The following is a 120,968-nucleotide window of genomic DNA, read 5'->3' as shown; positions in this document are numbered from 1 at the left end:
ACATAAAAATTTGGCCACCTTCCCAATTGAGATGCGAACACTGAGGAAACTCCGGAGCTGGTGGTCTTCACTAGTTTGAACCAGTGAACTTAGTTTGAACTAGTCCACCCCTTAAGATAAAGGCAAAGCTTTCTCAATGTAAACTGAGTTCACCCTTTGATACCCTTTGATACCCAGTGTTTCTCAGGAGCAAAAACAATTTTTTTTTTAAAGCAAAGGTTTCTACCATTACCAGCCCAATGGTGTTCCTTCATGGTGTTCGGGACCAGAAACTCCCAATGTGGCTGAGGAGAGGGAGGGCGGTTTTCACTGCAGAGCACAGTGTAGATGGCGCGACGAATGGTTACCCAGCGTTCCCCGCGAGCAGGTGCAGGTGCGTTGGTGGGACGGCTTTGTCTTCTGCTTTAGCGACGGTTGTTTTCGGCCTGTTTTGGCGCAACTTCATGTCCATTGCACACTTCCTTCGCACAGCTTAACTTGTTCGACAGCACCTCCTGGATAACCTAGACTGGACGAAATTAAGTGGTCGTACTGCAAAGATACGTCAAGGATTGGTTTGCTGGGGGAACACAAAATGTACATACCGCATACAGACATCTGGCTGCTAGAGAAACGCTACCTTTTGCACACTGCTTGCCACGAACGGGACTGTTTTCTGAATTGGTGAATACCAATTCGGTTTGTGTTTTAAGAGGTATTACAAAAGGCAGAAGCCACTGCTTATGATAGAGATCATAGAAGTTCCCTCAGCTTTCTCGCAATTCTCAAACTTGCCAAACTATCTACAGTTAAACCTGGATGTAATGAACATCTATAACTAATTCCTGGATTTAACGAAAACTTTCAATTCCCCATTGCCAGCCCCATTAAAGCTGAAGTGTGTGCATCCTGTATGTAACGAAGGTGTTGCAGCGGTTAACCTTGATGTAACAAACTCGCTGACTGATCAGGCATTGTTCATTGCTCTTTTACTGAAAAATCGGCTGGAGAATTGTACTAATTTAGCAAATACTAGCACTACTGTAAGGAGCCAGCAGCTAAAATGTCTGGAATCGCCTACAAACGAAATTCGTAATGATGGTGGTGATGATCGGAGCGGCTAGTGCCATCCCGTGGCTAAAGTAGCAGCCACTTCACAATTTGCTTGTGTAGCATGTCACCAAGTAGCAAGATTAACTACACTTCACCGTTTTTTCTCCCGCACCGCAAACTACCGTGTGAGTGCAGTGTCAGTTCGCGATTTAAATTTTGGGGTGCTAGCCCTGCCTGTCGGCGTGTACAGTCGAACACGGATATATCGAACACGGGTATATCGAATTATTGTCTATATCGAACTCACGAATTATCCCCTTGAAAATTCTGTGTAAAAGTATAGGAATTCGTACTTCTATATCGAACCGCATTTTTCCCGACATTGGTTATATCGAACGCCGCGCGAGCTGGAAGGTGCTCTTCGGCGGTCGCTGCACCCCCGATTCAGGTTGAGGATGATATAGAGGAATGCGCGGGCATGGCGAAGGCTGGCTCGCAAAACTAATCCCCCCTACCAGAACGAATTTGCGCTTGCCCAGTCGGGCCCCGCTACCGGCCGCCGTAGCGCTAGCTGACGGAGCCCGGTATGCTAAATCTCTCTAGGCACACAAGCCTGAACGCTCGGAAAATGTGACAGTGAGAGGCAGGGATGCCCCGAATGCGCACGTCCTTTTTTTTTTTTTTTGCGGCTGCGTACGTTCCTGGGCGCCCCGAAAGAGAGTTTTGTTTCTCTCTCTCTGGGTCTGTCTTCCCCCGATGTCGTCTCGGGAAAGGGAAGAGGAAATGAAGGCGCTGGCGGCCTCCTCCTTCTTTTGCATTTTTCTGCTGTTGCTGCTGTTTGGCGAGTTGTCCCGCACCTTTCGGAGATCACTGTTTCTCTCGGAGATGACCATCGCGAGCACTTGGAATTGTTACCTTCAAAGTTCTTGTGGTACGTGCACGCTGTTCTTTTGCGTGCGTGTTGTGCGTGGTGTGCGAAGGTGCAGCGTAGTGCTGGAATTCTCTAGTTGTGCAGCCTCGAGAAGATCGACACCAGCGTCTTTAATTTCATTTCCAGGACGAAGAAGCAGGCGATCTTTTTTCACGGAAATAAAGCGTCCTGTTGCGTCCTGAGTGCGGAATTAGTTGTCATTCTTGAATGCGACGATCGGCAAGTGATCGTCCGCCATCTAGGTGAGGTCTCAGAGCCCGTATTTTTTATATCGAATTTTTCATACATCGAACTATTTCGCGATCCCCTTGGAGTTCGATATATCCGTGTTCGACTGTAGTCGCTTGTCTCCACCCCACTCTGTGGTGTCGGTTCGTCGGTGAAAAGTTCTGCTTCCAGATAACGAAAAGTTCGTCTTTTCAAGACAAGCTTGCAATTTTAAACGCCGTCTTCGTAGGTGGGAAAGCAGTGTGTCGCTGACTCGCTGCCCGGTGCAAATTCCCAGCTAGCACCCTCTCACCATTTTTGAGTGCGGAAAAGAGCCGCAAGTTTACGAAAAGGCGGCCTTTCAGCACAAGTTCTGTTGTGAAGAGCGGTAACGTGCCGAGAAGTGTCAAAAGGAAAAAGTGATACTTAAAGGAGCCATGAAGAGAAAACACAAGTTTGGTTCATTCAAAAGATTGTCTCGTTAGAATCATACTGACACCACTTTTAACGTAAACTTCGCTCAAATAAGCTACATAATTAGGAAAAACGGGAATGGTCATGCGACCCACCAGCTCATTTCCCGCAACAGAACCTGTGATGTCACATGGGCTAAGCTCTGCGATTGGCGGAGGCTGGCAGAAGCAGACGCAAATTAGGTAGAGCTTACAAACTAGACGAACGAGCCATTTGCGCTTAAATTTAGGGCGCATTCTTTACAAAGCAATAGGAATGATGGGACAAACAGTGGAAGTTACGAAAGCACATGTAAACATAGAAGTACTGATGCGTTCTGCTGTTCGTACTGCGCACAGCATGCTTTGGTTTAGCTGCACAGCACTATGGGGCTTGGGGTTGTCTCAGACGACACTGGCCGATTGACGCAAGCAACGGTGTCTTACGTGACCCCATTTGTCGAGCGAGCACTGTTTCAGGGAACGAATATTTTCTCCCAGAACAAAAACAAGCCAGGTTTAAATGCGGGCAAAAACAAACCAAACGCTTGCCACGGTATGGTGGCGCCATCTAGGTTACGGAACGTAAAGAAACGCGGGAACAAACCAACACCGCTACAGGGTGGAGACAACCTTTGAACGGTCCCGTGCCGCCGCAATTGGGCCAACGGGCTCAACGCGTTATTCTTTTCGTTTCCCACGAGACCTAGCAACGCGAAACAGACAATATGATTCAAACTTCTTCAGTAAACCGCGTTGCGGCGATAATTTTAGCGCGGTTTTGACACAATGACTTGCTTTGGCGGCGAGCGAGCAACCGAACATGGCGGCGCCAGCGTTACGTGTCTCTACCCTGTACGGCGGATGCGTGAATGAAGGTATTCTAGGCTGCAGAGCGGTCGGTTCCCGTGATGTCACTTGGGACCACGAAAACGCACGATTGAGCGGGAAAATCAAAATTTTAACCTAAATTGTTTAATTTCTCAGTGAATAAAGCATCGTTTGTATCCGGACAAGCGCTGGGGGCACTATAAAACACGAAATCTTTCGAATAAAACCAACTTGCATTTTCTCTTCATGGCTCCTTTAAGTTGCCTATGTGAATGGGGGTAGGTGAGCTCGCTTATTTGGGCCGTCGTGTGGCGCCTAAGCTCTCACAAAAGCCGCAAGAACTAGCCACGCAGCTTTTCACTGTCAAATAAATCCTTGAATGGTGAGCTCTCCTTCAAAGATGCCTGGCATATTGGTTTTATTTCTGCTTCGTTTACTCAAAACCTGCATGTAAGGAAAAATTGCGAACTTTTGTCAACTTCGTTATATCCAGGTTTAACTAGTTTAAATAGGCATAAATGGGGATCACTAAGCGCACATGTTGAATTGTTTCGGTGTCTGTGCTTGTGTCGCGCGATGGTGTAGCCCCGAGCTAGCACATCAGGATGGTTAGGTTCCGCTGTCTCCCGCTTCGAAAGACGCTCCTCTCTGTTGTTTTTCTGCCAACGCACAGCCGGGCTACAGCGGCGGCGCCCGCCACTCTAGCCCGGCCTTGGCCAACGCTGCTGCGTTCGGGTCGCCGCCCCCGCGAATTCCAGGTAACGGCTGGCAGAATCGCTGGTTTCACTCTTCGTAGAGTGACGTGTGCGAATTCAAGTGACGTCGCATGGGTAATTGTTGTGGGTGTCGTTTAAAGCTTTGCTTTCCAACCACCTTCACAGCGTGGATTGGAGCCAATTTTTTTTTCTCCTGGGCTTTGTGGGGTTTTGGACATTTAATGCCATATGAGGCGTTTTTTTTGTTTTTAAAGTGAGCCAACTCCAGAAACTGAAACTGAATCGAGTAAAACTGCAGTTACAAGAAAAATTCGGCCACTTTCCTGTAAAAAAGGAGTGAGATAACGCCGTGAAAACGTGTACGGGTATCGTAGGTCGTATTGCCGCGAACCGTGTATGGGCTTGCTTATTTATTGTTTGTTTTTACTGCCGGGCCACGCCCGGCTGTGTTATCTGCGTTCCAAGCAAAGCGCGTCTTCCATTCTTTATTTTTATACCGCACGGGCTATCACATTCAGATAGGCAAACTGTTTCGCCCTAACGTCGCTAGCCCAGAATAATCGTCTGTGATCTACAATGTTCTGGATGTGAATCGACGGTTCCAGAAACACTCGCGCCGAAAGATAAAAGCCTGCAGGGCAGACGCGTCGGCATTCGATTCTGCGACGCTCGCCAATGCAAGTCACTTTGTTGACCGCTGCTTCGCCGCCTCTGTATTCTTTTGAGTTGTTAGGGGAGCACAAGTTCGCTCCAATAAACTTGTTTCTCCTTCAAGACAACTGCGTCATCCTTGGCTTCGTGACATCTGGTGGAGGTGCTGGGTACTCGCCCTTTATGCTCTCTACACCCGCCGCGGTGGCTCAGTGGCTAAGGCGTTGCGCTGCTGAGCACGAGGTCGCGGGTTCGATTCCCGGCCGCGGCGGCCGCTTTTCTGATGGAGGCGAAAAGCAAAAACGCCCGTGTGTACGAGATTTCGGCGCACGTTAAAGATCCCCAGGTGGTCAAAATTAATCCGGAGCCCTCCACTACGGCGCGCCTCATCGCCTGCGTTGCGTCGGCGCGTTAAACCCTACAATCAATCAATTTATGCTCTCTACGACATCTGGAAGCCGCCAAGCCAGCCCAACCAGAGAAAGCCGCCGACTGCAAGGAGTGCTACCCGAGTTCGGTCTCATGCCAGAAGGGCCCAAGAGAAAGAACGCTGCAACCAACACCATGGTGCAAGAAACAACGTCGCCAATCGTCCTGCAGCAGCCCCGGGAACCGCCATCATTCCGGGGAGCCCCCGCTGAAGACCCCAGAATGGTTGGAGAAGCTGGAGCGCGTCCGCATCTTCAACAGGTGGGACGACGAAGAAACTTTCCGCCATGTCTTCTTTTACTTAGAAGATGCTGCTCGAACTTGGTTCGAGAACCATGAGAGCTCTTTGACCGACTGGACTCAATTCAAAAGGGAGTTCCTTAAGACCTTCACTACTGTGGTGAGAAAAGAGCGAGCTGCACTTTTGCTTGAAACTCGAACGCAGCACCCCAACGAAGGGGTTGTGATTTTCGTTGAGGAGATGAAGCGACTTTTTCGCCGTGCCGACCCTGAAATGACCGAAGACAAGAAGCTCAGGTTTCTAATGCGAGGAGTGAAGCAAGAGCTTTTTGCTTGTCTAGTCCGTAACCCTCCGAAGACAGTGGCGGAATTCGCGTCTGAGGCGGCCGCGATGGAGAAGACGCTAGAAATTCGAACGAGGCAGTATGGCCGCCCTGTCGATGCGCTGTTCTCGGAGACCATCGGTGCCGCAACTGGAAGCTCCGATACATTGCGCGAGACCATTCGAGCAGTGGTCAAGGAGGAGCTTCAGAAGCTTTTTCCAACAACGCCGTAACCACAAGTGGCTTCTCTGACTGACGTCATCCGTGAAGAGGTTCAACAGGCGCTGGGAACTTCTATGCCTTCAGAAGCACCCCGTCAGCCCCAAGCGATGACCTACTCCGCAGCTCTTCGTCAACCCCGCCCTGTTCCAACCCGTCGTCAAGAGGCCCAGCCATACCGCCGTCCAATGCCACTCGCCTGACGCCCTGTAGACCAATACCAGACGCCAAGGAAGACCAACGTGTGGAGAACGCCCGATAATCGCCCGCTGTGCTACCACTGCGGAGAGGCCGACCACATCTACCGTCGCTGCCCTTACAAGAGGCTCGGTCTGCGAGGATTCTCCGTTGACGCACCACGCCCCCGACCCGGCCAGCGCCCTACTGAGATCGACGAATACCTGTCCAACACGAACCGAGGACCTGCCCCCTTCAACTGTTCGCCGTCGTCCTACCGGTACCAGTCACCAAACCGCCATAACACTGCTGACTTCTCACATGGAAGGTCCCCCAGCCCACGCGGGGGAAACTAAAAGCAGCAACTTCTGGAGGTGAAGTTGCAGAATGGCGAAAAAACGAAATCCCTCCAACGACGCATGGCCGCACCGAACACCGTACCTGCAGCCCAACGACTCGATCTAACCCGGACGTGACTCCCGAACCCGACGACGCCACGACGCCACGCGTACCCGAAACGACAGAGCCTGCCGCTGAGAAGATGAGAATGACGACGCATGGTGCCCGACCATCAACACACACAAGCCGAGATACAACGCCCCGACGCACCAGAAACTCGAGGAAAGCGGCGTCCGATGTCCAGTTGTCCATCGACGGCTTTGACGTAGTCGCCCTCATCGACACGGGAGCCGACTACTCGGTAATGAGCGGCTCATTCGCGTCGAAGCTGAAGAAAGTTACGACAACATGGGACGGTCTGCATATACGCACAGCAGGAGGCCATCTCGTAACGCCAAGTGGAACGTGCACATCACGCGTCACCATAGGCGGCACCACGTACCCTGCTGAGTTCGTTATTTTGCCTAACTGCTCCCGCGACGTATTTCTAGGAATGGACTTTTTGACGGACAACGGCGCAATAATTGATCTGCAGACCAAGTCGATAACTTTTTCGTCCGATCACTCCACGACGCCGCAGTCGAACCCCGATCACCGTGCTGCTGTCAGGATCGCCGACGATCACATCACCCTGCCACCCCGCGCAAGCTTGATGATTGCCGTCTACTGTGAAGACGCTGCTTCTGACATCGACGCTATCGTAGAGAGTGATCGAAGGTTGCTTCTCGACCGCGGTGTCTCCGTCGCAAGAGGCATTGCGCACTTTAAGCAACTCCAATCTCACGTTTTGGTCACTAATTTCACCGAAGAGTACCAGCATTTAAACAAGGGAGCTGCAATTGCGTTCCTCGAAGACACGCAAGAAGCAAGTGACGTGATCGCGGTCGCCGACTTTGAACACACACCCGATGACACCTTCAAGCTTCCGCAGCCCTTCGACGTGAATCTGGCGCTACCGCAAGAACAACGGAACAAATTATTGGCTTTGCTGCGTCGCTACAGCGAGTGTTTTTCGTCGAGTTCAAAATTACGTCAGACACCCCAAGCGAAGCACCGTATTATAACTGAAGATGGAGCCCGACCTACCCGACAGTCACCATACCGCGTCTCTTCCCACGAACGGGAAGCCATCCGGACTCAAGTCGACGACATGCTCAGCGACGACATTATACAGCCATCAAAAAGCCCCTGGGCTGCGCCGGTTGTACTCGTAAAGAAAAAAGACGGCACATTAAGGTTCTGCGTTGACTACCGGCGACTAAACAAAATCACCAAAAAGGACGTGTATCCCCTGCCACGAATCGACGACGCCCTTGACCACCTCTGCCATGCCAAGTACTTCTCATCGATGGATTTGAAGACCGGCTACTGGCAAATTGAAGTGGACGAGAGAGACCGAGAGAAGACTGCGTTTATAACCCCGGACGGCCTATACGAGTTCAAGGTGATGCCTTTTGGGCTGTGCACGGCGCCAGCAACGTTTCAGAGTCATGGACACTGTGCTAGCTGGCCTGAAGTAGCACACTTGCCTCGTATACCTCGACGACGTTGTGGTATTCGCCCGGAATTTCGACGAACACCTTGCAAGGTTGGAGTCTGTACTCGAGGCCATTCGTACATCGGGGTTAACGCTGAAGCCCGAAAAGTGCCGCTTCGCTTACGAGGAACTCAAGTTTTTGGGACACGTCGTCAACGCCGCGGGAGTCCTACCTGACCCGACAAAAACTTCGGCCATTGCGAACTTCCCAAGGCTGAAAGACAAGAAGGGCGTGCGAATATTTCTCGGACTGTGCGCATACTACCGGCGCTTCGTCGCAAACTTCGCCCGCATTGCAGAGCCACTCACACGGTTGACGAAAGATAGCACGCCTTTTAGCTGGGAAAACGACCAAGAAGAGGCATTCTGCGAGCTTCAAAAACGCCTGCAAAGCCCTCCCGTGCTCGCTCATTTTGACGAAAACGCCGAAACAGAAATGCACACCGACGCCAGCGATATAGGCTTGGGTGCCGTTCTCGCCCAAAAGCAAAGCGGTAGCGAAAAAGTAATCGCCTTTGCCAGCCGTGGTCTGTCGAAGGAGGAGAAAAATTACTCAGCCTCTGAAAAAGAGTGCCTCGCAATTATATGGGCCATTTCAAAATTTCGCCCATACGTATATGGTAGACCATTCAAGGTTGTCACAGACCACCATGCACTGTGTTGGCTCGCCAATTTGAAGGACCCCTCTGGCCGTCTTGGGCGGTGGAGCTTGCGCCTGCAAGAGTTCGACGTTACAATTGTCTACAAATCCGGCAGGAAACACTCCGACGCCGACTGCCTGTCCCGCGCCCCCGTCGACCTGCCACCACTAGACTCCGATGAAGACAGCGCGTTCTTCGGAGTCGTTACGGAGAGCGACCTAGCCGCCCAGCAGCGTGCCGACCCCGACTTGCGCGTCATGATCGACTACCTCGAAGGACGAAATGTCGCCGTGCCTAGGGCGTTCAAGCGGAACTTGCCAGTATTCAGCCTCAAAAACTCCGTCCTAGTGAAGAAGAATTTCAGCCCCGGAACGAAAACGCATTACCTACTTGTCATCCCTGCAGAGCTCCGTGACGAAATTTTGGAAGCGTGCCACGACGACCCGTCTTCCGGACATCTCGGCACAGCTCGCACTATTGCAAAAATCAAGGCGAAGTACTTCTGGCCCCGCCTTACATCCGACGTCACCCACTACGTTCGGAGTTGGCGTGACTGCCAGCGACGAAAAATGCCGCCGACAAGACCCGCCGGCTTTCTGCAACCGATCGCCGTCCCGTCGAGGCCCTTTCAACAGATTGGAATGGACCTTCTAGACCCGTTCCCTACGTCACAATCACAGAACAAGTGGATTGTTGTCGCGACAGACTACATGACGCACTACGCAGAGACCGCCGCTCTTCCGAGGGGCACTGCACAGGAAGTCGCAAAGTTCTTCATAAGCCAAGTTGTGCTGCGACATGGAGCCCCGGAAGTCCTAATCACGGACCGCGGAACGGCCTTTACTGCGGAGCTGATGCAAGGAATCTTACGCTACAGCAACACGGATCACCGAAGAACGACGGCGTACCACCCCCAAACGAACAGACTAACAGAATGTCTGAACAAGACAATCGCAGATATGCTGTCAACGTACGTTGATGTTGAACATAAGACTTGGGATGAAGTTCTCCCGTATGTCACGTTTGCGTACAACACGGCTATCCAGGAGACGACGCAGCTGACGCCGTTCGAGCTTGTCTACGGAAGACGGCCAACTACGATGCTCGACGCCATGCTTCCGCACGTAGAAGACGACGACCTCAACACCGACGTCCAAGGATACCTTCAGCGTGCGGAGGAGGCCCGCCAGCTGGCTTGAGTTCGTACAACGCGCCAGCAGCTCGTGGATGCCGGGCGCTACAACCTCAAACGCCGAGACGCCGAGTACCACCCAGGGGACCGTGTTTGGGTTTGGACTTCCATCCGACGACGCGGACTCAGTGAGAAGCTTCTGCGACGATATTTCGGGCCCTACCAAATTCTACAACGTGTTGGCCAACTTGCCTACGAGGTGATCCCCGATGGTGATTCCGGAACATCACGACGACGCACGCGGCCCAAAGTCGTCCACGTGGTTCGCTTGAAACCTTACTATGCAAGATGAAGGACTTTTTTGTTGGTGTTGTTGTTTGCTCGGACTGTCTTTTATTTTAGCATCGGGTCGATGCACCCTTAGAGGGGGGGGTAATGCCGCGAACCATGTATGGGCTTGCTTATTTATTGTTTGTTTTTACTGCCGGGCCACGCCCGGCTGTGTTATCTGCGTTCCAAGCAAAGCGCGTCTTCCATTCTTTATTTTTATACCGCACGGGCTATCACATTCAGATAGGCAAACTGTTTCGCCCTAACGTCGCTAGCCCAGAATAATCGTCTGTGATCTACAATGTTCTGGATGTGAATCGATGGTTCCAGAAACACTCGCGCCGAAAGATAAAAGGCCTGCAGAGCAGACGCGTCGGCATTCGATTCTGCGACGCTCGCCGACGCAAGTCACTTTGTTGACCGCTGCTTCGCCGCCTCTGTATTCTTTTGAGTTGTTAGGGGAGCACAAGTTCGCTCCAATAAACTTGTTTCTCCTTCAAGACAACTGCATCGTCCTTGGCTTCGTGACAGTATCGAAAATGAGCCAAATCCATTTGCCCAATGGGAGTGTGCTCTTGGCTTGACTGTTTGAACTGTTTCGTGGGTGTTTTCAGAAGTTTCTTTTTGCCGCTTTTCGGAGCTGGCTTATGAATTCTGACGGCAATAGGAGATCGGCAAAAGATCTGTCCCCAGATGCCAACGAAAAGTCAACGGAAGACGGAGTGAACAAAATGAAACAGAGGCCGAAATGAAATGAAACAAGGATTTCATTTTGTCTCACCCATCCCTACGAAATAATTCTGGTTATATTTATTTTTTAAATCCCATATTTGTTATTTTGGTGCTTAACTAAATATCTGCCGCTTACAAGCCCTGGCAAATCTCCCCCCCCTCTGAGAGTACGAACCACTTCATTGAGGTGAAGAAGTTATGAGCATCCTTGTGAAGCGTTATGGAAATTCATGGCAAAGCATTGAAAAGATTGCTTACTTCGCAAGTGCCTTCAGGCATGCCCAAGAAATTATCCTAGGGAAGAATTCGGAAAGATCTGCTAATGGTGCCAAGAGGACTCACCTGCTCTCCATGCATATTTCTACTGTTCTTGAGGCCCGGTTGCATATTTTTAATGCCTTTTCCACCAAAACTCAATCGCACCATGCTTGAAAGTCAATTTAAATGAAGTTTCATAAGAATGCCGAATCAACTCGAGTGTTTCAATTCAGTATTGGCCAAATCCAAACTTATCACCCTAATATTGCTCAAATTTACGGCATAATTTTTAATTACTTGTGGCCATAAACTTCGCCTAGCTGACATATGAAATATATCATATAATAGCTTTGACAGCGTTGCATTTAGGTCCGGTAACAAACCCGCTTGTTTCTCAAATTCGCATTAGGTGGATCTGGCCCATTTCGGAAAAAAAAAAAAAAAAAAAAAAAAACGCCTCTTATGTTGACAACAGTACCCGGACATTCAAAAAGTGCAAAAGAGAGGGCAGCACGTACTTGTGCCCGCTAAAAAACCAGACTTGTTCATGTGTGTTGACTCGCATCGATCCGGCGGCTCGATGGGCTTGTGACAGGTAAGCGAAATTGTGCAATTTCGTTATTAGAAATGATAGCAATACCGACTTTATGTTTATGGTCTCCAGTTGAACCATAAATCATACTTATGAAGGTAACAGTGTTGTTCTACTGACACATGAAGTGAAGCAGCAAGGGCCGGGTGTTGCTCGGGAGTGCCACTGATTGTGTCCGTCCTGATGAACCTACTTTTTTTTAACCAGCGGAGTTGTTGGCTGTAAGTTCGGTGTTGCAGAAAACTACCAGAGAGGGACGCTGTTTCGCAGCTGTCTCAATACCTGCTAGACAACGGAAAGACACGAACGCCACGTCATAGCGTGTGTTCCTCTGTTTGTTCGTAGGAAGCCACACCGTAATCATTGCAGCACCTGCTCGAACGATAAGCCACGTCATAGTGTGCACCTCGCGGTTCATTTGTATAAACGCCAGTCATCGTGTCATCATGCGAATACGCTCAGTATCGTAGAAGAGCCCTTTGCGTGTCAACGTCTGCGCAGTGACTTTGCACCCGCCACTCGGAGACGACTACTAAGCATGCAACAACTAGCAATGTGGAATAAACGAACTTTTTGTGTGTCCGTCAATGCTCACCTACAGCTTCACCATTCAAGTCTTGCGCGCGAGTGGAAGCTTCCCCGAATTTTTTCACTTCACATTTGTGACGTCTGGAGCCTCTTTTAGATCATAAAATTGTCGCAATTTTAATAAAAAAAAATACTTTTGGGCATCAAAGGGTTAAATCGATGTCCAAAATCCACCCTCCTGAAGTGTGAAGCCAAAGTCCAAGTGTGTCCACAAGTCCAACTGTGATCCCCAAGGATATGCTGAGCGCCCCGAATGCGATGATACAATCGGATAGACGCCGGTTTTATAATGTGAAGGACCCAGGTTCAATTCTGACCACAGAAAGTGTTTTTTTTTTCTTTCTAAATGGCTGCCCATTATCGTTTCCTGCCACTGCTAATCCCATACCCCTCTGGCCTTTGGGGTGGCCTAGTGGTTAGGTTGCCTCATCGCCACTTTTCCTCACTCATCTTGGCCTAGCATTTCCACCCTCTCCCCTTAGGCGATGATGATAGTTTTCTGTTAACGACCCGCACGTACAGAGCTCAAGCCTACACAGCTCCACTGTTAAAATGCAAAACAATAGGTGGTCGTCATTCAGCTCTTCACTAGCGAAAAAAATGCACAAAGTGTGGAACTACGTGGTTTTCATCTTGCATGGCTATCTGGCTCGCATCAATTCAGCTTGATCCATTTCTAAAACGCGCTCAGCAGAGTTTTACCTGGTGCAACACTTTGGATCTTATCTTCAGCGCAACATAAAGGGAGAAGTATGTGCTACATGGTACACAAATCTTCAGGTACGCTAAAATGGGCCGATGCATATTTGTGTGACAACTGCAACGCGAGCTCTACCCCCGATTTTAACCACTGGCTAGAGGGACAGCAATTGGTTGAGGTAATTCAGGTGCAGTGGGAAGTGCACCCATGCTGTGTACAAGTTAGATATGCGATTAGGTGCTCTGTAGATTGCTGCTTTCTATGTGGGCTCCTGTAGCAATTTTGATCTGTTTGGTTGCTCAACTTGAGGCACTAGCAGAATGTACCTAGGTGCAAGGTGTAAAATAAAATTAGTGCTGCGACTTGGTTTCTCTGGCCATGATATGGCTCGCCCAACATTACCTCAACTTTCATGGAGTTTGTTTTAAAAAGGGGTGGACATGTGAATAGGTATCCGGTAAGTGCTCAACTTTCTGCAAATTCATCGCTAACATTTCACAAGTGTCGACTGAAGGGCTAGCAGTTTAGTGTGCCTCAGTGAATTTCAACATATCCTTCACAAATTTCATATAATGCTTAACCATACAACAATCGGTGCATTATTAGGCTATCACTTATCAAAATTCACATGTACTTTTCAGCTTGTTCAACACGTAGTGGCACTCTCGTCTATTCTTACCTTCTCAGCTTGGCATGGCTGTATGAGTGAGGCAGATTGGACGAATGATACGGTGGGAATGGTGCCAAAACATTTTAGTCTGCTCTTGAGACATAACGAAGACAATGCCATCCTTGCAGTGCTTGTGGAAGCCAGCGGCATTGCCAAGATGTGTTTTCTAGCCAACTCACGATGTATTATCTTGCACCGTAGCAAGAGTTTACCCAGTTGTGCTGCTGAAATTACTTACTGCATCATTAGGTGACCAAATGTGCATTTGGAGAACTCAAATTCCGCGCTAGAGTGGCATGTTATGGGCAGGAGTGACGTCATATGAGCCAGCACTAAAAACAATTTTCAGTGAGTTAGCTGCACTTTACCATTCAAGTGATGCGATAAAACAGAACTAGAGGCCCCACTACTATCGTCTAGTCGTATGCCTTAGCGAATGGTTAGTTAGGGGGCTACGAATAGCGCGAACAACATTCTGTGATGTCGTAGAAAAGTTGCCAGAAAGTGGCTAGGAAGTCTCCACTGCTTCACGTTTTCTTTAATATCTCCATTATTTGTTTGAAGTTTGGGATAAAATTGGTATCATTGTTATCAAAGCAAAGCACTCTCTTTAATGAGCCGAACTTGTATTTTGTCTTCATGGCTTCCTTAACGAGCCATTGAAAGACTGGAGTAACACAAACTCGGGTGGCAGACATGATAGTTTAAAATGAATGAATGAATGAACACACGTTTATTGGAAAAAAAAAAAGAGGGCGAGAAGTCCCCTTGACATGACCGGTGGCCTCAGTCAAGAGTCGGAAAAGGGATGGGAAGTAAGGAGTGGGGAGAACAGGGAAAGAAAGGCAGCTAGAAGCAGTCCTCAATGCCGGCTTCTCTGATGAAAATCAGCTGAGTGTCCAGCAGGTGCTTCCTGTGAGGTGGGGCTCCAAGCGGATTGACCCAAAGTTCGTAGTCTGCCGGTCGTAGCGGGCCAAGTGTCTTTAGGCAGCGTTCTCTAGGAACACTGAGTGCCGAGCACAGGAGGTGTCGCGCACTGCACAAGGCACCGTTACCACATTTGTGGCAGTTCGGAGTGCTGTACGGGTTTCCACGCCCGAAGAAATAGTGAGCCGTACTAGGCGTAAGGGCCATGCCCGTTCTTATACGCCTTAGCCGCACTGTTGCCCATCGGCTGAATCCGGGAGGGAATGGGTTGGGGTCTTCCGGAATTTCGTTTTGAAGGACGGCCTTCCGCTCGGCCTTCGCCAAAGCAGCACCGTTCTCTGTGTCGATGTCAGCCTCCGCATCTGAATCAGCGGGTTCAGAACAGTCTGGCTCGTGGTGAATACAAAGTTGCTCCCGGGCAGTTCTGTGTGCCTCTTCATTGCCTTCAATCCCTTCACGTCCAGGGACCCATCGGATTTGGTATTGCAGGCCACTCTGTTGGCATTCAGCAATGACTTTCTTTATTCTGCGGACAGTGCGGCTAGTAGTTTTGCGTGAACCAAGGGCTCGAATTGCGTCCATTGAGTGAGTGTAAATTATTATGCGTTCGGGAGGGCCGAGGGTGCTTGGATGTTTGCCTGCATGTTCAGTCAAGGCAAGCAGGATGGCCCGTAGCTAGGCTTCTCGGCCGAAAGTTTTGACAAAGCGCATGTGTGCATTTGCGCTTCGGTCTTCGAGGCTGTACCAGCAGAGTGAGACGCGGTCATGTTCAACTGCGGCGTCTGTGTAGACATGCAGGGTACGATTTGCTGGGGTATCGCTGTCTCCACTGGCTAGTTCTAGGAGGTGATCTTTAACCTTCCTTTTCCTTTGCCTTGGGTTGTCGTGACCAACATTTTTTGGCAGTGGCTTGTTCATTGTCACAATAATCTCCTCCCAAGGCGGAACCAGCAGCTCGTGCGGATGTATGCCGGGAAGCTCGAAACCAGCTCTGAGAAGTAGTCTCCTGCCTGCATTGGTGTTGTCCAGACGTTGAAATTGTCCAATCCGTCTGTCTTCGGCTATGTCGGCAAGTCTATTAGCTTGCGCTTGTGCGTACAGAACGTCCTTGGCTGTAAATTTTGGCAATCCAGTAACAATGCGCAGAGCTTCACGATGCAGGATTTCAAGCTTCTACCAGTTGTTCTTTGTGAGGTATGTATAGTTGATGCCATACATTGTTTTGGAAATCAGGAGACCGTTTACAAGTGTAATGCAGAGATTGGATGACCAGTGGACAACCTGGGTAACAGAATGGCTACGGAAAGATGGGACTAGGAGTAGGGGAAGACAATGAACTTTGTGGTGGGACGAAATATGAAAATTTGGGGGCAAAAAATGGGCTCTGGCATCACAAGACAAGAACGGCTGAAGGAGTGCGAGAGGGGTCTTCTTCGCTTCTACAGTGAACACAAATGGGACTAAAGATTGTGACTGAATACAAGGAAGTTCTTGGAGCCGAAACATTCCACTGGTCATTTGTGTTGGGCTTTCTATACTGAGTTTAACAGGTGGAAAGCCAGCGGCAGGTATTTGCAAGTGCAAAAGATTACTAAAATGCAGCACACAAAGCAATTGGTGAAGTACCTCTATAGTACCTAGCAATAGCCATAAAGGAAAAGGGCAGTAGACATTCCTTTTCAGTACCTGAAACACTACACAGTGACAGGCTAACCAGCCTACACAGTTTCGCAAGTAACAAGGAAACGTGTAAATAACGATAAACATATTCCCTTCATCCAGGTTATAACACTTCCACAGCCACTCCATCGCTCTCTTGGTGCAAACCAATAAGTGCTTCATGCCTGCAAATGGATAGTTCCCTTTTACTCCTCTGCTTTGTCCATAGTGCTCGCTATCAGCAATAGTAGTGGTTTTGACAGCGGCTAGGGACAGTGGCGACAAAGTCGGCCATCTCAGCAAGCAGTTTCATGCCGTGCGGCTGCAGTATTATGGTGGTGGTGGTGGTGGTGGTTGTGGGATCAGGCGGCGTTAGCCTGGCTGGATATGCTGCAGTATTACTCAAGTGTTTTGTCATGCTTTGCTTAAGACACCCCACTAAACAGGGTGCAGTTACTGATTTATCAGGAATAGAGACACGGTCCTTTTTACGTGCGCTTTATCTTTATAGTCAGCCAAATATCCGAGTTAATGCCTACTTATGCCGGTACTGGGTTAATTTATTTCCACGACGTGCAGGTTGGGATAATATGAATCAGACAATTAGCAGTAATAATTATTCGTAGGTAGTTCCGGGTGCGCATGATTTATAAATCAAATCTATATAGATTTCACAAGCAGAGGACTTCGTGAGAAAGGGGTTTCAGCGAAAGTCGAAGTATGTTTTTCTAGCGAGCTACTAAGGCTTCCAGCCCAGTTTGCCAACAGTGGCCTGAGCAGCTTCTTGATAAAGAGCTCACGCGACTCCACAGTGGGATGGGTCCCTGCCAGCAGAACACCACATCAGAGGGCAGTTTTTGAGGTGTTGAAGCACAGCACTTGAGAGCAGCTTGCATTTGTCCACAGCTACGGACCTCTGCTGACTGTTCGGCCTTCTCAGCAAAGGTACACACTAGCTTACACAACCGAACAACTGCAGGTCGGAAGTTACTGAGCCCACCATTGGTCAAGGCTGAACACATACTCCCTCACTTGAAGCCTTTTTTTTTTTTTTTCTTTTGCATTCCGGGCATGTCACCGCGAAATCGAAAAGCCCACGTATTCAGTTTTTATTGTGTGTGTGTTAATCGTGTAGTCAAAAAACAACTCTTGTTTTTTCTTCACAAACAAAATCCTGTTATTGACAGGTAGGCCAGTGCACTGAAGTCAAGTAGGACAGGAAATGTGCTGAATATTCCACAGCACAGCAAGAGCCTCTTCAGGAATGGCTGGACTTGCTCCATTTAGGGCGTTTGCAGTGTTCAAAGCTGTTTGGCATCTGCGAAGTCGAAAAGCCCACGTATTCAGTTTTTATTGTGTGTGTGTTAATCGTTTAGTCAAAAAACAAAACGCTTTTTTCTTCACAAACAAAATCCTGGTATTGCCAGGTAGGCCAGTGCACTGAAGTCAAGTAGGACAAAAAATGTGCTGAATTTTCCACAGCACAGCAAGAGCCTCTTCAGGAATGGCTGGACTTGCTCCATTTAGGACGTTTGCAGTGTTCAAAGCTGTTTGGCATTTGTGCTTCTGGCTGCCCCCAAAGTGCCAACCTGCACGTTGAAATTATATCAATAAACTTTTATGTTGGGCACTAGCACAAGGTGCAATGCTAAACGCACCTTTAGCAACTTTTCTGCAGTGAAGACCGATGTTCTGGTGTCAACTCTGTTGTTGCCGCCATTGAATTGGCGGAGGCAGCTAAACCGAGACTCAACAGGACCGCTGTTGAGAACCTGCACCAAGATGTAGTTGAAGTTGAAAATAGTAATGAAATATTATTTATATATATTTATTTAAATCGAGTAATTCGCTTTTCTTTAAAAAAACACTTGCCCAACTTCATTGAGCCGGTACTTCACGACAGCACCACCGACTTTGTTGTCATGATAGTTGCTTAGCAAGTCTCCTTAGTGAGGGAGGGACTTAGCTCGAACCTTTGCGCTTTCGAGCTTGATGTCCTCGAGGTAGCCAATGAAGTCGACCTGAAGCCATGTGAGTCGATCGTCTTCACTAGCGATAAACAGCCTTTGCCTGGATTTCCAGCCAGACATGTCATGAAGGTTGTACCACATCCCAGATATCTTCATGGGTGTGGTGGTCAATCTGCAATCACTTAATTCCAAAGCCAACTCATGAGCTTTGGGATACTTGTGAAGGAACTCCAAGGTTCTTATGACAACAGGCAAAAATATTAAGGTGGCATATTTTCCAGGTTGTTTAATTCGACGTGTGATCGGCTTAGCAGATGAACTGGCTTCAAATTTGGTTGGATCTCACAGAGAGCCTTAAAAAAAAAAACTGATTTTTTCTGCTCCGTCAAACATCTCTCTCTCTCTCTCTCTAGAAGATTCATTCCAAGGTTCTTGATCAGGTGTTTCTGGTCTGGTCCATTACAAAGAATAATGGGTCATTTTCCTATACGGGATTCAGCAAAGCATGCTGCAGTGTGTTATCATTAGACATGCTTTGAAACATGGCGGTGTTTGCATGGTGGTTGTCCATGGTTGTCCATAATGAAGAATCCCGCCACTTAATTCAACTGCTTTCAGCACTGAACATTGAGTGTCAGGTTACAGAGCTGGTCACGTTCCAGGTTCGTGGTAAAAAAGTACCTTACGGGGATAACATCAGCCGCATAAAGGAAACGCAGGATTTCAGTGGGACCACCGGCTTGAGGTTCACAGCCAACATCAACAAGCCCGAAAATTCTGTAATGATCACAAATTACCTTTTGCTGAATTGAAAATTCGTCAATAATAAGGCTGCAGAATGGCTTTTTCTGAACACAACATGTTCCCTCTACTTGGAGCCTTTCCTTTATTAGGCTTGATAAACCAGTCTGTCTTGTAGAAGAGCCTCTCTGAGTTTCTCTTGTAGAAGAAACGGCAGCTTCAGCAGTTCTCTTATCGTAGCCTTTACAGGATGTCAGCCTCGTAGTACTGGCCGCGCCTTATCAAAGCTGATAATTTGTTCCATGAGAAATTTAGCGTTCAGATCTCCTCCTTGCGCGGCTTTAGAAAGGTTCTTTAGAGTCTGCACATCTCGGTTGTCTTCATATCGCTGAACTTTTTCTCGGAATTCGTCGCAATGTTTCTGAAGTTTCCGCACGCGCTCGTTCACTCTCTGCACTTTGACTTCAAGGCGATGTGCGTTTCTCTTAGTCTCTGCAATATATCCAACCAGGTCGAATGTCGTCTGGCATTCTTCAGCCTTTAACCCGCTTTCCAAGTGTCCCTGGCCATACGCAGACACGCTCGCAGCTACGTTTTCTTGCGGCTTGTATCCACTGGCTGCGCGTTCGGTCCCAGGTTCTTCTCGACGATGCCGCTTTGATTTTTTTCCATCTCTCGCCAATGCCGGTTCCTCTAAAATTCTCGTTTGCATGCAGGTGTCACGTGGATCACGAAGCAGGGTTTTGCTCTCCTTAGAACCAGACGGCAACATGTCGGTTGACGGAAACTGAGTCGGCACGGCTGTTGGAAGCAGCAACTTGCGTTTCACTCCTACCTTGTAATCGTCTGCTGTGAAGTGAAGCGAACATACCACGGCCCTGGAGCTTGGCTGCCACTGGCTGTTCTTGTCGCTCCCTTGTCGGGAAATGTTCCGCAGCCAGGCCTTCCGGAGGTCTTCATTGGACGGCAGCTCATGGTAGTACAGTTCCGGGTTTCGTAAGGCATTCGATTTACAAAGCGGCATGCAACAATTTTTAGGCATCGCGTGCAGTGTAATTTGGCCACTGTCTTGTGAACCGAACAGCTGCACTCGTAGCCTCACTTATGCCCTTATGCCTGCTTAATTCGCTAGAGCCACTAAATAAGCTTTATACTAGTGGCTCTATACTTCGCCGATAAGCAGCGCCCCCACCTCCCAGCGTGGCCGGTCAGTCAACTGCTTACGCGCGCGCTTTTTTGTTTGCGAGACGAATATAGAGTGAACTAGTATTCTAGTTCACTCTAACGAATCGGCATGCCGCACCGAAAGGGGCACCGCCGTAACGCTTCGATCTGAACTGACTAGCGTGCCTTCAACTTTACCACCTTATCTGTTTTTGTGTACACCAGGTAGGCAGGGTCTCCGGAAGAGGGTGGGGGTCAGGGGGGCTCGAGCACCCCCTCCCCCTCCCGCCCTGGTGTTATCATGACTCCAAAACGAAAAAAAAAAAAATCTTGCTGGAGTGGTCCAAAGCACGAGCCTCAATACAACCGAGTCATTTTGCTAGAACACACGTCCCGTCGTCTGCCAAGGCTCATCTTAATTCCCAATTTGCATTGTTTCGTTTCTTTTTATAACTTAATTGTTACTGACACATTACTATGATTAGAGTTTTGATCGCTCTAGTAAGTAGGAGGAAATGATTTTCTTCCCATAATTTTATTCACGATGTCAATTGCTACTACTATCAGTGAAGGCGCTTGCAAGTGCATTTCGAGTGCCACAGAGGCATGGAGGAAAGAATACTATTTCTTTCCTTTTCTTTCCTCCATGCTCAGAGGGTTAAATCCATCTTCCATAACTAGACAAATAATAGCCTAAAAAAAACGAATAAAAGTAGTATTAATTATCACGTCATGTAGGATGTTTGAAATGGACAAAAAGCTGTTACTTAAACCCCCTTCCAAAGTGACAGGTGCCATCTAACCAACGATGCAAAATTCTTTTAATGGGTTTCTCTGTTTGGCTTAAACTTCTGCCTTGTGAATAAATACCTGACCATGGTGGCAACAATTCATCCATACATCAGGAGCTTGCAAGAATGAGGAGGTTCTTCGCCTCTGGCGCAGCAGAGGCGAAAGGGGGACCCGCACCTTCTTCTTTCTGCCGCCCCTCGGGGTGGCGGAGGGAAGAGAGACGGGGACCCTTCTAGTAGCCCAGGCTGTGGTCCAGGCCCCAGTGCTTCGAGGTCTGCCTAACCATATAGACAGGGGGGACGGCGAAGCCCTGCGTGGCCTGACCCGTCTCCTCCCGCCGGACAAATGTTCAATAAAGTCATTTCTCTCTCTCTTCGGCCTCATCCGACTCTAATGAGATACGAAAATATAATGATCATCATCATTGCCCTTGTCGTCGACTGTCTGAGCACCCCCACCTTCGAAACACTTCCCAAGCCTCTGTAGGTAGGTACTGTAATAGTTAATAGTAGCAATTTTTTTTGCGATTCTGACAATAGAGCGTACTTACCCATTTGTTGCAGATATCTTCTGAAAAATTTTAAGCACTTCGAAAATGGCCAGCCAGCCAAAGCTCAACACTGAAGAGCATTTCTAGGAAGGAGTGGGGTACAGCATAGAGTTTCATACTATATTAGTATGAAACTCTATGGGGTACAGGATGTAAACTGCAAAACTGCAAATCCTTCATCAGAACAGAAAAAAAGCATGCAGGCTCTCCTGTTCCCCTACATCACTTCAGTTCATCCTACATAACTTCGGTTCAAGTTCGGTTCAACAGCTCAGTAAAGAAAACAGAGTTAAAAATCCAGAGCAACACTTAAGACTGCTTACATGAGGGAATTCAAAAGCATTACATTTTATATCAAGCTATGCAGATCCTTTAGGTGTAATAAGTCTGCTGTGATCATGTCATCATCTGCTGCAACAATATCTGCAGCGGAATATATGTCTGGCGCGTGATCTTTGCGTTGTAACGGTTTTTGGTGACTGGTGGCAGTTCCCGCTGCAGTGAGTGCCCGTCTCTTTGCTTGGTGTGCAACGTTCTTCTGTTCCCTTGCATCTTTTTCTAAAGCATACTTACAAGGGCAGCCACATCTTACAGCCGCCTCTACAGTCCTTTGCAGTAGAGGCAGCGCTGATAGCAGAAACATGTAGAGTGGTGCGATTGTGCCCTCATAATTGTGTCATTTTCTTCTCCTCTCTGTTACCAATTGAGGGGCTTGGCCAATCTCCTTTGTTAGCCTTACATTTACGCCCTTAGCGTAAATGTGCCTTGATACTTTTGTAGGCCTCCAGTGGTGTGACTGTGTTCTCTCATTATCGTCATAATCCTTTTCCCTTTGCATCATTTTCTTCTCTTCACCTTTGCAAGCCCTAAATATTCGCTATTAGTGTAAGCTTGATTTGCTAAATCTCTAATTAGTGCGCTCAAATGACTCCTGTGGGCTCCACTACGTCTCTAACACACGTTTCTTAGTTGAAGGTGACAGAGTATTTACTAAGTCCACTTTTAGTTACCTAGAGCCCAGGATCGGCTGTGGTGTAGGGTATGCGTGCTCGACTCTCATTCTGTAAGCACCAGGTTGAAATGTAAAACTTAAAATCGGCAAATTTTTGGGTCTATCACATGGCCATACCGACACCCAATTTTTGCATTTTGGCGCACTTAATGCTCGCATTAAAACCCGAGTGCTCAGCTACCAGTTGTGGCTACACACAACCATGCAAGGCAAAGAGAAAGTTTTGGGCTTAAATACAGCAAAAGCTTGTTAATTCGAACTGCAGGGGGAAGTCAACTCTAACGAAAGTGAAGAACAAGAGTACACTGCGATTGGGATGCAGTAGGGCATGTCAACAATCTCGTGCATGAAAAAGTTTGTGTTAAGTCTGCCTTTTGTTCTTGAAGGCGACAGCAAGCACTTTTTGATGTAACAAGTGAATGTACAGTGTGTTGCGACGATAACTGGAACACTTTAATAAAAAATTTTCCTGAGTGATCCGCCGCTCTGTTCACGCTCAAACTTCACACAAAGGTCGCATTTTGTGGTCTATTTTGTTTGACACCGGGAACAACAACGGTAGTTACCTGTTTATTCTGAAAATAAATAAAAACGATTTTCGCCTATGGGAAAATGGCGGCGATTTGGACGTGCGAGCCCGAAAACCGGGTTTTCCGATCGTCTGTTAGCTCATTTCTAGGTGCATTTTCTGATCGTCTGCTGCACCATTTGGCTCCGTACGTGAATCCCAAACATGCGTTTCACTCTGCAGGTGGTTCCGTCGTTCCAACATCAACTTGCGCTGGCTCGCACGTCCAAATCAGCGGCCATTTTCCCATAGGCGAAAATCGTTTTTATTTATTTTCAGAATAAACAGGTAAGTACCGTTATTGTTCCCGGTGTCAAACAAAATAGACCACAAAATGCGACCTTTGTGTGAAGTTTGAGCGCGAACACAGCGGCGGATCGCTCAGGAAATTTTTTTAAAGTGTTCCAGTTATCGTCGCAACACCCTGTATAGTGGAAGGCCTCCTCTTTGCCTTCTTTAAAACCGTAGAAGAGATGGGCAGCATTCAATCCATTCATGAATTTTGCGTGGATGGCTGCACTAGTGCCTCGTTCCCCTTCCCCGTCACTCAACAAGTTTTGCGCTTCTGACCTGGGATATGACGCCCTCATCTGTCAGTGCTCCACACCAATACACTGCATGTACCCGAGCCGGCCCAAAAGCCCAAGCCTGGCCCGGCCCGCAGGCCGGGCTCAGGCTGGGTAGCACGCATTTTCTCGGGCCCATTCCGGGCTCCGGCTTGAACAAAAAATTTTTCGGGCCGGGCTCATTGATCTTTTAAGTTTAAATGAAAACAAAAACAAGAGTCCACCGCACCATTCAAAAAATAACAAAACGACGTATTGCACTTAAAAAGTCTTCAAGTCAATAAAAGAAAATGTATGGGCTCCATCAGCGTAGTGGGAGAGAGCGCGGGTCAGAAAATGAGCACTCGGGTCGTAGAGCACAATTCTTTTTCCTCTGCGTTTCAACCTAAAAAAAAAAAAAAAAAACACAACCTGGACTTTGCATTTTGTGCAGAACATGCCATCAAAGATAAGCTAACATACCCTTTGGAACGTTACACGTGCACTTTTTATACAGTTACTTTTTTGCCAATAAAAGCGACTTTTTGAGTAGACAACTTTGTAAGTATGGGAAGAACTTGGCTCTACTTGGATAAGCACCGGGGACGAACTAACCAGGAACCTTAGCGAATTAATTGAGAAAAGTAGAAGTTAAACTAGCTCTCAGCAGTGTGCAAGCGTCAAAAACAAGTAGGAAGGAGACTTCTCTGGGAAACGAATTTAATGAAACAATAAAAGGTGCAATATCTGTTGAAGAAATGCATAAACAAACAAATCATGCACTTTTTTCAGCATAATTTAAATGATCCTCAGTGTGCCTCGAGGTTGAAGCCTGTTGCAAATGAAGTGCATATTTCTCCGAGATTCTCAAAAATACATTTTCCGAGTCAGGATATGCATGTTCTACAAAGATTGATCTAAGTTTAAAACAAACTTAAATTCCATATACTCGCTGTATGCCTAATAATAGGTTAAAGGGACCAAACTTTTTCGGGATCATGTTTGGAGTCTGTCGGGCTCGGGCCGGGCTCGGGCCGGGCTCATATTTTAAGAATTTGTCGAGCTCGGGCTTTTATCTCAATGTTTTGTCGGGTTCAAGCGGGGCCCGGGCAGTGTCTCTAGCAGGCCGGGCCGGGCCTAGAAATTCCAGCCCGTGCAGTGCTCTCCTCCACACACCACTGCACTTGCGTACACGTCAATGTATTCCGCAAAGGAGACACCTTACAAAACGTTTGCCATTCAGGTTTCAGATTGATTTTACCCCATTTTAGCTCCTCTCACTGTTCTGCAGGCAATGAAGCCTCATGAGTAGGCAGTGGGTGCACTTCTCTAGCCATGCACCAGTCACCCAGCCGCTGACACGGTGGTGCGTAGTTCGGTTTATCCATAGCGGTACCTACGCACGTTCAGATTAACAGGCTTTTTTTATACACACACTTCTATGGGGCTTGGTCGGACCACGTTGTACAGTTTGAATTACCCATAAACTCAAATTATTGAAGTGCAAATTAACGAGCTTTCACTGCATAATACAATGAAGACAAGGCTGAAAAGATCAGGTTGTAATGTAGCTTTAACTAAAAATTGCGCAATGAAAAAGGTCACACAACAAAGAAAAAGTTTTGGGGGCAAATATAACACACTGAGGACAAGGCTGAAAGGATTAGGGTGAAAAACGTAGCTTTAATAAAAAATTGCACCATGGAAAAGGCCACCCACCCAACAGTGCCTTTCACTGCTGCGGAGCAGGCCACGTCTTCTTTACAAGTTCCTTCTTGTTGACCTTGCCGAGAAAATTGCGCTCCAAAGCAGGTACGCACAGCAGAATACTTGGCACGCTGTATGGCGCCATTCGTTCCTTACACCAGCTTCGCAGTTCTTCGAGTTCCAGTGTGGCTGATGGCTCGTTCAGAACTACCACAGCAGCCACCCGTTCACCCCATGTGGCGTCGGGGGCCCCCACTACTGTGCATTCCTTGATGGCTGGGTGGGCTAGCAAGTGACGCTCCACATCTAACGCGCTGACCTTGTAGCCACCAGTCTTGATGATATCTGCTGATGTTCGGCCTAAGATTTTGTAGACACCATCGGTGCAGGCAGCACTGTCCCCTGGAAATGCGTGGTAGTCAAAGGAACGTCAGCATGCACGGACCTCCGATGTCAGATACACTACCAGACTATGCACTGTGTGGAATGGCTGCATGCAACCACTCAATATAGGCCACACTTTTGTACAAAGCGAGAAACAGTAAGGAAAGTTGAACGCTGGCTGACATTTGGGGTCAAGCCGGCAGCCTTCAGTAAGCAGACTTGTATCGGCCTCCCACACACCGATGCTCAAATGTGACCACTTGCCAGTGTGCCCCTTCATTGCATTCCTCAACTTGTAGTGGCAATCAGTGGCACTGTTCTCCCGCTACCCTTGTGCTGAAGCAGCTTTCCACCACACAATGAAAAATAAAGCAGTGACCAGTTTTCTTGTTTCCCCTGCAAGTTTAACATCACTTTTTATGCTTACAAGGCTGAAATAACACCTAGGTGGTGTTCAGTAATGGGGAGCCCCAGAAAAATTCCCACCACCCAACATTTTTTACGGAGCTCCAGACCTCGACCAGAATGAGAATGTGGCTCCTGCAGCTGGGCATCAACCTGCGACCTTGTGCTCAGCAGCCTTGACCACTGTGGCAGGCACAACGGTTTGTTTTAGCTAATTACCACTGATCTTTAATATTATACAATTTTTTAAAGTGTGCATGTGTTTTCTGTAACACAGAACTAAAGCAACCTATTATGGTAATTCAAGAACAGCAACAGCAACCTATCTGTACATTCTGAATAATTTGGGGAGACCGGATGTAAGCCTAAGGAACCGTTGGTTGTCCCTAGTCCGCTGGCTGGCTGACAAGTGGGCACTGTTGAAAGCAGGCACATCATAAAAGCAGGAGGGGTGCTAAGTGGGCATACGAGTGATAGCAGTAACTCCCCTATCCACAGCTCCTGCCTTAAAAATAAGAAATGCGCACTACTTTACAGCAGGATGAAGAAGCGCCATGTTATGTCTCCTTTTTCATCCCGTTGTAAGATCAGCTTAAGTTATATAGCCATGTTCCAACCAACCCAACTCTGTCCCTTGGTTCAGTTTGCATTATTTGTGTTAGCACTGCACTAGAACACTGTGGTCAACTAAATGAGTGCGAACAACAACTAACCTGTCTTGAACCAACCATCTTTGGTGAAGGAGTCCCTTGTCACCTGGGGCCTGTTCCAGTAGTACTTGAACACATTAGGGCCCCTAATGAGCAGCTCACCACTGGCATTTTGTGCTCCTTCAAGGTATTTGCTGCCTTCTGCCGTGCCAAGGACCAAAGGCTTGTATCCTAATGCAGAGCCATCTGTTTCAGCAATGCACACCTCAACGCCTGCTGTGGGGTAGCCGACAGCGCCTGGAAAAAGGAGCAAGGCAGCAAAACTGGTACAAGGCCCAGGGAAATGGGATGCACAATGCGTACAAACAAACTTCACAATTCGGATAACAAGTAGCTTAAAGAGCCCCAGCAATGTCAAGATCTCTTGAGCACCTTGCAAATGTATGCGTGCATTCATTTTAATATCTAGAGCTTCTCACTTGCACAACAATGAAGTACGTGTGGAAGGACATACCTAGTAAGAAAAATTCATATACCTCTCATGAGCAAATACACTGCCAAAAATAAACTGAAGAGGCATACCAGCTCAATTTCCTGTTTTACGTTACGGATTGTCGGCTCATGACATACCCAGAAAAAACATTATTTATATAGATACTGCGGCATAACGGCATCTTAATGCTTTAAAGGCACCATGAAGACAACAAAATTAAAGCCAGTTCACGCTAGTGAAATCTGATGAAACAGCGGAGGTGCTGTTGGCGTTCACGGGCGAGCACGCACTGACATTCTAGCCCTTTTGCATCCGTTGTTGCTGTAGCGCCAATGGGCTGGTGTTCATGGGTGAGCGCACTGAGACCTTCCAAAAATTCGGCATCCATGGTAGGAAAGGCCATCTGATGGCCGCGCTATCTCTTACATACACCCTTTCCTCCTCCTCCTCACCCACCCCCTGGCGCACGAGCCAAGATTGTCCACTGGACGGCATTCAAGGTAGTGGCACCATCTGTCAGCCCAGCGAGGTATCTTCTTCTGCGCACACTGGACAGCCATCGAGGCGGTGGCGCCATCTGTCGGCCCAGCAGGGCACATTCGCCTGGCGTGACAGACATCACCAACGGACATTGCGAGTCCCTAAACAGCTTAGTAAAACTTGCTGTTGGGCTAGTTGGTTCATGATTCGAGGAAAGATTGAGTGCAAACAATTCGATAGAAGACGCAGAAAGATCCGACGGGACTAGCACTCATCTAGTCTTTCAGAAAGGTGAGAGCGTTAGTCCCGTCTGGTCTTTCTATGTCTTCTGCCTGCAATCACTGACTGGCGTAATCGCCTGGTTACGCAGGTCTGTTAGGGCAGGCAGTGCCTCGAGAGACTGCCATCACTGCCAGCTTATCTACATATTTCGTTATTATGTGGTTCGCATTTAACATTTCATATTTTACATTTTGCCATAGTTGTTTTTGACGGGAGAAACATTTTAATGCCCCTGTCACATGGCAGATCTAATGACATTTAGAGCAAACGTCATTCGCTCTAAATATCATTACTTCGGTGCTACACGAGAATACCGAATCACATTTGAGGCAAATGACATTTAGCAGCTAACTGAGGTCCCGAACCTCAGTCAGCGGCCAAATGAGTAGCCTCGACAGCATTGGCGCGTCACTAGACAAGAAAATTCAGTCATAAACCGAAGAATACTGTTTCTAAAAACTGTCAGTAAACTTATATTTTCCTCTTTGTGTTGTAGTTGAAACAAAGAAAGAGAAAAAAGTACTAACAAAAAAAAATCTCGTCCCCAGTGCGCGCACTACCCTAAAACGAATTTTTCACGGACTTGTCTCCGCTTGTGATGTCTATTGATGTCACCTAAACTGGTGATTTTCTTATTTTTATTAAAAAATAATCCTTTATGTTTTTAAAAAAATATTGTGCGTGAAAACATTCTAGATGCGCTTGAAATACAATTTTGTGGTTTTGCGGGCTAACCGTCACTGCTATCACAATCAGATGAGATTTGTTTCGCCATGAAGACTTGCACGGCCGAACCGAATGTCATTAACAGCTGATGTCATTCACTTTGAATGATAGATTTGCCGTGTGACAGGGGTATAATAGCGGAGCTGTTTAGGATTCGAGAAAAGATTAAGAGCAAATAGCAAACAATTCGACAGAAGACGCAGAAAGACCAGACGGGAGTAGCGCTCGTCTGGTCTTTCAGAAAGATCAGAGCACTATATTTATGGCAGTTAAATATTAATCAAAGTGAATAATGCAACAGAAAACTTTTTTTCTCAGTTAAAGTCAGCTTCAATTAAAAACGTGTTAGAGTACAGCAGCAAACAGTACAAAGCAATGGCAATAAAACAACCAGTACCGGGATGCCTTTTCCCGTGAAGAAGATTCGACAGTGGTACACCAACTTCAGTCATCCCGTACCGTTCCAATATAGTCATTCCAGTAATGTCCTGGAACTTTTCAAATATCGGTTGCGGAAGAGAGGCTGAGCCACTTATGACAAACCTGCAGCAGAGGCAAATCAAGGGTTGTCATGGGTGCTCCTTAGTGGTCTCGCATGCCCACCTGATGTTTCTCGCGAACGTATCCCTAACCACCTCTGGTGCGGTCTCTGGGCGGTGCCTCAAGTGCTGCTCGTAGTGCTCAATCAGCTTCACGTACATGGTCGGTACAGCCATGAACACCGACACTGCAGGCTTGCTTTTGTCCAGGTGCAGCAGGTGTTTCCATACCTTTGGGCCCACAAGGAGAGCCGCAAAGGGAGAAGAAAAATTGGCAGCAGCAATACAAAGACATTCGCCCGCATGGAATCAACAGTGTGCACGTGTGCTAACAAAAAAATTAGCACAGCTTCACTGATTTAACATTGCGAATGCTGATGTTAACAGCACAGCTGCCTGGCATTCCCTAATCACAAGGCTAAGCTTCAAAGAACTTCTCAAAGCCAGCTGATTGATTTCCATTTGTGCCAATTCAATTTTGCGTGCTCCACTGCTCGCGCCATCTACTGGAACATTTTGTTACTTTTGAACTTGGTACATTGCCACAAGGGGGCGCCGCGAGCACTTTTATATTTTGTGGTCGAAACATTTTTTCAAGACGTATTTTTTATTTGCTATCGTAAAAATCAAGCAGCCACGTATTTTTAATTAAATGAACAATGCAAACATCACTTGTGTGTAGGTGTCTCGCCTCAAATATGCCCAATGTGTTCTTTTTGCTTAACAACGTTGACGAGTATAACCAATGCCACCAGATTTAGCAGTCTAGAAATGTTCTGCCTGTACAACTGTTTCATTCAAGGACTCTTTTAACTTGCTGCACGTATGCGTGGTGTGTGACAAAAATCAGGTGAAGCTTATTGAAAGTCCTGGGGAAGCCCAAATGCGAGAGCAACAAATGGCACCAGCGTGCAAATGGCAACAATAAACTGACAGCTTTACAAGCACTGAGTTAAATTACCTTTGCAGACCAAAAGGATCTCTATAGTTCATCAAAGAACCATGGCTCTAATTATGTTCCTCAGCAAGAGTACAAAATTTCCAATAGAAACACATGGAACACAAAAAAATATGCACTGTGACCATTGTTACTGAAAAACGAAAGCCCGTATAGCGTTTTTTTGAGCACGAAGAGGGAGGTGGCCCACCTCGGCAGCGCTGAACTTGGGCAACATGAAGCACGCTGCTCGTGAGTAGAGTGGCGTGAGCAGGCCACTGATGATCCCGTGGGTGTGGTGCAAGGGCAGTGCGTGCAGCATCACATCCTCAGGCGTCCACTGCCAGGCCTTCCGAATTTGAGCTGCTTGGAAGTGCATGTTGTTGTACGAAAGGACCACTCCTTTGGGTGGCCCCGTTGTCCCACTGGTGTACATCATCAGGGCATCCTGCTCCTTCAAGCTTTCCTGGGATAGACAATCCCTTTGGATGAGCAGAAGAGAAAAAACACACTGGTACTCTCGCAAAGGCACCTGAGTGCACGCCCATCATCTGGTAGTTCAAAATCAAATGTCAACTTCTGCTAAATTACACGAATGCATGCAGTTCCTGCAGGCACTAGAGAAGCCCAACGGCTGCCAACACCCTTTGTTTTTGAGCACAGCTCTTTGACAAGAACAACGAAAGTGTGACAAGTGACACCTTATGAAAACATAAACAGAAGCCGTAACAAAGGACACTTCTTGCAACAGAACCATCCTTGAACTTTGAGATGACTGGCGGTATCATCACTTCTGCGAACTAAATATTCAGCTGCAGCCATGCATTTCAGATGTGTGCATCATGTGGGGCCATGGCAACGTGACATGTCGATGCAGCTTCAGAGGCCACACATCACCAGGGCCCCAAGTTCAATCAGTTCGTGCCAGAATGCCTTCTGTAACGATGAACGCAAGGTAACTGCACAACTTCTTTTGTGCTCCACTCTATTTCGCTGCTATGCTGTATATCTGATAAAACCAACATGTTTTTCTTTTTACGTATAGTTAGCTACACCTTGTTGATATCCTGAACGCACTGTTTTCGCAGCTCGGTTGAAATACCGCCAAAACGCCCTTATTCAAAGACATTGCACTTCTACTGCAACATACATTAATGCAGCAATATTCCTACACGTACGTGCAACCATTACAAATTTTCAACAAAATTTAGCATGGTGAAATAAAAATCCACCATTGCATTACTTTTTTCCACACTGCATTGCCACCTACTCACCAGAGCGGGCCAGTTTTTGGATGGTAATCATAACGCCAAGTCTAGAGAAAAGGCACATACAACAGACCTCAGTTTTTTTCAATTGCTACGTGCACCCACTTGTACAGCAATGTTTATAGCACTAGCTAAAGCAGGTCTAACAAGTGGGCGATGCACCAGGCCAAGTGAATGCATGAAAATACTAGCACTCCATGCTTGTTTATTGCCAAAATGGTCCTGAACATCGGCCAATAATAATAACAATAAAAAGGAAGCTTTCTCCCTTCCTCGGCGTTTGCAAGCCCTGTGAAAGCCACCCGTCAGCTGCAGAAAGTGACACTCGGGCGAATGGCCACAAACAGAAGGTGCGTAACTGGCTTGGTGTTTACCGTGCACTTCATTGCCACCAATGAAAGGAAAGCAGCAAGAGCAAGCAATAGGTCATCTGCAATGCAGCCAAGCAGGCAAGGGCACATTTGATTTGAGACCACCAGAAATTTCAAGGATTCAAAGTGGCGAGCATTACTGGTAAACAGGAGGACCTAGCCTTGCAAGGTGTGCGAGCAGTTGCTCCGCTTGGAAAGCTTTATCAAAACTACTTGTCGCTCATCACCAAAAGTCCCAAAGGTTTGTGTATTTCCAAATGAAGTATGGATTCCTCGGAAAGAATCTCATGTCTAGTCCTCCACTTTCTCAAGGATTGTCGCTCATCACCAAAAGTCCCAAAGGTTTGCGTATTTCTAAATGAAGTATGGATTCCTCAGAAAGAATCTCATGTCTAGTCCTCCACTTTCTCAAGGACTGAAAGTAGACAAACGTATGACAAAAAGCACAAACATGTTCAGCGCAAAGCTCACCCAATTTCCGTCTTCAATTTCTTCTGCCTTGTCAATATCTGGTTCATCAATAACTATTGCTGGTAGGGAGAGGTGCTCAGCCAGCTTCACGATGCGCTCCTTGTACTCCCGAGTTGTCAGCACAATCGACGTGTGCGAATCCTTGATGTAGTACTCCAGCATTGAGTCTGGGTGCTGGTGGTACAGGGGCACAGCCACATTACCACCCAGCCAGCAGGCCCACTGCGTGGCTACGTAGCGAATATCACTGGGGCACAGATACGAAATTCGCATCTGCTCGCGCGAGCTGGCCAGCCTCGATATCTGTTTCTGGATTTGCTGGCTAAAGCCAAGTAGCTTCCCGTAGGAGTGCGAGCCGATTGCGTCGACCACTGCCACCCTGTCCAAGTGGTCTTGGATGCCCCCAAACACCGGAGAGAAGGCAGGTGGGAAGTGATCGCTCGCCGAGGATGCCCATCTCGCGGGGGAAATTAATCGAGCTTTTAGCCTCCAAAGACTGGCACTCTTCACGTGAGTTCGTTGTAGCCTTACGAAATGTGCAAGCGTCATTCTTCTTTCAGGTCCTGCAAAAGAGAAGCCGTATCAATTCACGATAGTCAAGGAGCCCCCGAGTGCCCCGAATTGAACAAAGCGTTATTACTATAGCATTATTTATCAGCGGCATTCTGACACACTTTTGTACTTGTGATTCGTTTTTATACTTGTATTTGAGCTTACAGCCTGCGATTTACACATGTTATCGGCTTTAACGCACAACAAAATACTTCGTTACCAGGTCCTCCACCACCAAGTTACGCTTATATTTTTCGGATCTATTAAAAGAGTGACAACTATTTCTGTACAAGGTGCACGACTCACCTAAGGCGCGCACTGATTGCAAGGCATCCACTTCTGTTTTCGTTCCTTCTCACGAGTAGTACAACAGCCGCGGGTTGCGACCACCTGCTGCGGCTTATCGTGCACTGTCATGGGACACGTGACTGCAAGCTGCAGGCGCTGCAGGGCTGCAGGTAACACCGGTAACACGACCGATTCTCGCACAAATATAAAGAAGATACACGAAGCAATTACACTGGCAGCTACCGACGCACCCCTCGAACTACCCGTCGCGACACATTTTCAACTTTTGTATTGTAGCACTTACAGAAACGTACGCGTTTTGAACTTTTTTTTTCAGTTTATGAAATGCAGAGGCGCTGCCACACCAACGACCAGATAACTTTACAAAGCTACAGCTACGTGCGAACAAATCGGCGCACGATTAGGGGGAGAGCCAGGAGAGCCGCGGAAGGCCAGTCAGGCCGTCAGGCCGTCATGCTCAGCTGACAGCCGCACCGGCCGAATCACAGCCGAATCTTGTATTTGGGGATAGTGCAACTATTTTATCCGCTTCGTTTGCTAATATTTTTTTATTAAGAAAGAATTTCACTAATAATTTACATTTTATAGTGGCAGTAATGACAGCCCAAATGTCAATCTGCGATTAAACGTCGTTTGTTTTGACTGCAAAACCAGCGAAACTTCGGCGGTGGGTTCGCGCGGCTTACCAAATGCGTCCTCCTGTCCATCAGGTAAGTTTAGACCATCACACTTCGTCGAAGTACTGTTCGTCGCGTTCCAAAAAGAGGGTAACGAACACTTCCCCAGCTCTCACGCGAACCGTATTTTAGGCGGAGTCCTGTTACGTGCATGCGCAAGGGGCGCAGCCAGTGTACTACGATTGAGAACCGTCCTCGAGCACTGCGCGACTTTGCGCTTGGAAGAAAACTAGATCGGAGCGTGCAGCGTGGACGTCGCCAACTGCAAATTAGATTGCAGCTGTGGATTGTTCATCAGCAGTACCTTTCTCTAGTTCATCTTCCTTGCATTGATGGATTTTCTCACTGCATTGTGATCGATGCGTGGCGGACATTTTATTTCCTCCTTTTTCTGGCTCGACCCTGTGCTGCAAAAAACCGCGAACGGGTACCGAACGACTGCTATGTATTTGTGTCAGTGAGTTGACTCGTGGTTTTCTGCTGATGAGCAGAAAATAATATATTCTGACGCTCGGTGTGAACAGAGTGTTTGATTAGCTTCGTCTTTGATACTTACGCTGCATGCAAACCTAGTTCGAAGGTTCTGTTTTATTTTTCTTCTTCTTTCTCTTCATGCGTGTTCTCGCGCATGTCCACCGTGGTCACTTCCAGTGATCGTGAATGGCTTTCCCCCACTGATACCCAGGTGGCACGAAGCGCCGTTTCCAACATCGCAGTAATGTAGCGCAAATCTTGTTCTCGGCCTATTTATATTATTGCTTGTAGACTTCGACGATTGTTTGGGTCCTGCAGTCTGAAATGTTGACATTTCAAAGCCGAAAGTTAGCAAATAGCTTTGCCAGGTAAATTTGGTTATTGGCGTCGAAATGGAAGTGGTCCTACTCGTTCTGTGTTCTGTAGTCGGGTGGCCTTTAGCGTACACGTTGGAAAGCAAGCGAAGCACTCCTGAGTGCTTCACCTGAGTGCCCGCGGCCACCTGTTTAAATTCTAATTTAACTGTATAATGTGTCAAACGGGAAATTTTGCGGTGAGGAGTTTGAGGAGTTTGAAATTTATGCAACGCATGAAGGGCAAGTGACAACCTGTAGTACTCATAAAACTGGTCAAACGTGTACTAATGTAATCGATAAGTGTAATTTCTAATAATTTTGCATGTGTAATTACTTTTCGAAATAATTCTAATGTTATGCCAGTCACAACAGTGCGTTATCCGTAGTGTAGAGTGTTTTGGGGCGCATCTTAAGGTACTGTTCTACCCAAAGCCCCCCCCCCCCCCCCCCCCCCTACTAGGTCAAAGAATTGCTGTCACAAGTAGACATTAAATTTTGTTCCTGCCATTTCTATACTTGTCAGTGGTGTGCTGTGAAGAGTATGCTCTGAGTGGGCATGAGATCTGCCGAGCAGAAGGAGGGTGCCTCGCTCAAGAATTGGTGTGGTACCCCATGCAAGCCTGTTCTCGGGGCCTTGTAGATCTCTCTTGCAACGGTTCCGCAACTTCCCCATTCTGGTGGAAACTGTCGCACAAGCTTGCTTCTCGTGCCCACCGGCAGAGCACAGCCTCCAGTGCTAGGATGCGCCTGGCCTGTGGTGTAATCTCATTCCGTGTGCCTTCCTTACTTTGCAGCCCATAGTAGGCGAGGACACTGGAGAGTCGCGTGAACTGCTCGAATGGTGACAATGGCGCACCGCAGCGAGTGCACCACTGGTCACGAGCAGCAGTTTGACAACTCATCAACCGTCCTGGAAAAAATAGCCGGTCTTTACGCCGAACGCCTTCTCAGCGACATCACCTTGGAAGTTGGGGGAAAGCAGTACGCCGCACATCGGCTCATTCTGTGTGCTTCCAGCGATGTGTTTCAGGTAATGCATGCAGTCCCCTGTGGAGGACATTCTTGAATGGCAGCGTTATCACCATTGTTGCTGTAGTCACGGTAGCTCGAGTAAAATATTACCTACTGTTCCGTGTTTTACAGTGCATTTTACTCAAGCTGCAAGGTTGTATTTTTTACTGGTTCAAAACTGGAATGTAATTTGTGTAATTTGTATGCACTTGCATGCAAATCTTCTCTATACAAATTTATCCATCTTTTTTCTTTAAATTATACATGTTCAAACTACGAGCCTTTTAGAATTGAGGGCTTCTTGCATTTTATGTAACTAGGTAATAAAAATGAAGGCTGAGGAGGGTTCAAAATTGCGAGTGCTTGTATTGGAGTAAATGCAATAAATGGCCACAAAGCTTGTGCATATGTATTGATCAACATCTCATTTAGCCCTTGCTGCTACCAAGCATTGTTCCTGGTATAGCTATAACTTCTTGGCAATTATCTTAATATTATTTTACCTACGTTTTATGTAGCTTAAATATAATTTTGCACATTCAGTTGAGTACAGGGGGGGTGTCATGTTTTTCAGGTTCTGTAATTTCCCAAATTTTGGAGTAAGAATTGGGTGCTACTTTTGAAAATTGCGGGGAGGGAAAAACCGGGGCATCATTCCTTTTAGTTAGTAATAGTGATTGCAGAATATGTAAAATAAGTTACCAGAATAGCATATTGGCCGGACTGTGCGTCCGCTGAGCAGCGGGGTTATGCGATACTGGAAGCATTACACGGGGACAAGCGGTATTTTTTCATCCTGCAGCCTGCTGACGTGGACAGCAGAGCAGTACAGTGATCCAGTGATGACAAGTGGGGTTATGGGTATCCTGCTTCTTACTTGGGATGGAGATGCACACACAGCTGCACGATGATTACCCCACGAATGCACCCACTGTTAAAAAATAGCGTTTAGTGTAGTCTCTGAGAAATGGATCACGTGGTAGAAGACACGAACCAGAATGTTCCCCATCTGGGGAATCAGCTGGGAACTGCTCAAAAAGAAGCTGAGAATCACTCTCGTTTCAAACAAGCACGCTGCGACAATGAACCGTGGCATCAGTGAAAAATTATTGTGGCTCCACCTCCTGAAGATGGAAGGAACTGCTGGGATGTTACCAAAATATACAATTTCCCATGCTGCACATTGTGTAGTAACGCTTTAAGGAGAATTCTTTGCTTCATGGAATTTTAGAAAGTTTTGGGGGCTGCCAGGTTTTGGAGACTTGTTGGGCGGAAAGGGGGGGTGTAGATATTGGATTTTTCACTAACCCCCTCCCCCCCCCTCCCCCCTCATGTACCACTGCTTCAGTTTTTGCGATAGCGTTTGTTCTTGCATGGCCTTCATGGAGTATGCAGCTGCATGTGTTGTGGAGAGAATGTCAGTGCACGAGAGAGGCATGGTTGCTGCCTCTGGTGTGTGCTACCCCTGGCTGGGCACCCCGTGTGCAGGTGATGCTGATGGACCCCAAGTGGAGCTCGAGCAGGACCTCGCACATTGAGCTGAAGGAGGAGCCCCTGTGCGAGACGGTGTTTGGTGACTTCCTGGGCTACCTGTACACGGGACGCATGCGCGTCGACCACCTCCGCGTGCTGCCCCTGGTGGCGCTGGCTGATAAGTACAATGTCAAGGACCTCATGCGCCTCTGCATCAGCTACATGGCCCACCACATCGTCTCCGCCGCCCACCACAACCAGCTGGTGAGGTCACTATGCACAGGCTCGTGGGGATTCCGAGACAGGCTCGTTGAAAAACATTGTAGCGCAAGTCAAGAAACATAAGTGAGCTGGAATGAGTAGGGTGGACAACGGGGGGAAAAAAAAGTGGTTTTACTGATGTGAAATAAAAGGTGCAAATCACTAGCAGAGGCCTTTGGCCTGCACTGGACAGCTCACAGATGAAAAAGAGGATGGCAACTAACACATTGCCTCACTGGAGGGGAAATCGCTTTAAAACCATTGAACCCTGTGCGGTCCGAAGCTTTTACCCGCTTTCCGGTTGTCCTGGTCCAAAACTATTTTGCCAGTTCCGGCTCCGCGAAGAAAAACACTAACTGTGCAAGAAAAACTCACAGGATGTTTTTTTTTCTTGCATTCTGCTTGCAACTCCTTCACTGATATTTGAGCAGCGTGTTGAGCAGTGTTAATATTTGTTCCTAACCCTCGCATGTGTGCAAAAAAGGAAAAAAAAAAAAGCTTCTTGGATTAAAAACGACAATAAAGTAAATTGTTGCCCACAAGTTGTTGGTTTCATTTTCCCGCTTAAAAGGGCCTCTCTGCGCTTTGTAAGTTTTGAATGAATTAGTTCTTTACTTCCATGTTCCTTGCTTCAATGCTTGTTGAGCATATATGTTTATATTGTTCTAAATTTCCATATTTCTCTAAGTGCTATTTCTTCTTGCGTAGATAATACCGAAAATCGCAAGCAGTGATAGCAATCCTGCCACAATTCTTGAAACATGGCGAATTATTTTTTGGTCAAATATTTTATCTTTATTTTTCTTGACAGTCAATAGTTATAAATCTCCGTCAATATTTTCAGTTAATAGTGATTGATATTATAAGTTAGTAGGTATGTATTTATTATGCATATTTTTAATCCCTGAAAAATCATATGAGGAGGTCGAGGTGCAGTCTCAAAATTTAGAGCGCAAAGAAGGGAATGAATGTTGCCAGCCTAGTGGAAAACCCAGAATAATGGCCATCTTTTGGAGAACAAGAAATTTATCTCTTGACAAACTATTCGGCTATGAAAATCTTAAACTTGTGGGTTTATTGGGTTTTGCCTTGCTTTACATAGGATAATTTTGTACACTCCTTAAAGTGAGACATCGTGGTCAAATATTTTCTCCGAAGGCCACAAATGCGGAATGTGACAAGCAACACGGCCTGATCACAATGCATTTTCTTGCACAGCCATTTCTACTTTAGAACGTAAAGCGGAGAGGAATGTCAAGAGGCAGCTCAAGGTCAATAACAATGCTGAGGAAAACTCGACGCTTATGGAAAACCGCCGGAGCAACAACTAACTTAAACAAATTATACAAAACACACACATGCAATTTATTACCTTCATGGATGTTGCGTCTGCATTGGCAAGGCATGTATGAAAGGGGCTGGTCAACTCATGGCACACTTCTTTTTTTTTTCCCCATCAAATGGATGCTGAGTGCAACTCTTCGAGGCGTTTCCAGGCAATGGACCCCTCCTTGCAGTAAACACTGGGACGTCACAAAGCCGCGAAATGTAGCAGTGGTAGGCAAAACGCGCCTGCGCCGACGGCCCGGCCCGGCTGCGAGGCACCTGCATGGAATGATGTGTCATTGGTTCAGACCATCGCTAGGTGCCTACATTACAGGTGGGGATCTAGCTAGCCTGGCTGTGGCTGCACCTACAACCGCCGATACACAACTGTGAATCGTACGGGCAACAGACGGCAAGGGCATATAATGTTATCGGATAATCAGTGCACAAACAGAACAGCCTAAAAGGGGTCATTCTGAAGGCTGGTGCTGTTGCAGCATGTTCCAAGAATGTTTTTTAGGCGTTAGGTGATGGCAGCTACATACCAAGGGAAGCTCATTCATTTTTGTTTTCGAGGTCCGCTTACGCCAAGTGCTGCCTTAGGCAGCGTGTAGTGTACTCTGCCTGTTTTTGGTCGTCTTGCGTTGCGTGGAGACAGTGGTGTACACACGATTTCATATCAGTGGAGGAAAGGGAAAGGATAAAAGGAGGAAAAAGTAAAAAAAAAAATGCACCCCCTCCTTCTAACAGCAAGGATGGTTAAACGTGAAGCTTTCTCAGATGGATTCTTTGGTTGGCCAATCCCACACTGCGAGTATATGCTACTCTGGAAGTACGAAGCACTTTTCTAGAATACCCACAGCAACTCTCTGGGTGTGCACTGCGTAGGCCTAACGTTTGGGTTCGGGGTGTACAGCGCAAACCGGTTCCTGCTGCTTGGCATTCGCTTCGACCATGTCGAAATGGAGCAGTCGGATAGACGCCCGCTTCATAACGCAATGAAGGCAGGTTCGATTCCGGCCACAGGAAGTTTTTTTTTTCTTTTACTTCGCCCACGATCATTTGTCATCATAGTCGGAGAAAGTTGGCTTTGCTGCAGGGCGTATTGGCATACTACGGCATCAGTGAGGACACTAAAGCTTCGCTTAAAAAAAAAAAGCAACAAAAGAAAGAAACTATAAAAAGCCAAACTCAGAAATTATGCATATAAAAAATATCCGTTTGATGTCATGTACATAAGTTACCGGTTGCTTTGTTCATTTGATTAATTGATTGATTGATTTTCAGGTTTAACGCGCCGCTGCAACACAGGCGATGAGGCGTGCCGTATTGGAGGGCTCCAAATTAATTTTGACCACCTGGGGATCTTTAACGGGCGCCGAAACCTTGTATACACGGGCGTTTTTGCTTTTCTCCTCCATCAGAAAAGCGGCCACTGTGGCCGCGAGAGCTTTTCCCAAGTGAAATTTCGAAGGGTTGATTGTCATGCGGAGAGTACACGTAACAACCGCATATGGTTGGTGCATATAGGTTGCGACACAAGACGAGGTATAGGTAGTCGTCATTTCACGGTAGTCAAAGTTCTGTCCGCCTCCTCAGAGGCCCCCGCCCGCCCCCCTTTGCGTGTTCCGGTACCTAGAGGCAACAACTGGAGAATGCATTCACTTAGGAAGTCCCCTTTGTGGGAACTTTTTCTTTGTTTTTCAAGTTTAATGAGTAGCAACACCGACACGTGAGGGGCCCTCCTCGAGGCAAACTGGCACGATGCTGAGTTCAGGCACGGCGGGCATCTATTTCGCCTTTGTCCCACGACATAAGAATTGACTAGTCACAGCCAATAAATTTATTGTACTCACAAGCAAGTGTTCCTCTTGAACGAATTTCTTCTGCTCCCTATACAAAAACTAGTCGGTCAATCTGGCGGCTGGTGGGTGGCTATTGTGGATTGCTGGTTGAAACATTTATTGTGTCTTGCTTGTGCAGGTTAGACATTAGCTTCTTTATGATGCTACACTCTACTTCGTAAAAAAATTCAAATATTTTGCGGCACGAGAATCCCCCCCGCCACTGTTTTCATTGAACATTTGGTACCACTCTATTTCGGTGGGCGAAATTTCTGCTTGTGTTTGATGAATGAACAACATCATGTGATGACACCTAATCGGCATATGGCCAATGTGTGCCTGCGTTTCATGGAGCAGCAGATGTTCGAAAATGGGTAATGTTGCTATGAGCAAGAGCAGACTGTGGCTGTTGTTTGGCTGCCAGTGTTTTCGGTGAAAATACCCTCCGAATTTTACTTTTGGGGGATGCGAAAGAGTCTTATGTCGCTCCCTTCCCTCACACGATTTGCATAGCAGCCTCACTGCTTACACGCCACGCACCAGCCCGAATGTTTTGCCAACCACCCGCCCGGCCGCAGCGAGCACGTGCACTGGCCGTTGCGTCACGGCCGCCGTGTGATGTACCCTGGGGGAGGTCCATTGTTGTCGCAACCGCTGTCAGCTCCAGCAGCAGTGTTCAAAGTTTATTGTCGCCTTGAAAGTGGCACAGTGATTGCCACAGTACCAAGACGACGCACACTAGTTGTTCATAGCGGTTGAGCTCACCAATTTCTGACCCAGAGCTTTGTTCGCTGTGCACAATGAGTGTCCCATCCTATTGATAACTAAGCACACAATCAGTCTTGTGCTGACTCTGGAGGGGAAGCTGGGCTGATTGAGGATGTATTTGTCGTCTGAGCAATCCTGCATGATTGTCATTTCCCATGTTCACAGACACGATGTGGGTACTAGAGGCTGTTTACCCGACTCTTCGAGGCAACGCCGATTACTCTCTCCTAACACTTCCTTTATAATACACACCGTTTTTCCTGCTGGGTGCAAGACGTAACATGCCTCTAAAGGAACGGGCAATGATACGTGCAGGCGGTAATTTTGTTTCGTGACGACATCCTCAAGTGTGCACCACAATTCTGCTTATCTTGGAGCCATGAAAAGAATACCATTTGAATTTAATATCAAAGCTGGATTGGCATTTAAAACAGTCCCACAGAAAGCTTTTCTAAAGGAGACCTTGAATATCTGTGAGGCCCGTTTATCTCTTTATTTAAAAAAATAATAGCCAAAACATATGGATCTTATGAAGCTTTTTACTGAACTTCTCCCAGAAGCATTTAGAAAATGCCTTTGTTTTAGCAAGGAAAGTTGTATCAGGTCTCTGCAGGCGGACAGAGCAACTAGAAAAAATGCGCATTTTTACTCCACCGTTACATCTCATAGATAAGAATTCATGTAGTTTTGCATGAAGGTCAGCTTTATTAGTTTTTACACAGTAAGCATTGCAGCACTGAAGTGCTTCTTTTGTTTGTTTGCTGTCCCTAGTGAAAATATTTTGTGCAAAATTTTTCTCTGTCAGCATCAGAATGTTACTCCGAATAACGATGCATAGGTCCCAATTGTGCTATGTGATATAGTGTAAAAGCATTTGACATCCCTTGTTAACACTAGGCTGTTTCTACAGTTGTCTTACCTTCAATCTAGGTTAAAAAGAAGTTTAAAGCCATCTTCACAGCACTTGGAGTGCCCTTAGCCTCAAGCATTGAGTGCTGCAGGATCCATTAAAATTGTTTCTTCATTAAGAACTGAACTGGTAAACTCTTAGAAATAATGGTGCTTTCATAGTAAAATTACTACATTAAAATCACAATTTTCCTCACTGTTGATTGAATTCGAAAATGAAATTTCAATATGTAATATCTGCAATCAACCCAAAAGGTTTGGCAAGTTAAAAAAAGCTTCATAACAACTTAGTCCTGCAACTTAGCCACTACTTACACACTGCAGTGATTGCAAGGTTGCATTAAAAATCCTATTTTTGCCGTAGTAATAAAATCAAAACTGTTTTTGAAAGTACATTTCGTGGGCTCCATTACATGCATCTAGATGTTTATACACATTGGATGTGATGAAATTGAGGATTAAAATCGTCTTTTCTTATCCATCTGAAAAGCAGCCACTGTGACACTCTGAGACTAGTTTCAGCCAACCTTGCAGTATATCAATATGTTTTGGCTATATTTTCTTTAATTAGGAGATAAACGGGCCTCACAGATATTCAAGGTCTCCTTTAGAAAAGCTTTCTGGTGCTCCTGTTTGCAGATTTAAAAGGATGCCCGTAGTGGCACAGTATGTCACAAGTTTTCTGTGGGACTGTTTTAAATGCCGATCCAGCTTTGATATCAAATTCAAATGGTATTCTTTTCGTGGTGATAATATAACTGGGGTACTTAAATTTGCAATGGCCGTGTGCAGCCCCATCAAATGCCTAAATGCACGAGAATTACCAGTGACCGTACCATCTATTTACAATACATTGCATTGCTACCATAACATTTCTTCTTGTGAAACCTCACTTTTTTGTGCACAGAGTTTGCACGTAGATCCCAATTTTGGCTGATCCCAGGAAAAACTCATTTATTACCTGAATAGGCATTTTCGCTGGGGTATTTTACAGTCAATGGAGTACTATATTTGAGCTTGTTGATGAAGGAAGACCATAAAATTAGTTCTACAGGGAGGGAAATGGTAAGTGTGAACAAGCAAGCAGTTTAGGCTAACCAATTCCATTTAACTGGAACGATACAAAACACTGTGCAATGTCTCTATTGCCCAGTGTGCTACCCAGCTCTCTGCATAGGTGAAAGATGTCTTGAAGAAGATGGCTGTGTTGTCGTTTGTTTTCCTGTTTCATCATGCAAATTCCTCTGGATGTCTTTTCTGGTTTGATTTGTGCTTTCTTTCCCTCTCTCTTTTAAGGTTTCCTGGTACCGGTACACCCTAAATTGTGGCTCCACTGCTGTGCACAAGGCATTTAGCAACTTTATTGCCTGGAATTTTGAACTTGTGGCCAACACTGAAGATTTTGGAAACATTGAGTTGGATGTGCTGACCTCATTCCTGCGCAGATCAGACTTGGTCATTGCCAGCGAATTTCAGCTGTTCAAGTGAGTGTTGGTTTGAACACCCTTGTTGCACTGCCAGGAAGTGTGCATATGTGATAACCTCTACACGGGGCCATGGGGGTCGACAAGCCACACCAGCACTTTCTTCTTTGCTCCCTTCCTCTCCCCCACCGATGCAAGGGGTGTGCACCCCCCTCCTCTCAAGATTAGATCTTGCCGACGCCCATGCACGGGGCTAGTGTTAATGAACGTGACGTGTGTTCATGGGCAGGTTTTTGTGCAGCAATGCATAGCTGCGTTAAAAAACAGCGCATTGGTTTGCAGCTCGTGACGCACAACAAAAGCATATGACGCCAGGCTTCATTTACAGACTGCAGCACGACTTGCGGCACTCAAACCAACTCACTATCTTTTTGTCAGCATTGCAGTTTGTTGATTTTGCCATACAGTTTGGAGAATATAAAATAGCAGTCTCTTCGTGTTAGTACCGGTGTTGTAAATCATTTATTGCTGTAATTTATCTGAGGACATATTGTACAGTAGTGCTTAAAGAACAGACGACTGCAGTGAGGCCTTACACCTCAGTGGCAAAGAAACCCTATGATCAGGATGTCAAACCGAGCTTGAACTGAAAATCGGAATTGAACTGTTATTTCTGCTGGAACTGAACTTGAACCTAAACTGTTGTTATTTTTTTAGCACGCTTAACCCAAACCAGAATTGAACCAAAAAAATAAATAATGGTTACCAGTTCATGACAAAACGATTCAACCTTGTTTCATTAGCGGCCTTTCTCTTTCACGTACCATCAACCTCACAATCGCGCACACATTTTTCCTCTTCCAATGAATCACCAGAATATAAACACTCTATTCTAGTCACGAAATGGGAAAAAGCATGCATACCAGTATTGGAAGCATCTATTTACGCTAATTGCAAGCACAGTGTGCAAGGCTGTGCAAGGGAAATATCTTCACCCATTGCAGTCCACAACTTATCCCACTTTCTGGCCCTTCCGGTCCGCAACCATTTTGGCAGTTTCTGGCGCTGCAAAGAAAAACACAAACTGTGCAAGGAGAACTCGGAGGATATTTATTTTTTCTCTTGCATTCTGATTGCAACTGCTTGACCAATATTTCAGCATCGTGTGAAACCACCCGAAGCATTCTCCTGGGTGCAGTTTAGGGTTGTTACTGTAGGTTTCGCTGAAAAACACAGGTTCCCTCCGGCCTTCTTTTGTTTTTTATCGCTACAAACAGCGCAGTCCTTGCTGCTTTGGCCTGGGAGCCTGTAGATGAAATTGAATGTCTAAAATAGCCTGTCCTTGCACTCTATACATGCAGATGGGCCCCACTTTTTGGCTCGAGCCCTCAAATCGCCCACCAGCTGTTGGATGAGGTTGCAGCGGTACTGCAGGTTTCACTGCTCTTTCTCCACGTGATTCTGCAGCTGTGTGCACCACCTATTCATTGTCTTTCAACAAAATGCATAGCTCACAGAGTAATGATCCGCCCGGTGCTGTCTCCACCGCCATCGTGGTGTTCGTCACTCGCTTCTGTCGAATCACTGTCGTCACTAATTGATGGAGGCACGCAATTCTCTTCCTCACTGAAGTCATCAATGCTTTCGCTAAAGGCACCACCGTAGAACACAGTCATTGAGAAAGCGGCCATGCTTCTCAGCAAACAGTGCGCACATGAAAACACTGTAGAATCCAAAAAGCCTGTGCTGAACATTGTGCTGAACATTGTGCTGAACCCTAGTGCAAAAAGAACTTCAACAAACAAAGTTCACTTATCCCTCAAGAGATGGCGCATAAAGTAGACAAAGATGCGGGTGCATCGCAGTGACAAAAAACAGCGAAATTTAACCTTGAACACCCATGTCGGGCATAGCTTGACAGCGGAACACTACAGCCGTGTTGCGTTGTCAGGCAGAGCCCAACAACGGACCTCAAAGGGTTAATAGAATGCTTTGCTGGGTGAATTGGTTCATTGCTTAAAATAAAATAGAGTGCAGAAGGATGGGTACAAAGAAAGGCAAGTAGAAGAGATGAATGCTAACAACTAGTTTATTTAGAAAAAATGTCATGGTATGTACACCCGGCAGCAAAATAAGCTGGGGCACGCCAGCGTGTGGCAAAATGCATTGCCGCAACATCTGACGTTGTACTTCTGGTGCCGAGACATCCATGTGCGCGTGCATGTCCAACCACGCTCGCTGCCCTGTCTTTTCTTTCACTTCGAGCAGCCAAGCTGATCACATTCAGCGTTTGGCCATAGGGGTCACTTTCTCCGCCAACATGCCTCGCTCGCACACGCTTCGGCAGTGAAGTGTGCGTTGCTTGCTCTACCCCGATCCAACAGATATGTCTTGCCCATCTCAGTAACGATCTGGTTCCACATATATCCCATCGCGTCTTTGTATTGTTTGCCTGAAACATGCGCTGGTTGGTAACTAAAAATGAGCGCCCCAACCCGGAAGAACAGTGAGGCGAGAAATAGATTATTTGAATAAGGTGGGATGAGAAGTGACCTTGCATGAAGCATGTATTGACGAGAAAAAATAAAGCGAGCAGAGTTTGGCGTGGTCGTCGGTATGACAAAAGGGAACAACAATAGTAATAGGTTTCAACACGCGTTGAATTGATTGACACAGACACAGACCAAAAGTTTCTCGTTTAGACAGCGAAACAAACACTTTCACCCTTAAAACTAAGATATCAAAATCTCGTTGCAAGGCAGATAGAGCAAAGCAGGCTTCACCCTTGCTGTTCACCGCTGAAGCGTGTGCCAGCGAGAGGTGTTGAGCATAAAAAGTTACCCCTTGTGCCAAGCACTCAATGCTATCAGCTTTGCCGCTTGAAGCGAAAAAAAAAGACAGGGTTAGTATACAGGGGTTGGGCGCGCACGCGCACATCGAGGTGTCTCGACACCAGAAGTGCAACATCAGATGTTGCGGCGATGCATTCTGCCACGCGCTCGCATGCCCCGGCTTTTTTGCCACCGGGTGTACATGCCAGCATAGCAGAGGCATGCCTGCACACACATCATCCAGGCCAACAAAACCAGCCATTTGTTATGCTATATTTTATATTTACCACATCATTAAAGACTAAATTTGCTCTTTTGTAAACACACTGACATTGCACTGACAAAATCTGTGCCCCTGTTCTTAAAAAGACCAAAGGCCGCCAAAAGCTCCCATGCCACATTTTTCCTGCTACGACCCAGCACCTTCTGTCCCATATACAGGGTTCGCACAGGTCCTTGAAAACCTTGAAAACCCTTGAATTTAGAAGTGTCAATTTCAAGGCCTGGAAAGTCCTGGAATTTTTTAGCGGTCCTTGAAAACCCTTGATTTTTCCGGGGAGAATCAATGGCCCTGTCTTTTCACAAGAATTTAAAGTGTTTGTCATGGATTTTAGGTGTTTACAAATGTAAAGAAACGTAACAATCAAGTTTCAGTGTATTGCGTGAAATTACAAGTTTGGTGGATTTTCATTATTACAAGGCAACATTGGGAGCAGGCACTTGTCAATCCAATCCATATCACGATACAATCCAGTAAAAGCCAGCTTCTGTTCTCTATCTTGCATCTAGTCTGTGGACGGCCTTTCATTGCATGTTTGCTGTGCCTCATACGCTCCATCTGCGTTTGCTTTTACGTGCAAATGGTGGTTGTGTACATAGTTCATCCTGCCTTGAAGCAACACTTGCTCGATTTAATTTCAGCTGATACTCTTGCTGACAAAGCAGGAGATACAGGCAACATTAACTAAGTTTTGAAATCAAACGTCCTCAGCAAAACACCAAGAAAAAAGAAAAACCTGTAAATACCAGCCATGAAATCAGAAAAATAAAGCTGGGGGAGCATTTACGAACCCGTTAGCACCTATCTAGATGTGCACTAATGTGCTTAGGTATTGTGCAATAAAAAACTTTTGCATTGTGTTGGAAAAGTTATAAATAATCCCAGATAAAACATTAGATGGGAACCTTGAAAATGTGTTTTCTGGTCCTTGAAAGTCCTTGAAAATCCTTGAATTTTTGCTTTTGAAGCCTGTACGAACCCTGCATATAGTACTGTTGCCAGTGGCATCGGAGAGGGAGGACTGATGGGCTGTGGCGCTGCGTGCGGGCAGCTATGCGGCCCGCTGGCTGTCCCTGCAGGAGCCGTGGCCGCAGTGTGCGCGGCCGGGCAACGAGGAGGCCTTTGGGCAGCTGGTGAGCCAGGTGATGGCGCATGTGCGGTTCCCGATGCTGACGCTGTCCGAGCTGCACGGGCTGCGCTCGCACCCGCTGGTGGTGCGCTTCTGGGGCCTGTTCTTCGAGCGGCTGGTGGTGGCCCTGGACTTCCAGGCGCAGGCGCGCACCAACGGCTACTGGCGCCAGTGGCCCGAGCTGATGGTGCCCCGCATCTACACCTCGGAGACGTGGTCGGCCTCGCTGTGCATCGACAACTACCCGGGCCGGACTAGCTTTGGCGTGCACACGCTCATCTTCATGACGCCCGGCAGCCTGTCGGGGGCCCTGTCGGACAAGCTGCTCGAGTGGACGGTGGACGTGTACCCCAAGGGGGTGCTCTTCCACCGCTTCCTGCTCATCGCCCTGCGCGAGACCCTCGAGGGGCCCGAGTCCCAGACCAAGACCGTGCGCCTGTCGCTCACCTCGAGCCGCTGCAACGAGGACACCACCGTGGTGGTCAGCATCCTGGTCAGCGGCACCCAGGACGGTGTGGAGCACGTGCGCACCGTGGTGCAGCGTGAGCACACCTTCACCCAGGAGGCGCGCATGCTCAACCTCGACGACCTGGTGCCCTACGGGGAGCTCAACGACGTGCCCCGTGGCGCCTCGCCCTTCCTTGTGGGCCCCCGCTGCGACCTCTTCCGGCTGCGCATCGTCATCACGCCCCTGTGCCGCCCCAGGAGCTAGTGACGACCCCTGTGCCTTGCCTAGGCGTGCTCAAAGGCCTGTACATAAGGTGGCATGCAAAGACACCGGTGACAGCGAGTGCTTACACGTGTGTGTTGTTTTAATATCTGCACAGGGCCAGGGAAACGGGCCCAGTGTAGCTGCCATAGTCAAGTTATAATAGAAGCCTCTGTTTGGGCTGTGTTTACATTACCTGCTGTTGTGGTAGGGCTTGTTTTGCCTTCAGTGCTGCTTTTTTTTTTTTTTTTTTTTTTTTTTTCCTTTCACTTTGCTTGTGCCCTCAGGGCGGTTGTACAGAGGAGATTTTTTTTTTTTTTTTTAGCTGTGTTCACTTGTGATGCTGCATTGTTGCCATCCCTGCGTGCGCAGTTTTCTACTTGCATGTTGGGTGTGCTTTTGCTGCAACTGTTTGTCATGAAGATGTTGAACGCTAAGCCGAGGAAGTCACAAGCACTGTCAGTGTCATGAGTCTCCGTTCCACAGCTGCCGAAAACGGTGCGAGCTGGATGATCATCCAATGTGACTTTACGTCTAGCATTTGTTGATGTGTGATATTTGATTGTTCAAATATTTACCCAAAAACACACCTGATGCAACTGTCAGATGACGTCAGTATTCATTTTTGCCGCAACACTCACGGAATTGGGACTTGCAATGCTGACTGTGCGTATGGCGTGTTTCATTGGGCCGTATGAGGCATGTCTTGCCGTCTCTGATCTATAATTGGCATTTTATAAATTACAATAGGCCATCACCTTTTTTGTGCAAGTGACACCCTAAAAAGGGAGGGAAGAAATGGAGTGTTTATATTGTAGCCTGGCTGAACTTCATTTCTATGTCGCCAACTAGAACATTACTGTCCACCTTTTTGTTGTGACTGTTACTTCATTATGTGAAAATATTTGTAAGCTCTTTTTTGTTCGAGACGTTTGCTAGCAGTCAAACCCACAGCGAGAAACAATAGGGCACTACAAGACACTGGAGCAATGCTGCGCAGATCCCTCATTGTTAATAAGATTACGAGGCAAAATAGGCAGTAAAATCTAATTTCTAGCTGGAATTTCTATATAAACGGGTCAGCAAACCTGGCTAGAATGCCTCAAGAACATTGGTAATTTTTCAACGTCCATAAAATTAATGCTTTTAAGGAATTGTGCAGTGCTTATTATATTTTGCTGACGACGCTCTTTTTAATATATATATATATATATATATATATGTGTGTGTGTGTGTGTGTGTGTGTGTGTGTGTGTGTGTGTACGTAATACAATATAAAGATTTTTAAGGCAAACCAGTGCTAAAATATAATAATTGCCAAGAGAACTTTTTGTGCTTTTACAAACCATGATAAAAAAAAAAACACCAGCATTGTGAGCAGTGGATGATATCGAAAACTTGTGCGCCGTCATCTAACTAAAAAAGACCCATGGCAGGGACAGGAAACGAACCTACAGATGCACAGTGGCTGGCAAGTGACTTAACCGCTATGCTATGCCGATGCCACATGGGACACTGCATTTGAGTTACTCCAAATATGAGTGAAAGGGTGCCAAGTGGAGAAGTGAAACAATATGAGTGCATCCTGGCGCGTTTTTTTCGATGGGGTGTTAACTCTTTCGCGACCGCTGGAAAATTGACCGATTTTTAGAGCTCCAAGAAATTTTTTTTTTTCCGCTAAAAAATGGTTAGGCATTAATTACAGGAACACAAAATGCAGATTATTTAACAGCCTTTCCAATAACACCAGTTTTTTAAATGGTTTCATTTATTATAGTTGCAAAAAAAATATCGAAATCAAAATTTTTGTCAAGTTGTCAAAAAAAATGATAGAAAAGGAGTTGTGTATAACAAACCACCGGTATTAGGAAAAAATTATAATATACATTTTGTAGGGAAACATTTCAAAAACACGCCCTAGAAAAAATTCGGACTTGCGCAGAACAGTTTGTCAGATATTAAAAAAAAAATGTTAAGATGTGCAGTGCTCGTGTCATGCTGTGAAGCCCAACCTTTATTTCAAAATGTGCAATGTCGGGTAGTTCCCTGGAAGAAATGTGACGGTTTGACATTATCAGAGGCACCAATTTGCCCCCACGTAGCGTAGAAACATATTTTCAATAACTGACTTTGCAGTTATGGCCAGCGCAGTATTTGGGACAAGCACGCGATGCAGAAAAACATGCATGAAGTTGAAAACGGAACTCCGTGGTTGATGCTTGGTGACGTTCATGGTCAGTTATCTCTCAAAACATAAAGTTGAGCTTTATTATCATCTTCTGACTTGCAATTGTAGCCTCGCTTGCAGAAATTCGGTGCGATGCACTAGAATCGTGCCTGCAAACTTTGGCCGAGTAGCTGTTGCGCGATAAAAAAAAAGATCAGCATAATGAGCCTCCTCCGTTGCAGCACCACCTAAAATTTTTGAAATGAAACAGTACAAAAACTTATCGGAGACTCCGTCCGAATAGACTGTTCAACTAAGCAGCAACACTAGACCCTTGGGGATACCCTCGTATGGAGGCAGGCAAACAGCTGGCAGTGTGTTAGGCCGGTTTGAAGCACTTTCCTCGTCGGAACAGATATCTGGTGACTGGGTGTGATCTTTTGACTAGCATCTGAAGTTCTTATTGCAGAAATCGGGTTAGGGTTGGGTGAAATCAGGAGCGGCAAGCTTTGTTCGAGGATCAGTCGCGGATGCCCAAGGCACCATGGCAGGTAGCCTTGAAGTTTGGCAACTGCGTAGTAGCGCTAAATATGAATTTTGCGATGCAGAAATGAAACCGAAAGTATTGTAAGCTGTTCGCGAGTGGTCCTGGAACTGCCACACAACTTAGAACTACGTGCGCAAAGGCAATAAAACTGCTTAAAATCATGAAGTAGCTTTGCAAACGGGCACTGTTTAATATTTTCAGCCGATTTCTGAGATTATTACTGTCAGAGTGCGAACCTGACGATTGAAAATCGTTTGCTGGTTCACCTTTCATGCCCTGATAACAAAAAAAACAAACATGGATGCAGAGTAATTACGAGTGGCTCGCATTCTTCCTTGGTAGCAGTGACGCGCGATGACCACGCCCCTTTTCCAAACCCAGGTGCTTCAAACACGTGTCAATAATGGCGTTTTTGTTGCAAAAATGAAAACAAAAGTGATTTTGAAAGGCCATTTGCTGATTTAACTCCAAACAGCTTTACTTGTTCGAGCAACGCCTGGAACGCTATGAAAAGGCACTCTCAAACTATCGTTCAAATTGAACGATTTTGAATAGGCGCGGTCGTAAAAGAGTTAAGAGCAGAAAAAGTTCCTTGGGGCACTTAAGTCTACTTTCAGTGTGGAAGCATTATGGGATCTCCTGACAATACTCAGAGTTACTCGATATACAGGGTGTCCCAGCTATCATGCACCAAGATTTAAAAAAAGAGTAAAGGCGTAACTCGAAGAAAACCTAGTGCATAATGTTCGCAGTACTGTGAAGAAGCGGAGAGTAATTTTTTCGTTAACGAGACTTAATTAACTAATTGTAATTAATTATCTAACTCGAGAAATACTGTCCTAATCACTAAAGTGTCAATGAGGCACTTGTAGGTAACCACGAGGGGCATCTAACTGCGGTATTTTCAGCGATGAACTTATTGCGTACACATTTATTCTGACTGATAAAGAAAACCCGCGAAATATGAAAAATACCACGTGACGGCGCCTCCGCGCGCACCGTATAGCAACGCCCTCAAACAGGCTGCCTCTGAGTTAACCAGAATGAAATAGACAAAAGAAAGAAAGAAGAAATCGCAACCGAGTTTGTTCCTTATCTGCACACGCGTCCCGCGAATCTTGCTGCTGCTGCTCCTTCCATGCATGCTATTATCAAGGTGATGCGCTGTCTCTTCGGGCGGGTAACACGCAAAGCAGTTGCTTTCAATCAGCTTTGTTTGGGGACGCTGCTTCACAATGCGCGCGTAAGCGTCGTCACGTGGTATTTTTCATATTTCGCGGGTTTCCTTTATCAGTCAGAATAAATGAGTACGCAATTAGTTCGTCGCTGAAAATAGTGCAGTTAGATGCCCCTCATGGTTACCTACAAGTGCCTCATTGACACTTTAGTGATTAGGACAGTATTTTTCGAGTTAGATATTTAATTAAAATTAATTAAGTCTCATTAACGAAAAAATTACTCTCCGCTTCTTCACAGTACTGCAAACATTATGCACTAGGTTTTCTTCGAGTTACGCGACTTCTCTTTTTTTAAATCTTGGTGCATGATAGCTGGGACACCCTGTATACAGTTGTGATAATCCCCATAGGCTCCATGTATCAAAAGAAGGCCTTCAGTTGGCCCCCCTGCACTGGGGCAAGCACAGGGCAAGATGACTAGCCTGTTGTCTGTCGGCAGAAAGTTGAAGTAGTACTCAAATGCTTGCGGCTGCTGCTGTAAGTCATAAATAGAAAAACCGTCAAAACAAAAGTAAATTTTATCTAATTATTGCATTCTAATTTAAAAAGTAAGCTTTATTTTACAGAAATTTTGTGATTAAGTATAGTTTAGTGGAGTTCAGTTTTTGTCCGCGAGACAGTTGCCCCTCAGTATCAACGGAGCCGCCTGGATTCTGAAGCGGAGTTTCGCAACTGGTGTATATTGAAGAACTCTGATCAAAGACTTCTTTACTGCTACATGGTTTTTCATCTCTTGCTTCACTTTCTTTCCTTTGCCTTCATTGGTTATCTGACCGCAGTACGTTCAGAACTCGCTAATGGGAAGCTGTGAATCTGTATTATGGTGGCTTTGTGGAACGAGCATGAGACACGTGATGCAGTAGTAAAATATTGCCAGGGGAAGCTGTAATGCTTTCTCATTCAACGCGCGTAAGCATATTTAAGTGCCCCAAGGGATTTTTTTCCTGCACCCATGCTTGCAGCAGCTGTCCAAGAGCTAGAGCCTTGAAGATTTTGATTTTGTTTATTTTCTTCCTGCAAGAGATTTGGCTGGTTCTTGTTGAATGCTGGTTACTAGATGCCGGAAAGTGACTTATTGTGTAGTTTTCTACACACAGCAGCCTCAATTTCTTAATCTGAAGATCCACGTGGAGTAATAACTGTTGTGCATTGCATAAAGGTTAGCTGAAAGCATTAAAGAGACCCTTTTTTTAGGTTGTACTTAAATTCGTTTAGTTAACAAATGAACATGTTTGAATCAAGTATGAGCTCTGTACGTTTCAGGTGTAACTAGCAAAGAGCTTCTTATTTTTTTAAGCATTTATTTTGAAACCACATGCATTTCAAAAATAGCCTTTTCCAGTTGATGCTGCTGCTGGGTGATCCCACGAGAGAACGAACGTGCGTGTACATGCGCATCCCTTGTTTTTTCCCATGTTTTTATCAGTTATGCGCAAGCCAGAGAACAGCTTAAAACTGCAATCCGATTTCCTCTACCATGCGTACTTCGCGAGAAAAAAATTTGCAAAGGTGGCGCGGGTGACGTACAATTTACATCTGTTGCAGTTTTTTTCACCTTTGGGGCTTTGCGCACGGCAAGGTTTGATTGTTCAGACTGAAATTTGCTTTAAAACATAAACTGCACCAAAATGACAAACAGGTCAAAACAAATTTTGCGTTCTGCCGGGAGCAAAAAATAAGAAAAAAATTGTGAAATCGTGCCAGACGCCAGATTGTCCCTAACTTTGACGCCCCCTATCTCCGTATGTGTAATTGTGACCAAATTTTCAGTGACAGGTAATGCCGACCAGATATTTGCAAACGGCTCTAAAATTAACTTGTCTAGCAAAATATAAATATATGCAAAAAAAGATTGACTGTTGTGTTTTTTCTAAAAATGCGTAACTTAAAAATCAAAGTACAAGAAAAGCTGGTCTCGATTTCTTTCAAAATTGGGGAAAAGGGACTCATCATGAAGGTCAACAATACTGCTGAAAAACATGTTGCATCATTTTTTTTGTACCGAGGTTATAAGCGGTGAAATCATGCTTTCGAGATGCATCTCTGCGCCATGTGATCTGCTACTCCGCTGCTTTTCTGACTTCACGCTTTGATAAAAAAGTGTCTGTTCGCATTCTGCAGCTTCACCAGGGACGTTTCAACCTTTGAAGTCCTTCTAAAGAGAAATACACATTTTTAATCTTTTTTTATTTGTGATGTTTTACTGAATGAGCGCTAGCACAGCTACACTTGTGGTGAAGACTCGCCAAAAAGCGTGCCTTTACGTTTACGGTGACGTTTATTTTAGCAAAATCAAAAAACAGGGTAATATCCCGTAACTGACCCTGTGCCGGCCACCGGTCAAAATGGGGGCACTAATTTAAATCATGAAAGATTAAGTGCAATTGATTTCGGTGTCTGAAAAACAGCGACATTTACCAGGACGCGCCTATAGCATGCAAAATCCCGCTGTGCAATTTAGTTATAACCGGTCACGGCACGAGTAAACTGACAGAAATAGTCGTAGGCGTGAGCTCTTTGGCACGATTGAAGTGAAATAACGCGGACGCCTGATAATTTGCTGGATTACGTGGCTGAGACTTAAAAACATTTCTTTTCTATTTACGCCTCTCAGAAGACATGATCAAAAGCATCAAATTAAAGTGAAATGCTTATAACATTTTCGTTACAAGTTGGACGTTCGCACATTCAAACACAGCACACCAAATTTCTTGTAAGGGGCATATGAAAGGTACCCCTTGCTGCTGTGTTATGTAACCGAAAAATAGACAGGGCTGCATCATAAAGACTACAAAACAAATTTTAGACAGCTCAATATGTTAGGTCTGTTATTACAACTGACTTTTTACTTAGCCTCACAATAAGTTCATGCACTCGCGGCATGTCCCAGTGTCGGCGCGTCACGTGGTTGTCCGTGCGTGCAAGCTCGCTCACTGCCTTATTGGTTGTTTCAATATTCGGTTTATTTGTACCCTCGGTGAGCACAGATGTTATTGCTTTGTTGGAGCGCGCCAAACTTGCATCGCCTGCACCCGTCGAGGAGACGCAGTGAGTTGTTCACTATAGTTACCATTGGGAGATAATGCATTCCCTTTGTTGCACCCGCTTGGCACTGGGTCAGTTACAGCAGTTGTAGCACCAAAAAAACTCTTTGTTTGGTTGCCCTGCTCTTTGTTTTTTTGCTAAAAGAGAAGTTATGTCCGCAAAGGCGCGCTTTTTGGTGAGCATCGCCACCAGCGTAGCTGTGCTAGCGCCTATTCGGTGAAACATTCAAATATAAAAGATTAAAAACATAGATTTCTCTTTAGAAGGACTTCAAACGTTGAAACGTCCCTGGTGTGAATGTGAACAGACTGCGAACAGACACTTTTTTTATCAAAGCACGAAGCCAGAAAAGCAGCGGGAGTAGTGGATCACACGGCGCGGAGACTCGTCTCGAAAGCATGATTTCAGCCGCTTATAACTTCAGTATAAACAAAATGAGGCAACATTTTTTTCAGCAGTATTGTTGACTCTCTTGAGGAGTCTCTTTTCCCCAATTTTGAAAAAAATTGAGACCGGTTCTTTTCTGAATTTCGATTTTTAAAGTTACAAATTTTTAGAAAAAGCACAGTGGTCGATCTTTTTTTGTGTATATTTATATTTTTTCTAGACAAGCTATATATTTTAGAGCTGTTTGCAAATATCTGGTCGACATTACCTGTCACTGAAAAGTTGGTCACAATTACAGACACGGAGATAGGGGGCATCAAAGTTAGTGACAATCTGGTGTCTGGCACAATTTCACAATTTTTTTCTCACTTTTTTTTGTTCCCGGCAGAATGCATTTTTTTTTTACCTGTTTGTCATTTTGGTGTAGCTTATGTTTTAAAGCAAATTTTAACGATCAAACCTTGCTGTGCGTATAGCCCCAATGTTGGAAAAAAACTGCAGCCGCCGGAAATTGCGTCCCCCGCGCCACCTTATAAAATTTCTTTCTCGCGAAATACACACGCTACAGGAAAAAGGATTGCAGTTTTAAGCTTTCCTCTGGCTTGCACATAACTAATGAGAATATGGGGGGGGGGGGGGGGGGGGGGGAGCATATGTACACGCATGTTCGTTCTCTCGTGGAATCACCCTGCTGCTACTCTTCATGTTTCTGTTTGTCCCTGAAATGATATGTTGAATAGGTAACCTTTATGAGCCTTCTCATTCACTCTTTCTAGTGATGTCGCACGTGAAACCAGAGGTACACTTCTGATCATGAGATTCACAATTTTTATGGTGTATAAGGAAGACACGAGGTGGCACCACCTTCCTTCCAGTCAGACCATGGAGCATAAAAAAGCTTAGTAGAGGCCCTGACGTCACTTCTACTGAATTTGGAAAAGCCGTTTTTGGAGGTCGCCCCTTTTTGCTCGTGTTTTGCGCACACACGCTACCTTCTCTGCCATCGCTCACTCCACTGTCGTCTGCTTCGTGTCCTCCTGCCGACCTCTGGCTACTGTCTGGGCCGCGCGGTGACGTAAGGCCTCGGTGGGCCAGCCTTCAGTGTTGTATGGAGGACACCCGATTATCGTGACCCCCAATAAGTGTGAAAAAAGGAAACATGCGACTTCCTCCACACTTCTCCCAATGCGCCGGTGGCTTCAGGGGCCTCTCCTAAGCTCTCTTTCTTCCATGTGTCCGATGCTGCGACGATTCAGAAAAGCGGATCTGGGCTGTGACGTGCAGTGGACGTTAGGTTGCACTGTTTGCACAGGGAATTAATAAACCTTTCAATAAAGGGTTTGTCCTGAACAGTATTCATAGATAACACTACAGGTTTCTGCTCACCTCATAACAGCAGAAACTTTGGTATAGCAACGTGTGCTTCATGTCTCCTCAATCGGGGAAAAAAAAAAGAACGCCATTCTGCATCAGTGGTTGCAACACCCATCTCCGCATTTTTCCTGAGATGCCATTCTTTTAGGCAGGAACACAAAGTTTATGCAGGCACCACACGGCCACAACCTGAAAGTCTAGTGGTCTGTTGGAGGACCTTATTTCCACTCGTAAAAAATTTAAACTGGTGCTTTGCATGCTGAAATTACACCGGGGCAGTGAGGTGCACTCCATTGCAGATGGCTACAACTTAATTTAGACAACTGTGGGATCTTTAATGTGTACTGAAATCTTGTCATAAAGATGTTTCTGTTTTTTGATTCCATCAGAAAAACAGTGGCTGCATTTGTTTCCATTCACTGAAAAGCAAGGGCACAAGAGTCGCCCGTGACAGCATTGATACTGAACGTAGACTACAAATTCTGGCAGGAATGAATGTCCGCAGCTCTACAAGACGTGAGATACCATTTGTAATTTTTTTGAAAAAATGTTTTAGAGATCCGTTCATGTACTGTAAAATATGGGTTGATTTCAGCATAGAGAACACCTTCTGATGAGGCTAGACCAAACCCCAAATTTGTCTGCGCTTTGTGATCTTTTTTTTTTTTTCCGCCTGAACTTTTGATTACTTTGTAGCTGCATATTGCGAAAGGTGGATAATTGGATTGAATGAGAGCAGTGCCTCAACAGTTTGTCATGTGTTTTCACGTATTCAAACTTGCACCAGCAGAAAGGCTGCACATTAGCTCCACATAGAAATGGTAGAAAAAGCCGGTCCTATTGCGTCTCAATCAACGGTGTATGCTGATTCCCGCTTTTACCATGCATTTGCCCCTTGTTCTGGTTCAGCCAGTGTATAAGTTTGCATGCTAATTGTCTCCTCTTTCTTTCTTATAATTTTTGTAGTGATTCAAAGAACAAATGGGTGAGAATGAATTGTGAAAATGCCATTAGCCCCTCAATTTCTATTTAATGCTGAAAACAACTTCCCTTTAACTTAAGAGTTTCATGAATGCTGCCACACAGCTTTCCGTGGTTGATTCATTTGACTCTACTCTGCCCTAGTGTAATTTGCCTTAATACAATGTTTTTTTATGTCGCTCTATTCCCCCCTTTCCCCAAAATACTTGCTTTTTACTTTGCCTTCAATGAATCTCAATTTCACTTTAGGTGAGCATAAAATTATATGCAAACTCTGTTTTCAGCAATAGTACAGAAAATACACTTAAGTTAAATGGATAAAATAACACGTGCCTCAAAAGTGATTTTGAAACATATTACCCTTGAGCCATATTGTGATGCTGTGTGAGTGGTCCTGTCTCAATAGCAGCTGAACGGATTAGTGAGCGTAGTCAGTATGGGTCAAGTCCTGTTTACTTTCTGCAAACAATCTTCCACTTGCCAGGTTGTAGCATTGCATGCTAAAGAACTACTGTGAATTTTTCTCTGTGGTATTACGTGATGCTTGTCTGTCCACATGCAGGCCTGTGAGCAAGGTTTGTTTTCTGTAGTTGAGCCTATTAGAACTTCACTGGTGTGCTTGCCTTGTGGCCTCAAATCAAAAACTCAGGGACAGGTACTCAAGCTTTATGGTAAAATGTGTATTAAACCCTGCCCAGCAGTTGTCATCGAAGTGTCCTTGTGTGCATTTGAGTCTTTGTACAAACGATAGCTGAACGTTGATCATACGTTTGCGTGTTTTGATTAGTGTTCCTGGGGCTCTATTAGGGCTCCCCTGTCAAGACATTTAGGTGCAATGTTAGCAGTTGTTGCTTCCCACTTCCTCCTGTGGTCATTGTGATGCAGCATGCCAGTTCTGATCTGTCGCCGTTACCTGTCTGCCTGAAAAAGAAATGAGTGTTTTGTGCCTTTTTTTCTACCCCATGAAGAACTAAGAGGAAAATGAGAAGTGGAAGCACTGTGTATCACTGTAACAGATTTAATAAATTGCCAACAGGGCTGCAAATGCAGCTGAAAACATTAGAGCCAGGGGAATAAAGTGATTGCAGCTGTGAGGTGTGCATGAATACGATGCGGTAGATTAAATCTATTTGGACACACACTTCCGCTTTTATTGATTGGCGCACAGATAAGTAGGTTGCTTTATGTGTATGTGAACTTCTGCCAGCCATCGTCAGCAAAAAAGAAAGAAAAGTATCATGGAGTTTTTGTTTGCCTTTGCTACAATATAAGGAGGAGGGATGATGTGTGCCACGAGCAGCATTTAAAGCACCCAAAAGAAACTCTTTGTCTAGCTAGGTTTGCAACATTGCAGTATAATTGCTAACTCTTTTGCAGACCAGTATGCTGTTCGAGCTATGCTATACAGTACTATCTGAGAGTGAATCGCATGAACAAACAGACCTAATGCAGTGAGAGCTTTAGCGTTTTCTTTTTTTGTTCCTGTGGCTGGTTTTGTATCGGAGGACCGCCTCAAACGGCACATGTTTAGTGTACGCTGTACATTGCGGACGGACGTTAGTTTATGTTTATGTCGTCCTGGTGAAATTTGTGTGCAGACAATGATCACGAGTTAAAGTGGCGGCATTGTGCATTCGGAACTCTGAGGTTTCGGCATTGGCTAAATGAAGTTCAGTTAGCTTTACTATGATGGTAGAAAGGCAGGGAGTGGTCATGTAATGTCTTTGTTACGCTCAAGGTTAGTTTGACTAATGAACCCGTTGCTCTAAGCTAGAGTTATTCCTAGCAGTAGACGCACGACATTCAAAGTAATGCGTACTATATTCAATGTTCTTAAGGCAAATACAGTGAAGCAAGCAGCATGTGATATATTGTAGCAGTAAGAAAGATGTCTGCACTTTTAAAAGCATCAAGTTCTTTCGATTACGTTGAATTTTAGGTCGGGTAATAAACATGGTTAAAGTAGAATGTGCTGCTTTTGGTTTGCTTATGGCCTCTTGTTCACAATGCAAGATAGCGCTATTATAAAAAATGCACCCAAATGATGCTTCCAGCAAAGTTCCAGGGGGGGAACTTTCATTAAAACCTTTTTTACCTGCACAGTTCAGCATTGTTTGTATTTGGTAATTAAGCAGTGTGCAAACAGTATCCGTTCTTGTTGTTTAGAGATACCAAGTTTTGCCCCGTGTAATTGTCTTATGTTTTCCATTTGTCTGTTCACTATCAACTGCAGCTGTGTTATGGTTACAACATATTGCCTGCTCAGCTTGTGTGGTAAAGTGACAGAATTGATGCCTGGCATTTTTTTAAGTGTCCAGCTTGTACCGTGTGCATTTGCTTAGTGTAGTGAGAACTTTGCAGGCGTATCTTCTGCAGAAATGGAACACTTTGTGAAATGAAAAACTCTAGTCTATAGCTTGCCTAGTCTCAATTTGTACCCAACCAGTGACATTATGTACAAGCCATAAGGCATAAATCAGAATTGTGTGTAGCCATTTATCAGCAAGACATACCCTGTAATGTTTATACTGTGAGAACAGGGGGCAAGAGCTTGTTTATATCCAAGGGCCTGTAATATTGTGTGTGTTAACAGCAACAAGCATCTGCAATGCAGCAGTCACGATGTGCTGCATTTTTTTTAACAGGAAACTTTCCACGCTTTTTTGTACTTATGCTACAAGGGCTCCTCCAACAACAGGGTATTTATTGTCAGTGCTTGATACCTCCTTCTCGTGACCTTTCAATGGGGCGCTACAACTGTAGCACCCCTGTCACAGGGGCAGTTTCATTGCTCATTGAACGCGGCGGGGCAGATTGGGCCCTTCCACACGGCCGCTTTCAAGCACAGTTGAAGGAAGCGGGCATTCTTGTCCTCACTGCATAATATGAAGGAAAAGCAAGAACTTAAATGAGGCAGCGAATATTCTCCCTAGTTTGGATCAAATTTTCTTATACATTCTCTCATCAAGGAGGGTAAAGCAGATTTTGTTTTCCTGGAGAAATAGCATATAAGTTTCTTCTTAAAGGTTATATTTTTCTGTTAAGAAAGGGGCCCTTTACATACTGTTACATTTGACACCACTTGAGCAAAATTTTTTCTTGGGAACATTGACACGGCTAGGGTGGAATTCTGAGTTATGCCTGTTTCAAAAGTATTTGTTTTGAGTGTCGGAAGGCATCACACGGCTAGAATGGAACAAACACTGGAAGTGGCGGGGGTGAAGGGCTGCTCATGTTACAGCTCCTCAATACGGGCATGTATGAAATGGACAAAATTCAGAATTCGGCCCCTGGTGTGCTGTAGGAAGTTTTCGGTGAGCACTGGAACTGACCTGCGGCAGCGGAAACTGCCCAAGCATGCTTGAAAAGTTCAATCAGCATTGCCTCCTTCAATTAGTGTAAAAAGGGCAAGATTCAAATCCATCCTTATCTTTCAAAACTTGTTAACATGCACTAAAATCTTCATTTTTTTTTTTACCTGTGGACTTGCCAAAGCAAAAAACAGCCTGTCTGCAGTATAATCCACTACACAGTCTTCACACTTTTCATGGGACAGTGTAGCTGTGGACCTCACAAAGTGTATGAAAATGATGTAGGAGTTATAACGTCGGTAAAGTGTGGGACACAGATAGTACCAAATAATTTAACCGCAAGCCAAGATAGGCTGCTTGGCTGTCCAAAGCCATAATTAGGACATGAGGTGCACAACCTAGCAAAGAATAAAGCGCATACTTTGGAAATTTGTTCGTTGGGATATGAGCGTGGTCAGAGTGGCTGGAAGGCCACCATAGTATGTTTGAGGGCAGTCCTGTGCAATGTAGTATGTTGTTGATAACTTTCTTTGTAGGTAATAGTTTTAAATAAAATGTTGTGTTTGTTTTCACGTGAGTGTTGGTCCCTCGCCTTGACATAGAGAAAAAACATACCTGGTGTACTTGCGGAGTATCAAGGCTCTCCACTGCAGTACAGTGGGTTTAAAATTGGTTCCTCTTATCGGCGGCAAAGTTTCCGATGGTGGTTGAATGCCGTGCGGCTAGAATTTGTAGGAGCAATGAAAAACTAATAAACCAGCGAAGGAGTTTCAAAATTAATACATTTAAGGCAATGAAGAAGCTACTTACATTTTTTTGTTAAAACTGCAATAAAAGAAAAGAAAATGGTGCAGGCAGTCATGTTGATGCCACTACCCTGGTACAAAGTTTTAGTGCCAAATCCAGAAATATAGCTTCAAGCTGTAAATTTTTACATAAAAAAAAAAAACAGTCATCAGCAGAAAAACTTCTGCTTGGGTAAAATTGCCACTGTGCTAAAAATACTACAATAACAAAACCATGACAACATAGAATGCATCTGAAGTGTTCACCATTTGCAATTTTTTGTAGTTCAATTTGTGCTGCTTTGATTTTTAAAGATGATTTAGTGCTTCTGGAGGTACTGAAAAACAAGTTGACCTGTATTGATTGGTAATTCGCAGTGCCGAGCATGCACATACTACCTTTTGGGTAGAAAGTTCCAGAAGCATAAAAATGGGTTTTGCCGCCCCGGTAGGTGAAACGGAGCATTCATTGCGAGGACAGTAAGGGGAAATTGCATGCAAGCTTCATACATATAGTGCTGCTACCCCCCACGCCCTTCTCTGGATCCACACACAACCCTTCCGCCCCTTACCCCTCATTATACCCTGTAGAATCAGTGCTGTGGAGACAAATCCAAACGCACTCCCTCCCCACTCGAGCCATCCTCACCCACATATCACCATCCCTTTTTCCCACCCCCGCTTATTAAATTGCCCACACTGCGGGGACTACAGATACCCCCAACGCCATCTGGCACTGCCACACCCTGCTTCCTCCTCCCCCCCTTTGACTCTTGGCTGTCTGCCCTCAAGCGCTTGCATGCCCAGTCCCAGTGCGCCTTGGTCAGCAGGGCTTGTACCCACAGAGCTGCCCTTCTGCGGCTCAACCGTGCCTAAGCCTGGCCAGAAATAAAACGTTTTGTTTTCTTAGCTGCCTTTCTGGATCTGTCTCCGAGTCTTATAACAAGCTAAACAAATATCTCACTGCATTAGCACCTCTGTCTATTTGTTTATAGCTGTCCTCTTTTTATTTTACCCATTTTATTTTATTGTTATATATATCATAATTATTGGCTAATTTAGTTTCGTGAATCCTCATGCAGCGAAGCTGTTAGGCTTTCATTGGTTTCCAAGTGATTTTTCATATTCGTGTGCAGAAGGAGGTGGAAGCGGAGGAAATGAACGAAACACAGTCGTCCGTAAACCCCCCCTCCCCCCCCCCGGGCCTTGAAGTTGATCAAGAAAACAAAACAAGGGAGCCAAGAAAAGTGTAAATACGAAAAGCCGCTCACGTGCTCCCTCCTTCTTGAAGAGCTAAGAAACAAACAGAATAATCCAAGAAAAGGAGAATGAGCGGTATGATTACGCTCTCGTGCTGATCGTCATAGAGGACCTGCCCATAGGTTTGCTGGGAGATGTCCTTGTGAACACCTAAAACATGAAGGGACAAAGGGCCAGTACGTCATATGACGTACTGGTCCTTTACTGGCCCTTTGTCCTTTCGGCTGGCTGTTCTCATATGAGCAGAGCCAGCCGAAGATAAAGGGGCCCTGCCACCCGGCAGAACGTGACAGGTTCAGCACAAAGAAGGAACGCGATAGAACGAGCTCGGCACATAGCCCACAGCTTCGCTGCCCATTTCTATCAGACTCATGGTCAATTTTGACGTGGAGTTTTACGATGAGCTACGTGTATACGTACACACGCGCCCGGTTTCACCCCCCCCCCCCCCTTCAGATCCTGGGGACTTCCCGGGAAGGGGGGCTGTTGTGTGGGGTAGGTACAAATCCCTGCATGGCAGCACATACCGTGGCTTGTTCATTCGCAGTTTTTTTTTTTTTTTTCCTTTTATACAAGCACTGTAATTTGGGCCTTGCACCCTTCCGACGGGAGTTTCGTTGTGTGAGAAGTGCCTGTAGTGTCGGGCTTATCTCGGTAAGCACCGAATTAACATAATGAACTAGGCTTTTTGAAAGTAACTTGGCAAGTGTCAGTACATTTTATTTAAAATTCTGTCCTTTAATTTTCTACTACAGTAAACTCCGAACTACGAACTCGAAGGGATCATGAAAGTTTGTTCTTATCAGAAATACTTCTCAAGCGGATGTTTTTTTTTTTTTTTTTTTTTCATTATGCACGTTACGAGAGAGCGAAAGTGTTCGTCTTTACTATGAAATTCGTCTTAACCGAGTTCGTCGATCTTAATGAGACTCTGCTGGGTTCCCAGACAGTTTATCGAACGCCGTTTTATCGAACGCCGTTTTATCGAAAAAATGCCCGTTTTATCGAACGCCGTTTTATCGAATGCCGTTTTATCGAACCACCTACGTCCGTTTTATCGAAAGTGCGGGTTTGCGGCTTTCATTGTAATTTTCGGGGTTTATTTTGTTTACCTGGCCATGGAATTAACCTAAACTGCAGTAACCTTCATTCTACATTGTCTGTGTCGTGCATTACATACAAAAACATCTCTATATATGTTGACGTGCCTTTACGGTGTTTTCGATCACCTTTGTTTTATTAAATTATTTTTATTTCTTGAGTTTATTGATTTCACTCAAGCATGTATGGCCTCCTTGTTTATATTACAGAATTTGCCCCTATAGTACCAACATTAACCCCTTGCGCAATATTCCTTAGATGTGTATCGGCGTGTTTAGGTTAGTGTTGCCAAATATATTCCTTGCGCCATGGTTCATCATTACGTGATCCAGAGTCTTGTCCCTCCTAATTGTTCTAGTCACGTGGTTTACACGCGACTCCTACTCGGACATTGGGGTCACATTATTTGCATGTGGAGAAATATTGGGCCAAGAACTTCTGAAAGATTAGTGCTATATGACTGGAACAGGGGGGTTCCATAGACCCCAACAGAGGTGGTGGAGTCTAGGACAACTCGCCACAAGGGAACCCGTCACAGCCAACTCGTCATAGGTGAACTCGTCAAGTAGGACAAGTCGTCACAGGTCATCTCGCACTAGGAAAACTCGTAAGCTAGTACAACTGGACAATTGCCCATCCCGTCACAATTTACGTTTTTTGTTAATCATGCTCAAATAAAAAAAATACAGGATTTCGTATAATTTTCTACTTTTGCGTCAACATTCTTAGCCCCTCTTTCGATTCACCTACCTTACGTTTTCGTGGTAGCCTTAAAGGAACACGCCCGAACAGGCAGCGAATTTCGTTGGTTTTTGTGTGCTTTGTTCAGGTAATCGCACGGGGGATGTATTGCTCGTCCCCATTTTTTTTATTTTTCCATTTTCATTTACAGGTAATTGGGTCACGGCGTTGTATTTTGAGTACACCTTCATGATTTCTCTATTTTTGGTGTTTACTATTTTGGTCTTACTGTTTTTATGCCTTATCATAAAAAGGCAAAATTATGCACCCCAGCAGACATGCTGGGGTGCAACCGGGGGAAGATGAAAACGAACCAACCTGCAGTATGGGGACAATTTTGAAACTAACGTTTTTCTCGTTAGTTCATGCAAAGCATCGAGAACAGTTGTACAAGGCTTGGTAACCTCTTAGCAACTGAACTCAGTGCCCATTAGGAATTAGGAATGCAGAAATCAGGAGAGGCTTTTGCTAGCGTTCAAGTTAAGCTTTTGACATTGGACCCTCAAGCGCCAAGAAGTGCCTTTTTTATGTACAAGATACGCGGCGAAATAATTAGATTATGTGTCGACACGAAAGTGGTGTATACAAAAAGGTACGAAGCATATCGAGGCATTTTAATCAATACGCCACAATGCCGTGATATGCTTCGGATCAGAGGGGATAAAGACAGAAGGAGATTCGTTATGGCAGTACCAATTGCGCAATGAACACAACCAAAAATTCTGATGACATATTTCGCGCATCACAAAAACAAAAAAAAAAAAAAACACGCAGGAAATAAAAGTCAACTAGTACACAGATTATAACTTTTTTAAATGGGCCCGCTGTGGAGACAAGATTTGCAAATTAAGCCCCAACCACATGGAGCGATTTTGCGAGCGACTTGGGGCGCGACGCGACTAGCGACGAACTACTTTTCGCCGCGCACCAAGTCGCTCATCGAATCGCTCGGTTCTGGGTCGCCAGAAACAGTCGCTCGCCTCCCGGAAGTGGCCTCAGCGACTAGCCAATAGGAGAGCCCCTACGTAAGCACGCAACCTCCGGTTTAAAGAGAAGGGGGGGAAGATTCACGCAGACGACGTTTGCGGTGCAGCGGCAAAGAAAGCTTTGCGTGGCAAAGCTTTAGTACACGCTGAAACAGAGGCAAGAAGGCTCCCCCTCACACTGGGTGAGACCCGTGTGGGAAAAACGACGTCAAGAAAGCGAATTCTTCACGGCGTTCATGTTGGAGCCGAGAAACGAGGCGCAGAAGGAAAAGCGTGCGCTATCGCTAACCCAAACCAGTTTTAGAGATGCAATGAAGTGCAAAAAGCAAGGTAGAAAGGCGTAATACTTTTTAGTCATGCTTTTTATGACAAATGAACAAAAAAATGTTTGCAAACATCCAGCGTACCAAGCGCGTTACTATGCGAAGTGCGGAAACATTGAAATCGCCATCCTCAGTCGCATGCTCAGTCGCTCGAGCCGTCGCTGTCATGTGGTTGCCTCGGCGAGCGACTTCGGTTCGGCGACTGCGGATCCTAGTCGCGTCGCTCGTCGCGTCGCTGGAAAAATCGCTCCATGTGGTTAGCGCTTTACATAGCAAGGAGGAAATTAGAAAAACGTACTGCAAATTCTGTTACTCGAAAAGGCCGAGAAAAATACTTTCGATAAAACGGCTTCTATAAAACGTCCGTCGATAAAACGGCGTTCGATAAAACGGCGTTCGATAAAACGACTTCGATAAAACGGCGTTCGATAAAACGGCGTTCGATAAACTGTCCGGATCCCACTCTGCTGTACTTCTGTTCTGACCTATATGGTTCTGACCCTCCATGGTTCTGACCGACAACGCTGAAATCTCTATTTTTGATGCGAATTTTTCTTCCGTCATTAACAATGAGTTTCGCTTAATATTGATGTATATGGTGTACCTATTTCTCCGCAATTCATTTTCAAGTTTCGCGCTTTGCTGGCAGCAACGACCATAGTAGAAAACTCAATGAACGAAGCTTGTTCAGTGTTCGGAATTTGCAAAAAAAAAATTTTGTCATATATGAGTTCATGAAAGAGGGCACTCCAGAGAAAGACATAATTTGCTTTTAAATTTTAATAAAGCGCGTTTTGAAACTCGTCTACTAGAGGGACTAAGAAAAAAAAACTCGTTTTTTTTTATCATCGCTTTTCTGCACTACCTATGTGATAACGTCATCGTACGTACATACTGCTTGCTGCTCGCACGAACAGTGCACTACATGGTGGGCGTTAATCGAAGTCCTTTCGGTTTGTTCACTGTGGCGCGCAGCCCCAGCATTCAAGCTGGTTAGGGTTTAGGGCAAGTGTACTACGCATTACTATATTTATAAGGGAACTACAACCAGTTAACAATTCTGACGCGATTGCCTGCGGACATCCAGAAATGGTACGTACGCACGGTATAATTTGCGTATAAATAATCCGTTATGTTTTGAATCGCAGTCCGTGGTTTCATAACCTTATCACAGTCGTTCAACCGTTTCTCCTGCAATCGTTGTCTTGAAAGCGAGAGTCCTACAAGCAGTCAGTGCTTGCTTTACACGTTGACCTCGCATGATGTGTAATCAGCGGAGTGGAGATGATCAAAGCTGCAAGGAAGCTATCGCTGGGTAGTATACGAACGTGCTTGATTGAATGGTTTGACGAAGTTGATAAACGTTGCGAGTCTTATTTGCTGACGTGGTGTCACAAACTGAATATAAAATGCCTTGTCGATTCTGTGATTCAGTGTCGGTTTCTGCTAATGCTCGTTACTGCACTACGCTTATGCATAGTCGCTTATGTAAAAGGCTACTTTTCTGTTTTTGGCAGCCTCAGACGCCACAGGCATCCCCTCAAGAAGACCAGGAAAAGCTACTTGATGATGCAGCGAGTATTGTTAAAGTGCAGGCATTTCACATGAAGCGCTGTCTCGACAAAGGAAAACTAATGGAAGCTTTAAAACATGCTTCCAACATGCTTGGTGAACTTCGCACATCTCTCCTGAGTCCGAAGAGCTACTACGAGTTGTGTATCCTTTTTACTTCGTGCGTGAAAGGTGGCAAAAAAAATATATGCTGATTTTCCGGGTGACTGTGTCGGTGTGCGTGTGTTTTTTCTTGTGCTTGTGCGTGAAATTTAGTTTGCTACAGTTTCCTTAATTACTTGTGCAGATATGGCAGTTACTGATGAATTGCGACATCTAGAAATTCATCTCCTAGATGAGATTCAAAAAGGGCGCAAAATGTCTGACCTCTATGAGCTTGTCCAATATGCTGGCAACATCATCCCTCGTCTGTAAGTATGTTTGATTCAATTACTTAAAAGGGTTTAGTATTCATTGGTGAATGAGCTAAACCCTCATTGTTGCGATTTTCTTTTTTCATTATCAGTTTGGGGGTTTTGTTGGGCCATGACAAATATGCATGCTGTCCCTGTCACACGGCAGATCTAATGACATTTAGAGCAAATGTCATTCGCTCTAAAGGTCATTAATCCGGTGCTACACGAGAATACCAAATGGCATTTCAGGCGAATGACATTTAGTGGCGGACCTCAGTTAGCGGCCAAATGAGTAGCCTCGACAGCAGCGGCACGTCACTAGACAAGAAAGTTCAGTAATAAACCAAAGAATACTGTTTCTAAAAACTGTCAGTAAACTTATATTTTCCTCTTCGTGTTGTTGTTCAAATAAAGACTTATACCCGTGCCACACGTACACAAAAAATGGCATTAAGTGCTGAAGGCCTTAAGATGCCAAATGACATTAACTGGTCAGGCCGTGCTACACGCGAAACCGCAAAGGCATTAAATGTGTTAGGCATGATGGTGATCGTGACCAAAAAGAGAAATTCACTCATATTTTAGAAGTCTTTAACGTAGAGAAAAACATCTTACAAGAGTTAGAAATGTTCTTTTGTGAAAGAAAACCTTATGAGAAACAGTGTTTTCTCAAAAATGGGGTGAGCCATTTCTAAAAGTGGCTTCATCAGCTGCCATCGCCTGCCAGTGGTAGCCAAATCCGAAAAATTTAGCACGACGAGTGACACGATGTTTTGTTTTTTTGCCGCTGTTTTAGTGAACTTCGTCTTCTTCAAAACTTCGCCACCAAGGGTGCAGAAAAAATCGCCTTATTTCGAAGTTCAGCTACGTTTCCGCGTCAACACTCTGGTGCTGAGAGTTTCGTTGGTTTCATTTGGGGCTCATCGCGTTCGAGGGTAGGCAGATTTAAGGTGTTCGTGAAGGTAAATGAGTTGTGCGGAACTCCTTAAAGGAGCCATGAAGAGAAAATACAACTTCGTTTAATTTGAAAAAACTAGGATTCAGTAGGTCACTCAGCTCCATCACAGCCACAAAAGACGTTTTTTTAACGAAAAAAAAGCAAGAAGTATTTAAAAACTTTCAAATTTTGCGCCATAGTGACGTGTTATGAGCAAGAGTGACGTCATACGGGCCAACAATAAAACATAATTTTCAGTGCGTTAACTGCACGTTAGCATTCAAGTGACGCGGTCAAATGGAACTGGAGGCCCCATTACAGACGTCCACTCGTGTCGTCGCGACAGGTCAGTTAGGCGGCCGCCAATCGCACAAACAAGGTTCCGTGACGTCATAGAAAAGTCGCGGGAAATTGGCTAGGGTGTCGCGACTGCTTCAAACGTTTTCTTTAATATCTCCGTTATTTGTTCGAAGATTGCGATGATATTGGTATCATTGTTATCGGGACTGAGCAGTCTTTCTAAACCCAACTTGTATTTTGTCTTCATGGCTCCTTTAAACCAAAATGACATTAGAGCGAATGGCATTAGATTTTTGCGTGTAGCAGCGAATTAATGGCATTAAAAGTGAAGGCATTAAGTACTTAATGTCATTTTTCGTGTACGTGTGGCACGGGTATAACAAGTGCTAACAAAAACAAAATCTCCACCCCCAGTGCGCGTACTAGACTAATACCCGTGCCACACGTACACGAAAAATGACATTAAGTGCTTAATGCCTTAACTTTTAATGCCATCAGTTCGCTGCTACACGCAAAAATCTAATGCCATTCGCTCTAATGTCATTTCGATTTAAGGAGTTCCGCACAACTCATTTACCTTCACGAACACCTTAAATCTGCCTACCCTCGAACACGATGAGCACCAAATGAAACCAACGAAACTCTCAGCACCAGAGTGTTGACGCGGAAACGTAGCTGAACTTCGAAATAAGGCGATTTTTTGTGCACCCTTGGTGCAGAAGTTTTGAAGACGACGAAGTTCACTAAAATAGCGGCAAAAGGCAAAACATCGTGTCACTCGTCGTGCTAAATTTTTCGGATTTTGGCACCACTGGCAGGCGGTGGCAGCTGATGAAGCCACTTTTAGAAATGGCTCACACCCTTTTTAAGAAAACACTGTTTCTCGTAACGTTTTCTTTCACAAAAAAACATTTGTAACTCTTGTAAGATGTTTCTCTCTATGTTAAAGACTTCTGAAATATGAGTGAATTTCTCTTTTTGGTCATGATCACCGTCATGCCTAAGACATTTAATGCCTTTGCAGTTTTGCGTGTAGCACGGCCCAACCAGTTATTATCATTTGGCATCTTAAGGCCTTCAGCACTTAATGTCATTTTTTGTGTACGTCTGGCACTGGTATAACAGGTGCTAACAAAAACAAAATCTCCACCCCCCCAGTGCGCACGCTACCCTAATACGGATTTTTTGCGGGCTTGTCTCGGCTTGTGATGCCTACTGATGTCACCTACACCGGTTATTTTCTCATTTTTGTTCTTTAAAAAATAATCATTTGTTATGTTTAAAAAAAAAACATTGTGTGAAAACATTCTAGATGCTTAAAACATAATTTTGCGGTTTTGCGAGCTCGCTAATCGTCACTGTTATCACAACCAAATGACATTTGTTTTGCCGTGTAGACCCGCACGGCCGAACCGAATGTCATTAAGCTAATGTCATTCACTTTGAGTGACATTAGATTTGCCGTGTGACAGGGGTATTAACTGGGTTAGTTAATTACGGAGCAACATACATATTCACATTGTATAAATATGCACTAACAATTTATAACCTCCCTCCAACGCAGAGAGAGAGAGAGAGAGGCAGTCAAACCTCAATTCGAACTTGAGGGGCCCGAAAATTTGTTCAAATTAAATGGAGTTCGAATTAACAAAAGCTATTTAAATACACATAACATTGCCAGGACCGCAGCCGCAGTTCAAATAAACCAGAATTTCGAATTAACAAGGTTCGAGTGTGTGTGTGTATATATATATATATATATATATATATATATATATATATATATATATATATATATAACGTTGACGTTGCCGTTGATGACGTTGCCTTGCTAAGTAACTCGGGGGACGAATTGCAAAGCATGCTTTCCGCACTGGGCGAACAGAGTAGAACCGTGGGCCTGAAAATTAATATGCGGAAAACTAAAGTAATGATCAATAACCTCGGGACAGCACAGCAGTTTGAGATAGGTGGCGAGGCAGTGGAAGTGGTAAGCGAATATATCTACTTAGGCCAAGTTGTTACCCCAGATCCCAACCATGAGGCAGAGGTAATTAGAAGGATCAGAATGGGGTGGGGTGCATATGGCAGACATTCTCAGATAATGAATAGCAGCCTACCATTGTCGCTGAAGAAGAAAGTGTATGACAGCTGCATCTTACCGGTACTCGCCTACGGGGCAGAAACTTGGAGGCTCACTAAGAGGGTTCAACTTAAATTGAGAATGACTCAGCGGGCAATGGAGCGGAAAATGATAGGTGCAACATTAAGGGACAAGAAGAGAGTGGAGTGGGTCAGGGAGCAAACTGGTGTTGAAGACATATTAGTAGAAATTAAGAAGAAGAAATGGACGTGGGCAGGGCATGTAATGCGAAGGCAAGATAACCGCTGGTCATTAAGGGTAACAGAGTGGATCCCTAGAGAAGGCAAGCATTGCAGGGGGCGGCAGAAAGTTAGATGGGCAGATGAGATCAAGAAGTTTGCGGGGATAAATTGGTCACAATTGGCACAGGACCGAGGTAATTGGAGAATATATATATATATATATATATATATATATAGTCAGGTAAAAGATAAGAACAACTTTGCGGGGATAAATTGGTCACAATTGGCACAGGACCGAGGTAATTGGAGAATATATATATGTATATATATATCAAGGTTGCAGTCCTTATTGCCAGTGCTGTTTGGCGTTTTTAACAGTGTTTTATAGTGCCGAATGAGATATGATTGCCTTTTTTTATGCAGGAATAAATAATCGAAAATTCAAGTCGAGAAAAAATACGCCGTTTTTTCCGGAAGCGGGAATCGAACCCACAACCTCCGCATCGTTATGCGGAGGTTGTGGGTTCGATTCCCGCTTCCGGAAAAAACGGCGTATTTTTTCTCGACTTGAATTTTCGATTATTTATTCCTGCATAAAAAAAGGCAATCATATCTCATTCGGCACTATAAAACACTGTTAAAAACGCCAAACAGCACTGGCAATAAGGACTGCAACCTTGATATGTGTCCTTACGGAATCCCTCGTCCCGTACGTCTATATGTATATATATATATATATATATATATATATATCAAAGTTGCAGTCCTTATTGCCAGTGCTGTTTGGCGTCTCTGTTCTACAATATATATATATATATATATATATATATATATATATATATATAGTCAGGTAAAAGATAAGAACAACTTTGCGGTTAACTTGTTTATTATAAATTAGTCCGACAGTTTCGGAAGTGGAACTTCCTTCCTCAGAGACAATCCCACATGTGGGATTGTCCCTGAGGAAGGAAGTTCCACTTCCGATTGTCGGTCAGGGACAATCCCACATGTGGGATTGTCCCTGAGGAAGGAAGTTCCACTTCCGAAACTGTCGGACTAATTTATAATAAACAAGTTAACCGCAAAGTTGTTCTTATCTTTTACCTGACCGTTTCTTCTGGCCCGTTGCAAAACTCATCGAATATATATATATATATATATATATATATATATATATATATATATATATATATATATATATATATATATATATATATATATATATATATATATTTGTGTGTGTGTATGTACAGGGTGTTTCACCCAACTTTAGCCAGAGTTTAAAAATATTTCGATGCACTCTAAGATGACGCAAACAAATGCATGTTGCTAACTTTTCTATGTAGTTTCTCACGGTATTTTTTGTATGTTGCTTAATTATGTAATTAGTCCATTTTAATTAGCCAACTTTGAACCAACGAAGCTAGGCAGAAATCCCAATTATAAAGTTGCAGAGCGGTATTCAAAACCTAAGAATAAACACTTTCTGTCATTATATCCATTAGGTATTAGTGTTTTCCAGCGTATTCAAGGTGCCCGCGAAATACAAAAAAATACCACGTGACGGGCCAGCTCGCGCGTCGTGATAACAGTGCTCCTAAAAGTTGCGCGCACAAACTTCCATAGGCACGCTGCCGCTTAAAAAGTGTCAGGGGAGATGACGAACCGGTTGATTTAGGGAGGACAAGCGACAGCCGCTGCATCTGCTTATCGCTATTAGCAATCTGTCGCGAGAGAAGCACATCGCTGGCGCAAATGGCACAGCCAACGCCTATGTTGCTGCCCTGTCGCCTTTTAAGCGGCGACTCGCCTATGGTAGTTTGTGAGCGCAATGTTTGGAAGCACTGTTATCAAGACGCGCGAGCCCCCACGTCACTTGGTTTTGTTTTTTGTAGTATTTCGCGTGCATCTTCAATACACTGAAAAACACTAATACATAATGGATAGAAAGACAGAAACTGTTTATTCGGATGTTTTGGATAGTGCTCTGCAACTTTCTAATTGGGATTTTTCGCCTAGCTTCGTTAGTTCAAAAGTTGGGTAACCAAAATTGAATAATTATTTTATTAGGCAAAATGCAAAAATCACGTGAGAAACTACATACAAAAGTGAGCAACATGCATTTGGTTGCGTCATCTTAGAGTGCGTTGACGCATTTTTAAACTCTGGCTAAAGTTAGGATATGTTGCTTCACTTGAAGCCCATGATGACGGTAAAATGATGATGATGAAGTCTACCCATAATTATCATCATCATGTACACACACGCACACACGCACACACACACACACAGTAGAACCTCATTGATGACCCGCCGCGGTGGCTCAGTGGCTAAGGCGTTGCGCTGCTGAGCACGAGGTCGCGGGTTCGATTCCCGGCCGCGGCGGCCGCTTTTCTGATGGAGGCGAAAAGCAAAAACGCCCGTGTGTGCGAGATTTCGGCGCACGATAAAGATCCCCAGGTGGTCAAAATTAATCCGGAGCCCTCCACTACGGCGCGCCTCATCGCCTGCGTTGCGTCGGCGCGTTAAACCCCTCAATCAATCAATCAGAACCTCATTGATACATTCCTAAATCATACGATTTCCTTATTACGATGCTCTCAACGGTGAACACTAAAAATGCCCCGTAGTACGTTTCTTCACGCATAGTACCCTCGCGTTTTTTTTTTATTATTATTATTTGAACTTATCAATGAGGTTCTACTTTATATGTATCGATGTCGAGATTTCAGCGCACGTTAACGATCCCCACGCGGTCAAAATTATTCCGGAGGCCTAAGCTACGGCGCGCCTGAAGTGTGGGTGTAGAATTCACCGCGTTAAACACCACGATCTAAATGTGACTCTGATTTTGAGTCAATGCGGCTTGGCCTCGTTTTCAGTACTGAAGGAATTATATATATTTATGACCTCTGTGTGCAAGTGGTGTTTTCATCCTTAATAAATGTAAATTATTAGAAGAGCTTCCTTTTCCATGAGTCGTGAGGATTACCTATTGGAAAGAGTAGCAATACTGAGACACAGAACACTCGTGTGAATTTGACAAGCTGCTGATAAAAAAACTCTGCCAAAGGGGTCACTGAACAGTGCAGCCTTGTTCATGCTCAAAAAAGCTCACAAAGCAATTTGAAGGAAAGTGAACATACAGCAACATAATCATTCCCAGAGCATAGGCTATCCCTGAAATTAAAAAATGGTGGTTGGTAGGCCCTGTCTTTCTCTTTAAAAAATTATAATTTATTATTGTATGTCTATTCAAATGTATTTTGTGTGTAAGTACGTGGCGTTCACGATTAAAAGTTAAGAAATAAAAGAAAAATACGGATGATGCAACCGCCGCTGGTGCTTCAAGGGTGCTTGGTCTTCTATGGTTAGGATTTGAAGGAATAAATGGAAAGTATGAAAGTAAGCCGTGCACGTCTATGCCAACAATGATGCAGGAAGCTTTCAGCCATAATAGAATTTTAAGTGAAAAAGTAGAGGTAACTCAAAAGAAACCTCAACTGGTAATGGCACTGGCAATGGAACTTCGGGGAGTAGGGGGTATAGGGGGGTCAGCATTGCCAGTAGGGGGGGAAATCCTCGCCCCCCCCCCTACAGTAGTTGACCGCCTATGGTGGCTTGTTGGCTGTAGATCGTAATATTTGGGCTGTATTGCTTAGAATTCAGGTGCATTTATCCTTGTGTGCAGTGTATTTGGTGTCTATTGAGAGATCCACTCTGATTTCTTCTTTTGTGGCCATGATATCTTCGTCTGGCAGGTAGGGGTTTAACCTGTATATTGGCACCACATGTACTGCCGCACAAGAGCGGCCTGGCTCGCTGGTGACTCTTGAGAGCAGAATGCAGAGTGTGTGCTGTGGAACACATCGCTGGCGTTTTGCATGGCCAGGCATTACCCAGCAGTGTGTAGTCCTTTGTGCTTTGTGTTTCCGTTGGGTGTTGGCTAATACACCTTTGCTAATACACCTAATAAGCTATGCCTCGGGGCAAATGGGGGGTTTAGGTATGTGAGAATGTCCATTTATGTTGACGTCGATGCTAAAGGGGGAATTGGTGAATGGGCATGAGCTTCTGATGGCAGTTGTCATCATCGCCGGCATATCCCCTTGAGTGGGTATGTGAAAATTGTGGGTGGGTTATGTTGAGATTGTAACCATATTGGAGAAAATGCCATTTTCTTCTGACTACAACAGTCGTCACTGACCAGTTCACCCGAGTGGGCCTATGTGCGGCTTCGTGTGGCTGTCCTATTGTTTAGTTTATCAGCGTGCCAAGAAAAGTCTTAACTCATACGTTGAGCTGCATGTACCAGTTGTCCATATTTTCTTTGTTGAAGTCCAAAATTGCGCACTAGATCCAGACTTAGTAAGCTACTGTCATGGAGTCAAACTGGTGTGGTGGGATGTGTGCTTGACTCGCATTCTGGACCTTCGGGTTCGAATCCTATCCCAACCCAAATCCTTTGCTTTTATTCTGTCTGTGTCGCATGCATTTTAGGAGCTGTTCTGTTGCTAAAGACTCCAAATACTAGCCTTCCTGCTCAATGGGCTATCAAATGCTTTCACATTAAGAAGTTATATGGAAGTTATTACTTTGATGGATTCACCAGTCAACCTGATGTTGACCTTGTACTGTCTATCCTGTGATGCCTAGGCTCACTGTCTAGCCTGTGATAAAAACAAGGACCACAGCGTCAATGTGCAACCGTTCTTAAAAAGGCAGGCAACTGTTTTGCAAGTCTGGTCTGTTTCATGCATGCAAGACCATTAATTTCACACAGAGGAAATAAATTTTCACAACCATTGCATCGATTTTGAATTCGAATACAGGTTTGGCAGAGCATGATTAGTAACTAGAAATGCTAGCATACATGTGACATATGACTTAATGTGTGTTAAATTTTTTGTTACTTAATGTTGCTACATTCAATTTAGTAAGTGCGAAATCTAGTTTTTAGCATGGAAACAGGAGGATAAACATTTTGTGCGAACTGTAGGGTGTCACTGCAGTCATGTGTTAGATGAAAAAACCCTGGTGCATCTGTTCACTGTACAGGTACAGTCAAAAGTAAATGGAGGCACGGGTTTGTAAAGTGAAAAATATTTCTGCTACATGATTGTTGTCAAAGCTGTGTGTGTTAGGGCAGTTTTCAGTTCAGAACTCGTCCAAACACTCAAAAGCAGCTAGCAGCATACATCATAGATAAATTTGTCTAAATCCATGATCTTGGTCTCCGCATAATTTGGACTTCACCTGTACATTAACATCGTTGTAAGCGTCACTGGCAGCTGCTGCTTACGGGGAAGTTTTTATTAAACTTCACATACTTGTACAGTTTTCGAGCCTACTGATATGCTAACTGTAAAAATTGAAAAAATTGGGAAGAACTTGCAATAAAAAATACAGGCTTTATTTGGAGGGGAGGGAACTTGTTTTGGCAAGTTTATAAAATGTAGCCATGAATAAAAATTTGATCCAAAGTGCCCAGTTTATTTAGTAATTGCGATTTTCACATAACCACGGAAGCTGGTCTTCATTTAGATAAATTCTCGGCTTGGAGCAGAAAGCACCTAAATTAGGAAAACAGCACACCAATGAATTGTGTGAGAGTGGAGAACAAATAGCAGAGCCCTTTGGGGTCTTCAAGAATTATCATGCAGCTTCAGAAATTTTTGTGCATTTTTATTGAACCTCTAGCCAGGCATGGCTTCCTTGCGGTCCCCCATTACAAAAACAAAAAACCCACGTTCATGAGATTTCGTTGCATGTGAAGTGATCCCAGGTGTTGCTTCAGTGCTTCAAATGCCAATTGTAATTCTGAATTTGAACTGCAGCTGAGGCGGTTATCCATTGCCGTATTCTAAGATGAAGACAAATGCAGTAAATATGTTTTGACTTGTTTTAGAAACGGCATGCTTTCCCTACAACATTTTGGCCCGTTTAAAGCATGGTGCAGCCAGCACACTGACAAAGTCTCTGTTCAGAGAATATGGTTTTCACGTGATGCAGGCTCCCTAGTTTTGCTAGAGTTCCTGTATACTGTGTAGCGCCGGAGTTGCGCATCTGATTTCCACATGCCGCGGCTTCCACCTTACGACAGGAAAGCTTGCTTACAGTGCTGTGCACAAAGCCCTGTTTTCCGTCAGTTATGCTCAAGTGAGCAGCGGCCGCTCAGCTTATAAGCAACCAACGGACTCCACAGCCTAGCTGCCCCACTGCCGATGCCCTTAGCGTGGCAGCCCGGCAGCAGCTCCTCCATGCATGACGGGTGGCCTTCCCGCATGACTTTAGAACTCAAAATGGCAGATGGACGCGCAGCTCTGCTCCCCTAGGGGAGCTAGTTTTGCTAGCTTCTTGCACCATCTGGTGGGGTTGCCCAGAAGCGCCGAGCGATGAACGGGGTACATGTGTTCTCCGGATAGTTTCAGCAGGCCCAAATGTCTTAGACGAGGTGTGCTTGTGACCTGCATGTTCTGTGCAAGTAAGCGTTCGTCTTCCATGTGATAAGGGCTTATAGGGTTTATAGTTTTAAGTTTTGCGAGTCAATGAGCCCCAGTGGGAGTTTTGATTTAGCCTTTTTCATGTGTTTTCCAGCTGTTTAGGTGTGTTGTCAGTTTTGTTATGCTCGGCGCGTTTTGCGGAGCGGGGACTTTCTAACTGTCGCCTTTGAGATATGTGTGTCGACTTTTGTGGCGTTTGTTTTTGGAAATTCGATCTTGATGGGTTGCACCTTGCTCACAGGTCGGCATTGTTCTGCATTGTGTGCTCTCTGTTGCCAGGTACCTTCTCATCACTGTTGGATTAGTTTATATGAAGTCAAACGAACAGTCCAAAAAAGACATCCTCAAGGACCTGGTGGAAATGTGCCGTGGAGTTCAGCACCCGCTGCGAGGGCTGTTTCTTCGCAACTACCTGCTGCAGTGCACACGCAATATCCTTCCGGACAGTGAAGAAGACCTCACACTGTAAGCAGCTGTTTTTTTCCCGGCAGTCTTTCCTTGGTGTTTCCCTGCCATCGCTTATATCTCTGATCTTGTGTATTGCCTCTTTTTTTTTTTGCACTACAACTTTTGTTTTATCACTGAATGCCATTGCCTAGTGGAGCCATCACTACAAGTGTAAGTCTACTGTGTAAAAACATCGAAGGGCATGTGAATTCACATTTGTGTTCAGAGAATGCTGTTATCTAGGGAATGTGAAATGTTTGTTTGGTTACTTTAAGAGTGGTAATGCTTAGAAACGGGAAATGAGCACAGGCTGTGACAGAACAGGTATAAGTAACATTCTCTGCTTACTCTCTACACAGTCGTGTGTTACAGAAACTTTGAAATTAACTTGCTGTATGTCAGTAAGTTATTTCTTTTGTTTGAGGAGCTTGCAGGCGTATCATAACATGCACTGAATTGCCAGTGCTTGCTGGTGCTATTCTTAGCATGCATAAATGAGGCGAGTCCCTTCAGCATTGTTTTTTGGGTTATAAACTGCTGTCATTGTAATTAGTCAGCAAAAGTTATTGGCAAGCTGAAAACAGCTAGAGATCAAAAGAGCATGTAGCTAGTTACCCCTTTCATTTGCATTTTTTTTTCCTTCGTTACCATTAGGAATTGAGATTTCCGTGTTTTCAGCAGTTGTTTCAGCTTTTTCTAGTGAAAAAGTGTGTGCATCCGTTTACCAGCCACTACCATGTTTATCTTCATGATTCTACAGATGCAATTAGCAGAACTTTTCAAAACACAAGCATCTTTGTACGAGTGTTTATTGATAGCAAAGATTGCTGTGGGGGGGTAGTCAACTGTGAGTGAAGCAGAGAAGAAAACCACGTGCTACAGTTCTTCGCGAGCTTTCAAAAGGGCCATATAATTTGCACCGTCTGCCTTACCAATGTGGCGGCAACACTTGCAACACAGCAGATGGTGACAGCGCTTGTAAAACAGTATTCTGTAATTTTCAGTTGCTTCTGCTGCTGTTGTCTAATAATCAGGGAAAGTGAGGGCAATCTCCCCTCACAGCAGTCTTGCGAATGAATTGCGATTGTTGATTGATTGATTACGAGGTTCAATGCCGACGCTACACAGACGATGAGGTGCACTGTAATGGAGGGCTCGAGGTTAATTTTGACCACCTGGGAATCTTTAACAATGTGCCGAAATCTCGAGCACACGGGTGTTTTCGCTTTTCGTCTTTATCAGAAAAGCGGCGGCCGTGGTTGGTACTTGATCTTACATCCTTGGGCTCAGCAGCACGCCTTAGCCACCGAACCACCGTGGTGGGTAATGAATTGAGATTGTATGTAGTCTTTTTGGTTGCTGTAAGCTGCTGCAGACTTTATTTGTTGTGCTATAGCTTTTGCTGCTTTGGAACTGTCTAGCACAGGGACTTGTTCCTTTTTATTTAATGTAAGTATAAATGAACTGGCTTATAGAGAAATTGTAGGTGGTTTGGATTTTTGCTGTTATTGATTTAATTTGAGAAAATATCTTTGCATCTGCAAGTTGTATCGGCATAAGTCATATGTGAACCCAAATTTCTGCGGTCTTGGAGGTATAAACTAGATGGGACTGCTTTTAGCGAGGTTTACGGCAACCTGTCCTCAAAGCACCTGTTTACTGTTTCCAGGAATGATGCAAACCTAAATGCTGATGGAGGAAAAGTTGAACTGCTCATGTATTCAAGGTAAGCTGGAATAGAGGCTTTCTGTATAGAAGTCGCTTCAAGAAGAAAAATTGCCCTCTTTCAGAGAAAGTGAAGTGAGCGGAACAGTGAAGGACTCTGTGGACTTTGTCCTCCTCAACTTTGGTGAGATGAACAAGCTGTGGGTGCGCATGCAGCACCAGGGCCACTCTCGGGACCGCGACCGCAGGGAAAAGGAGCGCCAGGAGCTGCGTCTGCTGGTGGGCACCAACTTGGTGCGCCTGTCCCAGCTGGATGCCGTTGACATGGAGCGCTACAAGAAGGTGTGCTGCTTCTCCCCAGGCTGCTCTGGCTTGTGTGGCTTCATGGAGGGATACTAAATGAGCTCAGATGCAGTCTCTACTCTTTTTCCGCCCTTTCATTGATTGTGAGCAGCGTATTTGTGAGCAGTATGGAGGACAGTGCCTAGCTAGCACTGAAGGGTAGAAGAATTTTCACAATACTACTTGCACACAGCCAGTAGAAACCTGTAGGAATCCACAAGCGAAAGGATTCTTCTGCCAGCGTGGCATCTATACCTGCTACAAAAAGAGCATAAATACCTTGATCAATAAATGCCATCTTTGCGCACGTTCCCTCTGTGTAGATATGAGTGCATTTTGTGCCTTTTTTGCTTTTCAGTATTTTTTTTTTCTTCAAAGGTATATATTCTGCCATGCCTCGTTATTAGTCAGTGCCCATTCTTGTCATGCTTCCTTGTCCCGTCCAAGCGCTGTTTTTGAACATAAAGTGTGTACCAACAACCTCCACTAACACGCTTCTTTGGTTCCACTGCTGCAGATATAACTGACTGTCGTGGAGAGCATGGTTGATATCTGATAAAAAGATGTTGCCTAAAGGTGTTGCAAAAATTCTATGCAGGTGCATCTGTACTAATGCATGGGAAATCTTTGGGGCTTACTACTATATCAAAAATCGATGCGTTTCAGTCTTTCTGCATAAGAGAGATGCTGCATATTGATTCTTATCGTTAGGATATCTGATTCTGCTGTGAGGGGCCTTGATGGAATATGCAGGGGTGGAACAGCTGTGCCATTTGCACCATTGAGTGCCAAACCTGTTTACCTGCGCCATCTTGCGCTGAACTGCCCCTATTTCTCCAAACTCTTTTATCAGCACCGTCATGCGCCGCAGAGGCCAACTTGAGCTGCGAGATTCAACCGCCATGATGCCCCGAGCTCGAAAACGTTGGCTGAAACGTTGTGTTTTCTGTTTATGAGGTTATGTTTTCGGTTTTATCACGGCTATCAGGGGCTATAAAAGTTGGCTCTTGCATAGCTGCAAGGCCGCAGGTGCTATGTGCCTTCTCTGCCTTCAATTTGGTTTTATTTGTGTCGCATTTGCACGGTTTTGTTTGCCGGTGCCGGCCACTGTGCCACAATGAATGGAAAATGCCCAAAAGTGGGCAAAATGTTCGCAAGCAGATAGAAAACAGAATATTATTTGCATAAAAGGTTGTAGTTTATTTGAGGTGAACTTCAATTTAGTCGACCATTTTACGAGCGTTGCTGTATGTCTGAACAAACAGCGTCTTGGACGCTTTGGCCTCACTTGTAATTTGGTTTGCTTTTGTTGTATGGTAATTACTTATTTTCGCATGTGCTTCAGTGGAGGATGGTTCAGAAATTATTATGCCTTCTAACACGTTCTCGTTACGTAGTTGACGGCATATGTTCGTTTGCTCTCACAGCCCCGTGACGGGCGAAGTCAAAGCGATGTTCTGCCTTGCACGCATCGACACCGCTGTTCGATAGAAAAAATTCAAGCAAGCGTTTTCTTTTACGGAATGTCGCCGTTAGTTGCTAACACTACCGTCTATCGGACATGAAGCGAGGCCGGTTACCTGATTCCCTTCGGCTATACCGTTCAAATCACCGTTGAGCAATGATAACGCGGCGATAACGCGGCGATAACGTGGCGCACTTGCAGGGGCTGAAGGTACATAACTCCGCATATTGTAAATTTCCAGATATAGTACAAGAACTGTGTTTGTGCTTCAAAGTAGCTTCTAGTGCACGATAGAACACTGAATATAGCAGATAAATAGATTAAACTTAATTGGCGGGGCTGGCACAGCAGCCTGTGCCAGTCTCCTGTCAAAGGGCCTTTCTGGCTGCTCCAAACCTGCTCCAAAACACCTTCTTGGCTGCTCCAAGCCTGCTACAAAAGGCAATTTATCCTGCTCCCTGGACTGCTCCCAAACCAATGTACCCTGTTTCACCCCTAAATATAACTGATGTAAGAATTGCACATGAGCAAAGAACCTCCTGATACCCTGAGCTAAAGGAACTTACATGCATGATCGTTGCAATATAAGCAGAGGGTTTGCTCCTGTCTGACCATACCCCATGCTCATCCTTGCATCACACAAAGCTGACGGCATCCGCAGCCTTGAGTCTCATTGTCATGCTCGGTTCGCGCAAGCAAATTTTGAGATGTTTATTTTTGGAATGAGCACATAGACTAAAGTGAATGTAATTTCTAAATTATGATTTAAGCTTTGCTGAAGCTGCATCTTACGCCCAGTGTGCTACACCTGAACACCATTACAGCACTTGCAACTCTTGGTATTTTGGAGGTCGTTATTTAAAAAAAAAAAATTTGTAACCAAAAGTTTGCTTTTGGAGCTTTGCTAACTTAGTGAAAAATATAGGGTTTTATTTTTTTTCTGCTTTGAATTTTAGAGATTTATTGATGGTACTATGATTGTGAACATAAATATGATTGTGAACATAAATTCTAGTACAAGCAAGGGGTAAGGTGAAGCTTGTGACAAAATTGAAGTGAATAGCATTTGTATTACAAAGAAACCAACTGGGTGCGATTGTTTCTAATGAAGTCTATACTGAAGAGAGGCTTTGATGACGTAAGCACGAACAATCATCAGGCAGAAAGTTGTAGCATAATCAGTGTAAATTATTATTGGGGACATCATTTCGTATATTTGTATATATAATGTTTCCTTATTATAACATTGCTGCTGCTTTCCTTTGTTGTTTTGCAACACCCAGAATTTTTGGCAGTAGGTTGAGAATTCATCATGCATGGATTAACTTACACATCTAGTACCCAGAAATACATCATGAATGGCAACTGTTTCTTTTGGTTATATTTTGGAAAAAAGCCACAGAGGAACAACAAAGAAAGCCAAGGCAAACTTATGACAAATGCATTTTGTGTGCGCGGTTATGGGGGTCTGTTTTTACGTATCCAGTTCCATCTTGTCTATCTCATTGTACATAACAGCAATACGCACAGCTGAAAGCTAGGGGCGTTGCTGTCTTTTTGTGAAACTATCTCCATGCTTTCACCATGTAAGGAGGCTTCCTTTGCAGCTCTATTACCTGTGACATGTGCAGCAAAATTCTTCAATGCCGCTCTGGGACAGACTGGTGCAATGGGGGATGCAATGTTACTGTGTTATGTTTTAGGATCCCTACAAGTATTTTTTCTTCAGACATCAGGTTCCTTTCCTGTTACTGTGTTATGTTTTAGGATCCCTACAAGTATCTTTTCTTCAGACATCAGGTTCCTTTCCTGAGCTGGCCAGTCTGGTGTTAGCTATTCTGCTTCATGTCAGAGTGTTGCTTTCTGTTGAGTCCATTGATCTATGGCGATAGGTGGACCATTTTTGTCTACCAAGATGCTGCACAGTGTGGTGGAAATTGCTTGGCAGAGTGTGTTCTTTCTTCATATGGGCTTCTTCTCCTTGTGGCCAGGTGGTCTTGCCAGGTATACTGGAGCAGGTGGTCAGCTGCCGGGACGCAATAGCCCAGGAATACCTCATGGAGTGCATCATCCAAGTCTTTCCTGACGAATTCCACTTACAAACGCTCAGCTGTTTTCTCAAGGCCTGTGCCGAGCTCAAACAGCAAGTGAACGTCAAAAACATAATCATCTCCCTTATTGACAGGTGACGGGTTTTTCTCTTTTGACTTGGAGCGTGCTTGTGTCTCCCTTCACTGTTACCCACCCCTCAGATTTAGTAATCAGGGTGGGAGATCACTACTACCAGCACCCTATCATTAGCAGGTGGTGGGAGTGCTTTCCAGCTTGCCACTCAAAAGCTGACCCATTGTAGGCATTGGGCACTGAGCTAATGCTTTTCAGGGGCGACTGATTCTCAGAGGCATTAGCAGTTATGATGGTGAAAATTACTGTATATGTGTGGTTTGCCAAGCGGATCTTGGTCCTTTGAGGGTCAAATTTTTTTGCCAAATGCGACCCCCCGGGGTCGATTTTTTTTATTGCTGACATAAATTCTTCGGACAAATTCATTTCGAGAAAAAATTGTAATCTTTTTCAGGGTGATCATAAAGTGACAAACAAACTCACTGTAATAGTTTGCTGGGTACCTGGGCACAGCGGCATTTCGGGCAATGAAATTGCTGACCAGAATGCCGCTGTGGCGGCTCTCCGCAGTGTTGTAGATATTCCACATGTTCCCTACCTAGACATGAAGCAATCAGTTCGGAGTAGGATTCGGAGGCGCTGGCAGTTACAGTGGGACACACAAATCGAAAACAAACTACACATTATAAAACCACAAATAGGGAAATACAACACAGACAAACGGAACAGGTTCACAGAAATATCAATATGTAGATTAAGGATAGGTCACACACATGCTACTCACTCATACCTTTTTGATTGATTGATTGTGGGGTTTAACGCGCCGACGCAACGCAGGCGATGAGGCGCGCCGTAGTGGAGGGCTCCGGATTAATTTTGACCACCTGGGGATCTTTATCGTGCGCCGAAATCTCGTACACACGGGCGTTTTTGCTTTTCGCCTCCATCAGAAAAGTGGCCGCCGCGGCCGGGAATCGAACCCGCGACCTTGTGCTCAGCAGCGCAACGCCTTAGCCACTGAGCCACCGCGGCGGGTACTCATACCTTTTAAACGGAACAGCACCACCTGCTTGTGAGAAGTGCGGACGACGACTTACAGTTCTCCACGTATTGACTGAATGTTTGGCATACCATGAAGCAAGGAAACGACACTTCCCCGAACTATACACCTACACGATACCCTTACACCCATCTTTGTTTTTATCCGATCAACCCCCGATCAAAAGTGAACGCCTTTTAGCCTACCTCGCTGACATTGGATTTTTAGCACTCATCTCATACCATGTGTGACATCAGGGCCACCCGATGACAGTGAGGGTGGTTCGGAGCGTTTTCATAACAGGTTTCAGGGACGTCACTGCCATCGCTGGAGCTAGGGTCATGTTATGATGCCCCCAGCACTGTCACACTTAAACATCATCATTGTTACCTCTCATCTTAATCATCCTCCCCTTTTAGAGTAAGGGCCCTTTACACCCATCTATACACTATTTTTTATCAAGTACATCACCGTCATCGCCATGGTATTTTAGCAATAAACGTGAACAAACATTGTCTTGGCGCTCTTTGGCCTCAGACGCCCTTGCGCCAATAAAACGCACATAGTAGTAGTAATAAAGTGACAAACAAATCGTTTGTGTTGTTACATACGCGTGGTTTATTCATGAGTAACATACGAAAAAATTCTAAGAAAGTTTTGCGGGCGCAAGAAGCGGGAGAAGCGTAGGAAGTGCATCAGTTTAGCGATTGCAAGAAGCGGGAAATGCCCGGAGGACGAAACGGAAACCAGTCGCCTCGCGCGTGGCTCTATGCGCGACAGCGGTCGCACCACTGTAGTAAAGTGTAAAAAGAGAAAAGAAGAGCCATCAGCGCAAGAAAAAAAATTCACGTATTTCCGCAGTGTGGCAGCACATGCCAAGCAAGAAATATAATTGAAAAAGGCGCGCTTTTTAAGCATACCAGCGATGACATACATGTATGTCATTGACCTCTTTGAAGGTGTTTGCTGGGGACGCACTTGTACGTGATTGACCCTGAAAGGGTTAAGTATGAGCTTTGGTCTTGCCAACAAGATCTTTTTCTACATTTATGCAAGTTTTCGTTTAAAAGTATTGCAAAAACTTAAAAAAATAGTTGCAGAGATGCATTTAAACATTGTTCACAAGTCAAGCATTGAAGTAACACCAATGTAATTGTTCTATCTGTCCTAGAGTGGAATTTATGAGTGTTTGGGGTTCGTGCCTAATGTAGTGAAAAAAAGCTGAAAACTTGAAGGAAAAATGGTTCCCCTCTAATAACAGCCACTTCTATTTTCCAGTGTTTATGCTCAAAAAAGAAAAGAAAAGATTGGCGGATGTTTATTGATACATATTTGGGGTTGATGTTTTCCAGCGATTTGTTTATAGTGATTCTTATAGACTGCATTCAGCATTAGCACTGGCAACTCTGGCCTTCATCCTGTGCGAAATTATGAAAAGACTAGTGTTTTAAGAAAAGCAGGGTTATTATACTTTGTGTCTGATAGCCATGGCTAGGTTTAGTGATGCCCGTTAAACTACGTTCAGTTTGTTGCCAATCTCAGTGGTGGCAGAAACTAGTTGCTGCTTGACAACAAAGCATGCGGACTAAGTGCAGAGATTTTTTTGGTGTTGTTGTTGCGCTGTAAAAAAGCGTGGATGTTTCTCGTGTGTGCTGGAAACAGTACTTTGACATGCACGATGGTTAACATTCAGAAGGAGTGTTTTTGTGCAATCAGAAGTCCTGGTGTCTCTAAATCAGGACATTTGAATGTGTAAGAAGTGTTGAAGGGAATTTGTCAAGGTATACCACCCCCTACTTGGGGCAAAGCTATCCAAAAACTTTGTATTTAAACTGATTATATGATTTCGTCACCAGCAGATGTTTATAGGTTGTGTTCAGTTAAAATACAAAAAAGTATCAACGCCAGTTGTAATGTGACCGAAAGTGTTAAGCGGTAACCATAGGGAGCGATTTTTACGAGCGACTCGACGAGCGATGCGACTGGGATCTGCAATTGCTTGTCCAAACGCTCACTGAGGCAGCAACATGAGAGCAATCACGCGACGACGGCGAAGCGCAATCCCAATATTGCACCGCACAGCACCCAATACGATTATCAAAGTACACACGGCCGCAAGGTTTTTTACGTGTGCGTTTGTCACAACAATGGGAAATGTACGTATTTCCGTAAGCAGAGGGTCAAACTTTTCTAGGACGCACTGTGCCTCCGCTTGCCCCTTCCCCCCGTTTTCTCCATGAGCCGGAAGTTGTGCCTCTTGTGGCTCTCCTATTGGCTGGTCACTGAGGCCGCTTCCGGGAGGTGAGCGATTTTTTTTCTGGCAACCCAGAACTGAGCAAAGCGATGGACCAATTTGGTTCGCGGCGAAAAGTAGTTCGTCGCTAGTCGCGTCACTCCCCAAATCATTTGCAAAATCGCTCCATGTGGTTAGCGCTTTAATTTGGAGGCCAATATTGTCCTCATTTTTTTTGGGTAATTGTGGGTAGAGCCGTATTCTATGATTTGCACAGTTAAGTACAATGTGGCTAGCCTTTTTTTTTTTTTTTTTTTCCCTGTAGTATACAACAAAAACACCTTGCAATGATTCACCATTCAAGACTCCATGCGCCTTAGATTGGCTTTTCACATGCTGGTTGAATGTGTTGGTGGTATCTGCCATCACTGTTTTACACAGTGGATCCTAGCGTTTAAGGTTAGGACTGTTTTTTGTTGTCCCACAGGTTAGCAGCCTATGCAATGAAAGAAGATGGGACAGGCATTCCAAGTGACATCAAGTTGTTTGACATCTTCTCTGACCAGATAGCCCAAGTGATCCAGGTTAGTAATTGGGGATTTAAGTACTAGTACAGTCGAACCCTGCAATAACGAATCCACCAGGGGAAAGCCGAAAAATTCGCTTTTGCGAGAAGTTCGTTGCCGCGAGAATGAAACATAAACAGCAAGAAAATCGCCTGCAGGCCGAAAATTCATCTCCAAAAGTCGGTTATATTACTTTGCGAGCCTTACCTGGCAGCAACTGCACAGCTCAGCTCTCATGCTACAAGAAGTGCTTCATTGCTAGTCGTGCGGGCCTAAGAATGTCTGAATCTTGTCAATCGCATCCAATACATCCCGCGGGTTCGCTTTCTCTGTCTGCTTGTTTGTCCCCCTGGTTCTCAGCACTGAGTATGTCCGAGCATTAAAAGCTTCAAAGTGAATACAAACCAAATAGTCACCTCATTAAAATAATTTCGAAGCGAAGCGAATAGTTTCAAATCAAAGCGAATACCTGGGACTCCGAGTAGAAGAGAAAAAAATTTATCGAATGAACTACATTATCTTCGTACAATTTCTTTGCTAGCTCTTTTATCGACCACATTTTGCCTACAAAGGTGGGACAATCAGAAGTATACATCAGGCGTTTCATTTTGAAATTTATTGAGATGAAAGTTGAAATGGAAGTCGGGAAACCACTTAAGCACACGTGCAGCCTGTCTTCCTAGCGCATGTTTCTGTGCAGCAACACCAACTGTTCCACATGCTCTCTTCTTGAGAAGGTGCTTTCTTCTTGCTGTGACAACATTCCCTGTGGTGAAAAATAGCTTCCCAGTGGACACTTAGGGTAGCTGGCACCGAAGGGTAAAGCCGAGCTACCCTGGACAGCGAGGGGTACTTAGCTGTACCAACACTTTTCCACCAGAGTAAAGGATTGTCCATATGAGACTGCATACGCACATGGAAATACTCCTCCACTCCCTCCTCCATCTTCCCAAAGCCAGTTTTTGATGAATAGATCAAAGTGGCGCTTTTGGTGACTGACGAGGATGGTGGTAGATGTTTTAAGGTAGGTGTTTTAAGGCGCATCTTGCACATGCGGCATGTCGCGTCACTCGCTCCGCACTTGAGGAACTCCCAGGTGGCACTTGTCCATGGTCGCGCTAGTCCAGCCGTGTGCACAATTGCGCAAACAGCACTGCCAAAGCGTTATTTTTCCCAAAGTTGAGCACTTGCCGCAACAGGCACATGCACCAAGCACGTTTGCAAGCGCAGAACAAAACAAAGGGCTCCGACAGCATGTGCATGGTTCCCTGACCGAATATCCACTTCCACTAAGCTATCAGCTTCTTTTATATGGTCCTGAGAGCTTCTACATTAGTGTATTCACTCAATTACGCGAGCTATTTTTTCATTGGAATTTTCGTCGTTGCAAACCGACCAAGGCGTTGAAAAACGTGACTAACTTGAATGAAGACCTAACTTCACTGGCTTTTACATGTACACGCGCATCCAAGTTTCCATAGGTTCCTAAGCAACAAGTGAAAACAACAATCCAAACTATCCAAACCTAGTCTTTCTTTGTTATGGATGTTAGGGCCATGGTAGGGTGGCATGGTCAGAGTTCTCTGAAATTCTCTAATGGTTAGGGCAGTTAAGGTACGGTACATTGTTCGGGCATTCCTCTGGTGCTTCAGTACTGTATGTACCTCCTGTGTGTGCTTGTTGTGCTAGTGACTTCATTGGCCTGCAGTGGTGACATTGGCTCGGCATTCGCGTTTCTTCTTTTTGGCTACACATCACGTGCAGTAACTATGCCCGCTTCAAACGGAGCAATTTTGGAAAAATCTCTTAAGTTTTTAGCGGTTTGAAATCAACGAATCCACAATCCGTGTGTGTCGGAACCAGTGAGTGAGTCTCGAGGGCGGGCCTGTTGCCAGTATTTTGTGGCCTTTGCCACGGCCGTTGCCGTGAAATAGACGGAAGGTGGCGGAGGTTATTTCACAAATAAAGATGGCCTTTTTTTTCTGCCATTAGGCATCGCGTCAGATTCGTGGTTTGATTGTTTTTATGTGTTTACGCGGACTTTGAAATACTTGGAAGATATGCAAAGTTTTCAAATAGACCTATTCGATGTTGTGTTTTGTTTGTAAGGTTTAATGCGCCGACACAACGCAGACGATGAGGCGCGCCGTAGTGGAGGGCTCTGGATTAATTTTGACCACCTGGGGATCTTTAACGTGTGCAGAAATCTCGTACACACGGGCATTTTTGCTTTTCGCCTCCATCAGAAAAGAGGCCGCCGCGACCGGTAATCGAATCCGCGTCCTCGTGCTCACGTGCTCAGCAGCACAATGCCTTAGCCACTGAGCCACCGCGACGGTTAGACCTATTTGATTCGAAGGTCGAATCGAATATGATATTAATCATTTCGATATTTGAAAGTTTTGAATATTCGCACAACCCTAGCGTGCAAGCTATGTCCAGCTTGTTTTGTTGTTGAACTTTGCTAGACAGCGGCACCTCATTGCCCCAATACTGCTCGCATAACTACACTGAGCACTGCTTTGTTGACGTCCGGAACGGCCACAGCCATCACTGTTTTGTTTTGCGCATGTGCACCAATAAAGGCGCACATGCGCAAAACAAAACATTAAAGGGACACTGAAGTGATATGTAAACATTGCGGGATTACTAGCGCAAATTGTAGTCCGGAGTCCCCAGGCCATGTTTCGACCACTCTAGGCGCGTTTACGCGATTTTATTTAGTAGAAAAACTAATTCGAAAATGCTGTCCTCCTCTCTTTACGCTCGCCCATTTTCTGTGGCGTTATCGTGTGACGTCAGGAGGGGATGAGCTGGCAATTGGCTGCGCCACGGCTGCGCTACTGCACGGCTCCCCGGCCGACAGAGTCAGTCGGCCCAGCGTTTCGTCCACCGGCCGCCGGCGGGTCGTCGCAATCAAGGAGGTTAAAAAAAAATTGCTTGGTCGCAATTCGTTTGCTTAGTTGAAACGAAGCCAGGACACGTTTGTGAATGGAAGAAGGTGCCTTTCTTTACTTGGTTTGTTTGTACACTGTATCTAGCTCCAAGTCAAGGTCGCTTCACACAAGCGCTGCACAAGCGCACATGCGACGCTTCGCTCATAGAGTTTCATACAAATGTAAGAAACTCTATGGCTTCGCTGACTGGTACGCCAGTAGGAAAATATAAGGCCTCTTGAAGGCGGGAGAAGAGTCAGCGAAGTCAATATAGGTACTAAGGAAGTAAAATCAACTGATATTTTTACCGTACAGCGTAAAACTAGGGCGCGGGAAGCACTTTTTTGCGCTGGGCAAACAAGCACAGCGGTCAGCAGCACGACTACGCATCTGCGAACGCTTTTCCGTCTACGAAATGCAATTGCTAGACGTGAGCTACTGTGGAAACTTGGGCGACGCTTACTGCACGATCGCAGTACAACAAATAGTCACCTAAGCTGCTTGAAATGCCAAAACTAAATAAAAGTGTAAACCGGTTGTACAATATATACCCTATATTAGCAAAGCCTCCGCGTCCCGCTCCGTGGCTCAGTGGTCTGGGGCGCTAGTTTTGCCACCGCAAATGTTTTGCAAGTCACGAGTTCGAATCCCCGCGGGTACGTGCGTTTTTTTTTTGTAACTTAACTTTTTTGTTTTCCGCCGATGTTTTCTATATTGAGTTCACCTTTTTTTGGGCCGCAACGTTCATGGCTACACGAACTAGTTGACAAAACGCGCGCAGGCTGGCACTGGCGCGCTAGCGAGTTCTCGTTGGCGTGCTGTTGCCATAAGCACCGACTGCTTGCAGGCAGTGGGCACAGGCCAGAATGAACAGACCCTTGGCCTGGTGCGAACACGCTTTTTACGATATAGGCATGAGGGAGGCAAGCTCCAAATATGGGGGAAAAGCGTATGACATCTGGGCGTCTGCGGGTACGCGGAGGGCGTTCATGCACTGCGTAGGTCTCGGCTAGTGAATGCTACGACTACAAGCCGTCCTGGGAGGCTTATCTTGTGCATTTTACAGCCGACAACATGGCAGAAGCGCGGTACGATGATTACTGAGATATTGAGAATGCCCATCCAGCTACGCCATTGGTTATGTTTTACAGAACCGAAACCGAAACTTGTGTGATTGCTAACCTTGGGCATCGTCCAATCACGGCGCCCCTCCTCCCAACGTCACAGCCTTAGTTGGTGCGGCCGCCGCCAACCGCGCATGGTAGTTTTTCTTCTTTCGCGCTTTATAAAATAATTACCAATTTGTCAACCGGATAAACGATGAAAAGTGTGCTAATTTGAGCCAGTCTACGCAGTGCAAGCAAAAACGGGAGCTTGACAAGTTCACTTCAGTGTCCCTTTAAAGGGGCCATGCAGACAAAATACAAGTACATGTTATTCGAAAGATTTGGCGTTTTATAGTCCCCTGGGTTGTTTTCTGGCAGCAAACGATGCTTTATGCACTGAGAAATTAAACATTGTAAGCCAAAATTTTAATTCTCCTCCTAAATGGTGTGTTTTTGTGACGTTCAAAAAGACGTATCCAGAGCAGGGCCTTAAAACTAAAGATAGCCTGCTGACCAGGGCTACTACCACCTCAGAGACGGCTGTTTGGTTGTTTTGTTTATCGTCCACTTTCATAGATGGCGCTGCAGTACCACTGAAGTGCCAGTGTTCACACTTTGCTTCTGGCCGGGCTTCTATACCTGCCGTATTTTTATTAGAGCTCATACTGATCATTTCCTAGAATGTAAGCTATGATTCAACAAACATGGTCATGTGAGTGACCGTGCCGCTTATGTCAGTTGGTCAGTGTTGTGGCGGACGAGTCCAACGCGTCCGACAGCTGTGTTAGGCAGGGTCAGCCGGCGAAGTGCCGCACTAACTGCTCATGTTGACTAACTGCACTAACTGCCCGTTCGTAACTTTAATTGTTCACACCACAATTCATTCTTCTATAAAGGACGTGCCCTAAATTTAAGCGCAAATAGCTCGTTCAGCAAGCTTATAAGCCCTGCCTAATTTGCGTTTGCTTTTGCCGGCCTCAGCCAATCGCACAGCTGGGCATATGACATCATAGGTTCTGTTGCAGAAAATGAGCTAGTGGGTCACATGACCGTTCCATTTTTTTCTAATTACATAGCTTATTTGAGCGAAGTTTACGTTAAAAGTGGTGTCAGTATGATTCTAACGAGTAATCTTTCGAAGGAACCAAACTTGTGTTTTGTCTGCATGGCCCCTTTGAAGAGTAGCATCCTTGCTTTTCAAAATGGCAGAGCGAGCTGCAGGCAGTTCCAGACTCGTTGGCGCTATCCTCCCTTCCGCCACTTGGGCCACTGACTGGAGCAATGATGGCTCCCTTATCTTGTAGCGATAAAAACTTCCGCTTTTGATTGAGACCAAACGTGCCGATTGCCGCACACACAACAAATGCGCGCGTGCTGCTCAACGGTAGCCGGCTAGCATAGCTCAAGGCAAAGCCGCGTCGTGAGTCACCACGTGTCGCCCCCTAGTGGTGTCGCTGTGAGGCTACCCCCACGACCGACTGTTGCACGGTTTTTTATGTAAACAAGCATGCAAGCACGCTGTGGCAAAAGTTTATGGACCGAAAAAAGTGCATTTGAGAATTTTTTGGACACTGTTAGCTTCAAATGGGTAGATAAGATGCTGACCAGACTTGCAACAAATTTCATTAATGCGGGATCGCTTTTCAAAAACATTTCTTGTTGCAAGATATGAAATACATGGGCTTCTATAGACGTTCGCCAGGGATCCGAAAATATTTCATTGCCGCGGGAATTTCGGACTCGCGGGTTTTCGTTATCGCGGGGTTTGACTGTACTATAAATTGGGCTTGGGGATGTTTGAGTGTTCAGAGTGATTTTTTGTGAATATTATGTTATATATTTATTCATAATTTTGGATTATAGCTTTGAGAATTCAAGAGGACATAGTATTGTGTTCATCTAAAATGTGCAACTCGTTATTACCCACAGTAGTTCTGCTTTTTTGTCATATTGCAATGTGTTAACAGCAATCTTTTAGATAGCTTTATACACTTTTTAAGTAGTACGAGTAAGCATGCATCTGCACTAGACCATTGAAACAATGACTATTGAAACTTTACACTATTTCACCCTTCGTTTTTAGCAGATGGCCCCATGTTCTCAACCAGATGACTTCCTTTGTACCTTGAGGACAATGGATTGCTTACTCTTATGAGTACCGCCCCTAGTCCTGAGATTCCCTCAGGACTAGGGGCGGTACTCACGGTTCCCCTGCATGCGGCAAATGCCCGACTGCCCTTGCCAGGGCAAGGGGCATGTTTTTAAAGTTTCTGGCACTGGTCACGCAATAGCATAGTTGTGTGATATTACACCCATGTACTACCACTTCTACACACATCATGCCCTTTCCATGAATATATTAGTCATGTAACATGGGCTTGCAAAGACCACAGATAACCTGTTTTAAGCGCTGTGTGGCCTTAGTTGCCCTTGTGCCATTAAGTTACGCATGCTATCACTATACCCTGTTTGAAGACCGTTTGCAAATTTCCCATCTGCTGTAAAAAAGGTACAGTGTAGATGTGTTTACCTCTTTTTTTTTCTGCACTAGAGTTTTCTTATTACCCCTTTCTTCTTTTCAAGATGAGGCAGGACATGCCAACAGAAGACATTGTTTCTTTGCAAGTTTCTTTAATCCACCTAGCTCTGAAATGCTACCGGGAAAGGGTGGACTATGTTGACAAAGTGCTTCAGACAACTGAAGAGATCTTCACCAAGTTGGGCATATCCAGGTACTATGTTTAAACTATGCACCAGCTGTGTTCAAACCTTAGAGCTCTTTTTGCATGATGCTGCCTCAGATGGTGAGGGATGTCATGCTGCAGCATGCGCTTTAACTCCTTAAATTTTTCGTTATATCTGAGTGTATTCACCGAGGAGAAATGTTATATGGGGAAAATTAACACCAGCAAACGTAGTACACATATCGGCTGAAGTTGCATTAGTGGGGCAACATGATACAAGTTTGCTTGTAGGTTTGCACAGTGTGATGTGCCACATACATAGCATGCCTATTTTGTGATGCCCTACCTTTCCATTATATTATAAAAAGTAGAATTTTTATGATATGAAAAACTGCAGTAATACGTATTTGCTTCTTTTGTGTTTATTATCCACACTTGATCTGGGGACATTTTTATTGTAAAAATTCCAGTGTCTGTGTTGTTCAACACAATTGTTATCGTAATTCGTAGCTGTCTTTCTGCGTAGTAAGTACAGGAAACAGCATGGTATTAGGTGTATTTAAAATAGAATCGCAAGCAAGAGTGACATTTGATGGGCTAGAGTTCAGTCACAAGAGTGGCTTAAATTCACTTTTCAGTAGGGTACTAAATATTTTCTGATAATACCGCATGTTTCCTGTGCCCTATGCAAAGAAAGAAAGAAAGATAATATTGGGTTCTATGTTGTTTTTCCTAGGGTGGAACTGTCTAAACCTGTTGGCAAGGAGCTGGTACGGCTCCTGAAGATTCCCGTTCAGTCGTACAGTGACTTGCTGACAATTTTACAACTGAGCCACTTTGGCAGCCTGCTGCAGCTTTGTGACTACCGGGGTCGCAAGGTGATGGCCTCTTTCCTCGTCAACAGTGCCCTGGAGAACGACACTCTCATCCCAACACCGGAACAGGTACCCATGTTTCTTTTGATTGTGCAATTCTTAAAGAGCCAGAAACGACCTTGAGCTGTGTCGAAAACTCTGGGACACTCAAGCTCATTGGATGCTTGACTGCATTTTTCAGAAGCCAGCAGGCCTCCCTTGAGATGAGTAATTCAGGAAATGAGGTTGATTGGAGTAGAAACCAAGGGTAAAGGTTATTATGCTTAGTAATGTCTGATTTGATTAGTGATGTGCTCTTTGGTCCCAGCTGGTTTATGGTTAAATTCCCAGCTAGAACCAGCTGGGACCAGCTAAGACCAGCTGGGCTCAGCTGGGAATTGAACCATAAACCACTTGGGACCAGCTACCATTTTCTCTAAGGTGGATTTGTGTCTGCATGTGCGTCACTGTTCGATATAAGGAGCGAGATGAAACAGCACTTTCTTTTCCCAAAAGGTGCATTCCTTTCCTTCGAAAACCCACACAATTCTTGTAGCATTGTGTTAGCTGTATTGCTGAGGAAAATGCAAAAATAATGGGATTGTTTACAATATGACACCAGTAGTGTAGCAGATTCCAAATTAGGGGAGGAGGGGGGGACAACCCTTTTATTATTCCTTTTTTTTTTTGCATTATTTATACCGTGATGACGATACGTTCAGCCACCATGAGGCCTAAGCCAGGAAGGCATTGCCAGTACTGTTCTCATAGGTGGCCCCGCGTGCCACAACCCTTGTGGCTCTTTTTGGCTGTCCAGTGCATTTTTGAGCACTAGGACATGCACTTCTTTTAACTGTTTCCTGCCATTGCAACCACTCCAATCGATGGAGCACTGTGCCAGCCATAGCAAAAAATTTTACTGGTGCGACAGTACTATGTGGGCTGGTGAGGGCCTTTCATGTGATGGGCTCCAAGGAGGGCCCCTTGACCGCCACGCTTGCCCTTTTCAGGCCGACCAGGTGCTGAACTTGATCAGCCCGCTGGTTCAGGACCAGCCCGACCAGCCAGACGAAGAGGAAGACCCAGAGGACTTTTTGGAAGAGCAGGTGCTGGTAGGCCGGTTTGCAAACCTCATGGTGGCCGACTCAGCTGACCAACAGTACCTGGTTAGTGCTGCCCACTTGGCTCTGCAGGCACTCACGTGATAGGGTGCTAACCTCATCTTCGATTTGCAGATCGTGATGACTGCCAGGAAGCACTTTGGCAGTGGCGGCAACAAGCGGATTCGCTACACATTGCCTCCACTTGTCTTCCAGTCGTATCAGCTGGCTTTCAAGTACCGCTCCTTGAGTGACAAGGTACGCCTTGGTGGCACCTTTAGCAGTGCTCTCAACGTACCCAACCAAGTTGCTGACCTTTCAAAAGTAGCGGTCGGTATGAGTTTGACCAATGTTAGTGGCAACACAATGTGGTGGGTTAACATAGGAACACTTTTTAATAGTAAATGCACATGTCGACATAGTGCAAACTGAAGGTCCCTGCTTGCTGCACTGAGTCGTATGGAGCGATGCTTTGTTACACTGATGTGGTGGTTCTGCAGGCTAAAAAACAAAAGCCTAGTTTGTGTCATTTGAAGGGGCTTGAGAAAAGGAAGCTAGCTGTGTGTACTGTCTGGCTCAGTATCAACTACAGGGGAGCCCCTGTAATATGACTTTCAAGGGACCGCGCGGCAGGGACGTATGACTGGGGTGTCGTATGATCGGGGTACAGGTAAATGCCGGCCTAGTAGACGGTCTCACGTGACAGGTTGGCTAAGAACTTATTCAAACTACTATATTTAGCGCGATCTCCCGTAATTGGTGAACGTTTAGCTAAAATCCCAAGTTTCTAAAAAAAAAAAAAACGCATTTTGTGTCCCCCTCTCCTCCATAGCATCTGCACTAGCCCGCCAGCCATGCGCTGTGCGACCCCCATGCTGTCTGGCGCGAGCCCGCCAGCCCTGCACCTCGAGCGCAAGAGATAAGAGCTCATAAGGCTGCCGTGGCCGAGCAAATTGAGAGGGGAAAGGGCAAGGGTGTGAAACTGCCAAGGCCAAGTGAAGCGAACGATAGTACGAGACTGTGATGGAAAAAAGGCGGGAAAGAAAGGAACAGAGTGACAACGCGGCTTTGAAAGACACTAATAAGTAGAGAGCAGAGAAAGGGGTAGAGAGAGCTTCGTGAAAGGAAGAAACTTGAATCGAGCGGACGAGGAAAGCAGGCGTTGGGTTGCATCAAATGTGTTTTCATGTTCATCGGCTTGATGGAGCTTGCCGTGTGGGTTGATGGAGCTTGCCGCATGCTGCAGCGTGGGATTGTCGAAGTTTAACTCTCGCCCGCCAGTACCCAACTGCTTGCTTGCATCTTTTTCGCAAATGGTCTGGCCCGCTTGCGGACCTTTGCACATCAAACAGCGTCAACCAGGGGTTAAGAATAAAGGAAGGTCGGGACGAGGCGGCGAAGCAGTGTAAAAGATGGGAAAAAGGCTGGTTTGTCCCTGCCAGGGTCTGTCGCATGAAGCAGACCACGTGCACCCGAGCGTCATATCATCAGGGTTGTTAGTGCATCCTGTGGGGAGTTTGCCGGGACTGTGGTGATCCGTCTTAAGAAGCGGGTCATCGTAAGACCTGGGGATCTATCACTGGGGTTCCACTGCACAATGTGTGATCATATGCTGGAGCACGCTGCGTCACTGGAAAGTGGTACCATTCAGAAGGATGTGTCTGAGTGAAGAGGAAAGTTTTTGCCATTCCTGCCCTCTTGTCTACAGTCTGGTTGTTGCACAATAATTATTGCTACTGCTTCACTGAAGTGCATGTATTGCATGCAAAATCTCGAGACTAATTGAACCAGGTTGCCGCACTAAAGTGCTGCAAGACTCGGCTTGCAGCTGCAGTGTTATTTGTGTATTTATACGATAGTGGGCAAAAATTGGAAGAAATGGGAACAGTTAGAATTTGTAATAGCAGTAGGCATTTATGAAGGGACACCTGCGAGTGCGCTCAGGCACACGCTTAAAGGGACCCAGAAAAGCCTTCTGTAAAAGTTACAAGAGGCCTGTATTGTCACGTAGCACCAATATAGCGATGCAATGCCGTTGGAATTATTGATCTACATTCAGTATTAGCTGCGCCAGAAGCAATTAAAGGCACCTCTCCCCACTTGCCGATCGACTCCTCCTCCCTCTCTGCCTCCTTCAAAGCAGCTAGCTACATTCCTGCGCCTAGGCTCGCGTCAATCACTGCGGACCCGCCTTTGCCGCCTTTGCCTCGGGATCGCGCAGGAAGGAGGAAGAGCAGCCGGAAGCCAATGGCAGTGACGCCGCCGGCGGCCGACCTTGCCGGCGGTTGGGCGAATCAGGCGGCGCCTTCGCCGTTGCGTCAGCAGCGACCGCCGTTGCGTCACCCGCGGTGGCCGTTGCGTCAGCCGCGGTCGGCTCGCTGCGGCGTCGCGCTCATCGGCTGAGAAAGGCGATCTTGAAAAATTGTTTACAAATTATCTGTACAACGTATGGGGCTCAAACTTGGCTCTAAAATCCCCCGTTATGTGTTCTACCACCTGAATGCATTTAATTGCCACCTTCACAAAGCTTTTCGGGGTCCCTTTAAGTGTTTTAGGTAATATTGAGTGTGATGGTACAAGGTTAATACTTCTGTGAAGCTTCAGCTGGGACAGCAACATTGCAACAGTTTAAAAATTAGTAATTGAAGTGCTTCCAGTGGGAAACTAAAGCAGCTATGTTTTTTTTTTTTATGCTCATGTAAGAAACCAATTTCTTTTTAGAACTTCCAGATTTTATGTGCATTTTTTCATGAGCGGACCGTTCTTTCCACGTACGACTTGTGCATTGCCGCAGTCCAAAGTATCTTTCGGTTTTAGAGAAAGGAAGCATTTGTGATGTGCCAGAGGGCAGCTTTCTTTTCCTTGTTTCTTATTTTGAGGGGAAGACCGGAACATTGTTCAGCTTTTATTACCTAATAATATTTTAGAAAAAAGAAAGAAGACTTCTCGGAAGGCCTCAGAATAAAAAAAAGTAAGGACCATACAATGCTGAAATTTGGTAACATTTCTGGTGATTCAAATCCCTCAATTTTGCCTTAAATGTTTTCTTTTTTTTTTCCCCCGAAGTTTTATTAATTTTATGTGAAAGCACACAACCTAAGTTTTGCACACTGTAGGAAATGAATCTCTTCTTGTAAAAGGCATTTTTGTGTAAAGCTGCTTGCTTGGATGTCCAGTGCACTCAGTGTAGCAGTGAAGAGAGCATCGGCCCCAGTCTTCTCAACATGTGGGAACGCAAGCAGGCAATGTGTGTCTGGTCTGCCAGCCTAATTTAACTAGTACTATACAATGCTGTCCCAAAGCATGGCATGTTGACGCTCTTTATATCGTAATCTCCTCCGAGCCACATATTTTTGTTTAAATTATCCAAAGTTCTGATTCTCTGGCAGGTATTCATGCTTATAATTCAGACCAAAGTTATAAAAATTCTCAAGCCCAATCATTAGCAAATACCACCAGGTGTTGGTGCGAAGCTGTTGATATGAGGTAAGATAATTCACTCCATGACCCATGTCCGCTCTTTCCTATTGCTGAGCTTATATTTTAACAGCTGCTCCCAATTCTGCTTTGGTGATCTCAGCCAGTTTCTTATTTCGTAAGAGTGTTCTGTGCGGTCTCCGTGAAGACATGCTGGAGTATGGAGCTTACAGTGGGGATACTTGCTTGAGTGGTGCAGTGGAGGTACGACTGACGACGATACAACAGCTTTATGTGGACTGGTGAGGCAGCACTGGGGCCCTGTTCTTTTCTAACGTTCATGCTCCAATGAACGTTCCCTATTTTGTTCTACACGTGAATTTCTCCCTGACTGCCGGTGGCCGTGGGAACTAATTTCTTCCATAGCAGCTGTGCAGGCATCAATGAAAAGACCAAAATGTTAGTTCATTTTGGTGCTTTCGAGATGCGTTGAGAATTCGGAAGACTTACCGAAGTTTTGAGCTTGGTTTGAACTAACTGGAAGTGCGAATGATGTGAGTTTTAATTGCACGTTCACTGCATAACGAAGTTGCTAGCTGTGGTGGCATAATTACTGTGGCATTATTTGTTGGCTTTCACTCAATGGCTGCCAAACTCCTGGTGCGGGTTGGTGCATTACAAAAATGCCTGCGCGCACAATGTTCAGTGCACACCTTGCAGGCGATGAGGTTTGCCACCGACCTCTGTGCCACACCTCTTCGCCCCTGTGTCTTGTGGGTGTAACTTCACTGCCTTGGCTAAGGATCTCCTTAGAACACTGTTCATTGTTTGGCCGGTTTGTTGCTCATTTGTGGGGCACATGAGAAGTTTGTCAGACCTGGAGTTGCTCTTGGCCATCACGAGTGAAGGTTGTTCTTTCCCTGTGTGCAGGACGATAAGTGGGAGAAGAAGTGCAACAAGATTTTCCAGTTCTGCCACCAAACAATCAGTGCCCTCATTAAAGCGGAGCTTGCCGAGCTGCCCCTTCGCCTGTTCCTGCAGGGGGCACTTGTAGCTGGCCAGATCAAGTTCGAAAACTACGAAACTGTGGCATACGAGTTTATTTCACAGGTGCTTGCTTTATGTTTCCTATGGCTACCATTTTTTTCTTCCTGTTGTTTTTTTTTTTTTTCTTTCTTTTCTTTCTTTGCATAGACGGATGAATGGATCGATGACGAATTCTTCACAATGCGTCAGAGGATTCCGAAGTGCCAGGGGCTAATGTGCTTGCCTTATGAGCAGTATTTGGCTCGAAATGTCGGCGCTAGCTACCTCATGGAAAAATTTGCTGAGAATGCCATTCACACTTGTTTTTTTACCTGGCTAAATTGCAGCGGCTGCCTACGGGTCTTTGACACTGCACCGCTTTTTAGTTGGGCCTGCTGATTAGCTGTATGCATTTTTATTCGGAGGAGCACGTTTACCCATTTGTATGCTTATAAACACACACCAACAGTTGTCTGCTGGAATTGTAAGAAGCTGAATAGTCTTGTAAATTGTTTTTACATTGTGCTGCCATAATTCCTCCGAGCAGCCACAGCCAGGCCATTCAGCAGTGCATAACCAGGCTTCAGAGTTAGCTGTTGAGTGTCTGCGTCAATGAAGCCAAATGGATGGTTTAGTAAATACGCATTTCTATTAGATTAGCTTAGTTCTCCATAATATTCTGGCTCTTTCCATCTTGTGCGTTGAAAGCGACAGTGAAGTGAATCGCGTAGTCACTTTTATTTGTGGCGGCAGTGTGTAGTTCCTGTGCAGCCTTTACAGTCTTTTAATTTGTCACAGATGGCTAGACCCCTAATTTGTTTCTAAAGCTTGTAAACTTTTGTGTGAAAAAGTGATTAGGCGACATTTACAACTTTCCAGTGTCCTTTCAAAATAGCACGACCCTTTTTTTCTAATGTGTGTGCAGTGTGTCAAGGTTTCACCGGTGCTTCTTATTAAAAAGCTTAATAGTGTGTAGTGGCTGTACTTGCATTGCCTTTGTATAACATTTAGACATTGACATAAATGGAATGCAAAAACTAATGTTTATCGTGTAGAAGTTGTGAAGATGTTAGCCCTGAGCAGGTGACGGATTCCCCCCTCGCCCTTGGTTGCAGGCCTTCTCCCTGTACGAGGACGAGATCTCGGACAGCAAAGCTCAGCTATCTGCAATAACCCTGATAATGGGCACCGTGGAACAGACCAGCTGTTTCTGCGAGGAAAACCACGAGCCCCTGAGGACTCAGTGTGCACTGGCGGCGTCCAAGCTCCTCAAGAAGCCCGACCAGTGCCGGGGCGTGGGCCTGTGCTCGCACTTATTCTGGTCAGGCAAGACGCAGGAGACCAGCGGAGAAGAGGTGCGTACGGCGTTTCTCTTATCGTAGTATTCGAAGCTTTAAATAATTTGTGAATAATGTTTGCTATTCGATTTGCATCACAGTCTTACCATTCAAACTAATCGAATTTACAAATAGAGCAAATAAAGTTGGTTCTGCCGCACAACATGCAAACTTTCATGCTTCGCTACATTGCATGCCCCTTTGGGTTGGCTTGTTTGCACGATGCTGAAGCTGCGCAAAAAACCCTAGCACGTGTAAGCCTTCCGTGAAACAAGTGTTTGCTAACGCTGGTGTATTTTAGCTTAAATGGAATGCTGCTTGTGTAAAATTGATGTACCGAAAAGTTTCCTGTCAGTGCAGTGGCATGAGTGAGGAATCAGGAATTGTTACTTGTTGGCAATGCTTGCAGTAAATTACTGGTCCTACCAGCCGCCGACATGCTTTGCTTCTTTTCAATGACTGGCGGAACCAGTCAAATATACTTCCTGCATTCATGGTGCGTTGAGGAAACCACATTTGTTCGTGACAATCAATGTGTGCGAAAGTTTTCATCCACTGCTTTGCGGTCTTGTCTTATATGTGCCTTCAATTTCTTGTACTTCTTTTTTTTCCCAAGCATTAGTGCATGAACATTCAAGTCCTGTCTGCATACGTTAGTTTTCTATCTCTTTTTTTTTGCACCTTTGTTTTTGAACCTTTACACTCACTAAAGCAAAGAGGTTCATATTCTAAAATATTCCAATTGATTCGCAATCAGATTATACTTTTTGTATTCAAAAAATGTTTGATTTGACTCGCATTCAGCTTTTGCTGTTTGTATTCAATTTGAAGTTCCAAATTTGTGGTTGACACATTTCTAACATGAAACAGCTGGCTGTCAGCATTGAGTCACCTTTTAATCTTTGTTTTTCTAAAAAAGGGGTTAGTGAAATTTGCTCCAAAAGTATTCTTTGAGACTGGGTGGAAAAAAACAGCGTGAATAATGAGTACAAGGGAAATAGAAACACACATGAGCGCTGACTGTCAGCTAAGGTATTATTGCAATTATGTCAATTTTTTTTTGCATAATTATTGATTGGACTGGCAAACCACACCCAGCCCTTTTTTTATTTCCCCCTTTCTCCTCCTTTCATTCTTATTATGTGCATATTGTCAACATTATAAATACCTTCATTGACAGTGAGCACTTACGTTGTCTCTTCCCCTTGTCCCTGCTGTTTGCACTTTTTTTTTTCCGGCCAATCGTGAACCAGCTCACCCAAAGTTGTACCTTGCCGTCATTTAAGAACTTTACTTATAGCGTAACTGCTGTGCAATTTACATAAAAAGCCTTGTCTGAATGGTTGTAGGGAGGTTACGAGCACGCCTATTCCTTCGTTCACCCATTTGGTTGGTTTACCTCCTTCTTTTTATGCCTTCTTCAGTGCTCCCACTCCTGCGCCAAATGTGCCAATTTGCGCAAAATGAGGTATCCTGCGCCATCCTGATAAAAAAACCACGATTTTTCAAGCAAGTGCGCCAAACGTGCGCCAAAATTTGTGTCGCGCTAATCGAGTGCAGCCTGTTGCAAGAACTACTTCACAGGGGTCTCTATACATATGTAACTAATTCGGCTTGATAACTTGAACTCCCTAGCACCCCTCTTCGCGTTTGCCGCGGCGAATTTGGTTAGCGCCGTCGCTGTACCGCGGATACAGTGTTTTCATCTAGCAAGTCATTGCAGCGCTGGCGCACCGCGGTTAAAACTTTCCTTCTTGCTGTAGTTTTTAATGGGTCGTGCTATAAACAATAGAGAGTTTTAGGGGGCGTTCATTGCCGACCCTCTCCGCTCCGAGAGCCAGCAGGAGCGCCCTGTCGCGGCATGTGTGACGCGCTCGGCTGCAAGCTCCTGCTTCGCTTGCCGGGCTCGCTGAGTGGGCCGTCGCAAGTGGAGCGGGCCGTGAAAAGCTTGAACCGCATGGAGCGTTTTCTGCTTGCGAAAACGCGTCGTGCATGCCACTGGCGCGCTGCCGCGGAACCCCCCGCACGCTACGCGCGACGCGGCAACAAGGCGGCCGTTTCGGCCGGGAAGTGGTTTGGGGAGCTCGAGCGACCGCTTTAAGCGCCCTCTAAAATATCGCTCAAGGCACACACGAAGTTTCTTGTGCGGTAAAGTGAAAGTCGCTAGTGAAAGCGCCCATGCAATATCTGCCGGGGTGGTAAGCCTAACCATCTCCGGCGGAGCCAGCCGGCTGTCGCGAGCACTGCGAAACCGCCGCCATGAGGCGTGCGCCTCCCCATTGGGGCAAGTCATCAGGCTCCTCCCACTGCCGCGCGCAATGCGCGTCATTTTCTGAGCGAGGCAGAAGCTGCCGCGCACGCGAAATGGTCAACGCGGGCGTGAAAAAATCGCGCGCGCAACGCCGACGCGCACAAATCGCGTGCAAAAACGCTCCGCGCGCATTGTTTGTGCGCATTCCAGCTAGCGTGGAAATGCAAGCACCTGCATCAAATAAAATGAAAAAGTAAAACACGAGGACTTGCCTCAACAATTAATAAACTGGAAAAGAGGCGCGAGAGACGCGTTGTTCTTTTGCTACGCAGGTTTGTCGAAGCCTTTCAATATTCATTATCGTGTTGCATATTGCCGTTCATCCGCACCAGAAAGGAACTAAATACCTTGAAAATTGTTTTGTTGCAATTTTGCTTTTGCGTAGAGTATACTTAGGGGATTTAATTACATCAAACTTTTGGCGACTTCTAGCGACTGTTTCGAAATACGTGAAAAAAAAATCCCATTGCCCCAGGGTTGCCAGGTTGCGCTATAAATAGCCAGACTTGGCTACGTTTTCTTGAGGTTGGCGGGAAAGTTTTTTTGATTGGCTATTTAGCTATTCTTGAGCTATTGGGAGAGCCAACTGTGAAAGCTATTTTTAATGAATGTTCGAGCCTGCCAACTATAAAGCGTTTTCAGTGACTCCTTGAAAAAGTCTTCCCCTAGTAAGGACAAGAAGACCATTATTCTTCAGCTGTGCTGTTAATTTGTGATTGCACGTTTGAAAAGCACCTTCCAGCGACCTCCACATCAATTACTGGACGATACTGGTCAATTTTTAGTGTTGAGAGATGCTTTGGGCACATCTAGCACTTGATGTTTAGTTGCTCCAAGGTGCTCCAAAACTGGCATTTAGGTGCTCCAAATTGCTCCAAATTTAATAATGTGCTGATACAAAAATTGCTCCAAATTACCGTTCATCAGTGGCACCACTGCTTCTTTTTTTTTTTTTTTTTGTCTGTGGTTTTGTCTTTGTGCTTACCTTTTCCTTTCCATTTTTTGTTTGCTGCTTATTCCTCTCCCCCCTTTTTATGCACCCTTTCTTTCTCTTTCAGTTCCCCTTTCCCCCTCTCCATGTGTCGGGTAGCCACCCGGATGCTTCCCTGGTTAACCTCCCTGCCTTTTCTGTACCGCTTTTTCCTCCCTTCATTCCTTCTGTGCGAGTTGGTAGGAGAGAAGTGCCCGAAACTGTGCTAAAAAAATTGTTGTGACCTGTAACAGTTTTGCTACTTGTAAAAAGCTGTCATACATTGTTCGCGAGAAATTCCTACAGCCATCGCTAAAAAACCCCACTTGCACCTACATTACCCGTGAAAGATACTACATAGTTCCCTTTGCTAAACAAACAAACTGCAAATTTAACGTAATTCTCCTCTAGAAATTGGGTTTCTTCATTCAGAAATAATGAGTCGAACAATCAGTAGCCATTTACACTTTTATTAGGTGGAGAAGCTTTACTTTCCCACATTTATTTTTGCTTTTTGGTTCTTGCAAATATCTTGCATACAAGCAGCTTTGTTGTCTGCATGCATGCAGTCATAAAAGTGCTGAAACATAACAAGCATGCTTTTTCAATTTAGAAAATGAAATGCTAAACAGTAGAACAGCAAAACAAGTTGAGGCTCACGAGTTGTCCGTCCCATGCCTTTCAGGCTGCACCTACCATGGGGTTTTATTTCAACCTGTTTTTCCTGATTCCATAGTAGTGTATCAGTTTTGTGAAATTGAGAGTTTCAAGGCGTAATGCACTTCAAACACAAGGGGCTTATATGAAATTTTTTTTTGGCGAGGAAAAGGCGTGAGTAAAGGAAATTCGACTGTCGAGATCGAAAATAATTCTGTAAAATTATTTATAGCTTGATTATCTGATTTCATTCATCTAAAGAACACTAGAACTGAGTTTAATCTGTCTTTCACTCTGAGTAAAGAAGTACTATTCACCTCCTGAGTTTTGCCAGTACTTTATAACCGATGATCTTGAAGCTCTGTCATTTTTCTAATGCTAGAAATTCAGCGGTTCAGTATTTTATTGGACTTTCGCACAAGCCTGTCAGTGATAATGTAAACATAGCCAAAGGTTTAATGCATTTCCCTCTAAAAAGGAGGGCTTCCTTGCGTCCCTGCTTTGGTAAAAAGATTTTCACAAATTTCTTCCTTTTGCACTTACTATTTCAATCTTGCTGTAATGGCACAGTACTGTACAACTTTGCCTGAAGGAATCTTCTGCAAGATTTATGTAAAAATAATCTGCAGTGGTTAGAAAGTTGTAACTGATGCCATATACAAATACGGTGTTAACTCTATTCTGGCCTTCGCTTTGCAGAAGGGGAACTTTTTTCACTAAAAGCAGGCTAACAATGCCCTCGGGGGGCCTCAGTTAGTCTACAGCCCCCCATTGTCATGCTCCTCGTAGGCCGAGTGTAGCTAAACAATGTGCATGTGCGCCTGCTTTGGTATTTGAAAACAATAGACCTGTGTGCTCAGTAGCTGGAGCAGGCTTGCTGCGCATGAAAGGCCTCAGCGTCCTTCAACAGTGCAATTTGTGCATCGTGCGTCTCTACCTGATTTCAGATGCACGACAGCAAACGAGTTGTGGAGTGCCTCAAGAAAGGTCTTCGCATTGCCACCCAGTGCATGGACTCATCGGTCCAAGTGCAGCTCTTTGTGGAACTGCTCAATTACTACATTTATTTCTTTGAGAAAGGCAATGAACAGGTGAGGCTTGCAGTGCACTGGTGCTTCCTCCTGCTATGTGCTACAAGCACAGAGCCCTTAAGTTGTGCTCGAGGGTGTTAGAGCGAGACCAGGGCAGAATGCTATAAACTGGGCAAACTTGGCAGAATTGGGCCAAGATAATGTTCGCATGCTGGTATGCACTTGGGTGTGTTGACTTTCTTGTTGCTCGATGTGAGCCTGTCCCAAGGTGGCATAACAGTGTATTAAGTGGCGCTGAAATTGTTTTTTTCGTTGCCGCCTCGTGTGTTTGACTACCTAATAAGGCACGCCCTGCAGAAGAAGTGAAAGGGCACCATTGCAGCCTCTTTCGGTCATTTGTGAAAGTGCAGTTGGGTACTAGCTCTTTTTTTTTTCTCCCAAGAAAGCATTGCGCTACTGTGCTGTATTTTAATACCTGCTAAAGTTATAACTCTTTTTTTAATGGTTTTATAATGCAATGTAAGAGGCAATGCACACTTGCTTTGCAAGACTAAAAGACTTGCTTAAAGACTATTTACAAAAATAACTGCTTATTAAGTAAATGTGCTCTTGAGGCCCCCACCCCACCCCGTTCCTCCCAGAGGGCTGGTAGTGCTATAGGACATGTTTCAGCTCTGTTAGCAATTCCTCTACAGTCGAACCCCGCAATAACGAAACCACCGGGGAAAGCCAAAAAATTTGCTTCTTCTGGAATTTTGTTGCTGCAAGAATTAAACATAAACAACAGCAAAAAAAATTGCCCGCCCGCCCGCGCCCGCCACGGTGGCTCAGTGGCTAAGGCGTTGCGCTGCTGAGCATGAGGTCGCGGGTTTGATTCCCGGCTGCGGCGGTCGCTTTTCTAATGGAGGCGAAAGGCGAAAACGCCCGTGTGTACGAGGTTTTGGCGCATGTTAAAGGATTACTGACACCAAATTTTGACGCCTAAAAAATGATATAATTGGCTTCAGTAGTTTGTACAGATGCCTCACAGAAATTTTTGCACCGATCCGAGGCCGGAATCACATCTAAAATCGACTTTGATTTTCCCGGCCGCGAGCTTCCACAAATCGGCAGCACTAGCGAAATCGCTTTCGGCGTGACGAAACATCGGCCGGCGTGTCTGGCCGGTTCAGGGTGACGTCATATAGTCGTTTTCGGAACCAGAAACGATATCCTGCGCTGCTGTTGTTGGTGGTATTCGTTTGGGCAGGAGACGTGGGCGTAGCTGTGTGAGCAATGCTTGTAAACGTCTTTGCTCTTCAGTTCGTGGCCGGCGCATGGTGTTCTCTTGCACTGGCGCCGAAAACTGCGCGGTGCGCGCGATGTCGACGCGCACCGCGCCGACGCGGCGGTGCGCGTCACCGAGCTCGCCCAAGTTGTGCTATGGCAAGCTCGTGGAATGCGAAGTACTGCTCGTGGAAGCCTATCCGAGCAAAGTGGCGACGACTCCAAGATGCATTATTTTCCACGCGACGACATGCAGCGCTAAACGTGGACTGAGTTCGTGCGCGGCGGCGGCCGCAAGAACTGTCGCCCAAGCCAGCGGGCTCGGCGTTGCTCGGGTCAGCTTGGGTGTTGGGAACTTTAGGCTTAGTATCGTGGCGACTATTTGATCGCAGGTATCTGTACAACTGCGAATGACCATCCCTTACACAACTTTTCACCACACTATCATCCCCTTTTTTGCATATGGAGCTTTATTTTGGCGATAATTTCCATTTCAGCGATCGGTGACCAAAACGTGTGCAATGGCCGGTTTTGATTCTAGCGCGCAGGTGGCGCCATCTTTCGGCCGCTCGCCGCACCGCGATGCCGGCAGTGCTGGGTCGAAGCGCCGAACCTCCGCTGCCGGTCAGCGTAGGCTTACCATCACGGCAAATTTCTGAACGCCGCTTTTAAATTCAGTGCTGATAACAACCCCTAGCACAATTTTTCAACACACTAACATCTACTTTCTCGCATGGGGAACTTCTTTTTCGCGATCAGATTGATTATAAGAGTGGCGACAAGCTGTTGCTATCACGGTCTGCGCCGGTTCGAGCCGCAGTGATATTAAAAAACGGATGACGGCGAAGACATCGCCGGCCTAATCGCCTGGCCAAATAAAGTTTTTCTGTCTCTTGCATCTTGGGGAACAGCGCGAACTAACAGGGACACAATAAGAAAGAAGTGGACAGGACTAGACAGGACTAGCTGTCCCTGTTAGTTCGCGCTGTTCCCCAAGATGCAAGTACACCAACTCGCCCAACTCGCCGCCCTGCTACAGGTTGTTCTGTCTGTCGGGTGGCAGCGACTCATCCGAGTCTGACGATTCAGACGACATGTCGACTGCGTGGGCGAGTGCGGACCATGTGCAATCGTAGCAGACAATGCGGCGCGAACGTCCCTGACGTCACGGGTGAGACCGTGACGTAAGACTGGCCCGCTTGCAGGCTGGCCTTCGAACGGCCATTTTCTCGCGCGGCAACCGAATTTGAAACTGGTTGTAATAAACGTGCTATAATTAATTCTATGTTGGTGGCTGACGGCTTTCGGTTCGATTTGCGTAATTACTGGGCCAATAGGTATTCTTTACAGCATAAAAACTGAAAGCGAGAAATTTAGTGTCAGTACTCCTAAGATCCCCAGCTGGTCAAAATTAATCCGGAGCCCTCCACTACGGCACACCTCATCGCCTGCATTGTGTTGGAGCATTATACCCTACAATCATCATCACTCAAAAAAATCGCCTGCTAACCAGAAATTTATTTGTGAAAGTCAGTTATACAGTAGAATCTCGATGATACGAATCTCGCGGGACCGCGAAAAATATTCGTATCATCCGAAATTCGTGTGAACCAACACAGACCAAAAAATTGAGCGCTGAAAAAAGTTTTCGTTTATTTCTTTTCTTACTTTCGCGTGAACAAATCCGTGATTTTTTTCTGCTTTTTTTAAACCCCCACGTCACAAAGCAGTCCTTTCTGGCGCGCGTAACGCATCGCCTAGCTTCGCGCTTGTCTCCTCACTCCCGGTGTCCAAGCTCGCTACACGCCGCAACAGTCAAGCGTGAACCGCATGGTGCGTTTTTGCACGCAATTCGCACGCCTCGGCTTTGCGCGCGCTGTATTTTCACGGCCACATTGACGATTTCGCGCCCGCGGTATCTCCTGCCTCGGTCCGAAAAAGACGCTGACGACTTGCGAAACGCTCGAGACAGCCCGCTGGCTCCGCCCGAGATGTTTAGGCTTAGCACTCCGGCAGATATTTTATGGGCGCTTCCACTAGCGGCGTGGATGGTGTGTTATAGTACCGTTTTCGCCAACGTTATCAGCTCCTTTACTGCACAAGAAACGTCGTGTCTGCCTTGAGCGGCATTTTAAAGAGCGGCTAGAAGCAGTCGCTCAAGCGGCCGTGCCACTTCGCGGCCGAAGCCGCCGCCATGTTGCCGCCGCCGGCCGCGGCGCACGCAGCGTGCGAGAGGTTTTGCGGCGCGCATGGGGCGTGCGGGGCGCGTTTTCGCGGGCAGAAAACAACAGCCCGGCCGTTTCTGGAGAAAAAAAAGTGACAAATGGGGAGAGAGCCGTCACTTGTTTGTTCGGCAGTCGGGCGCCTCGCCGGCTCGTTCGTATCATCCGCCGGGCCGCGCAGGTCCGTTCACGACGGAGCGTTTCAGCGGAGAAATCCGAGGGAGGTCGTGACGTCACCGCAGGCGGAGTTCCGCTCGGCCAGCTCCTTCGCTCACACGGAGGAAAATCCTCCCTGTTCTGTGCGGAGGATGCGACTTTCGGAGGGACATCACTGTTTGCAGTCGCCTATCTCTAAAGCAGAGCTGCCGTAGCACCGCCGATTCCGCGACGGCGGCAATTTCTATTAAGCTCATACGTACTGATCTTGTCAACCGACCAAAAATTGGTCGTCGACGCGATGCAGGTGCTGCCGCGCGCAGAGAACGGCGCGCGACGTGGTAGCAGCCGGCTGGCCCACCTACAGGCCCGCATACTGATGTTAGGCTTAACACTGCGGCGAATATTCGATCGGCGCTCTGGCAAGCGGCTCAGGTGACGATTTTTAAAGCAACTTTACATCACATCATTACCCCATTTCTCGTATACGCAGCTTTGTTTGCGCCTTGGGGAGCAATAACAAGCTGTCGCTCGAGCTAGCGGCGCCGGCCTGCGCCACTTCGCGGCCGCGGCCGCCGCTCTCCAAGCGCCCGTGCTGGTGGTGTACGCGGCTCCCTCAGTGGGCCTGTCATGTGCGCCACGCATTTTCGCGTCCGATGTATTAAGAAGCGATAAAAATAGAGTGCCTGCAACCGCTCTAGAACTTCAGCCGCGGCCAGCTGCCCGACGAGCAGACGAAATCCCGCCTCCTCCGCCGCCGAGCGTCGGAGGGTTTGTAGCTCGCGAGCAGAAGCTCCGATCTCCCATCGGAGGCGGTGCGCCGGAGAGAAACCGTGACGTAGGGGTCACGTGGCGCGCACTCCGAGGAGCGAAACGGCGGATTTCTCTCTCGTGTGAATACCCCTTAACAGCCGAAATTTTTCCCATTGCAAACAATGCAATTTTGCCGGGACTTTTCAGAAATTCGTATCATCCCGAAATTCGTATCACCCATCGTATCATCGAGATTCTACTGTATTACTTTGCGAGCTTTATCTTGCAGTAACTTCACAACTTCATTGCTAGTGCTTCATTGCTAGTTGTGCATGCCTAAGAATGACCAAATCGGGTCAAATGCATCCAAAACATCGTGCGGGTTCGCCTCTCTCCGCGTTATTCTCCCTGCACCTCGGCACTGACTACCGTATTTTCGCACGTATAACCCGCACCAAAAATGCGAACATTTCAGGGGTGAAGTAGACGTGCGAATTATATGCGAGGTATTTCCTTTGGTGCAACTTCACCGCCATGCTCGTTGGACAGTGATGCCCCTACAGCAGTAATAGCGATGACTAAACCACTGTTATCCCATTGACAATGCTTATTGTGCACAAACAGCTCAACAATATGCCAGCCTGAAAAAAATGTATGCTGCAACTCATCTAGTTACGTAGTCAGCTAGGTAAGTTTTTTTTTTTTGCATAAACAAATGTGTAATGTTGCTTGAGTAGTAGCTTTGGTTCATCCTTTTATGTATAAAATATGCTAGCAATATGTGGGGATATATTTTTTTTATTCGTCGATGGAAAGTGGGGGTGAGGGTTATACGCAGGGGCGGGGTATGCGCGCGAAAATACGGTATGTCCGAGCATGCAGGTGAAGTCCAGCTTCTTCTGTTGATGAACTTTGCCGGACATTGGCACCTCGTTGTCCCAAAGCTGTCCACAAAACTAAGTGAGCACTGCTTTGTTGATGTCCAGAAAGGCCACAGCCGTCACTGTTTTGTTTTCCCTAGAGCGCCATTAAAGAGTGGCATCCTTACTTTTTGAAATGGCAGGGCGAGCTGCAGGCAGTTCCGATCATGTCGGCGCTATCCTCCCTTCTTCCACTTGCACCACTGATGTGGGAAATGATGCTGCGTTATCTTGTAGCAACAAAAGTTTCCACTTTCAATTGAGAGCAAACGTGGCGATTGCCACGCACACAACGAACACACCTGCGCTGTACAGCGGTAGCCGGCTAGCGTAGCCCAAGCCAAAGACGTGCCCGGAGTCGCCATCGAGGCTGCCTCCACGGCCACCTGTTGCATTGTCATTTATCTTAACAAATATGTCGCCAATCATACAAGCACGCTGTGGCAGAAGTTTACACACTTTGGATCCGAAAAAAATGCATTTGAGCATTTTTTCGACACTGTTAGCCTCAAATGGGTAGATAAAATGCCAACAAGACTTACAGTGGGTTTCGTTATTGCGTGATCGCTTTCGAAAAACATTGCGTTGCCACGAGATATGAAATACATTGGCTTGTATGGACGTTTGCAGGGGCTCCAAAAATATTTCGTTGCTGCAGGAACTTCGTACTCGCGGGTTTTCGTTGTCGCAGGGTTTGTCTGTGCCCTTGCACTCGCAGTGTCTGGCGCATCGCTAGCACTACCTGCTGTAGCAGTGTAGTGGCTGAAGAATTTTTGTGCAAAACATAAAGGATTGTTCCTAGTGAAAGTAGCTGCGTTTCCTTAGCAGGATAAATACACAGCATTTATGTGCTAAGCCCCACATCGCAGAAGTCCAGGGGGGGGCCAAAAGTTTTCCAGATAATCTTTCATTTCAATTCCTTGGTTGCATAACAAATACAGGATTATTGAGTGTAATCTGTTGGGGCTCTTGTACTAAACTAAAGTGCCTGTGTGTCAGGCTAGTCAAATATAATATTTACAACGTACCATGAGCAATGTGCAGTTTTGCCCATTGCAATCACCTAATAATGCAGATGTGAGTTTCAATAAAAATTAGAGATGTGTAGTAATGTTTTGGCTCTTGGTTATTCCTCTGTTTTTCAGATTAAGACAGATACAATTAGCCAACTTATAGGGAAAATTAAGGAAGAGCTTCCACAGCTTGAAGCCAACGAAGAGACTGACCAAATAAAGAAGCATTTTCAGAATACTTTGGATCATTTGCGTACTCGAATGGAATCCCCCGATACGGAAGGTCCCTCGTATGCGGGGCTGTCACTGTAAAGGAAACGTGGCTTTTTTCAAGGTGAGTGAATGGTGTAAAGCTTTGGTCCTTCCGGCTCTCGTGTGCTTTTGCTCTTGTAAAGGAACCTTTATGCTCAGCTACGCTGGTCTAATGTGCAGTAGAGTCTTTTTATTATTCACATTTGAGGTACACTGTGTTTACTCCCAACTTAGTTCCTGAGGCCAGGACATCAGTTGGTGTATTCAATTGGAGTGGTGGTGAACACCTGAAATGGGGGGGGGGGGGGGGGGGGGGGGGGGGGGGTGTCTGCAAGCCAAACAGACCCTATTTTAACCTTAAAGGGACCATGAAAACAATTTGAAACTGTGCATAGCTCAACGGGTTGACAAATTCATACTTTGTTAGTCATGCTGACAGGAAACAGTGCTGCCATCAGCACTTTTTAAAGGGACAGATTTCAAATGGCCTGCTCCCTGCACCATTATATGGTCTTTAAAAAAGCAGCCAAAAAGTGGGAGAGTGTATGCCGAGTTCGTGCCTGGAGGTATGGTCCAGACTTAAATGACAGTGCAACCCAGGGTGATGTCATTTCGGCCGTTTGCAAGAGTGCACCACGGCATACCTGATATCTTCTATTCTTTCAACCTTTGGAAATAAACTAAAGCCCTAGACTTCATTTGCATAGTAAGTAAGTTGTGAGTCGTACCACATTATCTCGCCACAAATAAAAGTTTTACGAGTTTTTTGCAGTGTCCCCTAAGCCTTGGTGGGCTTGAACTTCAGTGAAGTGTGTGTGTGTGTGTGTGTGTGTGTGTGTGTGTGTGTGTGTGTGTGTGTGCGTGTGCGTGTGCGTGCGCGTGCGTGCGTGCGTGCGTGTGTGTGTGTTTTTTTTTTTTTTTTTAACTGTGCAAAAGCTGTTGGGGAGCGAGAATGAATTGCATTTTCAGTCGTGCTGCAAGGGACTAATTCTTTTTCTTTGTCTTTTGCAGCCCCATTCCTCTGATGTATTATAACAGCATTCTTCTGTAAGAAGAGGTGCTAGGTACCCTACCTCGGAGGGTGTTTTCCACTGTTTTATTTTTTTATAGCGAGCGTTTAGTTTTTAGTGGTCTTCTGTCCACCCTAATTGTGCACAACGGATGCAGGATGTCAGGCCCTCCTGAGTACAGCATACAATTGCACTCGCATGGAATTCTCGAGCAAATTTGAATCGGGAGCGTATTCAGTTCAAATCATGATTGCTTAGTTGTAAAATTTGCGGTTATTTTGTTGCAAAGTCTATGCTGTAGTGAGGAGAGGACTGGTGTGGTTTCTCCCCTTGTTTCTACTATGTACTATACTGTCTGTACAGCTATTTCATTTTGTGTTGTAACGAATGCCAAGTAAGAATGTGATTTGTTATGCTGAGGTGTTCAGCATTTCCGGCCTAGTGTGGAAAACAAAGGCGCTGTTTTTTCCTCTTATTTTATTTGTGGGGGCATGAGTTGTACTCTTTTTTAAAAGAGCAATTTTATGTATGGCCTCTGTGGCCCTTCTGTCGCTGTCCACGCACCAAAAGAACTTTTAAGTGTTTTGTGCCGTGCCTTTTTTTGCTGCTGTTGTGAGCGTTTGTGTGGTGACTTGGTTAACCACCCCTCTTCGCACATGCCTTTGTAGTTCCAAGGTATGTTTAGAATGGTAGGCTACGTGCAGCTTGAACAGCTAATAGTCACTATGTAAGTACAGTATTTTTTACAAAGTCGGGAAACGCAACAGTGTGACTTCTGTGATTATGTCATTGCAGAACAATGGTTCTGAAATCCTTTACATGGAAGGGCTGTTTTAAAGAGCTTGGTTATTTATGTGGAAACAAGGCATGGAAAACGAGCACCTTTTGTACATTCCTGCATCTCGAATAAGTGCTGCTTTCTGCACACGACTGCACTTCTGGTAGCCAAGACTGGTAAAATTTTCTAGGAAAATTGGCTTGGTGCAGGGTCCCCCTACCTATCACAGTTTCAGGGTGACAGAGCACTGCGACCTTCTGACCGTGTTTTGAATACATTTTTTTCTAGCAGCAGTCTGTATGTACACTTTCCCCAAGCTGGTGCCACTATGCCTGTAAAATAAAGAGAATTGAAGTATGATTTCTCGTCTTTTCTTTTGGCGATGCTGTTTCTTATGCAGGGGCTGCGAGTTTGTTGCTTTTAGTACACGAAGACTGCCCGTAGCACAGAACTTGTTAAACTGGCCAGTTCGAGTTGTGTTTTCACATCAAAGTATTGTGCGGAAAAGGTTCCATCCTTTCGTCCCGGTCAAAGACTCTGGATTCCACCGACGTCTTCATGCTGTGAAGTTTCAGAAGTGATGTCAGTGCCAGTTGCATCAATGCTATCTAAACATTGGCACTGGCAGCTAACTAATTGTCCTACTGTCTGAAGTCCATGAGAGAGCAGTGCAGCGATTGTGTTTAATGTTGCCCACTGCAGCAACTTGGAAATGCGGTCACCGTGCATCTCCAACCAACCACTCCAACATTGATGTGCTTCTGCGTAATATGTTTTTAGGACAAAGCAAATGGCAAAATGTTGCTGTACAAGAAGGTTGGTGTAGGACACTGTTTTTTGGTGCGGGTGATCTTTCCATGTAAGCATTGGAAAGTAAGCAGTGTGGTTCAAAGGAAATTCCTCATGCCAGTCTGGTCAGGGCAGTACTGAAAGTGCAATTGGCAATTAAGACACCTAGCCTTCTTCTTTTTTTTGGGGGGGGGGGGGGGATTTTTAATTTTTAAGATTAAACTGCTGTGTAGACTGGAAAAAAAAACTGTTTGGGGGCCCCACTCTGGTGAGTTGAGTGTTGTGCAGCGTTCTCTCCCCTAAGGAATTGTGGTTCTTCTCTTCAAAAGAAGGAATGTTGGGAGTGTAATGGTAATCATGGTCGGTGGCAATTTACCTGTTGAACTGATTGAACTGTGATTCGACAGTTTGCTGGACTGTCATTGGATTCAAGATTAGTGTGTGCCATTTTTACTGCGCAAGTGATGCACATGCAGCGCAACATGCACGGGGGATTGTACGTACTAGTTTAGCTAAGATGCCTTTTTATGGAACTTGCATAAAATTTGTACGACACTGTGCTGTGGCTGGTGGGTGTACAAGTGCGGCAAGACAGTGACTTCTATGCACGTCAAATGTAACATTACTACAGAGAAATGTGCATGCAATAGGTGTGCAGACAAGGATGCCTTCCAGGGTGTACTGTTTTGCTAAAGTACAAGCGTGATCATTTTTTCTTTGCAGGGTAGTTTTTGTTCATCTGACCTTTCACTATGCTACTGAGCCTTACTGCTTGCTATTTTACCTAAGTAGCTGGAGCTAAGAATTTGTAACTTTCTTAAAACATACTTGACAGGTAGTACTGTCAGTACTAAACAAGCTAAAGCTTGCACTGGAGGGTGGCTAGAAAATAAATCCTTGCTACTAGTTTATACAAGCTGGCATTGAGGGCTTTCATGTGCATTCATTTACTGTATAAGCACCGAATGCTAAGACATTGCTCGTGCCTAGTGAATTCAATGCAATTTTGGCCAGTTTTCTCCATAGCTGCTGCAGTAACTGGCTTCACCTGGAATATATATCCCTGCCCAGACAGTGGTTCTATCTCGGTTGACCCGCCGCGGTGGCTCAGTGGCCAAGGCGTTGCGCTGCTGAGCACGAGGTCGCGGGTTCGATTCCCGGCCGCGGCGGCCGCTTTTCTCATGGAGGCGAAAAGCAAAAACGCCCGTGTGTGCGAGATTTCGGCACACGTTAAAGATCCCCAGGTGGTCAAAATTAATCCGGAGCCCTCCACTACGGCGCGCCTCATCGCCTGCGTTGCGTCGGCGCGTTAAACCCTACAATCAATCAAATCAATCTATCTCAGTTAGCATTAAATTACCAGGGATTAACTAGGCTTGTCCTGGAAAGGGGAGAGGGGGTGTTTGCACCTAGGTGCATCTGTAACATATCTCCAGGTGTCTATTCTAACAGCTTTCTTAAGGCAGCAAGAAAATGCACATTGATGAAGAGTCAATAATCAAAGGTTGGTGACATTTTTAGTACCTAATAAGTCTAAGCTTTCAATACCCGAATGCATGCTGCAATTTTCAAAGTGAACCTCACCTTAGATGCAAAAGAGACTTGTTTTTTTCACCCTCAGCGGCATAATAAGGAAAAGCAGTAAGGCAGCAGAGCATAGGGACGTGCCTTCATAGTAACCATGCGGGCACTTTCACTATGCCAAAAGTTATGTTTTCAACAAAGATGATCAAAAGTATCTTGCGAAAATGTGTGCCTTTGATGTCTCATGAGGGACTTGCCCCACATTTTGACTAGGCTCCACATCTGCTAGGTGTAATGTACAATCAGAAATGACACTCGCTAGTTAAATGTTGCTTTTTTCATGGAGTTGTCCCATTCTTGTTTTTTAAAATCTTTGTTAGACACCAGTTTGTTAACTCATTAAATGTAGGCACAGTTTCAAGTGAAATATTTGAGAGCAAACATTCCACAAGTATGAAACATGGCTGCACACTTGTCAAGATCATAAAAACTGTTGCCACTTGTGTGCACTGAAATTTAAGACAAACTTGAGGAGGGTAGCAGATGCTGTGTGCAGAGGCTTATACTACAAAAGAGCCGCCGAAGGGCACCGAAAAAGGGAGTGACTTCACAAAGCAGAAAATCGGTGACGTAAGTGGTGGGAAGTACCCACATTGTGGCGCAACGTGTCGTGTTGTCAGTTGTGACCGCTCTCCTTTTGTTGCCTTATGTAAACTGGGGAAAGTGGTCGGAATCCAACGCGGGGAAAAAACGTTTTCTAGGTATGCTCAGTGGTTGAAGGAGACCCACTGGATGGGCATGGGGTGTTTTCCGGCATGGGCAGAGGGCACAGGAGCTAATGTACTGTCGCGCAGACTGTTAAAAGCCAGGCCAAAAGAAGCATGCATCTGATGCGACTGAGGTGCGGGACACACCAAAATGACCTCCAGGAGGGAGGTCATGGGGTTGTCTGAGAATGTCTAAGCGAAGATGTTCAGTTCCGGCGGACGATACAGAACATCGTCTTTTATGTGGATTATGCCAATGGAAGGGCCATGGACGGTTAAGAGTAAGACTCAACAATTAAACGCAGCCGTGCATCACGGCATTGTTCATCCCCAAAGTTTATGAGGGAGGAAGCTGATTGTTAGAATTGTGCAGCAGGGGCAGGATCATGTGGAACCACTGGGTAGTGGGAGAGGCAGTCGGCGTCCTGATTTGATGGAGTAATTATGTTCAGATGGCGACAGAGGACTGCTAGGATATGTAATGACCACTGCAGCCAGCTTATCAATGCCTGATGGTGCAATTTATCCTCAAATACCATGTGCTCTTGCGTCAGTGTGCTCTTTGGTGGGGGCGGGCTAACACAGGAGATGTTTGTCGAGAAATTAATGTAGCGAAAAGAGAGAGCGAAGGCTCTCTATTGAAAAAGCAGAGGTTTGCCGGCGTTTACAGTCGCCTACATGCTTCTCTGCTGAGGTATGGGGATGGAAAAAGGAAAGGCCCGAGAAAGAGCTGGTCCCTGTTCCAGACTTTCAAAATGTGATCGCAGTTTCATGTAGGCGGCACATCCTAATAAGATGTGTTCAACTGTTTCTACACAAGAACAATTATCACAGTGAGGATTTGGCGTTGCACCAAGGCGAAATAGGTAACTATTTGTGTATGCACAGTTCAGCCGTAGACGATGATACGTTTCCAGGTTACGAGGGAGCTGTCTCGGGAGTCTCAGGGTCAATAGTGCGCAGAAAGCGGCGGGTATTTTGCAAGTTACTCCACAGACGGTTTCTTTCAGTCACGGCAAAGTGGTGAGCCATGGCAGAAGCTTCTGTTTTTGTAAAATACACCTTGCTGTATTTCAGGTGCAGAAGGCCGCTTCGTCGGCTTTTTGGTTCCCTTTGGTGCCGCTGTGTCCAGGTATCCACTGGAATTTAATGTTGTGTCCAGCAGAGCA

At 45.5% G+C, this 120,968-nt stretch overlaps 4 protein-coding genes across 7 annotated transcripts; 2 read left to right on the top strand and 2 right to left on the bottom strand.

Moving 5' to 3' along the window:
• Nucleotides 1–17,697: 17,697 nt before the first annotated feature.
• On the bottom strand, nt 17,698–20,411 carry LOC144155000 (THAP domain-containing protein 11-like). Of its 3 annotated transcripts, none has more exons than XR_013319492.1 (3): nt 18,246–20,411; nt 18,032–18,145; nt 17,698–17,962 (listed from the first exon to the last, which is right to left on the bottom strand). XR_013319492.1 is itself a non-coding variant. In XM_077686175.1 (3 exons), exons 1-3 carry the CDS (start codon nt 18,497–18,499, stop codon nt 17,915–17,917), a joined length of 315 nt encoding a protein of 104 aa, XP_077542301.1. In that variant the 5' UTR covers nt 18,500–20,410; the 3' UTR covers nt 17,698–17,914. The 3 variants fall into 3 exon arrangements, 2 of the variants coding, with proteins under 2 accessions (XP_077542301.1, XP_077542300.1); XM_077686175.1 differs by having other exon boundaries at nt 18,347–20,410; XM_077686174.1 differs by having other exon boundaries at nt 19,956–20,397.
• Nucleotides 20,412–25,370: 4,959 nt separating this feature from the next.
• Nucleotides 25,371–33,728, bottom strand: LOC144154998 (malonate--CoA ligase ACSF3, mitochondrial-like). Its single transcript, XM_077686169.1, has 8 exons — nt 33,573–33,728; nt 33,287–33,432; nt 32,429–32,991; nt 30,530–30,784; nt 29,446–29,612; nt 29,240–29,385; nt 26,925–27,158; nt 25,371–25,824 (listed from the first exon to the last, which is right to left on the bottom strand). Exons 3-8 carry the CDS (start codon nt 32,975–32,977, stop codon nt 25,448–25,450), a joined length of 1,728 nt encoding a protein of 575 aa, XP_077542295.1. The 5' UTR covers nt 32,978–32,991; nt 33,287–33,432; nt 33,573–33,728; the 3' UTR covers nt 25,371–25,447.
• Nucleotides 33,729–33,856: 128 nt separating this feature from the next.
• Tango10 (transport and golgi organization 10) lies at nt 33,857–54,897 on the top strand. 2 transcript variants are annotated; one of them, XM_077686172.1, is made up of 5 exons: nt 33,857–33,999; nt 35,591–35,826; nt 37,296–37,544; nt 43,685–43,872; nt 47,975–54,897. In XM_077686172.1, the coding sequence occupies exons 2-5, from the start codon at nt 35,635–35,637 to the stop codon at nt 48,762–48,764; spliced, it is 1,419 nt and encodes a 472-aa protein (XP_077542298.1). In that variant the 5' UTR covers nt 33,857–33,999; nt 35,591–35,634; the 3' UTR covers nt 48,765–54,897. The 2 variants fall into 2 exon arrangements, with proteins under 2 accessions (XP_077542298.1, XP_077542299.1); XM_077686173.1 differs by lacking the exon at nt 33,857–33,999 and adding an exon at nt 34,000–34,056.
• Nucleotides 54,898–67,880: 12,983 nt separating this feature from the next.
• Vps35 (Vacuolar protein sorting 35) lies at nt 67,881–117,079 on the top strand. Its single transcript, XM_077686168.1, has 17 exons — nt 67,881–68,099; nt 68,525–68,723; nt 68,866–68,989; nt 79,319–79,504; nt 81,156–81,212; nt 81,277–81,493; nt 84,950–85,143; nt 88,842–88,938; nt 95,546–95,694; nt 96,383–96,590; nt 97,511–97,666; nt 97,736–97,858; nt 101,948–102,127; nt 103,159–103,398; nt 108,266–108,409; nt 114,812–115,013; nt 115,943–117,079. Exons 1-16 carry the CDS (start codon nt 68,097–68,099, stop codon nt 114,989–114,991), a joined length of 2,457 nt encoding a protein of 818 aa, XP_077542294.1. The 5' UTR covers nt 67,881–68,096; the 3' UTR covers nt 114,992–115,013; nt 115,943–117,079.
• The last annotated feature ends 3,889 nt before the right edge of the window (nt 117,080–120,968 follow it).

This window comes from Haemaphysalis longicornis, unplaced genomic scaffold (assembly GCF_048455015.1).
Source record: "Haemaphysalis longicornis isolate Haplotype H1 unplaced genomic scaffold, Haemaphysalis longicornis Haplotype H1 scaffold_1, whole genome shotgun sequence".
NCBI classification, from domain to species: Eukaryota; Metazoa; Arthropoda; class Arachnida; order Ixodida; family Ixodidae; genus Haemaphysalis; species Haemaphysalis longicornis.
The sequence above is the reverse complement of the archived record's forward strand: the minus strand, read 5'-3'. Positions and strand labels throughout refer to the sequence as shown.

Bases quoted from the DNA above. Each gene is read 5' to 3' on its own strand.
- LOC144154998 (XM_077686169.1), bottom strand. From the start codon at position 32,977: ATGACGCTTGCACATTTCGTAAGGCTACAACGAACTCACGTGAAGAGT. The intron at 29,613-30,529 runs GTGGGCCACCTC...GTGGGCCCAAAG, and splicing joins CCAAGTTCAGCGCTGCCGAG to GTATGGAAACACCTGCTGCA. The intron at 29,386-29,445 runs GTGGGCATGCGA...CCTCTGCTGCAG, and splicing joins ACGTTCGCGAGAAACATCAG to GTTTGTCATAAGTGGCTCAG.
- LOC144155000 (XM_077686174.1), bottom strand. From the start codon at position 20,126: ATGCCTAAAAATTGTTGCATGCCGCTTTGTAAATCGAATGCCTTACGA. The intron at 18,146-19,955 runs GTATGTTCGCTT...ATCTTGGTGCAG, and splicing joins AGCCAAGCTCCAGGGCCGTG to GTTCTCAACAGCGGTCCTGT. The intron at 17,963-18,031 runs GTGCGTTTAGCA...TTCAACGTGCAG, and splicing joins CTGCAGAAAAGTTGCTAAAG to GTTGGCACTTTGGGGGCAGC.
- Vps35 (XM_077686168.1), top strand. The intron at 68,724-68,865 runs GTATCCTTTTTA...TTACTTGTGCAG, and splicing joins GAAGAGCTACTACGAGTTGT to ATATGGCAGTTACTGATGAA. The intron at 81,494-84,949 runs GTGTGCTGCTTC...CCTTGTGGCCAG, and splicing joins ACATGGAGCGCTACAAGAAG to GTGGTCTTGCCAGGTATACT.
- Tango10 (XM_077686172.1), top strand. From the start codon at position 35,635: ATGGTGACAATGGCGCACCGCAGCGAGTGCACCACTGGTCACGAGCAG. The intron at 35,827-37,295 runs GTAATGCATGCA...CCCCGTGTGCAG, and splicing joins CTTCCAGCGATGTGTTTCAG to GTGATGCTGATGGACCCCAA. The intron at 37,545-43,684 runs GTGAGGTCACTA...CTCTCTTTTAAG, and splicing joins CCGCCCACCACAACCAGCTG to GTTTCCTGGTACCGGTACAC.